Source organism: Opisthocomus hoazin, chromosome 1 (genome assembly GCF_030867145.1).
Source record: "Opisthocomus hoazin isolate bOpiHoa1 chromosome 1, bOpiHoa1.hap1, whole genome shotgun sequence".
NCBI classification, from domain to species: domain Eukaryota; kingdom Metazoa; phylum Chordata; class Aves; order Opisthocomiformes; family Opisthocomidae; genus Opisthocomus; species Opisthocomus hoazin.
In genome coordinates this window covers 129,817,184-129,961,362 of record NC_134414.1, presented here as the reverse complement: position 1 = coordinate 129,961,362, position 144,179 = coordinate 129,817,184, and positions in this window count along the sequence as shown.

The window sequence follows — 144,179 nt, the reverse complement described above, 5'->3', positions numbered from 1 at the left end:
CAGTCTCTGAAGAATGCTGCCCTGGGCTGTGTACTTGTCAGTCCTTCCTCTTTTGTATCTCACTGCATAATTGGGAAGAAATCCTCCTGGGGACAACTGAGTTACGTAGGAAGTGGGCAACTATTTGGTAACAATCTTGCTTGTTAATTGGAATGATATCTTAATAACCCGACATGTCACTTTGGATATTGTGGGATATAGGGTTCTAAAATAGAAGCCAAAAGTGATGTTCTCATCACTTGTCATCATAGATCCAAGAGTATTTATGGAAGCTTTATGACTTTGTACTGTAAGACGATTAACTCCATCTTACTCTCCCATAATGAGAACAGTTGTTCATTAACACTTCCTCAGTCTTGCTGTAAAGTGTGTCAGATACCATTTCCATCTTTAAACCTTCAGACTGTGTGCAGACTAGTGCAGTATATCGTGGTAGATGGATAGATGTTGCTACAAGTGGCTTCCAAAATGCTTTCAACTAGAAGATGATGTAGAAAATGTGCAATAATACGAAACAATATCTTTCCAATCATGTTCGGTTATTGTTTGTGGTGTGTGTGTGGTGGTGGAGGATTTTTTTTCTTTGTGTTTTTTTTTGTGTGTGTGTGTTTGTATGCTCTTTCTCTTAATCACACCCATTGTATTGCTTAGGACTAGGGGGGACAGCACTCCCCTTTCTTGTATGTGGTATAATTTCAGATCCTTTTTTTTCCTCTGACCTTGCTAAGCCTAGAAAATACAGCCTTTGAACCCTGACTATTGATGTGTTGGATATGCTGAAACACTAATCAGATGGTAGACTGGATGATTTCTCTCCTTTTTCTCCAAGGAGTGCAACAGTTGCCCAGAAATGACCCAAATAATTTTTATTAATGGGCCCAACATTACTTTCATTTCAAAAGAGACAAATCATTTAATAAAATGTGTGTTCAGTTGTGTTCATTAGTGCTAATCTGTAGTTCATTAAACCTTAATTATATCAATTTAGGGCCACTAATATTCAGGTAGTTTAATAAAGTACCCAGCAGTAAAAGAGCACACACTGCATATTCAGGAGCATATTCAGCCATAGCAAACCCTGCTTGAATGCTTGCTGTCCATTCAGTCGGGTGTCAGGGATGTGATAATAACAGATGAAAGCAAAAAAGTATACGTGACAAAACACCACTGATACAGTATTAACTATAGCACATGCTGTGCTTATTTATTACGAAGCCTTTGTCCCACAGAGCACTGCTGTTGACTTGGGTGAGAGTGCTGTTTGAGCAAGGAGTGCATCAGGCTGAAATTTCTGGCTAACAGAGTTAGCCTCTCTGCAGGATAAAGTCTAAGTATATTGGAAACGCTTAGTAGTTCGAAAAGATGATTTGTAAAACAGCATATTAGAGAATACCATGTATAGTGTCCTGTTCATAAAGTGATTAACACACATAAAATTTTAGGTTATGTGTAGTTCTGCTGAAGTCACTGCTAGCGATGTCTTGTTCAAAGCTCATGAATCTAGCTTAGTACTTTTCTGGGATCTCATACAGTCTTCCAAGAAAAGCTGTTACCAATTGAACAACTTGCTACAGGTGTGTGAAGCCCAAACAGTTCTACAGACAGTGCTGAACAAATACTCTTCATTTATTACTATTTATGTATTAAAAAGTCACTTTGAATTTCATGGTTTGCACTGAAGTCTGAGGAATAAGAGTGACTCGTATTAATATACTAGTTCTGTCTTGGAGCTCTGAAGTGCCAGAAATATCATGAGCTGTTTTATTCCAGCTAAAATTTTATACTAATGTATGTTTGTACAAGCATGTCAGTCCTAATTGCTTCTGTGAACAAAACAAGAGTTAACAGCTGGTTGGAAAGATGAAATTTTAGGGAAAAGCCTGGAATAATTTGCTGCTTGTTCTTAAAATCTTTTCTTCATTGAAATCCAGTCATAGTTTTTGAGAATCTGATTTCTGTATTTTAGGTGACCATAACAAGAAAGGTATAGCAACACATGAATCTCTTCCCTCCAAGCAGTGCAGTGTACGATTTTGTCATCTGGCACAGTATGATGTCATCATACAGCGAGTCATTCTTCTGATCTTGTCCAGGTAGGAAAATTATTGTTTAACTCGAGTTGGACCCCTACTTTAATCTCCTTTTACACTCTCTACCATCTCTTCTTTCTGACTTAGCACTTCTCATGAACAGTGTTGACCCGTTTCAGTGAGAGATCTTGATGTTTGTAATGAATATTTGTCATACAATAAAACATTGTGCCAGAAAGAAAACAAGACATTACCTCTTCCCTCCTCCGTAGATTGAATACCATATGCAGCCTATTTGCTTTTTTTTTCCTTGCTCTGTAACCACTCCTTTCTCCTTTTCTTCTATTTTTGATCAAATAAGGAAGTGAAAATGTTATGGGAAGATATATTCTATACCAACTGCATTTAGTAAATGAGTTTCCAGGCATATTAATGCAATAGAGTTCTAAGTGTCTCTGCTAAGATAGCTATATTCATCATGTCTTTACTAAGCACACTTGTATAGGTAAGTAAATGGTGTATTTGTTTTGCCAGCCTACATTTTAGCTCATCAGAAATGAGTTAAATGCATACAGAATGATCCTACATCATTGCTATTTAATGTCTTGATAGTTTTTACAGCTGTGTATTCATCTTGCCTGTCTGAGGGTCTCCATTCAGTCTGCCTTTCTGTTGACTGGAGTCTCACATAATGCACTTTACCACCTCTCTAAAACTCTGCTTAAAATAAAGCTGACATTACAATATGCTGATGATACTTTAACACACCAGATAGGAACTTATCAACAGCTTGAAGAAGCAGTGTGGCTTCAGATACTGTTGTCAAACCTGCACTGTATCATTGGGCTTTCCAGCCCAGCAGGTACAGGTTAAGATTTTAGTACAGCAGGACATTTTCTTCTCCTGCTATGTTGTCACATAATATGGAGAGCAAACAAGTCTAGTGGAGACAGGCAGGTCTGTGCAGGTTGGACCCCCTAGGTGCAAATAGCATACTCCATTCTTGGATGTTTTCCCTGCTGCCCCTTCTTTTCTGTTCCTTTTGAAGCTTACAGGTATCTTTGCCATATAATATGGCAAAGTCTGAAAGAAGAGGTTAGATAAGGACTGGAGGGAGAACACTGCTCAAACCATGTGCAGCCCGGATGTGGCAAAGGGTCCAACACAACAGCTTCTAAGGATTTGCCTAAACTGTTTGTAATAGCAAGGTGCTTGTTCTTGTAAAGTCAGAAGAAAGGCAAAGCAGAGGTTTTTGGGAAGCCCTAAGAACTGCCAACAGCACAAGCTCTCTGACACATACGCTTTGGGATATGAAAGATTTTGGCAAAATTAAAAACAGTTCAACCTACAAAAGGCTGATGGTGGAGTGACATGAGATCCTGTTATACTGGAACTGGTTATACTTAGGAAGGTGGCATGTCAGATTTAGAAGAATTCAAAGTGTAACTGACCTGATCTGAGTAAGAGGACTTGGGTAGACACAATTTCTTCTGGACCCTGTCTACAGTCACTGGCAGTGCTTCAGCAGCTGAAATAAAAGCTGTAATGTGGGTAGGTGGGCTTGCTCTCCCCTCCCCACCCCCCTTTTTTAAAAAGAAATTATTTTATACTGTCATAGGGCATCTCCATGGGAAAAAAGAATGCATACCGCTTAGCTAAAGAGCAAGAATCTCAATCAGCAGCTGTAACGGACTTATTCTCTGTGGCTTGAGATATCTGGGGTACATTGACTAGTGGACCAGTACTGGAATATAAATAATTCCATATCGTGAAGTGAGGATGGAAAGAGTGTAATTAGGAATACATGTTGCTCATAAAAATTATGTACTGGTATTACTCAGGGCATAAACCAATTTAAACACATGATTTCTTTGCAAAATAGTAAGAATCTAAGCTTAAAATACTAATAAAATATTGGATTTAAGAATAACAGTAAGTGGATATTTGGAACAGATGAATCCCATGTTTTATGTAGGCTAATAAAATATTATAAACTCGATATATTTCTAAAACTGCTACTAAGGGGGACTAGATGATGCAGGGGGATTGCTAACATGGTGTAGAACCATTAAATTTCACTCGCTGTAGTTCAGGAAATTTTAATAAGAACTGAGCCTTCTCTTTGTTCTTAATGCCTGTTTGATGTCCTACATGAAATCTGTGTGGGTGGATTTTCGTTCTCATACTTACTAGGCAGACATCCACATCATGCAATAAAACAGTGTGTTAATTTGCTGTTGTGTTCGCTACAGAAACTGGTATTGGAATGGGGGCTGAGCACTGAAGCTGAGGGCTAGAGACTGAACCTCTAGCAGATAGTCTTGTGTTACCCATTGGATAAGATTTAAATAGTTTGAAATAAATATTTTTTGTTTTCTCTTGCATTTTGGTAGGGTGTGGCTGTGTGTATATGTTTTATTTTTGTTTTTTATAATTGCCTTTAGGTTGGCAACAGCTATTCAGCCAGCAGAATAGTCTTCTATAAAATTGGCAACCTGGATTCCTTGTTCTCAGAATGTTACTTTCCCCATCTGTGAGATCATTTCTGGACATCCTTCATGTTGACTTTGATGTCTTCCATTGTTGCTTGATTTTTAAAAAAATGTTTAATGTTAACCTGTTGCCTTTGGTCGACCTTCTAGTGAATTTTGTTCTGCGAAGCCCTTTCAACTTGGTTGTGGGCTTCAGCTTTCAAAGGAACAGTTTTTCAACTAAACATATTCTGTCTGTACTCTGATTCACTGTATGAGAGATTAGTGAGAGGTGGGAAAAACACACTGAGATGAAGGAAGGGGTTTTGTCTTTTTTAATTAACTGATAAAAAACAAAGGAAGTGTATTTGAAGTATAAATAAGACTTGGCTTATTTGAAGCGTAAGATATTAAAGGAGAAAGTTAATGAAAATGTATGTCGGGAAAACTTGAGTGAAATATAGAAACTCCATGGAGGAAAAGTTGTAAAGGATACATGAAAAACCAGGTTAAATATGCAGAATATAAAAATATACATACAAGAAATCTGCAGTAAAGCCAAGGGTCATTGGGGCTGTTGGAAAACCTGAATGGGGTTATTAATGAACGAGGTTAATGCTGCTATAAGCTGAAATGGGTTGTTTACAGTAATATTTGTTCAGAGGAGCACCTGAAGATCCCATGCTAGAGACTATGATAGGCATTTCTTCTGTGAGGAAGTAAAGTAAGGGTTATAATACATTAGACCTGGGAAAATTAAAATACCAGCAGAATTGCATTCACAAGGATTCAAAAAAGTAAGACAGGAAATTTGAAACCTGATGGCGGAATATAGAGGAAAGTAATGTAGAGATAGATGAATAATGTTTCCTGCAGCCTGTATTGCTGGAGCTGTGGTGTGGTAATACTACGTTGTCATAGCAATGCCTGATTTTAAGAAAATAGAGATTAAGTTTGCAAACACTTCATCAGTTGTTGGGTATTGCAGCCTTGGTGTATATATATGTGTTGTTTGGTGGAAGAATGTATAACCACAGAAATTCAGCAGTTTGAAAATGAGCCTAAGGGATTTAGAAGAAGAAATTGTAGTGCAAAATTATAATGAAACTGGTACTCATGTATCAACTAAAATCCATGAAAATCTACCCTAAAGCGTTGACGGGTTTGGCTGTTGTTTGTTTGCTTGTTTGTTTTCCCAGTATACCTGTCTGCATAGTCACTGGGAGAAGTTTTACAGCTGAAACACAAGACGTACAGCTGTTTCTGTGTTGGGTGGGTTTCAAGTAAGTTTTGTTGTCTAAATTCATTTCATTTTGTCTTCCACCCACTTGCTGTGAAAACTCTAGTGGAAAGATGCTGGTGTAAGATCATTTGTCAAATGGGGAAATTGTATCTGACAATTTGAACTAATTTACAACAAGCACATTGTAATTAAAGTCAGGAAAAAAGGGCTTTGGAACTCACTTTGAAAAGAACCAGGACCACAACTGTAGTTATCACTCTAACTAGATATTATAGCTTGAGTCTCAGATGCTCGGCACAAAATTGTTCATAGTGAGTCTGCAAAGCAATGTATGCATGTACATTTTGTAACAGAAAGGGGCTGTAAGCAGATGGCAATGGGTATTTCTGTTGCTGAAGAACTCTTCAGTCCTTAATGTGTGTTTTAAATACACAGAGAATATGCACTTACAAACTTGAGTAGGTGGTCAGCACTTTACTTGAAGAGCATACTCATTTTCTGCGGTAATCCAGATTAAGCTATTGTTGGTTTTTATGTTATATTTGGTTCTTATTCTAAGGATTTTTTCAAGTGAGTGGGTTTAACAATACTTGGACAAAAAATTAAAAAATAATTTTTTCTGATTTCTGTCCAACTGGCACTGCAGACAGATGGAAAGCTGTGATTAATAGAATGGATCAATATATCCCTGTAACTTGAATCAAAAGAGGCCAGTGAAACTAAAGGCTCTGGGTTTGCTCCCTTCTTTCTGATCCTAGCCAAAGGCAGACCTAGAGATCAAAGCTTACAATGTCAACAGGTATAAAGATGATGTATTGCCTTTCTACATTGTTCTCCAGGTCTGATTTACACTGCGTGGAGCACAGACCTAGTTGAATCGTAGAGCTTGAATGAAGTGATGGTAAATATCTGAACCATTGAGGATGAACTTTGGAGAGAAAACCAGCTAGCTAGTTCTTTAGCTTGTCATTCTCATGCCTATTGTAAGTAATGTCAAAATGCATTGGGACACCTCTACTTGTTCAGACAGAGATATGAGACAAACAGAATATTTCATCATACCATTTTCCCCGTAGCAGCTGAAGAAGTACTTTGATAGAGTTTCACTAATTTAAAAGGGAACTTCTTCAAAAGTCCAACATTTTCAACAGCTAAGTCTTCATCTAGGGCAGCTTTCATTGATATTTTCTTTAAAACTGCACCTAGTAATCATTAGCTATGAGTTACAGAGAAAAAGCAATGCCCGTTTTGCAGGATGTAGGCTTATCAGCAGTCATTCCCATTTTGAAATGGGAAGGGAAGAGCTAGTGAATAGCACTTTTCACAAAGCCTCCAGAAAGGATGCTTTTTGGTTTTGTTTCTTTGGAGGTAGAAGCAGGATTAGATATATCTGTGTCCCAGGTATAAATGTTTTATGGGAATTATAGCTCAAGATCCTCATGTTTCCTTGAAGCAGGCTTTAACTGGAGCCTGTAAGACTTGTGACCTGGTTGAAAGTAGAAGGAGGATCTGGTTGTTGTAAAGATGTAGCCCAACCGAGAGGTTGGTCAGGCCCTTGAACTGCAGCTTCCATGAGGTACGTGAGCGATGCAGTGACACATAGTTTGATTTGGCTTAGCAAGTTTCTGTCTGAGGACAACAGGGTTTTTTTCTTTTTTTGTTTGTAAAGGAAACGAGAATTTGACTAAGATTGCCTTCTCCAAAAAATATATTTTGATGGTTAATGGCTTTGTTCACAGGCATGAAATGATTCCATCTGACATTTGCAATTATTTGTGTGATCTTACCACCTCGTATGATCTTACCAACTAAGTGTCCTGTTCTCACAGCTATTTTGCAATGTACCCCCACCCACCCACCACGGATAGTCCCACTAAATATTAAATACTAATGTTCATGTGCCAAGAGCCTGGTTTTCAGTTTCCTGTGAATCCAGAAGTCCAAGAGAAGACTGTTTCCTCTACGTATCAGAATAAAGTACAGAGTAAAGGCATTGGAGTACTGTGCAAAAAACTCTGCGGTCAGATGTTGCCATTGTGACACTTCAAGACAAAAATCACAGTGGGCATCTGGTGGGCTGTATACCCATCCTCCTGAAAACTTTTAAGGATCTGATAGGTTACTCTGGTGCTTAAACAGAAAGGAAAGCTGGATTCAGATTATTTACACAAAGCTCTTTTGGAAACTATCTTTACCATACCCAAAACCACACTAGAAACTTCGTGGCTACGGACAGAAGTTGTCTCTGCCTGCAGGAGCTTGGTATCTAATTAAACTTCTTGGTTCATGTGAGCTGTAGTGGGTTGACCCTGGCTGGATGGCAGGTACCCACTAAGCATCTCTTATCACTGCCCTCCTCAGCAGGATGGGTAGGGGAGAAAAAGCTCAAGGGTCAAGATAAATGCAGTTTAATAAAGCAAAAGTAAAGGCTGCGCGCAAACTAAAATAAATTATTTGTTTTCTACTTCCCATCGGCAGATGATGTCCAGCCACTTCCCAGGAAGCAGGGCTTCAGTACACATAGTGGTTGCTCCGAAAAACAAATGTCATAAATAAAGAACGCCCCCTTTTCCTTTCCTTTCTTTTAGAATTTATTGCTGATCAGATGTCATATGGTATGGAATATGCCGTTTGGTCAGTTTGGGTCAGCTCTTCTGGCTGTGTCACCTCCCAAGATCTTGCCCACCCTCAGCTTACTGGTGAGGAGGGAAAGTTGGAGAGACAGCCTTGATGCTGTGCAAGCACTGCTCAGCAGTAGCCAAAATACTGGTGTGTTATCAACACCTTTCTAGCTACCAATACAAAGCACAGCACTTAGGAGGGCTGGTATGAGTAAAATTAACTCCATCTCAGACAGACCCAATAAATGACTTGAAGGAGTGAGAAGTCGGACAGCTATATTTAGTGTAATACATTGATATGACAACAGTTTGGCCTTTCTGAATTTCTAGGTTGAGTTGCATCAAATTCTTTCTACGTCTTTTTTTTTTTTTTGTATTTCTGTTATTCAGGTAAAGCTCACTTTGACAGGTCATGTACAAGGGATGGCTTGTGGGGGAATTTAATTATGAAAAGGTTATGGTTTCTTGAACTGGAAGATATTCCTTATATAAGGAGCAACATAGAATGTCTGAGCAAAAAGAGAAACTAATACACAGTTTCTTTCTGAAGCCTAACTTTGAATGTTTTGATCAGAGACCAAAATATTTAAAAGATAAACACAAAGATTTTTAAGGTAACCCTGTAACTCGTTCTGTAGATGTGAACTTCTTCAGACACATGGGGATGCCCAAATCCTGGGGATGCTGGTGTTTCCTGAATGCCCACAGGGGCAGATTTAACAAAAACCTCCCATAGTGGTAGAATACACCTCAAATGCTGCCGTGCACTGAGCTGATGTGAAAGCTCTGTGGCTGGATGGCTTTACCAGATGCCTGGAAGTGGCACAGGCAATGGCACTGCTGTGTCTCACAAACACTACTTCATGTCCCATTGGGGAGGGGAGCAAGGTGAGCTGGGTTAATCGCTGTGAAGCCTCATGAGCTGGCCTGAACTTGCAGGACCGCAGTTCTGAAGCTTGAATTTCTTCGCAGGACTGCAGATGTCTTTGGCTCACAACATTAGATATGTGTATAAATTATGTCATGAAAGCCTGTAGTTATTCATTGAAGAGCTGCTAAGATGCTTTGATGTGCTTGGATTAGATGACGAAGAAACCCTAGCTCAGCTGGCAATATCCCACAGAGGGTAGATACATGCATATAGCATGAATATAAATTCTGTTTGAGGCCTTACAGAGAAACAGGGTTTACATACAGATCTGACAAACTATTTTGGGTTTCTGTAGGAGGATCTGAAAAGTGGAGTGTACAACAGAAAGACTGTGTGTGGAGTGCCACTTTGAAAGCCACAGGTAAAAACCTGCATGTGCTCTTAAGAAGGAGTAAAGTACCATTTTCTTCATGTTGGAAACAGGCAGGGAAAGATCATGGCACTGAGCATGGAGTTTGCAGTGGCTTCATTTGAAGTTAGCGACAAATGAACGGGACTTGAATGCCAGTGATTTGTCCTGAGTCCAAGGGGACTGGAATGGAGCCTTGGTTCATGACCTGCCCTCCTATTCGTGCACTGTGCTTTTCTTGTGTCCATAAATTGCTCATATGCAAGAGGGACAGTATATTTAGAACACAGATAAATCAACATTTATTTATTTCTTTATAGCCACAGGCTTATCTGAATGCTGATAATTGAGAGATTCTGTGTTGAAGGAGCACTAGTCAATATGTTTATTCTCTTCTAGACAACAGCAGCAATAACAAGCCCACCATGAATTTTATTAAGCCATGTTAATTATCTGTCTGTTCTGGGAGCTATAGGTTTTTGGTGGTGTGTTTTAGGTTTTGGGGTTTGGTTTTTTTGGGTTTTTTGTGTTTTGTTTTCTTTTAATTCTTTTTCTTGTAATGATTCCTGTCTCAGCTTCAAAATGAGAATTTCATCTTTTGTAATGACAATTAAACACAGTTTGAAAGATAATAGCTTGGATGTAATAGCCAGATTCTTGGAATTTATTAACTGAGGAACTAAGTGAATAGTTAAAACAAATCGCTTTCTTGACAAATGGGCCCTCCAGTGTTCTTATTATTTTCACTGGGCAGATCATATTGTTGTCGTCATTGTTTATATCAAAGTAGATACCACTGGTTTCAGCTGAGGCTTTCTTTTAGAGTAAGCTCTTTTCCTCCCAGAGCACTAAGAAATGTGACTGCATCACTTTCTTTTTTTCTTTTGTTTCTTTTTGGTGGATCTTTTGCTGCTGTTTTTTGACCTGTTCCTTGAGTTTGGAGGATAGGTTTGCATTTCAAAACATACCTGTAGCTGTGTATGCAACAACATCTTGAAATTGTTGAGGGGAGAGTGATTCATTGCGAAATCTTGGATCAGCATCTCAAGAAAGCTTTGGCCTAAACCTAGACCAGTTCTATCCTGATTTGTAAGGAGTGTCTCTGTGCCAGAGAAGGACAGATCTCAGCTGCGGTCTTCATCACACTTTTCAAGTGGTCTCTTAGAAGGAGTGTGTTGAAGATAAGGAGGAAGACTTTCAGTTTCACGGTTTTGTAGAAAGCAACACAAAAAGTAGAGCTCTGATGTATAGTACATCTGAGAAGATATACTAGAGAAATGGTAGGTAAAACTCAAGTTTTCCAAGTGCTGGAACCGTCTGTACCAGAAGCTTTGATCTGTTGTAGTCCAGAGATAACAAATGTGTGTTTGAGGCCACTCCTTTATCATTTTGGAGGGAGATCACCTAGAACAGCTAGGACTTTGGAAAGAACCAGCTCCACTGTGATATTCTCCGTATGTAGAAATATTAAAGTTAACAGGTGAAAGGGAAAAAATAAAAGGCAGAACTGTTACTAGCACTGGTTGGAGACATACAGAAGGCTAGTGGTGGAGAAAGATTAAAAATTGTTTGACCGGCAATTCCCTTCAATATTAAAGTCATAAACCACATGTTTTTCTTGAAATGGTTTTGGTATTTACTGATATGCTTCCAGATTTCTTCATTTTATCCCAAACTATACACTGTATATAGTGACTATAGCTCTTATTGAGCAACAGTTCTTTCTGATCAGCTCATTAAATAAAATACCATGGTTTCAATGACCTAGAGGTATGTACTTATAGTTTTTGAAAAATGTACTCAAATTTCATATTTTGCTTCTTCAAATTATGTCAATTTTTTCTGTGAACGCTTGTCCCTTGGAAGGTTGATATCCTTGGTCATGGGGGGAGACAGAAGGTGGTGGGTGAAGGTCAGCGAAGGTCAAAGGCCCTTCATTGAAAAGTGGCAGTTGGTGGGACTATTTTGTGTAGAGTTAACTGTTGCTCAGCTTTCTCTATGACTGAGGAACTGGAAGCAGGGGAGAAAAATTACTCATGATAGGAAAGAAAAGGTCAAGATATAAACTTCAAGTAACTAAACATGTAAAAAGCTACAGCAAGAACCTGATATTTATTCCGTTGTAATCCTGGCAGAGACAAAACCAGGACAGTTTCACTTCATCTGCACTTCGAGCCAAGAAGTGTCATTTTGCACTGCAGGTTAGGGTCTATTCATGTGCCATGAGAATTAGTGGTTTGGGTGGTGGCAAAAAAAGAGCCAGACACTCCAAGTTTGCACAGAACAAAGTGCAAAATAATGTTTCTTCCTCCTACCAGCCTAAACCTAAAAAGAACCAGTATTTAGCCTGGATCAGTTTTTTATATTTAAGAGGGTTTGGTGCCTTCTGCCCTACTCCCTCCAGGCCAACTCCTGAACTGCTTGAAGTCATTTAGGGGATGTACAATTAAATAGCTCCCAAATGAAAAGCGAAAATACTCAGTGAGTATGTGTTAGCAGTGCAAAGAGACAGCAAGCAAGGATGTTTGTGCCAATGTATACATCTATGGATCATGCTTTTAAAAACACTTGTTTCATGATTAAGTGTTTAAAAATGGTATTTTTTTCCTCTTGTCACTTGCAGATTGTTACAATCTGTTTACTAAATAGAAAGTCTTGACAACTTTCCTGAATACTTTGGAGATGTGCATATGCTTATCTAAGCATAAATTGTGACTAAAAGTAGCGGAAGAGCTAGCTGTAAAATGAATAGTTACTTAAGAATGTGATGCTGCAGGTGCAAACATGTAAGGTTGCAGGAAGTTAACCGGTGGGGCAAGAGCAAGGTTAGCACTGATTTCAGGATATTTTTCTTTTCTTACTGTTTTTAATGTCCTATATTCTTGTATGAGAAGCAAAATCAGCTTCCAAATGAAACCAGCGGAAGACACAAAATACATTTTTAGATTACAAATTATCTGAATCAGCATAGATTAGTCCAGAACAGTTAACAGCAAGTCAGCCCTGCCTTTCAGTTTAGCAAAGTTGCACAAACACCTAATACTAAAGAAGGAGAAAGAGAATCTTGACTACGTGACAGCCTTGATAATGGTAGACAGTAAAGAGTGATTGCTCATTTGAAACAATAGTCCAAATCTGACCATGACAGAAAGCCAGGTAAAGAAGAGGCATTTAGTTCTAATTTGGCATACATTCCCACACTTTAAATTTAAAAGCAAGATAAGCTACAAGTATTTTGCAGATAATTAGAGAATTTTAATTTTGTTAGGAAAAAACCTAATTGTTCTGTAATGTCTGCAGATGACTAATTGTATTGTGTTCCTGGAGGAACTGAGCTTTGAAATCAGAAAGATAATAAAGCCATTTAATGTTGTAAAACGTAAAATCTGAACAATATCTTTACCTACGATTGCTTCAAAGTTATAGAAGCCTCAAGCTAGACACCTATCAGTACTATCAGATTTTATGGTGATTTTTGTTGTATGTAAAAAACCCCAAAACACCAATAAACCCAAAACAAACACCAAAATGCCTTTTCCCCCAAATTACAATTGTGAAACATCACTTCTGACATGTAACACAGACCAATATTTATCTTTCTGGTATTTATTCCCTGCATTAATCTTCAGGTCTTTTAATAAAGATGGGGAACAAAGGGTCGGGATGACTCAAAGAAATGGTAATGGGATACGTAGAGCTTTTCACCTATAGGTCATTAGATCAAGTTCAGCCAGTATGAATGTTGCCTCAAAGCTTTTCTACGCCTTTATTACTCTGTGGCTCTAAGGGATATAAACTGAAGGATCTATTTCTGGTTTCTAGTAAACTGGTGACCAGTGCAGGAAAAAGCTACTGCCCCTCTGATCCAGGTCGGCGGCGAGGGCAGAGGTATGGGATTTGCCTGCTCTGATGAGTGGCTGAAACGTGCTGATGAGCGCAGCAGTGGAACTTGCTTTGTTGCTGCAACTGCAGTGTTTTTCTTCTTGATCTATGAAAGATGTTAGTTCAGCCCCCTCAGCTCAGTAGTAACAGAGCAAAGGGGAGAAGAAATAAAAATAGAAGTGGAGCGTGTCTAGATCCCAGTTGACAAGCACAAAAGTGCAAAAATAACAGATCTCTCTAGCATTTTTTTGTGGGAAATCCCCATAAACAGAAACCTGTGAGTAGGTGTAGCCCATGAGAATAGGGAAGTGAAATCACTGTACACTTAAGTTGCTCTGTAATTTTCAAGACTTACTACAAAAATGTAGAGAGTCTTGTAAAACCTGTTTTAGAGGGATGAAACTAACACAAGACCTGCTGGCTCCTGTAAACTCTGACTCAAATGAAGTAACAGACATAGCTATGATCATTGAGTGTCTAATACTTGGTTTCTAAATGGTGATATGTGGGCTTTTGTGTATGCATATAAAGGTTTTTTTGATTTCCTCCTGTTTTTAAAGGAACTTTAAAATTTTTTAAAGGAAATTTAAATAACTGAAGAACAAATATAGAACTAGGTAAAGGATTTGCCATATCAAGAAACAAAATTGTTTTGCATACTTGTAACATGAATGTCATACTGTAGCCTGCAAAAAATTGTCATGTGCTTTTCCTGCACTTTTTCCTCTTTCTTTTGGCTTATCAGGAAGAAAAAGTCATGTAGTTCTGTATCTGTCCACTGCAGTAAGGTCTATCCCATATTGATTTCTTTGTTGCCATCTCTCACTTCTCTCACTAAAACTAGCGTAGTAACACAAACATAAGCAATTCAGGCACAGAAGTGGCATACTTGCCTACAGCCATCCCTCTGGCTTCCCTCAGGAGGAGGGAGGCAGCACTTGGACACATGACATTGAAAACTCAGTCGCATGCAAAACTGGAGATACCCATTTACTGCACACACTGCTGGTACCTCCTGCAGCACACTCTTGCCTGGCCAGCAAGGACCCTGGGGTCTGCTCGCCTGGAAGGAAGGAGGTGTTGGAGCCAGGTTTGAATTGTTCTTGCAGTATCTGTACCGGACTTGCCATCCGTTTATTGTTTGATCTACTACTGGATTTTTTGTCTCACAGTTAAGGTTGCTAATGATTGATTAATCCAGCTCGGTGTGGACAGAGCACGCCGGGCAGTTATAAACACATTGCAATGATTCCTCTGATGTTACCTTTTGCAAAATGTACTGTCTGGAGCACAGATGAACACCAGTGGCTCCATTTGTAGTCTTGACCCTCAGCTAGTTAGGACAGATCCTGCTCACTTCCATCTGCTGAGATGAAAAAGAGGATTTAGAAAAGGTTTTCAATGAAATAGTTTTGCCTGGTGTGGTGGAGTTTTTTTGTCATTGTTGGTTTTTTTCCTGTTTTATCTTGTTCTTTTGGGGTCTTTTATGGTTTTTTTTGTGGTTGGTTTTTTTTTTTGAAGGAAAATATGTTACGGGACTTTCTGTAAACTCACTGCTCTCTGTAGCCATGAAGGATTAATCAGAGTTGTGAGAGCCTGAATGCTGTTTCTTGAGAGGAATACATTATTTTTGCCTGTGTGCATGTGTACGATGAGGTTTGTTTGGGTTTGTTTGTTTTTTTGGTGTGTTTTGTTTTGTTTTTTAAGGAGAAGAAGGTGGAGAGGGGGTGATCAGATACCATGTGCCTTTGCAGTCTGCTACGTTTGTTACTGCAATGTGTAGCTGGTTGCAAAACAGAAATTCATGCTTATTATAATGCCCGGCTGATTTCTAAGTTAGGAGAATGAGAAGAAATAGAAAGGAAAAAGAAAAAATTTTGAGCTGGAACTCAAGCTGCACAGCTTTCCGCAATGGTATTTTGGAAGGGTAAGTTCTGGCTGTGCAGGTGGCAGAGGTTCCTTCCCTTCACATGTTCCTGTTGTATCTTGCCCTTGTACACGTAGATTGTGCATCTTAATCAGAAGTGATCACTTCCAACACACGTAGTCTTGTTCAGCTTGTGTATAATGCAACCTTCAATAATACACTGACTATAATAACGACCATTTAAAAACAAGCTTCCTATTAGAGTCCATTCCTGATGATCAGCACAAAGCTATACTGCATCCAGGCCCCTAAAAATATAAGATATTAGTAAATCAGTAGCTAGGGAACTGGGAATTGTGCAGAGGCAGAATTTTGCTGTTCTGTCATCAGCAAATCTGCCTAGAGAACTTCTTGGCAAATAGAAGTCAATTTGCCCTTACAACTGCATGCATTCATTTATCCAAATCACTTGGTGTTTGCTCCATGAACATCTGGAAGGAAGATGAGGGTGGATGTGGGGAGGAACACTTTCAAAAGAAACAATCAACGCTAGAACAGAAATCAGAGCTTATGCATTTAAAGCAGCTTTTCTCTGAAACTGGAGACTAACGTGATTCCAGTTTGCTCAGATTCTAATGTTAACATGTCTCTTTAGGTTTTGATGACAGTTAACATAAATATTAATGACAATTTCATTAAAACTTGATTTCTTACAAAAGTGGATTATTCTTTCTATTCGTTCTCCTGTTCGGTCATTCCCTGTTGAATAGATGCAACATCATGCAAAATTGCCATATATGACAACTACTTTATTATGTGCACAGAAAAACAAAACCTATTTCAGATTACAGGTATTTGCACAGATCCAGGGTATGGTGAACCCACATGTGATGTAATGACTATCAATTATCTTGCAGAACAGGGCAGGAGTGTTACAGGAGAAACTGGAAGACAAAGACGAAGGAAAACTAGTAAAGTAGGTGAAGACTAGTATGTTTTTACTAAAACATTCTTCCTTTTCTTTCCCCTCCTTTTTTAGTGTTTATTGCCCTGGGTTTCTTTTCCTCAAATGTGTGTGTCATGACAAAAGTGAAATTAATTTCCAGCTATTTGAGTAATATTAGGTCTAGAGGATGTTTTTATCTTATGTATCTTATTTGTGTTTATTGTAGCATTTGTTGATGGGCAAGCTAGTATTCTTCACTTTCTTTAATAGCTTTACAGTAAATGATTCCTTTACAGAAAACATATAAATACTATTATTCCCAGCATTATGATGTCATAGCACCTATAAATACTCAAAGTACAGAAATGCATCCTTCTAAATGGAGAGTTTATAGTACTCTTGTGGATACCTTCCAGCCAGAGGATGAGCAGCTCATAATTCTTTTTTGACAGAATAAATAGGAAATCCTATCAAAATCTGCAAGAAAGACCCAGACATCCAGATCCATATGCCATACTTTACGCTGTATGTGTTTGAAGCACTAGGAGACTTAATTGTTATTCCCTGGGAAATCTTCAGAACTACTGTTTGCAGATACAAGTGAGATTAACAGGACAAATATGTCTCAGTATATTTACCGGGTGATTACTGCTGTTTCGAAAGTAGTAAATTATTGTATTTATTCATCTATGATGCTTCTATGGGAACAGAAGGCAAGATGTATTTTAAAATATTTTAATTTGTTATTTTTTTTAAATTTGAGGGAGGGCTAAGGATAGGGAAGGCAAAAGAAGGAAGCAGGTTTGGATGGCGCTATGGAGACAGTCAAGTTTCATAGTTTACCATTAATTCTGCTTCAACAGCAACATTTAAAATCACAAGGTTTTCATTCTGTGTATGCAAGTGATTTATAATGCCACATACCCTATGTGATAGCATATGTAGTCTTCAAACGTTTCATCTGTGTCTAGGCATCTTGGTTTTTAAATCACTGCAATGTGTTGAGCAAGCAGAGGACTTATCGTATAATTTGATTTTGTCTGTGTGTTTGTTTATATTTACAGAATGTTAAATATCCCATCTCCTTTCTCTCATCTGCCCTTCTTTTTTCTTCCTGTTTCTTCTTGCCTTTTCCCCAAGACATTATTAACTAACACTTAAATAGTGCATCCCTATATGTTTTGACTTTGGTACTAGTTGGCTTAAGGAAACTAAATCGACCATACCTTTTTCAGCATAAAATCTTCAACCTAAAGCAGTTCACGAGAATGAAACAATATATTTTCCCTTTCCTCTCCAATCCACCCTGTTAGGGCTGAGTTAGCCTGTGCTTTTTAAACCTAAACTTCATTTGAGGATGAGCAGACGTAGTCCTGACTTGTTGCATGGAGGATGAGTGTGGGTAATGTGACCATTGATGTACTAATTCTGTTTTGGTTTACTTTCTCTCTCAGCTGGAAGAACCCCTAAAAGGTGTAAATAATGTCAAAACCTTTTTAGGGGATTCAGGAATTTATGGCAGTGAGATGCTGCTTTTCCCATAGTGTATAGGAGACCGCAAATGAAATCGCAAAATCAAAGCTGCAGTTACTAGGATATGCCAGAGTTAAATTATAATAATTAATCAGGCTTTTTTGTATAATATTTTATAAGGTAGGTGGGATTATATGTGTTTAATATTTTTTGTCTGTGAAACCCCACCTTGTTTGCCAGATGGGCAGTGCTTGCCTGATGAGCAGCTACTTTGTTTTCTCCCCATCACTCAGGTGTAACTCACCTGTTAGTGGCTATTTAAAATCATCTTGGGAGACAGCGTTATTGTTTTTAGTGCTTGTTCTATTATCCACATACTTCAAGATGTTTATTTTCAGAAAAATAGTGTGAACTCAGGTGATAGTACTGGAAATCATGTATGAAATTACCTCCTTTGGGTGTCTATTTTGTAATGTCTAAGGAATTTGTTTTTTTCTGCTTTTTTAGCATACTTAGCATTAGTTAACACTATACATAGACAACATGTTTATAACACTTATACTTTATATATAGAAGCATGATTCTCATTGAGCAGTTCCCAGAGCACAAGCACAATTCCCATCTGCAGCTGTGAGGGCTCAGCACTTCTGCAAATCCTGTTTCAAGCTGAACGTGAAAATGGGGAACACATGATGAGTAACCAGCAGTAAAATACTTGGTTTGACTGACTTGCCTAGCTTGACATAGGAACATTAATTCTAACAGAGTAAGAACTAAAACTCTTATTTGTTTTTCTTTTTTCCTCTGTAAATTTTCCCCTCCCTTCCCCTCCATCTCTTCTGGCCACAGAAGAAAGGGGAGACTCCAGGAAACTTTTGTACTAAATCTGGAGCGGTGAGAGCTCAGTGAGCACAGACCTGGCCTCCTCTTCCCATCATATCCATGATTCTTCTCTACGCATTGATCCTTGCTTCCACCCTACTTGTTGTGAGTTTGTTTTTCTGTTGTGTCAGTTCAAATTTTCCTCATTAATCTTATCACCCCATTACTTGTTTCCCTTGTTCAGCCTATTCCTACTCTGGCTGCCTGTTTTTTTTCTGATGCATCTGCAGTTATAGAAAGAACACCTTTTTTACTTCTGTGGGAAATTTTTACACAACTGTATAGCATTTTCAGCTACCTGAAGACTCCTATCAGTCAAGAGAACACTTAGAAGAAAGGTCTCACAGCACTGCCGGAGACAGTGTAGCTGCAAGGATAAAAATCAACGTAGAACCTAGCTCAGTGTCAATGATAGGATGCCTGTGTTGGATACCTCTGGATTTTGCTACACTTGCACTCCTTGGGCATGCCAGTTTTGAGCAGGAAAGTAGCTTGAGAAATTTTTAAAAACTTTCCCTTGTATGGCAATGGGCAAGCCTTCAGATTTCTGTGTAAACAAAATAGTATTAGGTGAATGTTGCTGGCAAAGCCTGGAAAAACACACTGTGTTTATTGTTCGATACAGTATTCTGTTTATGTGATTGGTAGGGGGCTCAAGAAGGGATAAAAGGTTTTAGAGAGTGTTATCTCACATGGTAATGTTTTGGGAATATCTGCCCTCAGTCAGATTGAGTCCTTTGCAAAGACAAAGGATTTGTGGCTCAGAAATATTTTTGGGAGCCTTGGGGATGTACGGTTTCTGTCAGAGACGATTTAGCAGCATCCAGAGGGGAAAGTGATTCCATCTGATGCACTATAATCATCATCCCAAACACCCTCTTGATTTTTTTGGTGGAATTCTAACAAGGCAGTCCCAGGGGGCCACCTTGCTGCCAGCTCTTCCTACAGACACCCAGTCAAAACACCATGTGCAGCTGCCCTTTTACTGAAGCAGAAATCTCGAGTGTCCGCTCTGGAATCCCACAGACATACCTGATAGCAGAGGCTAGAGATGGGCTTAAATGGAACTTGTATGGGGTTATCTGGTGAAACAGTCATCTCCTTCTGTTCTTGTGGCTACTTTCTGGTAAATTGAAAAAAAAAAAAAACCCAATCAGCAGATAAAACACGTGAAACTGATCAAATATTTTTCTGATAACTGCCTGATATTTTCTTTCCTTTCTAAACTAACTGTACTTAACTGGTAGATGCAAAATAGAGGATCTGGAAAATGCAGTATCTTGCTGTAACGTCTTTGCTATGACCACTGTATTTCTACTGGGGAGAACTCATTCTACATAACTGTTGTCATCTGGTGATCATACTCTTACTTAACCACCCATCATCGAAACACCAAGTTATTTGTCAGATGTATTGGTCTCATAGCTCTGCAGCTGCCCATTTTGAAGACCTCCATCTTACATACTACTTGCTTTGCATCTATTGTCTGTGTATCTCAGAAGTCATATACTTCCACCTAATGCCTTTGACAGACAGTTGACAGTAGCCTCATGAGAAACTGCAGAAGTACATAACCTAGACTGTGTGAGGGACTGTGTAAGAGATCTTCAGCCAGCAGAACCACATGGAGGTGAACAAAACTGCATCTGCACACATAATCCCAACTACAACTCCTTTTAAAAAATTTATTTCTGATTTCCAAAATCAGCTTCCCACCCCCATGTGTGATTTCTACTGTGAAGATAGTCTTGCACGTGCTCTGGCTGTACTTCCACCAACACGGTTTAACACGTTTCAGCCTTGCCTTTAATGTTGAAACCTTGCCTAAATTTTATGTTACTTGCCCTTGGTCTCTGGCTGAAGGGAAGGAACTGCCTTCCCTTACATGATCAGAATTTAGCCTGCTTTCTCACAAAACAGTGGAGACATTGGGAATCTTGATTTTCAGCTTGAACAACACTGCTTGTTTGTTCATACCTTCCTGACCTGGTGATCAGCCTGACTGCAGCATTCAGCCATGCGCTTCCTTTTCTATCTCCCAATTCTTGCGGGAGTCTCCTCTGGCTGTGCAGGGATCAACAGACCCAGGCTCTGGTGTGCATCTGGCTGTGTCACAGAGCTGGTGTCAGCCCTGCATCAGACTTCAGAGTGCTTATGAAGGGTGAGGTAAAGAACTGGAGCAACACAGCAATGTAAAGGAGCAAAGCCTAACTTGATATCTACTCCAGCAATTCTTAGAGAAGTGGGACCAACTTAGGCCACTCCACGAATTGTTTGTGTGAGCACTAGGATGTGACTTGGTATATCTAGTTGTGGACACTTTGTACAGGCAGGTAAGCCTCACTGTGCAGCTACAGGTGATTTTATAAAAGATGCAAAAAGAAATGTATGATTGTACTCTGAAATCTTTCAGATTTTTCTGACCCAGTGGCCAGCTAGTCTGTAGTGTTCTAAATTCAGATTTCCATTGGTTTTGTTGAGAAGAGGGAGGTAATTCTGATCATGTAATTGATAGTATTGTGTGCTCACTGTATATATATATATATATAGTGCTCATACACCTGGGTATCTGAGAAGTCTGGCATCTGTATTTAAAACTTAACACTTCTACTGCAGGCAGACATAGCAGGTTACGTGCTTTGTAGAAAGTGCTGATTAGAGGTCTTAGGTTATTGTCAGATGATTCAAAAATATTCTGTTCCGTTCACTGAAAGAAGGTTGTGAAATAGTTCATGGAAACTTTTACTTAAATGTTTAAAGATTTATCATCTTGTTTATTCTGCATGGTTAGAACAGGTGAACCTACAACAAGGCCTTTTAGCTTGGATGGCAGTTGTCTTTACTTTTGTGAAGATCAATCCTAAATGTCCTACATGGGTTTTGCATTTTGTAACATTTTGCACAACCTTATTTTTTATTCAGCTTCACTGATATGAGTAATTCTCTGAATTAAACTGAGATAACGCTAGGTTTATGTGGAATAAACATCACTTCCGAATGGGAAAGGAAGAATAATTGAAAGAGATGTTCACTGACATTTTCATATCAAACAAAGTAATGCACAGTGACTGTGCCAGCAAATATTATTTCCCAGCTCTGTCAAACAATGCCTCTAATGTAGCAGTGAACTAACTATTAATCCTAGGTCAATAACTACAGTCCTGTTTTTCTCACCTCTGTCCCTGGTGAGTCCAATCAACAGTTTCCTTGGCCCCACACACCCCTGTTGAAAGAGCATGTGTTCTTGAGGCCTTATCAGTTTGCAACCTGGTAGAAAGTGTTTGAGCTTATCTGCGCTCTCCAGTGGCTCCATGAACTAACACATTGTTGTGGGTGTTTTCAGGATGTCTACTTTGGCATCCAACTGTGGTTGGATGGTTTTCCCTGGTGTTGGCAGTAAACAGGACAGAGCCCTGTCTTTCTGCTGTTCCTCTTTTGTCTTGACTCTCTGGTTTGTGTGCTTGGGTGCCTGCAACAGGTCTTCGTAGCTGAGCTGCCCTTGCAGAGTCCCTAGCGTGGAGAGCTGAGCTGTGCCTGCATTCTGGCATCTGCACTTCTGCCTAGCCTGTAAATCTATGCATTGCCATAAAGCTGCAGTTTCTCATCCTCTGACCTTTCTTTATTTTTTCAATCTATTCTTCTGTCTTTTTGTTCTCAACAAACGCTGCAGGTACAACAGTATGTATGAGCATAGGTGTGGCACGTTTCTACTTCCTCTCGAGTCTGTACCGCAATGGTACAAGTTTTTTCTTTCTCTGCAGCACTCCCCTTTTCTTTCCCAACCCCCTGCATAAAATTTCCTTCTCAAGAACATTTTCTCAACTCTCACCATCGCTTAAAAAGCTGCTACCATTTCTCACCTATATGAACAGAATGCTGGTTCTAGACAGTCTTTTTTTTCCCCATTCTTTGTTTTTCCATACTTAGTTCCCTGAAGTGCCATGTAATGAACAGAGTTAGAGACAGAAAAACACCTTTTTGACCTGAAATATTGTTTTCTACAGTATATTTTTTAATACTTCATTGAGCCTTGTTCTAAACATCTCATGAGATGGGATTCCTTATGGAGACAGTTCCGTGGTCTAATTCATCTTGTTTTTCTTCCCTGCTGTTCAGCCTCAACAGCCCATTTTTTTAAATGGCTTCCCATTACGTACAGTTATATCCTCTTAGACCATTCAAGCGCTATCGCACTATCTTCCTGCTTTCCACACTTCCCATGCCCTTTCAGTACTCCTGTTGACATTTTTATGCCTGATTCATTGTTGCTGTGCCAAGTTGCATATTACTGGGGTCAAATTTGCCTCCAAGTTGGTAATTTGGTGCAGAGCTATAATAGAGCAAAACTGACACTTGGCAGTGTGCAGGTCTCGGCTGCTTTTTTAACTTTTGAATACTGGTTCTTGTTTCTGTTTCCATGTACTGACCCACTGTTCTGTGCAATTTTTTCCTGTTGCACTCCAGCAAATTCCCTGCCACACTAATAGCAGTTTTTTGTTTTCGTCCCAGCTTCCTGCTTGAAGGTACAAAGTGGACTTCACAGAGCTTTCAATTTCTTGCAGCCATGAAGATACTTATTTGAAAACTGGACTAATCTTAACTATTTATGGGTAACCTTCACTCTACAGAGTTATCATATTTGCTTCTAAATATGTTTAGAATAAAACTAAAATCCTGCCTGAATGACAGCCTGAAATATTCCAGCTGAGTGATAAGCATGTTCATCTTAAAAACTGTTAGCATTTATTCTTTCAGTAGTGTTTCCTCACTTCAAATTTTTATCAGTTTAAAAAAACAGGTTCTTAATGCTCATGTAGTAGCAAGCAGAATTTGTCTTCTACTCCATCTTTGATATTCTCTCTGTTTAATTATTTTATTTATGTGCATATCTCATCTAAAGGCAAAGGCATACATCGCAGATTATTGGAGCCTTTGAAATGATTACAATTATAGTGACATAAAAGATCAAACTAGCAAAAAGTCTGTTGCAACCGTAACTGCTGTCTTGGTCTGTACCAAGCTACTACATAGTCCTGTCTCAAAATCCAGGGTAAAGAGAGAATTTGTAAAGGTAGAAACCAGTGGAAATGGAGGGATTTGGAATAATTTCCCAATTTGACAAAAGAGCGGTTACAGTCCCTGGAATTTTACTGGTCGTGTTGGTCCTTTATGTCCAGAAATACGAAGGACAAAGTACAGATACTCTGACAGTAAACTGGCAGATGAAGGAAGGAAAGCAAGCTGCTAACTTCCACTTGTCTTTGCTTGCTTCTTAAATTTGAGTGATAATCTATGTTAAAGCAGCCTTCCAACCTCAGCAGAATTAGATTGATGCAGGCATTATGGCAGAGTGATACGCAGTTGTAAAGGATGTTTGCAGTCTTTTGGCCTCCTGGAGATTACAGAGAGAAGAGTCATTGATGGTATTGCTGTAGGGTGATCCAGTGTTCCTTACAGCGCCAGATGAGAATCTAGAAAGCATAAGGTGACAGTGGTGCCTTCAGCTGTGTAAGAGTAATGTAATCCTTGCTGCATCTTTCCAGCTAATTGTCCCTCTAGCACCAGTTTAGTAAGGTGGCTAAATATTGGGCAGGAAATATTTATGGCTGTGTGTTGTGAGCACACGGAGATCAGAGCGCTGTGGACCACTTGGAAGAGAAAGGAATAGAGTAATCAAATAGCCTTGAAGGTTTTTGAGACCAGCTACCAAGCTGTAATCAATCACTGTAAGAAAGATTAAGATAGTGTCAAGCTTGCTTTTGTTTTAACTTTTTTTTACTCTAGGAGACAGTCTATGTATGATACCTGATATGAGACAAAAGATCAGGAACTGCTGTGAGAATTGTCTGGGTGCAACTCAAATAATCTCCTGAGAAGTGGAAGATTAGATTCTGGGTGTCAGTTGCCACCATCAGGAGATGAGTATACTGAGGGGCAGGTATGCACAGCTACCTTGGTGGGAATTGTCAGTCTTAAGAGGAACCCTCATGTTCTCCACTAAGACAGGACTTTGTCTATGACAGTGATCTTTTCCATAAGTTTGAACCACAAGTTATGGAGCAAGCATGTCTGTTGTGTCTCCAGGGACAGGGTCTTCCTGCTGGTGCAAACCCTGTGAAGGTTACTTACATGCAAGGACAAAAGACCGCTCTACTCCAGATTTTTCCTCCAGAGTACGTCTGTGGCTATGAAATATTCTTCTCTCTTGAGTGTAGTAATATACTGCATCTCAATATATAATATCACTAGCTTTTAAAATACAGTGTATGAAAGTGTAAATACACATGAGGATCTCTTTTTAGTACTGTGTGACTTTTAGTAGTGTGCTACCCTTTTATCTCTTTTCTTTCTTATGCTTAGATGTCTTTGTGCAGGGTAGGTTGTTTTTCTTTTTAGGTGTTTTTTTGGGGGGTTGAGTGTGGGGTTTTTTTTTTTTTCTCTTTCCCCTGTTTGGAAAGTACCAGGCAATTGTCTATGTTGGCAAGAAATAAGAAAGAGGTGATGATTTATGATGCAACTAGATTTCTATTATTGACCTGTATGTAATAGGCCTGGGGCTGCAGTGTGCAACAGAACAGCTACTGGTGGTGGGCAATATCCTGCCTTGATACTTCAGAGCTTAAGATTCTTACTTTTGTCCATCAAAAAACAGTAAGAAAGATCCAACTAAACTTGATTGAGTGGTGTATAATTTTTCAACATACTGAATATATCATCCTTTGGGAAGAATCTCATGGAATAAAAACAAATCTCTGACACATTTAAAAGGTTTGAAACTGGATAGCACTTAGTGAGTCAGTCAATCATTTGCCTGTTTCTGTTAGAGAGATATTAATGTCTGCTTTGATCCGCTGGGGATTTCATTAAGATATATTGGTCATGTGCAAAGCATCCGTAGGTGCTGACAGCTGTATTGGTCCTCCTCCTCCATAGCACTGGAAGTATGAATTACGTTATAGGATGTAGACTTTTTATTATTTACTGGAGTAAAATACAGATTTGAATAGAAGATGGAATTCTATTTTTTGGGGGGGAGGCGGGGGGGGTTGGTTGGGGATAATTCCTTTTCCCTGAAAAAGGCCACTGGTACATTCCTCAGCTGGAATAAATTAGCACGGCTCCAATAAAGCCACTGGAACTGAACAAAGCTGTGTGACACGAAGTGCTGACCTTTGGTGTCTTAAAGAGGCAAAATATAGCAGAAAGCACAAAATTCAGAGTAGCCCTGTCTGCTGGTGAAAAAAATGTTATTTGCTATGAGAAAATATCTAAAATTGGAGTGCGACCGTACCCAAACATAAGTTTATGCTGAACTTCTTTTGTGAAAGGAGAGGGAAGTTCAGGAAGCACTGAGGGGTCCCGGGCAAAAGAAGGCATCAGTGTATGACATGTCACACTTATGGGATGTGTCCCTTGGAGGTGTGTCTATGAACAATTTACAAACTCCTATTTACAGCTTGTCTTTGCTGAAGCAAAAATCTCATTCCAGGCACTCTGTGCTCTTCAGTCAGTGTATAAGGCTGCATGGCAAGGTTAAGAGAAACAAAGGCAGGGAATAGAAAGAAGAGAAAAATCTGTGCTTTTGAATGTGATTTAAATTTTGCAAAGCCAACAGTGTCAGCTGATTTCGTATGAAAGGTGAGGGTATTTTACAAGGGAAAGTCAAGAGAAGTGAAATGGACTGGACTTAAAATTTTAATTTGCTTTGTTGGATATGGCATTGGCAGAAGCTGTATGATGGAAATATGTGTTAAACAGGTGAAATTGCATTTTTTTTGCTTCTCCAGACCTTGTCCTTCAGCTTTGGAAAACTCTGGTAAACCAAAGATTAATACTGCAGGCAGAGCTGGTGTAAGTGATTAACGTTACTTGCAAAGGAAACACACCTCGATTAGTGTATTTGCAAAGGAGGCATTCTTCAATGTGAAAGCAGATGAAGAGAAGCAAGTTACTAATGGTACTGCTTTCAGTATTAAAACAGTCTGATAAGATATTATGGAACAATGTCTAGAGCAGAGAACATGTCTATCTTCATAGTTTGCACATCACTTAGCACACAGATTATGATAATTAATCACTCGGTGGAAGACAACAGGATGGGATTTAAACATGCATTTCATAAACAGATTTTATTTTCAAAAGGATGATCCAGATCTACAGTACTGTAAATCAGAGTCGCTTCACTTAAGAGAAACTGGGTGATTTTATGCCAGTGCAGTCTTGACACTATGTTTTAAGAAGAATGACTGATGTTGAGAATTTGTTGTTGTTTGTTGTGGGTTTTTTCCTTTTTGTTGGGAAACACAAATAGGAAGAAAGGAAATGTGGAACTGGGAGCACTTCTGAAACAAGGATTACTCTGATCCAGCACTGGAATGGGCCTAGAAACCAGCTCTGTGTAGACACAGCTCCTTGTGTGTTTGCGGGCCCTAAATGTCAGTTGGTGTTAATACACGTACAAGCATTTTTAGGTATGTTCAGATAAAGGCTACTTTAAGGTTGATGGAAAATTCTTGTGCATTTTCCGCATGCAGCTGTACAGCTAACAGATCAGAAGCATGCTAGTGGCCCAAAGTCTGGCATCCAGAACTGTTTCTGAGTTTGTCATATATCAGTCTCAAGCAGACAGTGAGTAGCTCCACTAGACTTTGTGAAACCAGTTTTGCTGTGTCTCACTCAGTACAGCACAGCATTATCTTTCTTGAGAAGCCATCAACTCAGTCCAGCTTTTAAATAACTGTTCCCTGTTTTTTTTTGATATTGTCCAGTTGCTGTTACCTAATGAACTCTCATTACGTAATATAAGGTGTAATAGAAATCACCTATATCACACACGGTCCTTTCATTTGAGCTTGAAGACTGTGTCATGCATTTTAGTAAAAATTCTGATTAAAAAATGTTACTCCTGTCTTCTGAAAGTCAGGTCACATCATTTAAATCTATACTTCTCGCATAGCGAACACACAGAAAGTTCTGGTTATTCAGATCTGCAAAGCTGCCTGCCTTCAGAGACTTTAAAAAAGGGCATTTCAAAATCCCAGAAGAGACTACCTGGTTGTTGCTCTATCTGGTTACTAAGGTGCTGCAGAACTGCGGGTTTCATTCTTCAGTTCACATGTACAGTATCTTTAAGTAGCTGAGGTCAGGAAGGACTTTTTTCTTTGTTTCCTCATTTTGTTAGGTGCATGCATTTACATGGAACTTCACAAATGAAAGGAGAAATCTGACTTCTTGGCAGACCTGGAAAATGGTGTGTAGAAATGTTTAAAGCATCCACTTACCAAGCTTTTATTTTAAGAAGGTAGAGAGCAATGATCATAATCTCTATATTATTTAAATTGGACAGCAGACCCAAATCTGTATAAAATCATAAAGTTAAATGTGATGTTGACTTTCATGTCTGTATAGTTACATGAAGAAAAATCCCTGGATTTAGCACCTAAAAGAGCACAAGCTTTTTAATAAAATCCAGGATTTTGGCACAGATTTGTGCTAGGTTTTTCTGTTCAATAAGTAGTCCATGCCTAGCTGATGTTTTCAATCTCAGTTTTTGTGATTGGGAAAAGTAAGCTGCAGCCATAAAACTTCTGAAATAAATGAAGATATTGACAAATTCTTTAGTGCTCAGTCCTTGAATATGACTTCAGTGCATGTTCATGGCATGCAGAGGTGTACAAGCTGCCTATCAGCGTGGCTTATCTCTACCTCACTTCAGGCACTGATAACAAAGAAGAGCGGAGTAAGCACAGAAAGACTGCTGTACAAGAATATGACAGGGGCATAAATACTTAACTCTGAGCCGGTAAATATTCATGAATAACATATTGGGCATTTATAGGTTACCCCCAGAGGCAGGTAGTGACTCACATAGCGATCTGCCAACAGTACAGAAATGTCCTTAGAGCTCCTGGGGAAAAAAATACCTCTCACAGACAGCTAGCTGCTTGGCACGAGTGTTTTCTGGGCACAGTGCTTCTGCCAGCTGCCTATCTGCAAGGCCAGCTATCCTCAGATTTTCCCTTCCTGGCAGGTGAATTAATGGAGCATCTACCAAGTAGTCTGTCCTGTGTCTTGGTACTGTTCTTTCACAACCAAAGACCTTCACTGGCTTTCAGGAACCTATTTTAAGTGTCATACTGTAAAGAGAGTGTCAAATGAGTGTGTGACATCTGTTGTTTATGGTTAGCTTTAGAATGATCTAGGGGACTGTGAAGCACACAGTTTCAGATTAGTTGTTGTTGTTGGCTTTTACTCTTCTGGCACGGAGTGACATTTTTTTCTTCTTAATTCTGATTGTGGTTGAAAAGATCCTACAAAAAGAGTTTCAACAGTTGAACAGTCAGCAGTGATATCTCTAGTTCCTTTGTCTTTCCCCTACTGCAATCCCCTTGTTGCCTTTTCCTCCATTTCACATCAGGGGTCCCCTAACAATATGGATAGCATCTGTACCTTCCCCAGGAATGTCTGTCTCTCTTTTAATACTACATTTACCTCACTTTAATTCATGTTATGTTTCATTTACTTATAATATCACACAGCACACCAGAAGTACCGCAAACGTCTTTGATACAAAATACATTCTGAACTGGACATTTTGCAGGACTTAAAAAAAATATGTTGTTCTGGTATTTGCATATTTTCTTTTGCAATAGATAGATTTAACATGTTAACATGTTAACAGCTCTAAAGTTTGCAATTATGCTAGTGCTGATGTAATATGGTATTATATTTTATGTCCTGTTGAAGGCAGTGCTTGGTGGTCTTGGTAGTCTTAGCTGTAGCCTCTGTCTCTCTCTCTTTTTGTATTTTTTCTTTTCTTCCCCCCCTCCAGTCTCTTGTTTATGAGAAAAAGAAGCAAATGTAGTTTCATAGCTCTTACAATGCCTAGCTTTTAAAGTATTTAAGTGCCTCCACCATTTTAGCCATACACTTCCCTAATTCACTTGAATAAAGTTTATTATACGATTAAAAGCTTTGATTGGATTACTGCCTGTCAGCAGGTGATTTTCTACTTGCTGTGTAATGATGGGCTGTTTGCTTAAAGATTTTCACTTGGTAGTGGCACCTGAAGTTCAAAAACACCACACCACTGCTGCTGCTTCTCTGATGGTATGATATGGTTGCACTCTAAAGCTGAGGCTTCAGAGTACTGCCACAAAACATACATGCTACCAGAAGAAAAATTCTTTCAACTTTGTAATATGATGGGAAATTGTTTTAATGCCTTACACCTCTGTTAGGTCCGTATATGTAGGTGGTTATTTTGCAAGAGGAAAGATGCTACTGACCCTGTTCTATCTTAAGGGTGAGATATAATGACAGTGGCTGTGAGGATGCATGAAAGACATATTGGTGTGATATAATTCTTCTTTTTGAGTGCCATTTTTAAGAGTTTATAGCTAGAGTGTAGAAGTCCACTCTGAACCGAGACCTGTTTTTTATAATAAGCTTTCTTGTTCAAAGTCTTTTTTTACTCTTTCCCAATTTAACTGTACTGTATATTTCATGGGTTTAGCTATGCAATAAATTACAGGTGTTGTGGTTTCAATTTTTTTGTTAATTCAAAAGTTATGATATAATTTTTAAATTGAACTTTACGAGTCTCTAAATTGAACAGCTCCCTTTGGATGTATATAATTCAGGCTTGCATAAAACATGAAACCCATGTTCAGCCATATCATCTGAATTTATGAATAATCTTTCATACCCTTTGTGGCTGTTGCCTAGTATTTTGAGGTCGTGATCCAACAAAACACTTCTATGACTATAGAAATTAATATTTTTATAGACTAAAAAACATTAATACTGCCAGAATGGAGCCAAAACAGCAGTTAAATGTCAAAAGAAGATTCTTTGTTGTCATTGCATTTCTTCCCTGGTATAATGAGATGGCACATTGCGTTTAGTACTTTTATAAAACAAGCACAGCCATTTCAAATTCTGCCGGTTTATTACATTTATCTGAATGTGTGGATCTTTAGAGTATGAAAGGGTCTGCCTTCCAGCTTTAGAGAAGGGTAAAGTTTGGACAAAATTTGAGGATTTTCTACAGGATGTAGTGTGTGGTTGTTGTTTCGTAGCAGCTGAGAAAAGGATGTTCCATTTTGTGAACTGTTTCTTTTGGTTAAACAAGGTTATTGGTCTGCTCCAGAATTGGATTTTCAATTTATTTGTCCAGGACTTATAGAAGCACATTGTATAAAGTCAAAGTAGGTAATTGGATAAAGTACAGCCCAACCCAATTAACCACATTACAGTTTTTCTCCTTCAATCAAAGAACAAGAGAAAGCTTCGCTGCTGAATCTAGTGATATTGAAAAACTGAACAGGATCCTCAAACTTCTTGCTAGTCCTTTTGCAGAGAGCACAGTTTTACTGCAGCTGCCTAATTTCTAAGATATTAGAGTGACCTAGCTTGTTATCAGTGATGCCTCCTAATGTATTGTGAGTACATTGAATCCCTGCTCTGTGTCCACACAGCAGGCCTGTGACTGGCCTAATATGAAAACACTATCACCTTCTGCAATGATAGAGAAGTCTTTTCCTTTATTCCTAACAAGAGCAAAATGTAGGGCGCAGCCTAAACTTTTATCTGAGCTATATGTTATTCAAAAATATTTCCCTTCATAAAAGAGGGGTGTAGCAAGCAATGTAAGGAATATGGTCTTGTATTATTTCTTCAGGAGATCACTTGTAGCAACTGACATGGAGGGAGGGTGCTTTCATTGATCTTCGAACTCGTTACGTATATGGCTCTGGGGGAAAAATACCATCTGCTGTCTACATTTAAGGTGCTGTTTGAGATGCATAATCAAAGTGATAGGAGTCATACATTGCCTATGGTAGTGGAGTCTGCTAGCGGATCATCAGCAATCAGTGGCTGTGTCAAAATTTGCAGAAAGGTCAAAGAGTGTATAGGTTTGACCTCTGCCCTGAGTCACAAGGAAGTCATTGATTCTGTGCAATTAGTATTGTCTCTTTGACATATCCAAGCCTAATGCCTGTTTTTTAAAAGCTGCTTAAAGTTGGCAAATACCATGTGCTGGGCTCTCATTTTTCACTGCCAAGAAAATGGAAGTAGAGCACAGAGAATTAACTGGTGAGACCGTCTTTAAGTGTAAATTTTGAGTAGCTGGTAGGTTGTCCTTCCTAGTAGGGAGGAGCCCTTCTCCATAATCGGATATGTGGCTTTCTCAGAATGGAAGTAACAGTGACCAGCTTAATATAACATCTTCTGTACCTTTGAGTGTCTCTGTATTCATGGGGAGGCTGAATAATAGCACAATGAAGATCATCCTGACTGTGTTGTGGCATCTCTCTCACATGTGTTTCCATGCATATGTAGTTTCTCTTCTCTGTGAACTTTTCATTACAGATTTTCATGGTTTGCTCATGAACTCCTGCTGGTCCAGCTGGATTTGGCAGTTCATTTGGGAAGGTGATAGTTACTCCAGTCCCAGTATGAGGGCTGCCATTGAGAGAAAATATTCTTTCCCTTTGTCACTTCACTGACAGAATTTTTGGTAACATCATTGCATGGTTTTCCTGTGAGTTTGGTATCACCGACCTTCTCAGCTTCTATGCATATGTGTGATAGTCAGTCTCACAAGCTCTGTAGAGTTTTGGATTCTTACCAGTGACAATTTTGGACATCGGATTTATCTTAGACTCAATATACATTTCTATAAAACAGAGTAAAGACTATTTTATTGCTCCAGAAGCATGGCGAGTCATAATTAAGTGCCATTTTGTAAAAGTTATGTGAATGCATACCATGAAGAGGGTATGGTACGGATGGTGCTGATAGGACTGGAGCATTCTGAGGTATAGTGGCTTTCTGATTTCGTGACAAATTCGAAGTAGGGATAAATATGTCCTGCCAGTGCCGCACTCTGGAAGATTTCAGTTTCTTGTCACTGAATCAACTTCACGGGAAGTCAGGAACAATCTAGTTCTGTTGCATTTGCAGTATCTTTGCAACACACATTTCTCATGCAGTGCCAAACCGCAGAGACCTTGCAGCCCAACCATCTAAAATACAATGATTCTTAATGGCTCTGGGAGTTGGGGTTGATACAGCGATGGACTGGCAAAACTAGTATATAACTTGATCTCTCTTCAGCCTTTTGATGCTTTTTCTGAGCAATTTGACTGTAAGTGAGACTGATTCCTACCTATGGATTTTTTGAGCATTTATATGAAAAGTAAGAAAAGAAACAAAACAAAATGATAATTTATTTTTATTATGTGATCTTCTTTTCTTCCTTACCTGTATACACAGCTGGCTAATTGACCACTCTGTACCTCCTAGGGGGCTCTCAAGGTACAAGAGAAAAATGCCTATAGGCATTTTGGATACAAATATATCTGCATTTATCTCATTTTCTTCACAAGAAAAATAAAAGAGGAAGGCTTTGCTGAAAATTTTTTAGTTGTAAAGGATTTTTATAAATTTAGGAAATAAATTACAGTTGTGTTCAGTGTGATTTAAGTAAAAAAGATGATGAAGATGATGACAAATCTAGCTTTCTTCATGCTAGCAGAACAAAATTCAATTCAGCATCAAAGGAGGATAAATAGGGATAAATGTAATGGCAATCTTTTGTTCTGTGAATGCTGTCACAGAGGGGTTGAAAGCCTGAGCAAATAATGAGAGGGAGAAAGAGAAACAGCAAGTGCATGAGGGAGACAGCACAGCAGAGAGCAGGAACGGCTGGAAGGAATATCTGTCGTAATAATCATAGCAGAGACAAAAGGAAAGCCCAGGAGCTGAGACAGCTTGCTGTGAGCAGTAATCTGAATATAAAAGCAGAAGGTCTAGAATGGAAGATGGGATTCAGCAATATCACTTTCCTAAAACATCGTCATCACTTACTTCTCACTTAAGTGGTTTGATTACTTTGCAGCTCTTGCTTTGATTTCCCCAGCCCCCCCCCCATCTTTTCTTTTCTTTTCTTGTTTTGTTCTTACTCTTTAAAGTGATTTGAAATTTTAGCACACTGGAGAAGCAGCCAGCCCTCTTTTACCTTCTGAAAGCTGAAGTCTTGTTAGTTGCTGTAGTTACTCTTCCCACCAATTCCAAGAATCACGCTTTGTCGGGTGAAAAAGAAATAAAAGAGCAAGTCTATTGTTTCCTACACAAGAAGCCCATTCAAGAAAACATAATCTCTTTTTCAGTCCTAAAGTGTAAGTTTTGGGTTTAATTACAAATATCCAGCTCCGGACTTGCCATTAACTGTAAGTAACAGAGCAAAGGTGATAAAAATTTTCAGTTTTATATGAATTTTTTTTTTAAGTTCTACCAAGAACTTCGAGCAATGAGTCAATTGTTGGATCTCCCTGTTGCTCAAAGACTCTCCATCATATGGCAAGTGTGATGTGCTTAAGGAAGTGAAAAGATGGCATGGCCTGCTAATCTCAACAGGTTTTGAATATAAGACCTGTTTCGATGACATGGGAAAAGACCAAACAGCACCACTCTACTGGGGAAATATACCAACAGATAGGTATTTGGAGAGTGTATAATTACCTGGGACTATTAGGCATGAAAAATGCACATCCCTATTAGAAGAAATGGCAGAATGAACAAAGAAAGTACTCACTGGTGGTTTGCAGTTAAAAGCACAGTCCCCCTAGGATTTTTGAGAGGTCAGAGAATGTGCTGTCAAATTTGTCATGCATTTGGATTTTTTTTTTTGTAACTGTACATGGTTAGTTTCTTATTTACAGCCATGTGGTTCCATAGAATCACCCTGAAAGGCTAATTATGAAGCATTTATTAAATGAATACTGCCAAAGCAGAATGAGAATGACTTTAAATGGGAGGCTGCCTGGATACTGAGAAATATGATAGCAACCAATATTCGGTTAAGAAAATATGAACTTGCAATTCATCCTTGACTAACGATGCATGTATATTTCCATATGTGTTTGTGTGAGGATGCAGCAGAAGTCTAGGTAGCCATGTGATAAGGAGAAACAAGTTACATTTAATGGAGATGGAACAATTACCTTGACAGCTGGAAACATGTATAAACTTTTACTGTGTTTTACCCTATTTTTTAAAAAATATTAGCAAGTGGCAAAATGGCTAATTGCAGGTTTGATTTTATTTACAAACTTACTTTATAAAATTAAATAAATTACAGTAACTGTTTAGAGCTATTAATTGCACTTATTGCTGGCAGACATTGCTTGTGGTTTAGTTCAATGATGGCAATATATTCCACCTTGCAAAAAAAAAGTGCTAATATATTCAAACTAAGGGTTATCTAAGGCTCTAATTATCTTAAAGTACCTCTGTTAATTTGAAAATTAATCACATTCCTGAAACTATACAAAGCAACAACAGCCCATACATGATCTCATACTCATAAATCAGTATAATGTTTAAGGTGATACAACATAGATTTTAAATGTCTCAGTATAAACAATTTTACTTCAAAACTGCCCATCTTCACTTGGTTTCTTTGTGACAGCCTTCCTGTTTTGCCTTGAGCAACTTCCTTTTAACGTTGGAAATATGACTGGTAGCATTTTTCCACCTTTTTGAAGTACCAGTGGGAAAACTGTATGAAAGATAGTCAGGTGCTTACATCATCCAGTAGTATTATAAAGTCCTTCAGTTTCCCAAGGAAAAAATACCTTTGTCAGAAATAGATGCCTAAGGTAGTAGTAGTTATAGAGAAATTACATTAATTCCTCAGTGAGATTCATGTGTGATAAATGATACAGTATTATTCCTGGACAAAAAGTAGCATTTCCGGTTTACAGGAAATTTCACTTTTTAGAACTTCCCAGGGACTGAAAATTCGTGTTATTTTGTCAGAGGCACAGATGCTATGTTTCCAGAGTGCACAGCAAGGTATGTCCCTGAGGACCTGTAAATTCAGAAAAATTGACAAAACCCCATCAACTAAGACACTTGCAGAAGAATGTTAGAGGTGGTCTAAAGGCTCTCTGAACTGTCTTGAAGCTGTACGCTGAAATCCCATGGACCTGGATCTGGCAAAGTCTGCCTTGTGGGCTTCACCTGGAGCTGCCCCTCCAGGTTGAAGAGCACTGACTGGGGACTGTGAACGCCCCACCTTGAGTGGTCACTTGGCAGGCTGTACCTGTGCTGGGATTCAGTTTGGGTGATGTCAAAGCAGGAAGTCTTTTAAGACCTCCATTCTATTGGAATTGGGCTTCTTCAGAGCTGCGTGTCCTGCTGGGAAGGTGTGCAAGCGCCTTTCCAAAGTTATACACCACTCATATCTAGAACTTCACCGGTGTTGAATTTTTCTCTTGGTCTCGTCACTGAGCAGAATCTACAGGCCCAGGCTGCTGCAGTCCACCCCAACACGTCCTCCCAAATGAATTCAGAAGGCAGCAGCATGGCCTCCTTCACAATGTCCGTATTTGTGGAGGGGATTATCTCATGTTCAATACATGGCCTTTTTCAGCTTCTTCTGCTGTTTTTGCTCTTTGTATCCATGGAATTGGACTGGAACTAGAATGAACTAATCCTGGAGTTTAGGGGTTTTTTGGTAACAAACACATTTGTGATCTGTTGTGAGCAGACTGGAAAAGGTATCAGCTTTCTAGGCACAGTTCTGCAGTGTCTTTGTTTGCTACTAATGATGTTTTCTAAACCTGAAAAAGGGTTGAGAGTATCAAAAAAAAAAAAGTCAGCTTGTGTGAATTAAATGAAAGCTTGAGATAAAATCACTAAACAGGTGCATCTCTGATGCAGGTACATAAATTTACTCTGCTTGCACATAACACAGAAATGTACTAATATATATCTCTTAAAAATATAAGCTTAAAGGTATAGGCTGCAAAAAGTATACTTTATGTAGCAGCACATACCATTCAAAGCAAATATTTTAAAGGTAATAATCATGTTTTGCATGCAGAGAGAATGTACGCAAACCCAATCTACAAAGTGGATGAATCCATTATGTAAATCTAAAGTTGTCAAAGTGATCTATTATAACTATTTCTACTGTCAGCTGTTCCACATAACACAAATTCAGCAACCTACTCGTCCTGATAGGGCAGAGTGTTTAAGTATTATACCAACTATTTATTAATTTTACTGATTTCTACAGCATCTCTTGCGATGACAATTTGTGTTATGGGGATTAGTGCTCAAAACAGAAGATGAAAATCAAAAGCTAACAAAAGAAGTGTCATGTTCATGCCTTGAATATAAATCGAAGGCTGTGAAGGAATGACATGGCTCAGAGAACTGCTACTGGAGGCCACTCTTTCATCAGAAGGTCATGTTTAGAAACTAGAGCAGGTGGGAGGGAACCAAATGTCATTAATGATGGCAGTTTGTAACTTCTGTGAAAGAGATGTGCTCTCCATTAAGTCCCTAGTACACTGCATATAAAAAAAAAAAGATCTAAATGGGCACTAATCTGAACCTCACTGGCATGCTCTGCAAAGAGTTTGTGGGATACTTTTTTGGCATCCAGAACATCCATTGAGTGTTTCTTCCCTCTTTTCCCACAGAAGATACTTCTCCAGGCTTAGGAGTGAGGCAGTATTTTAGATTTTTCTGTCATTGATGATGCTAGATTTTTTCTCAGCATGCTAGATACCAATGTGCACTGCTAGAAATCTTACAGTTCAATACAAATGCTATTCAAAAATCTCAACAATATTCTGTCTCTGATAGTTACTTTAAATATCTCTTGTTGTGTCTGCTCTCTTTTTGAAAGGTGAAGTTAAATATGTTGCTGAATCCTGACAGTTATACTTTTTCCCAGACAATAGGAAAACTCAGAGCTTTGAACCAGGTCCTGCAAAACTTGTTATCCATTTCATGTGTGTTAAGGTTTAACAAAAAAGAAAAGGTGCATTAGGCAGCATTGTGAAGTCAATGTACAGAAGTTTCAAAGGATTAACCAGCTATATAGGCATGAAATACTAGCAAAACCAATGGTTTGTTTGCTGCTTTTCCCTACATTTGTAGTGATTTCTTCTTTTGAATACATTTCCACTTTCAATAGAATTGGGTATTGGCACAGTCCAAAAATGCATAGAGCGCTGCAGTTTGCTGTAGTTGTTTGGAGCGCAATATGGTTCTGTCAAGGAAAAAGAATGAGGCTTCCACATTCGTTCAGAAGTGGGATCAGAGGGAGAGAGCAAAGTGCCAAGGACAGCCCAGTGGCTCAGGGTGCAATACCTAGAGCCGAGTCCATGGTCTGAGGTCAGGAGAGCGGCCTAATCACTGACTGTAGTGAGCTCTGTCTCTTGTTATTTGGAGTTGGGTTTTGGAGGTTATTTTTGTGTATTATTTTGTTTACATTTAATAAAAAGTTTGCTTTGGGCCTGCAGAAACTTCCTGATAAGTGTGTCTTTGAAACAGGTAGAGAGGTTTCCACCCCAAAAAAAGTATTTTTCCAAGAACTGACATTTTTTTCAGAGTAGTATTTAATGAGAGAAAATAGGCAGTACTTAAAGATCCTTTTGAGGATCTCAAATGTGTAGATAATGAATAAGAACAACAGAAGCTGCCACCACTGAGCATCTGAATGCTGCTTGATGTTATCATTTTCGCATATGAGAGATATGTTACAAATGACATCTTAACGTTTTGAGTCAAATTACTTAATCTCTCTTTGTATTTGCTATTAATTTTCCTTTGGATTATTGTTCAATGTGGAGCAAAGTTCTCTCTTTTGCTTTCTGCAAATACTAACTCAAGATACATCATTTTCCTAATTGTTTTTCTTGGACCATGGGAGTAGAAATCCTAAACAGTAGAGTCTGGGTTTGTGAAAGTGAGGAGCAAGAAGCTGATAGAAGACTTGGCTGGATCTCAGGAAGGAAGGTAGTTTTATCTAAGCATCAGGCAGCTTGCCCTCTAGGAGATCTCAGGCTTCCACAAGCACTGACCTCCTCCGAGGCAGCACCTCAGGATGCTCGCCATTCTGGTAAAACTGCACACCCGTTCCTGATGCTAGGATCTCAAGTTGCAGCTGACTGGCTGCTCCACAGTTAGAGAGCCAGACCTACTATCCACGTGTCAGGTAGCATTACTGAAATTTGTTCTTGTCCATCCTAGTACCTTGTCTTGTGGAAATGCAAGGGAATTTTCCATGAATCCTGACATTTTGGGGCTACACACTACCTCCTGTAAATTAACTCTGTGCAGAGGAGGGACAAGCTGGACAGGCTGCTTGGAGGTTGAGTTTTTGATGATCTCCTTTAATGCCAGGTTTTTCAGAGCTGTGCTGTGGCATTTTAGAGGGGCTTTGATGGATCCACATTTAATATTTGTGAATTTGCCTCTGTAGACTGGTGTGCATCTTGGCACAGGTGGAAGGCCAGGCCAAGCAAATGGCCTACCAGCTGTGTGCCCAATGAGAGTAAAATGCACCCATCTGTTAAACCACGGCATGCTGCTAAATCAAAAGGAGTTTGTTAGCATACTTGGAGAGTGATATTCCTTGTTATGGTTAGGAGGAAACGTCCAGGAGTGAGCACTTCATTTCAGTGGCATTTTCTGCAGAGCATGTGTAAATTGCTTTGTAGTTGAGTTGTTGGTTTGTTTGGTTTGGGTTCTTTTTGTTTGTTTGGTTACTGTTTTAACTATTTAATATAACGAGATCTTGCAGAGTTGATTTCCAGTAAGTTCAGTTAGGAGCAAAAAATATACGCCCTGTGCTTTAAGTCCTGAAAGGTGCTTTTTCAAAGCTCCAGATAGGAGCCCTTGCTTGAATGTTAATGCATGCATTTTACCATGTGAGGGATTCTGTGTCTTTTAGTGAATTCACCTTGACTTTCTTGGATATCCCTGTGAACCCTTTTTTATTGCCTTAGTGAGAAGTAAAGCTGGTTCATTATAGTGTCTCCTGAAAATCGTTATCCATCATGGTATTACTGCTGAAAGGGAAGGAGGTATCCTGTTTACTTAGAAATATTCCTTTGGCTTCGGGGAAAAAAAATGATTTAGAGCCAAAGATACATATGATAAAATTGTCTTATAAATATTTTTCTGACTAATTGTATTGATTACAGAATTATGTGCTTCAAAAACTGAAAGTTATCTGATGTGTACAGGAGTCTGGGAAAAAAGGAACTAGATGAGTGGTCCACCTTGTCTTACTTACCTTTCCAGAGGCAGTCTTGGGGTCTCCAGCCCTCTGCCAGCTGATATTAAGGGACAGACCTACACTGAACCAGAGCTTTGCTGTTAGTCTGTTCAAACAAAGAGCAGGAGCTTAGTGAACTTGTTGCTCTGTTTTGTTCTGCGGAAGTTTTGAGTGTATCCTGTGTCTGTATAACTGATTCAGATCTGTAATTTTTTCAGGATTTTTTATTATGCAGTTATGGTTCTTTTGTGTTGCCAGCCACTAACTGATGGCTTATTTCTTTAATAAAAGTTTTTTATATATGCATCTATCTAAACAAAACACGTGCTGGATATCTGGTACTGGAAAAACAAATTGCTCCCAGTCTTCCCGAGGGTAATAGAAATATTTTAAAGTAAATTTTATCACGCGATTGTAAAATTTTTACACATTACAATAACTTTTTTTTCTATATATAGTTTAAAAAAAAAGGCCAAGCTAAAAAGTCGGGTATCTTTTCTACAGATTTGTGCAGAGGCTCTTCAAAGCACTAGTATTTGTTCCTTGCATCTTTCTGTAAATATAAAAGCATGAGCGTTGTGATCAGTTGGAATATCACTAGATGTCATCCAGAGCATGTCATTGCAAAAATACTGCAAAACCCCAAGAAGTAAGTGTGAGCTATGCAATGTTTTATGACTTGTATTGGAGAGAGTCAAGTTCCACTAGATTGTGTTTCGGAACAGCAGACAGTTGTAGGCGCGGTATTCTGGGATAAGACATCTCCTTTCTGAAACTCTCTTAAGATTGGTAACCACACTTGAAATTGTCTTTAAAAGTCTATTTTTGATGAAGCAGTTTCTTCTAAGTTGCATCCAGCTGACATTTTTTTATATTAATGAAAGTTCTTTAATACTTCCTGGTTACTGAAGAATGTTGTCCTAAGACAGAAAGAAACTGCATACCATTCAAATAGATTCAGTTAATTTTCTTGTGTAGAGTAGCATAAGTAAGGATCTGGTCCTCCTGCTAGTCTATAGGATATAGACTCTTCAGTTTACAGGAATGAAATTTAGAGGATGGAACATAAGTTTACTTCATGGGTTCTGTGATCATACTGTAATATCATCAAATCCATTTGTCAGACCAATTTCTCTATGTTGGCAACTAACTACTCGTTCCTACTCTCTCCAGAAGATATTGTGCTCATCAGAGTTGACCAGAAAGGGAACACTTTTTCTACCATTTTCATGATCTGATAGCCTCAAGCCAATTCTTCTATCAATAATTTTTTTTGAAGCAGAAACTGCTGTTCATGCCTGTCTTCATTGTCCTTTTTAGAACTTTGATTAAAAATTAGATATTTTTTGTAACTGTTGCTGCCTAACGTCTTGTTCATGGAAAGAGAGGATTATTGTGTCCTGAGAACTGAACTACAAGGGGCAATCTATGACAATGTTTTCAATTTAGAGTTTCTGTAAAATTTATTTCTAACGTTTCAACAGACTTTTTTTAAAGAAATTGAATGAAAGTAGCTCAATTAGATGCTCCATAGGATCTCTGAAAAACATTGTCCCATTTTCTTCTGAGTCCATGTTCTGTAAAGCCATGTTTGCATTGCAGTCATCATTTATCCTTCCTTATTTCTCTGATTTCCTTCTCCCTCCCCCGATCCGTCATGACAGTCACAGAACTTGCAAAAAAACACCAAAACCGTTTCAACAGAATGTGATGTATTTTGGGGAGTTAGTCATATGTTTTTATATTCTGTTCCATGGAAATCTTCATGTGAAAAGCTTTTCTGGTAATGAGCCTATGGTTCTTTAATTCCAGAGCACACTCAGTCATTGCTCTGTCCTCCCATCTCTGCAGAATCTTTCTGCTCTGTAAAAGCTTCTTCTAAAACCAGAATAATTGTGTCCAAAAAGTTTTATCTTATTTTGATATCAATATCATGAAGAATTGAAATATTGATCTTTCTATCTTATCCAGTAGTTCATCTGCTAAGAAAAATGACCCACTTATTGCATGAATCTGGAAATAATTTAAACCTTCTTGTTAATAATCTGAATGTAATTAATAGAAGTAATTGTGTAGCATGAAGTAGTGAACTATTTAACATAAAATTTTAAAGAAACTATAGATCATAGAATCACAGAATATCTCGAATTGGAAGGGACCCATAAAGATCATCGAGTCCAACTCCCTGCTCCTTACAGGACTACCTAAAATTAAACCATATGACTAAGAGCATGGTCCAGCTGCTCTATGAATTCTGACAGGCTTGGTGCTGTGACTACTTCCCTGGGGAACCTCTTCCAGTGACCGACCACCCTCTCAGGGACGAACATTTTCTTAATGTCCAATGTAAACTTTCTCTGATGCAGCTTCATCCTATTTCCTCGTGTCCTATGGCTGGTCAATAGAGAGAAGAGATCAGTACCTCCTCCTCCGCTGCCCCCCTTGGGAAGGTTGTAGGTTGCCATGAGGTCACCCCTCAGCCTTCTCTTCTCCAAGCTGAAGAAGCCCAGTGACCTCAGCTGCTCCTCGTAAGTCTTGCCCTATACTAGATTTTACTGCTCATGGTGCTATAGTTTTCAGTAGCAATACCTAGTTTTTCCTCCTAATATATATATAAATTTTAATGTGAGAAATGCAGAACTTGTAGCCCTTTGAAAAAGGTGGTGTTTATATTCTCCTTTCAGTGAAGATTTTTGTGGTTTAATTGCTGTACCAACTTTAGTCTACAAGGAATCAGAATCCAAATTGCTCACCTTTTCTGTTGATTGCCCTAGCTTTCCACAGGCTTCTAGAGTTGAGTAGCCTTACAGGTACATGTCCTATCCTTTACACTCATGAAAGCCATCATTCTCACTGCCTGGTTATTTCTTTCCCTCTCAATGACTTTTTAAGTATTTTACACAAATTGGAAAAGTAACAGCAGGAAGCAAGAGAACACCATCTCAGAATAATGGTGGTAGGCACACTCCTGGGAGATGCAAGATATAGGTTCAAATCCTCTCGATTAATTGTGTGGCTTCCAGACCCGAGATAAGTAACTGACTAAAAAGCTGAAAAATAAAGCTTCATAATGCTTCCAATAATAGAGGAAGGTGAAAGGCATTTGTGGTTTCAATAGTGATAATTTTACCTGAATTTATGAGCAGATGATTTAGCTCTCTGTGCCTAATACAGTTGGCTCTTTCAGCGATTGTACTATTTTTCCAAATGGTGACCTAACTCTACAAACTTTTTTTTTTATTTTTAAATAAAAAACATAAAAATGCCTTGAATAACCTTTGTCATGAGGTCAGACTGAATGTCCCCTTAGCTACATTCCTTTCAGGTAGGACCTGTACATTGTGGAGTCTATGGTACCCAAGGGTTAGTATTTCAGTTCTGTTTCCCGTGATGTGTCTTCTTCCAAACTGTTTACCTCGATCACAATTTTGACACAACAGCTCTTCATGGGTCTCTGAGTTTGTGGGGGCTTTACAGCAGATCAGTGTGCTTCTTTGAATCATTTGTTTAAAGTCAGCACCATAAACAGTGGAAAGGGCTTTGAATTTCAAAATACAAGGTTTAGCAGGATTGTTCATTGTAGATACCCAGCATCATAACTCTGGACTCTTTTCAGTACAGGAAAAGCTCAGAGTAAAATCAAATTTAAAGAAGAGGTTTGTAAACAAAACTGCTCCCTAATCTGTTTTTGTCCTGATCGAGTGGGTTGGTCTTTCAGATTTATTCTCAATATAGCAACATTCTGTAGCTTTCAGGATGCAAAAACTCTATATAAGCCCCTCTGGATCCCAAGGGTGATCGTCCTTCTGATACCCCAGTCACCTAGATGTTCTCCATGTCTGCCTCAGGTTCCCTCCAGGCTTTCTTTTCTCACTCGTGGCTTGCTGTCACATATTCCACTGGAAAAAGGGGCCCTGCAGCCCAAGCAGGCTCCTTCTGCTTTCTGTGGCAGGAACCTTCTCCCTCTGCTGCAGAAGGCTGCACCTGACTGTGTGGGCAGGGATCCTACTTCCTAGCTGTGGTCTTCCTCCCACAGCCTTCCTAATGAGGAAAGACAACCATTTTCCCCGACAGCTCACGAGAAGTGAAAGTGAGCTGTAATCAGTTGAAATGGATACTACCTGTCACAGAGTTTGAAGTCCAACAAGCAGAACATTGTTCATTTTACTCTTTTTAGCATCTACAGAGTTGTGGCAAGCTTTCTGGTTTTCTGAGCTGCAGTCTCAGGAGGGGCTTCAGGTACTTCTGGAGGTGGACTGAATTGACACAAGGGTAAATCAGATTTCAAGCTAGAGAAAAGAAAAGTAAATATAGAATTATGGAACACAGAGTCATGTAGGTTGGAGAAGACCCTTAAGATCATAGAGTCCAACCTGATACCCATAAATGTAAAATTTCCACTTATACAGTGATGAATGAATATGTATATTGTGATTGTATTTAACCTGAAATGACAAGGTGTTTGGCGTGCACGTTTGCAGAAGAGATCCCCCATGTGCCTGGTGCCGTAATAAAGAATATCTGCTTAATAGCCTTCTGACTATTGAGTCTTCAACTCTGGCTTTTCACAGCATCAAACTGTAAACCTAACACTGTCAAGGCCACCATTAAACCGTGTCCCTAAGCGCCATGTCTACAAGTCTTTTAAATACCTCTAGGGATGGTGACTCCAGCGCTTCTCTAGGCAGCCTGTTCCAGTGCTGGACAACCCTTTCAGTAAGGAAATTTTTCCTAATATGCAGTCTAAACCTCCCCTGGCACAGCTTGAGGCCGTTTCCTTTTGTCCTGGTGCTTGTTACCTGGGAGAAGAGACTGACAGACTCCTCACTACAACCTCCTTGCAGGTAGTTTAATTCAGATATATATTTCCCACGTTCCTGAGCATACTCCAGTATTCTGCATTTCATATTAAATTAGCATATTAGCAGAAGCTTAAAGTCCAATCTGAACTAATCAAGCACATCTGACAACTGCAATAAAAATCCCATCTCCTAAATCAGCTTTATCCTTTTCGCTAGACCTTAAAGGCCCCAGCTGAGAAGCCCAAGTGCACTAAAGCCATTGTACAACCACACAGTAGGAGACAGTTCCTGCCTCAGAAAGCTTGCAGTTGAAATGGATGAAATACCTTTGAGCACAGCACTATTACTCTCTGATAGAAAGGCTGAATTTAACTGACACACTCCCTAGCTCAAGGTCAGAGAAGGACTATGACAAAACTGGAAACTGAACCAAGATCTGCCAAGTGCCAGCCTAGTGCCTGAGCCAGAAGACGATCCTTCAATCCATGCAGAACGTCACCATTTGTTTTCATACAAAGTGCTCTCTTTCATGCTGGTGGTTCTCCAGCACCTTTTTGCGTGGCTTTCCATCTCTGCCACAGAGCTTCCCTCCTCTAGGTGCTATTCTGGCAACACAACAGCTATGAAAGTAAGCCATGTACATCTTCACTTTCTGTAATCACTTTGCAAAAGCGAAAGCTTTTGATAACAATAAGCTGTACCAACCAGTCCTGCATGTGTTTTTCCTCGCTTTAAAAAAAAAAAAAAAAAAAAAAATCCTGTCTTCCTCTATTCTGGCCTTATTCTTTGCTTTCTACAGTCTTACAATGTTTGGGGCAAATTGAAAAAAAAAATAAAGGCAGAAACTCACAAAAATAATAAGTAATCGTTGTAAGTTAATTTTACTATGTGATGCTCTTCCGAAATCTTCCTTCTCCAAACCATAAAACCAGAGAAAGATAAAACAATGGTATTTTTTAGCAATCAAATTTATTTCCTACTCAATCTGACAAGCTTTAAAGCATTACATATGTTCAGACAGTAAGCGTAGACTGTACTTTTATTATTAAGATGCTAAAAAAGCATAATTGGTGCCACAATCTGTTTCCAAAATAAAGCTGATGTTATCACAGAAAAAAAATGAGGGCCATTTAATCCTGTCTTCTGCATTCCTTTCTCTCAAATACAGGGCTTTACTTGCCCTTTCGCTAGAGATAATGAATTCTTGCAAGAGTGAGATATACAGTATGAATTCAAGAATAATACAGCACAAAAGCTTCTTGAAATCAATACTGAAATTTGCAGTGTTATTTCCATTTATAAACATGGACAACAGTGAAATAATGTTTGCTAATCAAATACTAAATCACCCGTTTTTCTTATGAGGAAGGGACAGATGTTTGTTCCAAAACAAGTCTAGTGGCAACTTGCAGAGTTAAGAGGACCATTGCTTAAAGAATTTTGGGGGAGGATGAAGTAATGAATTTAACTGACTTGTCTGCATGCCGAACAAATATTTCTCTTCCTGTCTTATAAATGCTATAACAGGTTTTCTGCCTAGGAAGCAAAGCCTCAAAAGTGTATACAGGGAATCTTGACAGGGACAAGTATAATTAGATAAAATAAGAATAAAGGTGAATGCGCTTCAGTAGTTTCTAGGCTTCTTGTTTGTTGTGGGGACACCTATCCAAGAGCAACATTTTGTGAATTGGCATGGTCTTAAAAAAAGAGATGATCTTTTTACTTTAAAATAGTTTTTGCAGGCAAAATTCTTTTGCTTTTCCTATAGTTGATTTAGGAAGAAAGGGAAGAGGTTTTCAGAGGTGCTGAAAAATAATTGATCCAGCAGCTATGTATGGTGCTGGGGAAAATGTGTTAATCCATTAATATCATCAGAAAGAGCTACAGAAAACAGAGGAAATGTCGGTCAACCCACTGTCCTCCTCAGCTCTGGCCTGCTAGTGACACTGTTACACCGGGGACGAGGCCCTTCACGGAAACACGGCCAGCAGCAGGGACGGGAAGCAGCGCAGTCACCGATGACACTGACAGGCCAGGGAACGACTGGCGTATGTGAGATACATATTGATAACATGTTCAAAACTCGGTTGCTCCAAAAATATCAGGTTAGAAACCTGGCTTTCACAAAATTAATCAAGGTAGCGTTTAAAAATGTGCTGTGCAACTGAGACTGTGGGTAAATCCCAGCTGTAGATTAACCACAGAAACAGTAAAATGAGACCAGTCAGGATCTGGTTAGTTCACCCTTCACAGCTACAATGTACATACAGATATCTACTTTGTGGATGTGATAATAAAATTAAATTTAATTTTTCTGGTTCTAAACAGAAAAAAATCCCATCTGCTTTGACGGACTGAATCTCTGCTTTAATCTAGCAGGGAGCCCTGAATTTAGTAAAGGATAACATTGTCATTACTGGGATTTTATTCTGGAAATTTTTAGACCTGCCTGTCTCACAGGGTCCCACTCATGTCTGTGGAGCAACTGGAAGCCTTTTATCTTTTGGCATTCATGAGATTTCGAGCATCCAATCCATAGCATACATGAGCAATCACTTTTCCTGAAGAGCACACTTTTAAGGTAATCATGATGGTCAATAGTCAGTTACCAACCCATATACTATGCAACTCTTTTTATATACAATAAATTCTGAGTAATAAGCACATTTCAGAAACATCAAGTCCAGCCATGGAGCAGTCTTAAATCAGTTTCTGAAAATGAATCACCTGCCCGTTGGCATACTGTCCTAAGTGGCTATGATGGGACTACCCAGTTTATTTTTGCCAAATCCCACATGCTGCAGGCTCTGTTCAGGTCACCAGGTCCAGCCCCATACATCTGCATGGAAGTGTGGCAACAGGGTTCAACCACGTCCCAGAGTGAGCGCTGACTGGCCTTTCTACCAGATGACGTAAAAGAGATTCAGCTCGGTGGCCCAGGAAGATAAATAATAGAATCAAAGAATCATAGGTTGGAAAAGACCTCTAAGATCATCACGTTCAACCATCTGCCCAACACCACCATGCCTACTAAACCATATCCTGAAGTGCCACATCTACACGTTTTTTAAACCCCTCCAGGGATGGTGTCTCAACCAGCTCCCTGGGCAGTCTGTTCCAATATCTGACCACTCTTTCAGTAAACAAATTTTTCCTAATATCCAATTTAAACCTCCCCTGATGCAACTTGAGGCCATTGCCTCGTCCTATCACTAGTTACTTGAGAGAAGAGACCAGCACCTGCCTCACTACTACTTCCTTTCAGGTAGTTGTAGAGATCAATAAGGTCCGCCCTCAGCCTTCTTTTCTCCAGACTAAGCAGTAGTCCTGGATCTCTGCCAAGAGTGGGAGAGACAACACAAGCAGGATTTTGGTGAAGCATGGAGAAAATGCCAATCGGCCATTTTAACACATCAAGCTATTATCTGTTTTCCTGTCTAAAAGAATACAGAGGAATTACCTTCTACTTTGTCTTTTTCCACTTCTAATAAGAAAACTTGGTGCATCCTTATTTCATTATTTTTGTAAAGGAGGAAAGGAAGAGACAGCTAAAATCTGTAATTTTTAAGTTAGTAATAGCTCAAATTACTTGTTTCATCTGGTCTTTCTACCCTGTTACCTAGGTCGTGTTTGTATATATGTTGTGACAAATAAAACGTAATATCATATCAAAGCATCTGGTTAGCAATATCAAAAATAAAGTAAGACTAAGGGTTGGTTGATACTTTTGTTCTCCGTCCATGTGATAAAGCTTAGTGAGCCAGATTAGTGATTAGTAAAATCTTAGATTTTTGCTTTGTTACGTACAAAATCGAAGTATTCCCACAGAAGAGGAACTTTGGCCACTTCTCAGCAGTAAATTCAAATGGACATTTTGAAATTTGTACACCAATTTCCTCTTCCAAAAACTGAGCGCTGCATTGCCTCAGTGTGAAATGTCCTATATCAGAATGAGAACTCTGCAGAAAGCCAGCAGTTGAAGATGGACCCTGCGCCAGCCAGAAGGCCAAGAGGAAAGATAGCTAAGGTCAGCCCATGCAGTGTGCAGCTCTCTGAGGGCTAAACCATGAGAAACTGTGGGGGAAAAAGGCAAGGAGGAAGTCTTATATTTCTCAAGAGCTCGCTGCCTCGCTTAGGGCTCTAGGAAGCACCTCTGTCTGCTCAGGTCTGCACACAAGCTACTGTATTGCCAGCATCTAGACCCTTTCCTGCATGGAGATGACTGGTGTTCAGCTCTGCCTTTTAAAATGCAGACAAGGGAAGAAGGGTGCTGGTCATAGCACAATTTATATGAAAGTAAGGATGCTCGTGATATGGATGTTGCTACCAGAATTCCAAATGTGAATCATTATCATAGTATTTTTCATCAGATGTTTGCTGGTGACTTTAATTTGAACTAAGTTTAAGTTGGCTAGTAACTTGCTAACACAAACTTGAAAATATTGAACCTTCTCTTCTTTTTTGTACTATGATAGGGCTTCATTAGGAGAGATAGCAACTGTTCTGAGACAGAAGCGACTCTCTCCTCTGTTGTTGAAGAATTGACCTTCACGTTTCCATGCTGTTTGTCATATATATCAGTCTATGATTTCCCACTCCTCTGTTGCCTTTTTTGTTATTACTGGAGTTTCTGTTCCTCTAGCCTTCCTTTACTCCCAAGCATCAGCTGGTTCAGAATCACCCTCTTTTTAAACTTTGGTGAGAAGAGGTTGGTAAGCTGCCTCTAGAGTGATTTGCTTTTCAGGAGTGGCTGCTGGAGAGCTGTTCTGAATAAATCAGTAGCAGTCCTAGGCCAAGTGTGAAATCTCTGCTCTTCTGAGTCTAAGCCTACTTAAGTCAAAATGTTACCCTCTTCTTCACATGCTACTCCTTATTGACCACTTTAGTAATGTGTTCCCTCCTGCCATGTCTTTCTATCTTGTACTTTGTTTCCATGCTTTTGTTGTGGGTTGTTGCTGTAGATCTTGTCTGTGAACATCAACTGGGTTTGTGGTATTTAAGCCACTGGCTGAGTGGTGCCATTCTTGGCACTGTAATTCAAGATCTCAATATTTTAATTTTGTCTTATTCTAGTAAACAGCTTCTAGTTTAGGTTGTTCACTTTTGACAAGATGGGATAGCAGCTGGAGGAATTATTTAATTGATTTTAACGTGAAGTTGAAAAGGAAAAAACAAGCCTGGTTTCAGCCAATTTTTGAATCTTAGGAGGGCATCAATAATGTTCATCTTTGTTTTAACAAGAGACTAACAAAATCATCAAAATGTACATATTGTCTAGAGTGATGTTTCACGATTACAGATTAGTACAACCTTTCTTCTCAGTGTTTTCCTGCTCATTTGCTGAAGGATTCATCTGCTTCCTAAAACTAGTCTGAAATCATGCAAGAAGAAACAGGTGCCCATGCAAACAATTCCTGTGAAAACAATGGACAATTCACAGCAGAAACATTATGTGTGGCCTTCAGGGCTGGGACTACATATCTTGTAGTAATTGAAATCCAGACAGATTATTCATTAGTGTGTAGTAAAGCAACAAGGGAAATCTTTGTGGGATAAGGGTTTAAAGCATACGTTCTTTGAGACAGGGCCTATTTCTTCCTCTATCTTCTGTGACATGTCCGCATGTTTCAGTGGTGCATACATAAAAACATTTGTATAATTCACAACATGACATTTTCAGGCTTTTGCTAGCAAATGGTCTGTAATGTGCCTCATGCTGGTTTGCCTTTTAAAAAGAAAATAAATATTTTAAACTGACTTTGATCCCATTCACTTAACAGTTTTGAACAAAATGTTACTAGGATATTTAGGACACAGATTTACTGTCTGTGCATGCTGACTGTAATGACCCAGTAGACCAGAACATCTTCAGAAGAGCTGTCACAATCTATCAAGTCAATGATCTGTGAAATATAAATTCTCTATGGAAGTTGTGATGGGCCATTAAGTAAATAATAATACCTATTTTATAAACTCTATATTAACTTTATATTTATTACAGAAGATCAAAATAATATGATAAAATAAAAGCAATCTGAGCCTCCAACTAAAACTTAAAGTTCTCTGATAGTGAAAAAACCACATTGCATTTTGTCATACACATTCCTTTTATGAATGTCTAGTTGAAAAATGTGTACAATTGGTATAAATTGCCAGAGTACCCAAACAGTCTCTTTTCACAGCGTTTTCAGCCTAGCTTTGAGGGAAAAGTCCTTGTCTAAGCTGGCTTATATAAGTTAAAATAATCTTCAGCTGGGTTGAGGGAGAAACTTCTTGAAATATGCACAAAATTCCAAAATACAGCAATTAACAAAACTAATTGCTCTGAATTCTCTCTGAGTTCCCTGGAAGGCATTAATTTTGAGAGTTCCATTCTTAGTGCTGCATCAGAGTATTTCGAAATATTGAATGTGTTTTCCCCCTTGAGGTACAGGCCAGGACTCTGACCCCCATGTTTTATGAAGGAGAATCTGAATCACAGAAGTTAGAATTCATGTCTCCTAATAATAATCATCTAGAAGTTAGGCGCTCAGCCAAATAGACTCTATCATCTTGGAAGGAGAGAAACATCCACATTGGCAGGATTCAGCCTAATAGAGGTGTCTGAAATGTGTGTTTATGCTTCTGTTGAGAGCTGTGCTTGAGTTAACAAAGCCTCTTGTCTCCTGTCTGTTCCTCCAGACTGCCTTGCTGGTAAATAGGTTTCTACTTGTGGCTAAGTTTCCTTGGCAAATCGTAGAAACATAGAGTCATAGAATGGTAAGAGTTGGAAGGGACCTTAAATATCACCTGGTTCCAACCCCCATGCTATAAGCAGGGACATCTTCCACTAGACCAGGTTGCTCAGAGCTCCAACCAGCCTGGCCTTGAACACTTGCAGGGAGGAGGCATCCACAGCTTCTCTTGGCAGCCTGTTCCAGTGTTTCACCACCCTCATGGTGAAGAATTTCTTCCTCATATCTAATCTAAATCTGCCCTTTTTTAGATTAGAGCCATTCCGCCTTGTCCTATCACTACACACCCTTGTGAAAAGTCCCCCTCCATCCTTCCTGTAGGCCCCTTTCAGCTACTGGAAGACTGCTATAAGGTCATCCCGGAGCCTTCTCTTCTCCAGGCTGAACAGCCCCAACTCTCTTAGCCTGTTTTCATAGGAGAGGCACTCCAGCCCTCTGGTCATCTTTGTGGCCCTCCTCTGAACCCGCTCCAGCACATCCGTGTCCTTCTTATGTTGGGGGCTCCAGAGCTGGATGCAGTACTCCAGGTGGGGTCTCACGAGAGCGGAGTAAAGGGGCAGAATCACCTCCCTCGCCCTGCTGGCCATACTTCTCTTGATGCAGCCAGGATATTGTTTGCCTTCTGGGCTGCAAGGGCCCATTGCCGGCTCATGCTGAGCTTCTCTTCCACCAGTACCCCCAAGTCTTTCTCTTCAGTGCTGCTCTCGAGCCACTCTCCAGCCAACCTGTACTTGTGTTTGGGATTGCCCCAGTCCAGTTGCTTTGCTCCTGAAGGGCTCCAGAGTATGACCCAACATGCATTACCAAGATTAAAATCCAAACACCCGAAGCTCACAGGCAAGGTCTTTCAACAATCGCTACAGTGTATGGAACACCCAAGGTGTCTGAGGTCGTTCTACCACTAACTGCTGGTAGGTAAAGGTCAGTGTGATGAATGCCACCCATTATTTATCTAAGATAGCACAAAAAGTCTTGAGTAAAGCGAACAAATGAAGTGGCCACACTAGGTTGCATGATCTAACTACAGTATTTAAACATAATATTTTTTCATAGAGGTCTGTTTTCTTTGGAACATTTTTCCTTTGATGGCTTTGTAGAGCCCAAATTTGATTCAGATGCCAGAACGGCCCTGTAGGGAGGTTTGGGCTGAGAGAATCATCAGAGGATTGAGCTAAGTTTGAAGCAACCATAGGAGAGGTTAAGGGAAAAATAGACAAAGCAAGCACTAACAGATTACTAGAATCAGCTGGTATGAGCAATGTAACGTAACTGCCATATGAATTGGCTGGGTTACTAATAGTACTGGGAAGGCTTAAATTTCTTCGGTACCTGAAGACTGAAGAATGACAAATGTGACAACCAGTCTTTACAGCAGCATAGGGGGCCTCTAAGCTTTATAATTTTCCCAGGCTAATTAGTGGAAAGTATAAATGATGCTCAAAAATATGAAAAAACTTGACGTATGTGAGAGGATTCATCATGACTTCTTTAAAGGGAAGTTCTGCTTTATAAGCCTCTTGGCCTCCTTTTAAGGGGCTAGTAAACATGCATAGTAATGGATTTATTAATAGAGCTTACTTTAACTCTTAAGTGGCTTTCGACAAAGGTTTTAAGGAAACCAGGCTGTCATTGGATAAGATAAATTATCATGGATAAATAATTAGTTAAAGATGGGAATGGTGTCCAGCAGAAAACGGTCACGAAGTTCTGCATAGCTGTCTGTTGGGACCTGTGGTAGTCAATATACTCATAGAAGACAGAGAAAACATGATGAGTGGTGGCAATGATACAAAAGTTTGTCAGGACAAGGGTATACTGAAGAGCTAGTGAAGGATTTTGCAAGACTAAAAGACTGGGCAATAAAATTGTAGATTAAATTAAATGTAAAATGTGAAAGGACAGACTGGGGAAAGGCAATCTAGATTAATGTATAAAAAGGTGGACTCTGAGATGACCATTATGATTCAGGAGTGAGATATGGGGTTGTGATACCTGTAGAAATGTAAGTATTTCTCATGCTGTGTAAATATTTTGCTAGACTGTTAATTCTTTTTGTACCCTTTTCGTGAATGTATCAGATGGCACTGCCAGTTTAAAAAATAAATCATCATATCTTTCCGTCCACAGTGGATAATTACCAGCATGTAACTTGGATTCCATTTAGAACGTGACTGATTACAACTGAAATTGTATAGCATGACTCATCAGTTGATAATTAGATCTCCCCTCATACTGTACCTAAGTCATGTCACCATAATCTATAATGATAAAGGAAAGAAAGACTGATTTCATGCTTTTCGCAAGCAGAAGCTACAGTTTTCTAATATAGTCACAATAAGGAAATTTCTAGCTTTATCTTGTATTACCTTGTATCTTTTTACACCTTTCATTCAAAGCATTCTTGATATCATTTAGTTGATTTTTTGTCCTAATTTCCCCTTTAACTTCCTGTCTTACACTCATATTTCCCACCAGCAAACAAAGACAAATGAGAATCAAAAAAGGAGCTATGGCTTCGTGTTGTGCTAAGAAGACATACTGCTGTAGGTGCTGTGCTGAAATAAGGCTGGTAAATGTTAGGGGATGATGTGCTATCTCAACAGAGTCTGGATCTAGATCTTGATTAACCAGAAGTACAGATGAATGTAAATCTTGGGTTTTGGCTTCAAGCATTGATAGTCAGTTTGTGTGGTTCTGCATTTGTTTCCAAGAAGTAGGAAGGGAGCTACGACCGTAATCCTCTAAGTGTTTTGATGCATATTTAACTTATTAGGTTCTTTTTATCTCAGCACAACAAAACATTTCAAGTAATTAAAAGATGCTCATAGATATGCGTGCAAATTTTGCACAGCATCCAATCTGTGTTAGAAGCAGTGAAATAGCCAAATTATATTAGTGTGTTAAAATACTTAGGCAACAGAAGCAATGAGAATTAAACAGATGAATACTTAACAACATCATCAACTTTATAGCATCTGAATGATGTAGTCCATATGCAAATATTTTGTATTCCTGCAAGCATGAAGAAAGATGACCAAGGAGATCCCTTTCAATCCTACTTTCCTATGCTCATGAAGAAACAAAATTCATCTGCCTGCATCAATATTAATCCTGATCCACGTATTTGGTCCAGTGGGTCTGCTTTAAGTTGCAACTGTAAGCACATGTGTGACTGTCTGGAAGAAAGGAGCCTTTGTGTTTGACCATACTCTTCTCTGATCCAGTTGCAGATTGGAAGGAATATTAAGGATCCTTTTACAACTGACTGATCGCTCAAACACAGAGTCAGGGGTTTTGAAGGATGAAAAGCTTATTTTCATAACTAACCTTCAAGAGTAATCCCAATGCAAGCTTATAAGATGTATCTACACATTAATAATACTTTAATCATTCCCAAATGCAAATCAAGATGCATAATATTTCCATAAATCAACACAGTTATACTCTTTATGAAACTGTATGTTCAACGCTATTCTCTGGAAAAACTAATTAAAGTTGTCAGTTGATAAAGTTAACGAATGGTAGTATTTCCCATGTAACACTTCATATAAAATATTTAGAAACTAAAACTAGTACAACAAATATATTGAGAAAATCCACAGGTCAGAGTTAAGGTTATTCTGTAATGATGAAAAATGTATTCCTTTTATGTAAATGTGAATAATATATGAATAATGTATGTTTGTTATGTATTCAATGTAAAATTTATTATGTCCTTTGATATTCACTGCTTGGGTTTTAAGTGCTTTGCTTTGTAAATGATGCAATAGGTAAGTACATCTGTGTCATTTAACAGCCTAAGTATTTTGTGTTAGAACACAGCTGTAGTCATCTGCAAAGTTTAGAACTGTTTTAAAGACCCTTGAAGTTTTGGTATGGCGGAATTTTAAATCTGGTGATTTGTCTGGCATGCTTTGAAACTTTTATGAAAACCTCCCTAAAGAGACTGACACTTGAAATAATTGAAAGATAACATGTATTCCACTAGTTTTAGTGAGTGTCTTTATGTATCTAACACCTAACAGAGGTTTGAAGTTCTGTTTGTGTGTTTTCTGAGGTTCCTGCTACTGGTTTAGTGCTTCAGGGCTGCTGCAAGCAGCTTCCTCTGTTCTGGCAGCTAGTCAAGGGCAAAGCAAATTCTTCCTCCCTGAGCTGGTGGTGTGTGTCATATAGGGTATTATTTTAAGACGTGTACTGTAGGAAATGGAGTCTTTCTCAAGAAGGCAGTAGTTTAAAGGTTTGCTGGCTTACGATGTACCAGGTTAGTGCTGGAGAGCAGGCAGCTAGACCAAATCAGTCTAATGTGAAAACTGGATGAGGTGAAAAGCATATTCTCCTCCAATGCTTTCTTCCTCGTAGCGAAGGGCTCTAGGGCTAGTCCGTCCTTTGTAACAGCTTTCACACAGGAATGAGTGAATGAATGAAAGCTTGTAGCCCTTAAATGGGAAGGTCACTGGGCTCCCTGCAAACTCACAGAGACCTGGTACTGCAAGCCCTGATAGCCGGTTGTGGAGTGGCTCAGCTCCTGCAACAACTCCTTTTTACCTCCTTTTTTGGAATGAGACAGGGATCACTTCCTTGAAGGCTAACATATCCTTGCACACATATGCCTTTGGGAAACAGCCTAGGTGAGTAATGGTTGGGAAGCAATGGAGCACCTTTACAATGCTTTAAATCTGATTTCTGTCAGACCAACAGGGTAATGCAGAGAGACTGGTTCACCTGACATGGGAAATTTAGGCCAACGTGGACTTTTCCATGAGGAGAAGTCTTTGTTCTTACTGCCTTGCGGAGCTAGCATCCAGTTTTCACCTGCAGGTCCTGAAGGGCTTTACAAAAGGAGGCATCACAATTCCCATGTGTGAATGTAAATGCAGCTTTAGGAGAGTGAGATGGCTTGTGTGGCACTAGCGTTACAGACAGGAATAAAGACCAGTTTCTGCAGACGTTTGGATGTGGTTGTAAAAGTTGTCTGTGGGACGCCTTGTTTCCATTTTGAGTTTTGCTTCTGCTGCAAACAGTTTTCAATGCAGGAACAACTGGGCTATTTGTAATGCGTTAGAAATAAATGGATGCAGTTTATACAAACCCCACAGAATTTGTGGACTGCTTTACAAGTCTTTAATCATTCAGTGGGTTGCTGTTTGAATTCACTCACCAGGGTGCCATATGGGCTCCTTGACAGGACGAAATCTGGGGTTTCCTTGCAGTTATAAAGTCAGTGTAAGATAGATGCTTACAGCTCTCTGTCTCGCTGAACAGTCCTTGTTAGCCAGCTTTTGTCAGGCTGAACACAACTGCATTTTTTGCTTCTAGTCTTGTATTCATGCTGCCAGATGGTACTAAAAAGGAAAAAGAGGAAATGAATCACACTCTAATAATTTTCATTGTTGGCTCTGCCACTGCATGTCTGCATCATCTGGACAAACGTTTCCATGGGGGAGCTGGTGGTCTCCAAACTGTTTCAGACTGATCTCCCCTTCAGCCCAGTTTTACCAGTCCTAGATTCCACAAAGCTGCTTTGTCCGGAGGTCCACATAGTTATGCTGCAAAGAAAATCAATGGCTTAAAATTTTCTCCCATTCAATCCTGATGAGACATCTGACTTATTTAAGCACCTGCCCCTGGTAGAGTCATGCCAAACTTCCTTAGGCCTTAAGTGCTGTGAATTCTAAGGCAGAAAGCCATTTTTCATACTCAGGCATGGCTGATGAGACACCAGCATCTGAACACTATCATTGACATACTAAATAGTGCCACTGTTGCTAGAAAGGTTAGCTATTGCTGTGTAATAGGAACCATGTTTGATATCTTACTTATAGTATTGAGGTTTCCAATTAGAGTGATGACAAAACTTGCATGCGTAAATTAAAGCCAAACAGCTGTCCCATGTCTTAATTTTCCTGGTGTTATTTTGTTCTTATTATAAATGTGGAAATACCAACATTGATACCAGGTGCAAAATTAAAACAAATAAATTAAAAAATTAAAACAAGATCCTCTTCATTCCCTAAGCACTGAAGCAATAGAAGTTGCATATCAAGAAGAATTGAATGGACTAGGCTGTATGCATTAACCTCCAGAAAGCACAACTCATAGCCACTTGTAATAACAACCGGAAAGGTGGAAGTAGAATTCAAAATCAGTATGTGAGACTAATCCAGCTCCTCCAGAAAAAAGTAGCAGTCTCTCAGGTACTTGAGCTGAAACCTGCATCAGAGCAAAATACAAAAGTACCGGAAAAAAAACACCTGTTCTAGTCCATCGTTGTTGCATCACCCTTGCATGATAAAGATATAAACCCAGTACTTCTTACAAAGTATTTATTGAGTCTTAAATCCTTGACCTCACAGGCTCTCAGCCAAAGATGTAGTAGTACTGTTTTTGGTTTTTCCCTTCCTTAACAGAATGCAGTCAGTTGGGAAAGGAGCATTTTTCAGTTTACTGTTGCTTGCTGTTCAGGATCTGGAAATCTCAGCAAAGACTGATTGCAGCCAGCAAGCCATATGTGGTGGCAAGTGTTGCACAGTTGTGTGATTCCTGTTCTAATTAACTTGTGTGTTCTGGTGTGACTCCCACTTTAATGAGTTTGTATGTTCTGAAAAGAAGAAAGAGAATAAGATGATATCCTCATTTCACAGGCAGGGACTTCACACAGGTCAAAGAGCTGCATCTGAAACTAGAACTCTTAAGTCTGGTTGCTTCAAGATGATCCCCCCTACCCGAGTTTTCAGCCTGCTGTTACAGCTGGCAATTTCTCTGATGTCTTAGTTGCCTGCAGCTCTCTGGCTAACAAGGTCAGGCTCCTTCGGAAGTGCATGGGTCTGCCTTCCTGTTCCAGCTGGGGCACTTCTGAAACCACTGATACGAACAACTCAGAGTGGATATGTCTAGAGGAAAAGGATGATCTGCAACCTTCGGCAACCTTCTTGACATTTTATGACACTTGCTATTAAACCGTATTAGGCTCAATATGCATATGCCTCATTTTCAAAACCCCTTCTCACATGTTCACTCGATAACAGTTTCCAGCATATTGTACTCTTGTGTGCTGTTAATAGCTGTAAATCTTTGAACAGCAGAACTGTCTGCTTCAGTGGTGGCCAGAGCATTTGATCAAAGTTTTCTACTGGTGCTTGCGAAAGCCACAGACCTTTGTTAGCAGGCAAGGCACTAGCTTCCATTCTTTTGCTCTTTATGCCTGTATATGATGTGCTGTCTTAACCAGTGCTTCAGACAAGATAGGTTGTTTTGAGACCTTTGAAGAGAAGTCGAGCAACTTTGCCAGTTCTGCTGTGGTAGTTTCCCGAGTAGTAGATAAGCCGAGGCTGAGAGCTCTGTGCTATTGCTGTTATCTCCTCTTGTGTCCCTGCTGCGTACTGGCAGTTGTCCAGTTGCATTTGCAGACCTACTGTGAGATTGAATGCAGCTTCTCTAATATCTTCTTAGACCACAGTGGCTGACAGAGCCCCAGGTCATTTAACTAAAACATGCGAAGAACCAGGAAAGAGCTAGCTGTGTTTTCCAGCTCTGTTTATGATTGTTCCCTGCTCTTGAGGGAGCTGCTGCCCCTCCACCCCACCCCCCATTCCCCTAGTATTTTCATATGCTTTAAAAGCAACAGCTTGACTTAGCTGCAGTCAGCTGTGGTGTGCTAATGTGTGGAAGTGACAAGTAATACCTAGTGTGTTCTTTATTGCATACATTCTTCTTTAAAAAGGTGAATGCAAGATAGTTTGAATATCATATGAGATCAGGCACTGAACTTGGAAAAATAGGGGGTTTTTTCCTCTCTAAAACTCGAAGGGGAGATAGTTCAGAAAGCAAGTCTCATGTAAGTGTTAGAGAATGAGAGAATGGGAAATATCTTAAGGGTGGGTGTCAAGAGGAGGGGGGCCAGACTCTTTTCAGTGGTGCCCAGTGACAGGACAAGGGGCAATGGGCACAAACTGAGGCACAGGAAGTTCCGTCTGAACATGAGGAAGAACTTCTTCCCTCTGAGGGTGACGGAGCACTGGAACAGACTGCCCAGGGAGGTGGTGGATTCTCCTTCTCTGGAGATATTCAAGATCCGCCTGGACAAGGTCCTCTGCAGCCTGCTCTGGGTGACCCTGCTTTGGCAGGGGGTTTGGACTAGATGACACACAGAGGTCCCTTCCAAACCCCAACATTCTGTGAATCTGTGATTCTGTGAAGAGGGATGGAATTGAATTTAACTGTAGAGGGAAGCACTTGAAGTGATCATCCTTTTTTGCTGCTTTCCTTGCACCTGATGGATTTCTCTCTTGGCAATGACAGTTTTAAAGCTGCTGCTGCAAAAGCTGAAACAAGCAGCAGAGAGCAGTACCGAGCTGCTTGTCTCTGATGGAGAAGGTAGCCATAAGGACAACTGGTCTACAGAAGCAGCAGAGGCCCAAAATGCAATGCTAATAGTCCTCTCTTTGGTTTAGTAACTGTTGTGATGGTCTTCCCTTCTGGTAACTGTGCGTGCACATGAGATGGAGAGCTGAGGCAATGCGACAGTTTGTCATCGGTCCCCTCGCGCTCATGGGCTTCCTGTTGTGAGTAAACCAAGCTTTACTTTTCATCAGATTATTCCTTGGTAAAAGCTTTCAGAGCAGAGCAGAAACAAGGTTAATAATAAATATCTAAAAAGGTAGGGAATAGAGAGAGTGAGACAAGGGGGGAAAAGGAAGGTGTGTCTTAATTCAAAGGTTAAATTGCCACTTACAAAGCCATATTTTTTTGTCGGTTTTAATGGAAAATAATCAACAAACGTCATTAAACTGATGAGGCTGCCTTCTTTAAGATCAAGGCATTTTTTAAGTGGGAGTGCTGAGCAGTGTAATTTTTTTTTAACAAAGCTTTATTTTTCATTAATGAAATAAAAATCTCCAGGGTAGGAGGCCATATAGAATGAATTATATATTCCAGATTTCATAGAAATGATTTAGTGTTAACACATGCTTTGTGCTTCAGATGGAATAATGAATCTTGTGTGATTTACTTCAAAGTGGAGTTTGGGACCATTTCTGCTTTCCAGGGGTGGGAGGAGGGATGTTCATCAGAAACACCAACAATTGTAGTTGTATTTGTTTCTTACCTCCCCTCAGTATTTTGTCTCTGTGTGTTCCCCCTCTACTATATAGCACCACAGAAACAGAAAGAGGAAAATAATATGCTTGTATTTTTTCTTGTCTACATTATATTTGCTGCACAGATGAACTGTTCCCCATGAGAACTTACTTTGCATAACTCCCTTAACGCACACTCTCAAACTCACTGGCCATCTCCCAGTGCAAAATACATCTCAGGTTCAAATATGTGGTGAGCCTGGTTTTATACTGATAGTATCTGCACGTTGTACGCTCTGTTAGTGAAAATCTTTCAGACAGCCAGTATGATGTTAATGTTTTTCCTGTAGTGAACAAGAACAGAAACCAGAGAACTTCTGCCTTATGAGCTCCAACCTTGTCTCTCTCTAGCCCAAATCAGATAGGCAGGGATTTTTTTTTCATTGTACTTTTTTCCCCCAGCACAAAGAATTCAAGAAACCAGGTGGGAACTTACCAGTCAGCTGATTCTACATCAGTTTATCTGGATGTTATGTTCTTTACACTCTTATCTATGTATTAGAGGGGTAAAGGCGATATATCTGTAAGAGCTTTGATATGATTTTGTACAGATTTAAAAGATTTCTAAGAGCTATGTTTGTAGTAGATCCTATTGAATGCAAACATATGTGGAAGTGCCTTCCATGATCTATTATAAATTTTTATAAGCTACCCTTTTACAACTTATCAGTTTAATAGCTAAACTTACACACTGAGACTCTTTAAGCCTAGGCAAAGGTGAAAGGCTAGCTACAGTAATCACCTCAGCTAAGGTCTTTGGACGTGTTTGGCATGTGAGTATCTCTGCTTTTATTACTTACTGAAAGAGTGGTGTGGCCTCCCTCACTGTGAAAGTGGAGGGTGAAGTGAAAGTTCTCCGAAGTCTGCAAGCAGCCTGGAAAACTGATTCGTAGAGGCTTGATGTCTCCCATTCAACTCCATAAATAGTATACAAATCTGTCAGGTCTGCTGCACAGCTATTATGTTTACACCACTCTAGAAACAGACCCTGTCTGCAGTAGATGAGAAAACCGCTTTGTTTTCTTTCACTACGCGGCATTTCCCTCTTGGCCAGTCTGGTCTGGCTGTTTGGTGACATTCTTGCTACGCAACGCTCAGGGGCTTAATTAGGTAACATGCTTTCACCTTGCTTTGTACTCATGTGCTCTTTTGATACTCTGTGCTGCCAATCACTCAGCTAGATCTGACAACCATAATCTCCAGCATGAAACAAAATAAGAGAACTTGTTCTATCCAGGTAACACTCGATACCTTCGGAATAAGCTATGTGAATTTAGCCCTGGTTTGTATTTAAACTAACAACTTGTCCTGCCTTATTCGATTTCAGAAAGGTTAACATGTATTTCCCCAGGATTTGCAGATCAGACCAACTGCCACCTGCCCATTAAATGAACCACTGACATTTATGAACATTACATTCATTAGCTGGGTTTTTATACTGTGCATATATGTAGGGAAATGAGCTACAAAAACAGCTGCTTGTAATGCTTCATCTATTTAAGTTTGCAGAAATCAATAAGGCTTTATCTAGACATAGTATGTATCATCTCGGCAGTGCTTCTGTAGAAATAAGCAGTAAGTTTTGACATTTTGACATTTTGAAACCTACAGGTCTAAAAAGCAAAAACAGATAAGCTCTTTTTTTTTAAAAAAAAAACCTTTTTAAAAATATTCTGTGGGTGAAATGTAGTGTGTTCTGAGCATCACCACTTGATTTCCAAAGCAGTTTTTTGTAACACTTTTGTGAAACACAGAACTTTCTTGAGAAAAATTAAACAGGAATAAAAGCCAAGCCGAGTCAGAAAGATTAACCTCTGCTCCAAGAAAAGTCTAGGAACCTGAGAGCATGCTAAATTTGAGTATGGGGGTGTATGACGAATCAGATGGTGTATTCTGAATGAAACCAATCTGGGAAGCAGTATGTGGATATGGAAAGAATTGTTTGGAAAGAGTAAAATAACTTTGTGGAACTTACACTGGTATACTTAGGGTTGCTTTTTCTGGTGTCTTTTTTATACAAGGGCTAGGATGTGCTTAACAAACATTTCTTCTTAGCAATGATTTGTCTTTCTTTATGACTAAGTTTCTCTGAGCATCCAGCAGCTTGTCCAAGAGTGGGGAAGTGTCTCTGCCACACCATAAATGTTATAGTCGTCTGTTCAGAGCCAGAGTATTCTCTGACTTTCCCACTAGTCATTTGTTTGTCTTTGGCTATCTTTGTATTCTGGTATGCATTGGAAGCAGAAAAAGATAATATTATCAAAGTTCTTTCAGCTGTCATTTTGCTGCATGAGAGGAGGCTGTGTTTTGTAAGGCCAGCAGTCTGACCACCTCAGGATCCTGTCTCCTCATTCTCCAACCACTGATGAGTAGGATAGGTACTACTTCCCCAGTAAACTCTGTCCAACACTCTGTGTTTTGATGTTTTTCTCCACTGCAGGCATATTTTTGATTTAAAAAAGAAGTGTCATACTTGAATGCCCACTGAAAACTACCAGCAGCAATTTTCGAGTTATTTGAAGGCCATCAAAAGGGACTTCAGGGCATTGGGGCGACTGGTTGAGGGATCATGGGCGCAGGTGGTGTTTTCCTCCATCCCATCAGTGGCAGGGAACAGCACTGAAAGGGGCAGGAAAACTCACCTGGTTAACAGATGGCTCAGGGACTGGTGCCATTGGTCAAATTTTGGCTTCTTTGATCATGGGGAGGTGTACACAATACCGGGCCTGCTGGCGACAGGTGGAACTCAGCTGTCTCAAAGGGGAAAAAGAATACTTGGCCACGAGCTGGCGGGGCTCATTGAGAGGGCTTTAAACTAGGTTTGAAGGGGGAAGGGGATATTGCCCAGCTCACTAGGGATGAGCATAGGCTTGGCGTGCCAAGGCCCGGGGTGAGATTGACAGCCCAGCTCAAGTGTGTCTATACCAACGCACGTAGCATGGGCAATAAACAGGAGGAGCTGGAAGCCATTATACAGCAGGATGGCTATGACTTGGTCGCCATCACAGAAACATGGTGGGACAACTCGCATGACTGTCATGCTGTCATGGATGGCTACAGACTCTTTAGGAAAGACAGGCCAACAAGGAGAGGTGGTGGAGTTGCTCTACATGTGAGGGAGCAACTGGAATGCATTGAGCTTGGCCTGGGGGCAAATGAGGAACAAGTTGAAAGCTTGTGGGTTAGAATTAAGGGACAGGCTCATAAGGGTGGCATTACAGTGGGTGTGTACTACAGGCCACCTGACCAGGAGGAGGAGGTTGATGAGGCCTTCTACAGGCAGCTGCAAGCAGCCTCACAGTCACAGGCCCTGGTTCTCATGGGGGACTTCAACCACCCTGACATCAGCTGGGAAGACCATACAGCTAGGCAGGCGCAATCCAGGAGGTTCCTACAGAGCATCAATGATAACTTTCTGATGCAAGTGGTGGAGGAACCAACAAGGAAAGGCGCGCTGCTGGACCTTGTATTAACAAACAAGGAGGGACTGGTGGAGGATGTGAAGGTCGGAGGTAGACTTGGCTGCAGTGACCATGAAATGGTCGAGTTCAGGATCCTGTGTGGAGGAAGCAGGGCGATAAGCAGGATCAAAACCTTGGACCTCAGGAGGGCTGACTTTGCCCTCTTCAAGGAGCTACTGGGAGGAATCCCGTGGGCCAGGGCTCTCGAAGGCAGGGGGGTCCATGAGTGCTGGTTGCTCTTTAAAAGACACTTCCTCCATGCTCAGGAGCAATGCATCCCCCTGAGAAAGAAATCAAACAAAGGAGGCAGGAGACCTGCATGGTTAAACAAGGAGCTTCTAGCGGAGATCAGGCAGAAGAGAAAGGTGCATGGAATGTGGAAAGAGGGGCAGGCCACTTGGGAAGAGTACAGGAACGTGGTCAGAGCGTGCAGGGATGCGACGAGGAAGGCCAAGGCCCACCTGGAATTGAAGCTGGCAAGGGATGTCAAAAACAACAAGAGGGGCTTCTTCAACTACATCAGCAGCAAAAGGAAGGCTAGGGACAATGTGGGGCCGCTGCTGAATGAGGCGGGTGTCCTGGTGACGGAAGATGCAGAGAAGGCAGAGCTAATGAATGCCTTCTTTGCTTCAGTCTTCAGTGCTAAGACTGGCCCTCAGGAATCCCAGGCCCCGGAGGTAAGAGAGGAAGCCTACAGAGAGGATGACTTTCCCTTGGTCGAGGAGGACTATGTGAGGGATCGCTTAAGCGATCTGGACGTCCACAAATCCATGGGCCCCGATGGAATGCACCCACGAGTGCTGAGGGAGCTGGCAGATGTCATTGCTGAGCCACTCTCCATCATCTTTGAGAGCTCCTGGAGGACAGGAGAGGTGCCCGAGGACTGGAGAAAGGCCAGTGTCACTCCAATATTCAAAAAGGGCAAGAAGGAAGACCCAGGGAACTACAGGCCGGTCAGCCTCACCTCCATCCCGGGAAAGGTGATGGAGCAGCTTATCCTGGAGGCCATCATGAAGCAAGTGGAAGAAAAGAAGGTTATCAGGAGTAGTCAGCATGGATTCACCAAGGGGAAATCATGCCTGACCAATCTAATAGCTTTCTACGATGACATGACTGTCTGGGTAGACAAAGGGAGAGCCGTGGATGTTGTCTACCTCGACTTCAGCAAGGCTTTCGACACAGTCTCCCATGTTATCCTCCTAGGGAAGCTCGGGAAGTGTGGGCTTGGATGAGTGGTCGGTGAAGTGGATTGAGAACTGGCTGAATGGCAGAACTCAGAGGGTTGTCATCAGCGGCTCTGAGTCTATTTGGAGGCTGGTAACTAGTGGTGTCCCTCAGGGGTCAGTACTGGGCCCAGTCTTATTTAACTTCTTCATCAACGACCTGGATGAAGAGTTAGAATGTACCCTCAGCAAGTTTGCTGATGACACCAAACTGGGAGGAGTGGTAGACACACCGGAAGGCTGTGCTGCCATTCAGCGTGACCTGGACAGGCTGGAAAGTTGGGCAGAGAGGAACCTGATGAGGTTCAACAAGGGCAAATGCAGGGTCCTGCACCTGGGGAGGAACAACCCCATGCATCAGTACAGGCTTGGGGTGGACCTGCTGGAGAGCAGCTCTGTGGAGAGGGACCTGGGTGTCCTGGTGGACGACAGGTTAACCATGAGCCAGCAGTGTGCCCTGGCTGCCAAGAAAGCCAATGGGATCCTGGGGTGCATCAAGAAGAGTGTGGCCAGCAGGACGAGGGAGGTTCTCCTTCCCCTCTACACTGCCCTGGTGAGGCCTCATCTGGAGTACTGTGTCCAGTTCTGGGCTCCCCAGTTCAAGAAAGATGAGGAGCTACTGGAGAGAGTCCAGCGGAGGGCTACAAGGATGGTGAGGGGACTGGCACATCTCTCCTACGAGGAAAGGCTGAGGGAGCTGGGCTTGTTGAGCCTGAAGAAGAGAAGGCTGCGAGGGGACCTAATAAATGCTTATAAATATCTGAAGGGTGAGTGTCAGGAGGATGGGGCCAAGCTCTTTTCAGTGGTGCCCAGTGACAGGACAAGGGGCAATGGGCACAAACTGAGGCACAGGAAGTTCCGTTTGAACATGAGGAAGAACTTCTTCCCTCTGAGGGTGACGGAGCACTGGCACAGGCTGCCCAGGGAGGTTGTGGAGTCTCCTTCTCTGGAGATATTCAAGACCCACCTGGACAAGTTCCTGTGCAGCCTGCTGTAGGTGACCCTGCTTCGGCAGGAGGGTTGGACTAGATGACCCACAGAGGTCCCTTCCAACCCCTGCCATTCTGTGATTCTGTGATTCTGTGAACAGTAGTCCCATTAACAATATTAAGAAGAGGCACAGCAAAATCCTGCCTCAACTCCACAGCCCTCCCTTCCCCTGTTTTGGAGATAGTAGTCCAAGGGAATCTCAGACCTAGAAATACCCAACCTTCATTCTCTCTTTCTTTTTGTAGCTAGTTACAGCATCTTGTGCTGATGATGTGAAACATTTCTGTCATCAAAAACCAGGCAAAGACATTTTGAGGACATAGTGCACATGGTCCAAGAGGCAGTCACTAGCATTGTTGATATTCTTCCTTTTGCATGCAAAGTAAAAATTTTTTCAGTAGTTGGTGTAAATTAGCTTAAGGCACCATATCTCCATGAGTAGAGCAGTGAAGGGATAATTCTTAAACCTTGGTAGCTTTGTATCTGAGGTGTATTCAAAGTAACAGGGCCTGGAGGATGACCAAGGTGGATACTGAAGAGGAAGAAATGGGATAGAGTGGGTGGATAAGTCAAGATTTGGAAATTCGGCTATCTGCTTCTCACCTTCATATGTGAGACCACAGGTAACTGGAATTCAGATAGATGCTTGGAGAACGGAAAGGGAAGGCATGGGGACTGAATGGGATCTCTAAGTAAGGACTGGCTTTCTTCAAGAATTTCAGAGCTATATCTTCACAGTTCTTTCTCAATCATTCAGTTGTTCCTGATACTATCCTGTGCTTGTGTGTATGTACACACATACATATATTTAAATAAAATAGGATTTAATAAACAGTCTGCACACACATCCATTGAGAAAAGCCTATCCAAACCAAATATCACAGTTTTATTCATAGTCTTTGTGCCCCTACCCGCTAACAAATGCTCAGTTGCTTACTTGTTTCCAGACTGAATATATAGCAATAAACTACACTAAATCTAAATCGTATTTCCCAGTAACAGCAATATGTCATTTGAATGTAGTAGTTATATTGCTGGGATAATAATACATTGTGCAAGTCCTGGTGTCTCCAAAGCCTGAAACATTTGCCTGCAAACAGAATAACAATCTGTAGCTAATCCTTCATAATTATTTGTGGACAGATTTCAACAGTTATCAAATGCCAGTCTTAAACCGTTCTGTGGGAAGCTTTCCTCAGGTGACTCATTTTCTTTAATCATGGTTTTCTGTACAAAGGCCTTTTCCATGTTTTGGCAAAAGCATGTCATGGTATGCTGCATCTGGTTGTATGTCTTGGTCATCCAGAATTTACTTTACATATGTATTGTTTGTGTTGTATGTAGCAAATACAGGGTACATTTGGTTTGTAGAGTGAAAGAATGGGAAGTTGACCAAAACCTCCTCTTTCTTCTTGAATTTGAAACAAAATTAATTATTCTTTGTTTCTTTAAAATGGTGGGAGTTTTTTTGTTTGTTTTTTTCATCCTGGAGCAGCCTGAATTGTTGACAGTGCTGTTGACTTGCTGTGTGAGTAGGAAGATAGTCTGCTTAATTCGCTGATCCTGATTAGATGTCACCAAGAGCTATCAATTGCATGAAATGTCCAGTGTATGAGAAGAAAGAGTTTTCTCTCCAAATTTTGTAGTTTATAGATGCAGAGAAACTAAAAAAGATTCAAATTCTGCTTAGATATATTTATCTCTGAGGTGTTCTGTACTCTACAAGAAGTCTAGAAGATCCTTTCACAGTTCCTATCACCTTTGTTATGTTCTTGACACATTTTGGTCCTCCGTGTCTTCTTCCTCCATCCTCAGGTTATTACAGGGTCACTACTATGTATTTTCTTGAATGACTAAATGCGAATCAGTTTAAAGAGTATGAATGTTCCCCAGGTTGCTGGAGGGGCCATTAATGAGCAATATCTGATTTTTTTCCTTTCTTGGCTTCCTTTTGTAGCTCTTATATGAAGTATGTTCGCTCTACACCATGCAGCTCATGTAGGAACACCTCATTTTGCATGCAGGTAGTTTGCATCTCTGTGGAGATTTGTGCTCCTAGTTCTGAGTAAGTTCCACTATATGTCTCTGACATTTGTACTCATTTTTGTTATAATCTTTCTTGTCTTTATTCCACAGCTTTTTTGAACTGGGAGCTGGATTATAACGCTGGGATAAGAGTTGATCTGTAAACAAAGTTTCCAGTGAATGTTCAGTTATTTGCCACATCTGCTTGAAAAATTTCTGTTAAAAACATTTCTTGTTTAGCAAAAGTTATTCGTGTCTTCTGCTAGATTTTGTCTGAGAAGCAGCTCTCAGAGTATATTCAGTGCAGCTTGTGGAAAGATTCTGTCTTTCAACTTTGTATGAAGCAACTAAGGATCAGTATTCAAAATCACTGGAGTTGAGCCCTTCTTTTACCCAATGTGTATGCCCTTGCACTGATAGGAAGGTGTGGTGTTCAGCAAGAACTTGTTCCTCCTGTTTACACCCACAGGACAGGCTGTATATCTCTTCATCCTGGTCTGGCAATATTTGCACTGCACTATTCTTCTGGAATAGCTGTAGCTACCAGAAGGGAGGAGAACTGCATCTCCTCCACTCGCACACTGGTGATAGCAGAAATATCAAGTTAAAATAAAAGTATGTAAGTAACTTCACACCGGCAAAATCTGGACGACTTGTTTCATTCTACTGGAGGGAATGTCACTGTAATACATGGACTGGTCACTCAACAGGCATCCACACCAAGAACATCTATTTGGGTTCTTTTGCTGGTAAAGCAATCTTGGCATTGTGAAAGCCATGCAGAAACTTAGAGTAAACCTTGCTATGGCTGTTTAAGTCATTACTGCCCTCCAGCTACTTGTTGGCCCTCCTCTGATGCAGGTCAGTGCCCCATATAGTTAGAGCAAGGGGTGTATGCTGCTTTGTTTGGTGGCTTCTTGGCTTAAACAAAGACTGAAAGTCAAGCTGACGCTCAAATGGATGAGATCACAGGAGCAGCTGAGGCTTGCGTGCATGGGCTTCTCTGATGAATCTGCTGTAGAAACTGTTACTTGAGACATGCAGAAGGGGTTGAACACTGACACATGGCAAGGGAGTTGAGAGAAAATGTTAAATGGATTTGTTGGTCACGAAGGAAGCTTTTGAGCATCAGCATAACTAAAGTTTATTAGAAGTTAACTTTCAAAGTAGGATTTATACTTCTAAGTACTACAGGCCTTTTGGAAATTTCACTCTTCTCTTCATGAAGAGAAGAAAAATTTCTGATAATTTTATCGTGGTCTTTTCCAAATGTCTGTCGAAGAATTACCCTATCATGTTAACAATACTAGAATTATCAGAAATCTAGTAGTTTTGACAAACTAAATTAGCAAAAAACAGTACAAATATATTACAGCTGTGCTGCATTGAACAGTAATTGCATACTTAATAATGCAGGATGTACACTACTACTTCCAAGGAAAGTTAATTAATCTGCTTTTTATATTAGTTTTTTTCCTTAAAAGACCTTGCTGAATACTTCATAACTTATGTATGTTTATTTCATGTTATTGCTAACAGCTTTAAGTAACAAGGTTTTAATTTTGTAAGGATTAAAGTATTACACACTTAAACCTAATTTAAAAGTCCTTTAAGCAGTTCTGAGAATGTTTCGTTTTCCTTAAAGCTCTTAATTTGTGTGTCCAATAGTGATATGGACACTCAAAACAACAAAAACAAAACAAAAACACAAAAAAGATAAAGAAGTGAAAATAATCACCTCTAGCAATTAGCATGTACATTTACAACTGTTAAAGGGAGTGAGACACCAAGAAATAAGACAAATTGAGGTGCTGTTACTCTGCTACTTGAAATGTTGTGGTGCTTATGAGCATATATAGATTTTTAATAGGTTTTTTCCTCTTCTTCAGCCAGGAATTATTTAAGTTTTGCTTTAAGCTGATTTGAAGTTATTTGGACTAATCACTTATTATTAAGAGCTTTTTTTAATGGTTCCTTCACAAAGGTAAACTGAAGTACTTTATTTTCCTGAAATGGAGCCCAGAGCTCTGCTGGTGCCTCTCATAGAAGCCAGCTTAATTCAGATCAGCTTTCTCACCATACTTTGTGGTGTCACCTGGGTCTGCACATCAGTCTTTCTCACCTGCATATTCTAAAAATGTGACTTTTCCTTTCTCAACCAAACACAACATGATCAGAATTTCTAATTTTTGTAACCTCTGTATTCGTCAAACTCATGATGAAAGTTTGATTATTTTCTGGGATTCTGTGTGCTTTTGCAGGCTTGTAAATCTCCCTTAAAATACACTACCTACTGTACTGTCAAGAAGCATTAAGACTGTCCTTTTACAGTGTGATGTGTCCAGGGAATCAGCTGGCCCAGACTTCTGTGGTTGCTGTTTGCCCAGGACAAGTCAGGTCTTTGCCCATTTTCATTTGTAGGGCTGGGATGAAAATCTCAGAACTCCCACAGCCTTTCTCTTTTACTTCCGCTTGTGTTTCTGACCATTACTCTATATAGTGTTGCTGAGAAAACTGTGGCCGTTTCTGGGACCTCGAATCCAACTGGTTTTTTCCCTAGGTATTTTCTGTTTCATTTCTTTAGGGACTGTGATATGAACATCTAACACAAGCCATTTTGGGGAACAGAATGTCAGCAGAGGCCAACCCACACTTTATTGTTGCGCTGCAATTGTGTGACCTAAATATATGCTAGTTTACCTCTGCAGCCTTTTTACAAAACTCTCATACTTTTTGAAACTGTTTTCTGTCAATACTTCAGATGCATAATCGTGGATACCTGTGATTACATGTCTAAACCTTCATTCTGCTTAAATTCATGCCCATTAAACTGTATGATGTGATCAGATATTGTGGAGATACAATAATAGTGAAAGTAGATTTGAGATGCACAATTATTTCTTTACCTGTAGCATCTACCTCTTTTCAGAGAGGGACAATATTACTCCAGGGAAACTCTTGAGCTGTTTATTTGAGTAGCTGATTGAGCATTTTTTTCCCCTTCATCTGTTGCTTGGTTTTGCTGCGTTTTTTTCCTTTGAGGATGGAGGTGTTTGGAGCGGGGCAGGGGGGTTGGGATTTTTTCCTCAGTCAATGCTAGCAACAAATCTACACATACTTCTGTTCATTTTTTCTTCATTTCATTCTTTTTTTTGCTACCAGTCTTAGTGATCTTTTGCTTAACACAAGATCCTTGCAAATTCATTTCATATCCTTCTAAACTTAGCATTTTTGCTCCAGTATACCTTTCAATAAAAGTTAGTTGCCCCTCAATAAAATCAAACCTACTAAATAAAAAGCACTGACATTGTTGAAGAAGTCTGAGGAGGAAACTTTCAAGCCGCCATGTGATCAAATTTTTGATTACTTTTCCCCTTATTTAGGATTTTCAATATAAATGAATTCTCCTGGAGACCTGGAAAGCTGAGCATTTCCATCTCTGTCCACTGTTCTGCAGAGGGCTTCCCATTTAGGGGAAATAGCACCTTAAAATTCTCATGGGTTTTGCCTAGCCCTCCCAACAATGCTTAACTTTCCTGCTGAGATGGAAGACATGCTCCTGTTTAGCCAAATATTGCATATATTCACTTCTGGTTTTGTCTAGGGGAGTGGGATGGTGCTTCTTCTATGCCCTTCTGCTTTGTTCACCTGCTGATTCATGGAGGTAAGATCACCTCCCTCTTTTACATTCTCATTCCTTCCTACCTGTAGCCTTTACAAACCCTTTTTAATTTGCCACATGAATTGCATTGGAAACCTTTCTTGATTTGGAATTAATAGAGGTCTTAATGCTTATTCATCTTCTACTGAACCATAGTCTTTGCTCCTGTGAACAGCTCTTGTGTGATTTCCAGTTATCTTGTCCAGTTGGCCCATCATTTGTGCACTGTGCTATTTCTTCACCATTTGAAAAGCTTTGTTATTTATTGAGGTTGTTGCATGTTTTGTTTTTTTTTTCCTAAATGTGTAGTATTGCCTTGGCTTCTGTTATTTGCCACTGATTGCCATTCATAGACTGTGGGAAGGAGATTTTTTGGCAAAAGCTGACTTTTTGGCAAAAGCTCTCAGTCTTTCTTCGTCAGGATGTTTTCCTGTACTATTTTGAGTTCTCCATCACTGTGACAGTGTCAAAACGTTGTGCCAGAGCACTGTGACTAGACAAAAACAGAAATTTAAATTTAATTTTAAATGACAGCTGTTACAAAGCTAATTTCATTTGGCTGTGCCAAAACCTGATTCTGGGTCTTCCAGCACATCTGAGTGGTTTTAGCCCAGATCCATCCCATCAGCAACTGAGTTTCTTATAAAGAACTCAGTTAACACCTGCAAAATTATAAGATAGGCTTCTGTACTTTTTGAATTTTCCATTTAAAATCATATGTCTCTCACCTTTCCTTTTATGTGGAATGTCTTTCTCTTCAAATTTCTGCAATACAGTTTCTGTTCAGCTGCGTCTGCGAAGTTAACTCAAAACTATTAAAATCATCAACTGCTGCAGAGTCAACTACTGTCAGAAATAAAGCCACTCCCTCTTCTGTTTTCACCCACTGCTTGCAGACAAAGAGAGGAGCAACATTTAAGTCTTTTTCACTTCCATTCAATGCTTCTGGAGAGTTTCAGTTCTACTGTTGAGCTTTTAACTGCTCTATCTGTACAGTTTTCCGTGGCTTACTTCAGCTGTAACAGCATTTGTTGAGGAATGAGTTGCAGTGAAGAGAAACATGATAAGGCTCCTTATTCTATCGTTGGCTTCTTTCTAAGTAGCCTGCATCGCCTATCACCTGTTTGCCTGCTTCACACTATTGACTACACTTCAGATTATTTAGGCCAGGACCTAAGTTCATTATAAAATCCACCAAAGTTTTCATTAATCACCTCAAGGGAAATAATAGGCAGAGTCTGTCTAAACTACAATGTCTCGTTCAGTATCCCTTAGCCACGCCATGCTTCTCTTCCTTTGTTAGTCCTACACCTGTCCCCCAGATAATACACGGCACTGATCCACCCTTCGTTCTTTCTTTGGAGACACACGTTTTTCTTTTCTGAAAGTTTCAGAATGAGTTGGGATGCTCTTTCTGATGAAATTTCATTTGAGAGTCATGTTTTGAATGTTATTTCTGGATGCACTGTATCTCTGGATGAAAAAACAACTTTTTCATTCGCTTCTCCAGCCCCTCGTGTCCCTGCAGATTCATATAAGTAGCCTGAAACTGGCAACCAGAAAAATCTTGTCACTTTATACACCCCAAAATAGTTCAGCCAAAATATATAATTAAATCAAAATCATCATAAGTTTTAACTAGCTTTTCAGATTTCCCTGCAAAGTGAAAGATGGGAGAGGTGTCATCTGTCTTCAGAGAACTTATCATAACTTGAATAATAAAATTCAGAAGTAGGAAAAAGGCTATTATATATGAATAATTGCACTGAGTATTTCCCAATTTGCGTTTTTGATGCCATATCAAAATATATTACAATGTAAGCCACAGGATTGAATATAAAAAGAATATTTTTAATTAGAAAAGAGCTTTTATTCCACTTTTGATAATGCCTATCAAAAATATATTTTTTTAAAATCTGCACTTTATTCAATTAGAAAATCTCAATTAATCAACAAGAGCCAAATGAGTTCTGTTCAAACTAATGAAACATAACACCATTTACTCCCTTCATCCATTCATTTCTTTAGCGGTCAGTTTTGTAACCGTGCTGCTCTAAGGCTATTTCAGTATTGGGTTTTTTGGGTTATTATGTAATGTGTTCCTGTTCCATCATTTAGAATGGAGTTGCAGAAGGATTAGTCCATCTCGCAGTTAGTGCGTATATAGCCACCAGAGTACCTGGTAATAACACCTTCCGACAAGAATGGATGGTTATTAAAATAGAATTCTATCTCCTGTAGAAATAGTGGGGAATCAATAAATTATTATTCTATAAATTATTAAATCTATAGACATAAGATGACCATAAGTTGCGTTCCTTCTCATTAATTAATTAAATGAGGACATACGCCCATTGTTACCATCTGTCTATTAATTTAATAATTTATTGAATAATGGATGCTACTAATACAAGGTTGAATGTGACAATATCCATCTTCAGTGCTACTCCAACGTTAATGAGCTTGACACTACATCAGTCTACTCCACCCTTATGGCAAATGTCTTTATTTAATGTGGTCCAGCAGAATGTCTTGTCCAAACTTGTAATCTGGCAGGTATTTCATTTACGACAAATTTCTGTTCTAACAAAAATTTGGCTTCACAACAGGCATGGTTTTTTTTGAGCACTGGGGTAGAGTGAGGATCTAAAATGATACCATGAAATTAAAGAAGAGAAAAGGAGCAAGGCTGGTGTGTTTAAACAGGCCAGCTAAGTAACCCATTGTAAATCTGCAGACCTGCTGGGGACAATCGGCTAGCTCTTGCAAGAATCACTTAGTAGATACCATAGTCCTGATTTTGGTGGTAAATCTCCAGGTTATTAACTCTTCATACAAGGTTGAAAGAGCTGGTATAAACTCTCTTAATGCAACCTGCCCTATTTCTGAAAAAGGAGACAAGAATTCCTTTCAGTCTTTTCAAACTCTGTTGCATCTAGGTTTTTGAAAAGTTGCGTACTAAATATTATACATAGTTACTAGTAAGGATGTAGTTTGTCTCAATTTGTTATCCAAATTTCTAATTAAATCAAGATTTACTTAAACACAGCAAATCCTGAACCTAACAGAAGTCATCAACGTTATTTTCAGTGCTCTGAAAAGAACATTTTCTGGTGAAGTCGACTTCAAGATAACTCTGTGCTGGTGTACTGATGTACATCATTAAAAGCTAAACCAAATTAATGAACACTTGCATATCCCTGTGGCCTCCTGGACTGTGTTCTATAGAGCTTTGACTGGCTCTTGCAGGCTGTATTGATTATATATTATCACAAACACCAAATGATCTTTGAGAATCACATTAGATAGATAAATGGCCTAAATACATTTAATTGAATTCATATGCTTCTCTTCAATAAAATGAAGGGATGTCAGAAAAAACTTGCATTTGAATATGTTTCTCTTATCTACAACGATTAACCAAATGTTTTTTTTTTTTACTGCTAGATAATCACAGAGTCTTGATGATACCAAATGGAAGATGATATTTAGGAAAATTCATTAGTGAGAAAATTAACTGAGTTATAACTGGCTTGGACCTAAATGAATATAATGGACAGAAAACAGCAAGCATGAACTATCATACAATGGACGTATTTCAAACATAACAGGTCATGTTTTTATGGATTTAAATTTTCTTTGGTATATGGAGTTTTATAATGTCTGCAAAACAAAAAAAACGTGATTTCATCATACAGTGGTTGTTATTAAGACTTCATATGCAGTTATATGTGCAAGGTATCTGCAATAATAAAAACATGTTACTTTAGTTAGATGATCTTTGTCTCCACGTCTGTGACTTCAACAAATTATTGAAGTATGCACATTTTATCCAACAAGGCAAAATTAATTATTTAACTATAAGAGCAGGCTTTGTGATTTTAGCATATGTTTTATTATTTTGCTGTACAGCTAGTGTACAGTAGTGCTTACTGAGTCTTGTACGGTGCCTGCAGATATGACTAATGGCATATGCATAACTGTGGTATAGGTACAACAGTGGCAACACCAGCGTAAGACTGGCCCTAGTATTCTTGCAAGTAAAACTCCTATTTAATACATTGGATAGGAGTTCTGCTTATAATGGAATGCAATTTCATTCATTCATGCAACCCTAATTTAGACTGAAGTACAGATGCTGGAACCTATGAAGTCTTATAGAAATTTCAGTGGGAGCTGGAACAAGCTCATAATGCACAGCAATATTTGGGGATACCCCTCTCTCCCCTCCAAAAAAAAAACCCTATCCCCTTCAAATCCAGTCCAGACAAAGAATGTATTAAACTTGAATTGTAGTATCGTGTGTCACCAAAAGAAGTGGATGAGATGATGTTTTGTAACATTATCAACAGATTTCCATACAAACACGTATTTTTCTAGAAGTGGCAACAGATGGCTCCACTTACCAAAAGAATACAACCTTATTCATATTTATATTCTCTTAGTCACTCCTTCAAGCCAAATTCACTTGCAACTCAGCCCACTAGGGAAATTAAAGCACAGCCTGAGACAGCAAGACTGGGGGGTACAAGAAAGGCGTACCTGCATTCATAAGAGGTTCTTGCCAGTTTTACCTTGTGCAGAGAACTGTTGTAAAAGCTGTGCTACTCTTTAGCCCTCAAAAAAGGGTATTGAAGTAGTAATGAAGTGACATGTATGCTTTGTGCTGTCATTTCAAAGAAGGATGAGTTTTACCTTCCTAGCGAATTGTTCTAAATATGCAACAGAAGCTTCACCTCTAAATCAAAGATAAAATATTTTAACCACAAAGGGGTTAGCTTTACCACTGCATATGCATTTTAGAATTGTAGAATATACATAATGTTTTATGTGAAAAATGCATTATTCACTTTATATATATATATATATATGTAAAGAAAAATTAGGGAGAGGAGAATGAAACATGAGAACATGAGTGTAGGAGTAACACCCAGATATGTTACCCATGAAAGGAGGAGTAGGTAGCAACATCGTGATTTATTAGAATAATGGCACAGAAATAGACTTACCCTGTTATAAACTTGTGGGCAAGCTTTTTTTCTCTTATGCTAATCATAAATCACCATTTTGTATTTATGCTTGAAAAGAAACACCTCTTAGTACCTCAGGCAATAACTGGGGAAAGAATGGTTTTCATCCAAAGGTCAAGACTGAATCTTATAGAAATTTCCATTTTTATGCCATCTGGATAATACAGTACAGTATTTAGATCCAAGTCGCTGTTAATAGTACTAGTGATAGAAACTCCCCTAAGGGTGAGAGTCTCTAAGAAGGAAATGTCACTCGGAGAGAAACTATTTTCTGTGAGACCTAATAATGACTTAAGTGACCATCGTTGGGATGTCATGGTACAAGTGTGCGATACATCATCAATACTGCAACCACAAGATCTGTCAGTGAGAACTGGTAACCAGGTGAAAAATACTGAGTTCCTCTTACTCCACTGATTAAGACAATCTTGGTTAAAAACAGGAAATCTCGCACAGCCCGCTGAAACATAGTCCTTGGCTGCTGTTAGCCCAGTTGTTATATTCAGACTAGATCTTGGAATCTTACCTGACCCCATAGCACTAATGGAGAAGATCAAGCAAGAAATCTTACTGTTCTGACACTACTGTCTAAATGGCCTGTGACATAGCTACAACACAATGAATTTTGGATTGAAGTTGGTCCTATACTTATTTTGTGGGCTGAAATGGAAAATACTTGATATGGCCTGTGATGTTGCTCTGCTGTCTTCCTGCTTCTTAATGATATTGCTGACTATCCTTGCCTGCTGGAGGAAGGATTGTTGAAGAGGTCACATAAAAAAAGCACTTTTTTTTCCTCCTCTTATCACAGACCATGTGGGATGCCCTGAGCCCAACTGCTCAGCCTTTTTTCAGAATCATGTTCCAGTTCATTTTTAGATTTTTTTTTCTATTCTTTTTTTTCAGGAACTTTGAAAGGTCAGCTAAATCCAAGAGACCGCTGGGACACCTCTGGACACTGCAGGTATGAGGCATATCTTTTGGGGTCACAATTCATCAGCAACTCAAACAACCAGAAGGACAAGAGAGAACCCACATAAAAGGCTAGTGTCTTTTATCTGGCAATCAGTCGTGCTGATTAAACTTTCTGCTTCCACAGGTCATTTGGGTTTAGTGATAATAAGTTTTTTGATATTTCTGTGAATTCTTGTCATTGCTAATAAGCTACTGGATTAGCTGGATCTTACTGGATCAGTCACATCCGGTCCCATTCACAGCAGCTCCAAATGCACCATTTTCTTGTAAATTATTTGTACTTTCTCCTAGAATGAGAACAATTTTTCTTCCTATATACCACTGCTATAACTTCTCTCAGAGGAACTTGGCTCAAGGTCACCTGCCTGCCCAATTTACATTACTTATTAAATTCACATACAGCCAAGAATTTTTTAAAAAAGTCAGGTTTGTGACAAGGTTTTGGCCATGTAGACAACTATATGGAAAGCTAAAACAGAAATGTTACAAGTTGTCCTGTGTGTTCTTCACCTTTACTGATGCTGTGGGATAGAAGCAATTTTGGGATGCTTTCATTTTTGTGTTCTGGAACAGTGGATATTTCAGAATTATGTATGTAATTGTTTTTGTGAGATTCTGGAAAGCATCTAGAAATTTACTTTAAATGTGAAATGGAAATCTTATTTTAGATGTGATCTTTAAACTGTGTGAAGAAAATTGGTTTATATTTAAAGTACTGTAGCCCAAACAGCAGGTACTGGAACAGGGTGCAGTCTGTGCCTGTAAGCTGTACTCCTGTGTCTGATGCTACTGTTCTGCTGGTCACCAGGAGAGCTCCCAGCAGATGTGATTCACTGTTGTACTGTTACACTAGGCTCTGTACAAATATGTCTCATGGTACAGTTCACGTTGCTGGTATTCACTCTGGAAAAGGGAACATAGTAAGCTCTTCTTAATAATAATAGCTGGTTAAGTTAGGGTTGATATGTCTCGTGCCTAGCTCAGGCATGCAGGCTAGATGGAGGAGTAAAGTTTCTTCCTAGAATCTGCATAGCCATATAGCATAAGAATAAATCCTGCTTAGTGGGTGGGAGTCACAGAACTGCTGACAAGAAAGTATTCAGAGGGAAACTTAAAGGAGGAAAAAATGGTACCCTTTCCACTGTGCACGTGAACCCCAATCCAAACCAATGGGACTAGCAGGATGTTTGGAGGCAAGGAAGCTGTCCTCTCGTCTGCTGCCCCAGGCAGCTCCCTTGCTCTAACAGCCTTTTACAGGGGGAAAGTGAGCGTTTCCCGGGTGATAGCTCCTCTGAGGGCTGCTTATGGAGTAACACAGTTTATACATCACCCTTCACTCAGTGCAGTGTCTAAGGGCACCATCCAATTCTGAAACTGCAACAGTAATAATTAAAAAGAACAAACCAGAAAGAATGTAATGTTGATACTAACCATAATCTAAAATAACAGTCTGTAATGTACTGTAATTAATACTAATAATCACTAATTAATGTATATTTTAAATGATGGGAAAGAATGTGCTTTCAAATTGCTGCACTATCAACTGTCTGGCTGTATCAGTGATTTGACACTGAAAATGCTCACTAGAAAAAGCATCTCTTGTCTGTAGCACAACAGATGTCCTGAGAGCATGCAGAAGTCAGAAGACATTACTTTCCTGCAGTGTCTAGGCAAACCTTGAGATCACTTGAAACAGTAGTAGAGGAAAGACTGTGTGCATTTTCTTTTTGCCATGAAGATGCTTTGGGTAATGTACTAATCATTTATTTCTATTTACCACTTCGCAAATTTGTTCAGAAACGTTTACAAATAAAGGCACAAAAACATCTCTGGAAAAATGTGAATATATAAGCCAGCCATTCCATCTGGAAACACCACAAATATTTGTCTGAGCTGGAGCAGACACTTGATTTTTTTAAAATACATATTGGTTAGTAGGAAAACTTTCTGGTATGCATTTCTTTCTCTGACCTGCTTGAGTATGTGTGCTTATTACTTAAGTGTATTTTAAGTTCTGTACCTTTTATACATACGATGAGTCTCTTCTAGCCCTGCAAAAGCAACGCTCCTACTCATAGAGTTGCAACACTGTTATGAGTGTGGTATAACAATTATACCATAATAGCCCTCAGAGACAATGAGTGGGGATGGTTGTCCCAAAACCAGTCATCACTCCAGGTGATTGTTTCTTTTCATATGCAAGAGCCAGTTGGGAACTGTGTATTTGAATCTCAGTTATGCCATTGCATGAAGTGTGAAATCACATTACATTGTTCTGTAGACTGTGGGGTTTACTGTGTAAAAAAGCTTCAGATGGATTCAATGCTGTATTTCTTGTAGTAAGGAGCACTCTGTCTTGCCATGGTTTAGCAATTTATTTCAGACTTACCCAGGTATCGCAGGAGTCACTGGCAACATCTGATTACTGTCTGGGTAGGTGATGGTTGTCATGGTCCATGCTCAAGAGATAGTAGCATTTCCAAAGCAATAGGAGAAAGTCAATACACAAGGGGGCAGGAGTAGTTATTTCATTAGGCCTCCAAATTATTGACTTGGTTGTCTTGTTTTGGAAATGTCAATACCAGCATAAGTGGTATCACCTGCCCTGACACTAAACAAAGACAGCTATGACTAGTTAAAATTAGTTCTATGTAGTTTTTGGACTGGGAAATTTGTGTAAGAATGGAAAAGGAGACCCTTGGTTGGAAATAGCCTTCCCCAAATATTTTGGGATATAAAGAGAAAGATGAATATCCAGCTTATCAACTCTGCATGTAACCTAGTGGTGTAGGATCTTGGAGAACTGGATCTCCAACCCTGAGTGTATGAAATGTCTGCATGAGCTTGTCAGTAAAGTACTGGAAGGGAGGAAAAGCTTTGGATCTAATCTCACTATCAAGTGGCTATAATGTATGTAGGGTGTTTCTTTTTCATTTGTGATCACCGGTTTTTATAACTGTGCAAACATGATGTAAGCATTTGCTTTCTGTGCATGGATGTCTTTCCTCTTTTCTAGTATTGATACACACAAAGGTGTTCAATTCCTTTGCACCCGAGGAAGCTTTAGTGTGGGCCTCACAACATGTCTGCTGTGTCCAGGACTCCAGTACAGCTCTTTGAGATCTCCAGAGGTTAGGAGAGTGCTAGGCCAATTTAAGAGCAGACTGTGGCTGAGGAATGATAATTTGCAGTGATCACTGCTTGTCAGTGTCTGTTCTTGGCATGCCACAGGACTAGGGCACAGGGCCGAACCTAAGCAGTCACAGGGGAGCAAGTAATGTATGATAAGCAATGAATGATGCCTGGGAAAAAGCATTAAGAATGTACCTGATTTATATTAATTACAGGTAAGCTCAAGGCTGTCACCGCAAATGGATGGTGGAACTGCCAATTTTTGTGGATAAGATGTTGGCATCTTTGTTCAAGAACATTTGTTCTGTGCATATAATGGAGACTTAAACTTCTTTTAACCACCTGTCATGTTTACTAGAAACCCAGACTGGGTTTTATGTTGAGTAGGGTTCGTTTTCTGTTTTCTGATTTCTGTGAAAATTTAGGTGTTTATAAAGTATTGAAAGTATTCTTAATAAAAAAAAAAAAAAAGATTAAAATTGAACCAGCCCCTCCTCTCCCTGTTTTTTCTCACCTAATCAGTCAGCCAGTCTTAGGTGATTGCATCTCAACTGTACTTAAGCACACTGCATTTAATCAAGATTAAACTTGCTTTTGCAAGTCGTAAAAATTAGTCAGTGGAAAACTTAAAAACAGTGTAATTTTTAGTTGGGCACTGTATTTACCAACAGCTATAGAACAGGAATAAAAATGTTTATTAGGCATCAAAACATATTTGTGAAAGACAAGCTCTTTTTTTCGCTTGAGCTTTCAGCTCAAGGAAGAGATATAGATTAGACTGATAGGAAGTGGGAAAACCAGAGGAGTAAAGAAGCAGGGCAAGGGATTTTATGTATATAAATCAGTAAAGGAAAAGAAGCTTTATCAATACAGTTGAAAAATTGAGTAGATGTTTAGTTGGAGTATGGGTATACATAAAATTCACAAAGGAAAGGGAATATCATACTATTGAATCCTCTTTTATTAATTATGGGCCTTCTATTTTTCCCAGTGGTTAAAGAAATACATAGGATCAAATTGGTAACCTCAGGAACAAAAAATGATTTGTCCGTGAGCAGTTGTAGCAATTCAGCACGGGAGTTCTGTGTAATCATTTCCGGATTTCTGTAATCATCTAAATTTCTGGAGGTGGGTAGGCAGGTGAATCGGAGAATGGAGCTCTCTTGGGAAAGCTGGGGAATCTTCCTCTCCAAGCTCTGAGTCCGGCAGCGTGCTGCCCTGCAACCTTGGTCGCACCTGAACCCAAGGCGGACGTCCTTGTCGCCATCACTGCTCCCACATTTCGAGCTCTCGTTCACCCATACTGGCAGGTAATGGAGAACTTCGACGCTCTTGAGTAAGTATTTCCCTTAGGAAGCTGGGGAACTGAAATACTTCAACACATAATTCCTTTGTAGCTTTCTACAGAACTGAATTTAACAGGGGGTTGAAGGAGGAGATGGGGGCTCCTGTTTTTTTCATGGAATATTTGGAAACTTTCTCTGAGCAAATATTTACTCTCAGCATGGTAAACTTTTGAGTATGTTTGGTAAATATCCGGAAGCACCACTGTGCCACGGCTTCTCCCAGTGTGGCTGGGTAACCATGTAGCTAATCCTGGTGGCAGCACTGGCCTGGAGGAGAAATGCTGTGCTAGTCAGGCTGGTGCGGGCTGGCTCTGCACTCCTTGCTGCTTTGAATCCCAGGCTAGCTGCTACTAGCCCCTGTTTATTGTAAGTGCCTGTGGCTGGCATCAGCATAGCGCTCTGGGTGCAAGTGGAGATATTTCTGTTGATGAGAAGTGGAGAATCAGAAATAGGGCACAAGCATTTCTTTTTTACTTTATATTTAACGAGGTAGGGAAGAGGGGCCAAATGGATCTGTATTTTTTACTTTCTTGGTGTATTTACCATATACACATCTGAAGCAGTTTTGAATTTTGTCTGCTGTTTGAATGGTTCAGGCAGAGATTACTGAGGCTCTGTTTACCACAGCTCAGCTACGAAACAGCTGTTATACTTCTGGATTTTTGTAACGTTGTTAATATAATTAGGTTGTGTACAATTCACTGTTCCAATCTAATTTTGCAAGGATGCTGCTTTTGACATTCTGTAGAGAACATCATCTTCCCTCTGTACAGTTGAAGTTGAAGTTTAAACATCTTTTTCTACCACCCGAATGTTTTTCTTGCGTTTTCCTTTGGAGAAATATTTCTTTAAAAATTTCATCTCACAGGAAAGAGCATCCCCAAAACGTTCCTTGCTGCATGCACATTCAAAGAGTTCTCTCTTCAGAAACAGAAGCTTAATTGTTAGTGAGTCACTTCTAATGTCTGATTCTGTTAAATGTACTGCAGATGAGATCTGGGCAAAGATAAAAGAAATTTTAATCCTGAATTCACGAGAACAGCTTTACGGTAATAGGTTGACCAGGCAAGGGAGGAGACCCTTTCTTGATTTCCATGTGAAGTTATTGTTTTAAAATCTCTTTTGAAAAGAGCAGATTTCACTGTTTAATCTAAACCTCACTCTGGTTGGGTTTAATTCAGGATAAAAGTTTTGGCTTTTTCTCCGCAGTCATAATTTGCTATTGACACGTGTACAATGGTTCTAGTGCTGTTATCCTGTTTTTCTTTGTGTCCTTTAATCACCTGCTGATCCAGTATTTCCTCCATTTTTTATTCTTTTGTAAATAATCACTGACCTCATATCACGTCTGTGCACCCTGCAGGGCAGCTGGAAGTTTTACACATCGTGCTCCTCTCTCTCTCCCCTCTCTCCCCTCCCTGCCCCCAAAATTCTGTGGTCTGAATAGTGGTTAATGAAATTTACATATTCATGAAACTCAAATCTTAAGCACAGGAAACCAACATGCAGTGTTGCATTACAGTTTGGCTTTTAAATGTGCAAACCATTCTCATGGCTGTGTCCGTACTAAAGATTAGTCTTCCAACAATGCCCACGTGCTTTTACGCCCAGAACAATGACACCTTGCATGTGTGTTTTGCCATCTGTCTAATGATCTCAGACTACTTAGGAATGTGAATAAGATTCATAACCCTCTCCCATCTATTGTATGAATGAGGTAAATGGGACATTCCTTGTTTCACAGATATCGGCATATGAACTGATTTCTTCATGAACGTACAGCAATTGTGTTGCAGAGCCAAAAGCATTTCCTCTATTAGCAATGAGTTTCAGAGAGGATTTTGCTGGATGTAACATCTTCTGTGGAAGTTTGTATAGAAGTTTACAGTTGTTCAAGGACATAGTAACAGCAGCAGCCTCCTGAGTTTCAGATTACATCCAGTTTGCATATGTGAACTGCGTGACAGGTAGAGAATGCAAACCTTGAGGATCCTGTTCTCCAGGCTCTCCTTGACTCTATGTTCTACAAATGGAGCTGAGGGGATCTCAGAGAGTTATTCAGTCCACCTCCTTGCCCCAGGAGGAAGTATTCCTGTGAGATTTTGTCTTATCTCTTCTTTAGAAGTCTCCTGAAGGACACACCACAAACTCCGTATCCCCACTGTTCTCATTTACCTAAAACTCACTTGCTAGAAATACAAGCCCAGTATTGCTTGCCCTAACCCAGTACACATGGAAAATAGTGTGTTACCCTTCCTCTGTGCCTTTTTCTCATTTTCGTATTTGCACACAGTTATAAGGCCACCCTTCCAGCCTTCTTATAAAACAATACCAGTCCTTCAATTTTTCCTTGCAGTTTATTTCCAGATCTCCAATCTCTTGCTTTCCTTTGGAGTTTCTCTCATTTCAAATTCATGCAGGTTAACTCCCTCTTAATCAATGTCCCCAGCAAGATCCTCCACTTTGTAACAGCTTCATCTTGTATTTTGTTAAATTGGTATCAGCCAACATATGAAATCCAAAGCATTCACCATGAGTGAAGGTAAAGAATTACATTTGTTGAACATCATTTTCTGAATTTCATTGACACCCACTTAAGCACTTCAGTTTTGTTGGTGGACATTTTTTTATATCCTCTTTTTGCTTCTATCCATCACAGTCCCCTTCTCTATATAGTTCATCTATTTTGGTCATCACTTTGTTTCCTGTTTGGGACAATTATATTATTACTGGATTTTGCATTCTTAATGAAACTTAGTATATACCTGTATTCCACATTTTTGTGATTACCTTACCCTCTTATCCTCTCTTTATTCAGCTCTACCCATTTGAATACATCTGGTCACAACCTAAAAACAAGTCAGGAACACATCACCAATGAGAACGCCACCAGCTGCACAGTAGCATTTTCATGCCACGGTTACTTCCAAGAACTAACTCTGAGCATCTTCCTTGCACCTTTTCACTGTGTCTGCTGTCATTATCACAAAACTACACAAACCTAGTGCTGTCCAGTTTCCATTTTTCTGAGGCTCAGTGGATGTGTCTATGCAGAATCTCTTTACTTTAGCTAATGGAGGTAGCATTTACACTGGAGGAAGGCATCTAAGCTTTTGGCACAAGAATTCAAGTCATCTGTTCTTAACTGCCTTCTTTCATTATGTTTTAATAGTAAGAATAAAGTTAGCATGAGAATGCTGCACTGTGTTGCGCTCACAACTCCATTTTCCTGTATAGGCTTTAGGAAAGAGAAATTTCACTCTACAGTGTTGTCCAGTTTCCCCATCTTTTCGTTACTCATTAATTTTAAAAAGGGGGTATGTCATCTGAATCTCCAGAACTAGGATGCTATAATTTTAAAATTTAGCTCTACAAAAGAGTGCTTGAATTAACTTTTTCTCTGCAAACATTCAAATATAATTAGCACACACCAGATTATCTTGAGTGACCAGTCTACTTCTTATTTCCCCACTCTTTTGTTTTCCCTTTGGTCAAGTTCATGCAAAAGGATGGAGGAAAATCAATATAAGGCTGATGATCTTTTTTTCACATAATCTGATATGTGATTGTGATTTTGTCTAATAACTTTTCTAACAGTTCTGGGTTTAATTCAGGCTTTGGAAAATTTTAACTAAATCAAATTATCTCATGACTACCACAGAAGTGAACATAGACAGCTACCCTCATTCTGCTGATACAAGAGAACTTTTCATTTAGTCACAGCTTGACACAGAGAAAATAGACTGGTTGAAAGATTTATTGTCTTATACATACAGCTTCAACCTTGGTAGTGACATCAGCGGTTTTTAAAGGCTGGGTTTTTAGGGTTACTATTAATGCAGTTGCCATCAAGTCAACTGAAAGTCTCATACTGGCTCCAGAAAGACTTATATCAGGCCTATAGGTAAAAGTATAAAGCATATGTGTAATTCCTTCACTCTCAATAAATATATACCTTTTCTCTTTCTTGCTATATCCCCGAAAGATGTTAAATATGGAAGATGGTCTTTCAAAACAGGCAGGTACTGTGATTGTAACATGAAAGAGGAAGCCTAGAATGCTTGGAGGATCTTTTCTTGAATGTAAAAATTCATGTATTTTCTAAGCCTATCTTCATTATTTGGTTTACTTCTGAGGCTGCTAAATTGCAGGACTGCTGATTTGAATACTGCCAGGGTAAAGGTATATGTGAAAGAATTTTCTCATCATTAGCTCAGCTCAGAAGTGTGTGCATCATACCTACGTTTCTGATAATGATATTTGACTGAAAATAGAATATTGTTTCAGATAAATAAAGGGAAGCACTATTGTAAAAATGCAAAGTTTTAAATGTTTTAATAAGATTAAAGTTTCTTTTACTTATCGAGGAACTGTAAAGAAATTAAAAGAATGCTACTGAAGGGGAAAATGTAGTGAAGCACATAAGAAAATGATTTATCTGATTCTTCATGTCCTACAGGCACAAAATTAAGAGAGTGGTGAAAAATCATGGACTTGTAAGACAGAATATTGCATCTCAAAAAATGGAAATCTACTAGTTAATATCAGGTTATGCAAGTAGTTCGGACTAGCCCCTTTTTTGTACTTTTGTGGTGCACATTATATATCAGGAGATGGAGCAGATTGTCTTCTTTTTAAAAATTTAGCGTTGTGTCATTTGTGAAAGTTGAGCTTCCTCTCCTCCCTCTTGGAAGCTGAGCTTGTTTCTTTTATTAGCTGAAACTTAAATAAAATTTACAATGATACTTTGCTGTGATACAGTAAAATGTGCTCTGACTTCTGGGGAAAATGCTTGCTGCTGATAACTAAGGAATGCTAACGACAGAGGTTAACAATTCCTGACCATCTCTGTGGAGTATTTCACTCTCTTCAGAGAATCATAGAATCATAGAATCGTAGGTTGGAAAAAACCTCTAAGATCATTGAGTCCAACCGTCAACCCAACACCACCATGCCTACTAAACCATGTCCTGAAGTGCCATGTATACACATTTTTTGAACAGCTCCAGGGACAGTGACTCAACTGCTTCCCTGGGCAGCCTATTCCAATGTCTGACCTCTCTTCCAGTAAAGAAATTTTTCCTAATATCTAATCTAAACCTCCCCTGATGCAACTTGAGGCCGTTGCCTCTCATCCTATTGCTAGTTACTTGGGAGAAGAGACCAACACCTGCCTCACTACAGCTCCTTTCAGGTAGTTGTAGAGAACAATAAGGTCTCCCCTTAGACTCCTCTTCTCCAGACTAAATAATCCCAGCTCCCTCAGCCACTCCTCGTAAGATTTGTGCTCTAGGCCCTTCACCCGCTTCGTTACTCTTCCTTGGATGAGCTCCAGCACCTCCATGTCTCTTTTGTAGCAACGGGTGCAAAAATGAACACAGTACTCAAGGTGTGGCCTCACCAGTGCCGAGCACAGGGGCACGATCGCCTCCCTACTCCTGCTGGCCACAGTATTCCTGATACAAGCCAGGATGCCCTTGGCCTTCTTGGCCACCTGGGCACACTGCTGGCTCATGTTCAGCCCGCTGTCAACCAGCACCCCAAGGTTCTTTTCTGCCAGGCAGCTTTCCAGCCACTCCTCCCCAAGCCTGTTGCATTGCATGGGGTCGTTGAGACCGAAGTGCAAGACCTGGCATTTGGCCTTGTTGAACCTCATACAGTTGGCGTTGGCCCATCAATCCAGCCTGTCCAGATCCCTCTGCAGAACCTTTCTGCTCTCAGGCAGACCAACACTCCCGCCCAGCTTGGTGTCATCTGCAAACTTGCTGAGGTAACACTCAATCTCCTCATCCAGCTCACTGATAAAGATGTTAAACAAGACTGGCCCCAAAACTGAGCCCTGGGGAACACCACTCGTGACCGGCCGCCAGCTGGATTTAGCTCCATTCACCACCACTCTCTGCACTCGGCCATTCAGCCAATTCTTTATCCAGTAAAGAGTACACCCATCCAAACCATGGGCAGCTAGTTTCTCCAGGAGGATGCTGTGGATTTCAGACATTTTCTGGCAGGAGTTTGGGGTTTTTTAAGCCCTTTGGTAACATATAGAGGAATGATCAGAAGCGCCAGCTTCATTTTGTCACCCTCAAAGGAAATTTTTCCCCTGGAGCAGCTGTCAAGGGAACTAATGAAACCCAGAGCATTTGTTAACTAACAGGATTGGTGAATAGTGAGTAATTTATGTGGCATGCAGCAGGTCTCTATGAAAACCTGCATTTTTTGGCATTGTGGGTATAATAATTAGTGTTATCAGTGCTGTCGTTGGGGGCAGGCTGTTCTCTTTATCTCTTCATCCTCTTGAAGTGGGCGTAGGGAAACACGGGAACCGTACTGCTGACCAGCAGTTGGCATATGATAGTAAGAATTCTGCTGCAGCTCTTGCTGTTATTTTGCAACTGGTTAGAGGCACAGACAGCTTAACTGTTGACAATTTACGTGGCTGGGTTTGTAACAGCCGCTTTTCTGCTGTCATAACTGAGGACAGCAGATGTTTACATCAACAAGGGAATGTCTGAAAAACAAAACACAAGTGTTCCTAACTGCCTAATCAAGAACTTGGTCCTTCAACCAGCAGTATGGATGGGCACTTCTAATAGTGTCATTTCAATGAGAAAAAGCGAGTCCTCCCTCCTCCCATTACTTGGTGATGGATAGGCAGACTTCCCACAGAGCTCCGTCAGGGGCTGTGTATAATTACAACTCAGGGTTGTTAGCTGGCTGCTAACTATGTGCCATGCAGCAGGTTTCTCAGTGGGAGCGACCTGAGTCAATGGCTCCCCAAAAGCAAATATTTTGAGTGTCATCCCAGAAGAAGCAGAGGGCATGGCCGTGCCAAACGCTGCAGTGCCCGGTGCTGAACAGGGCAGAACTGTGTGAGGCACTGCAGCTCTTCCCATGATGCAGGGTTCTGCCTTCATGCCGGGAGAGGTATGTGTCTCTCGGTGGGACACAGACACTACCATGCTGAATTCAGTGCACTCAGCCAGGGAGTTGCTTAGGCTGAACTGATGGGAAATTCTAAGATAGGGCTGGGGTTAGAATTGTGCAGAGCCAAATGGGATCCTTACTCTGTTAACAGCAAGGAAATGAAATCAACTCTGTAAAGCAGACCCTCGCGTCCTTTTCTTGGAGCCTACAGCAGGGAATCTCTCTTTTTCATTTAAAAACAGAAACAGATGGTGCTGCCCACACCTCTTTCCACTCCCTTTTATTTCTTAGCCTTTTTGTGAGCCAACTTGCGCAGGGCCTGGAGAGTTAAACTTGCTTCCCTGTGTCTTGATCTTGATCAAATTCAAACTTTGCTCTCACCTCCTCCTGGGAGATTCTCTGACCCACCAGGTGTTAAGAAAGTCTGGATAAAAGGTAGAATCTAGGCCTAGCTGGCAAGAAAAATGCCACCACACAGAACAAAATGATGAATGACTGCAGAAACAATGTTCAGAACTGTCTTCTGGTTAGAGCAGTTAAGTCTTTTGCTAGTTGACTATAGCAAAGTATTCTGTCTGTAAAGCTAAAAAATCGCATTCAGTCCCATGAATTGTAAAACTTTTTTTTTTTTGCATAGGCAAACCAATTTAACAACTTGCAAAAAAGTGTTTCCACCCAACAGCAGGCGCTGTCAAGATTTTAGCACTAGATAATATGTTGTAATGGGTTCATACAGAAGGGAAGTAATGGATGTATTCCACTTCCTCCCATAATGCTAGATTCTGGCACACAGTAGGATATGAAAATGGCTATCACACCTGCCTTTCATCAGCTGCCAGTCCAATAAATGCTCTGGGAAGCTTGGGAGATATAAGCAGAGAACATCTTAATTTCTGTATCTTGATCAGGACTGTGTGTGAAGCAGGCCAAAAGGCTATAGCAGATCTGGATATGCCCGGAAGCAGAGTCTTGGGAAACCAATTTACTTTAAGATAAAACCAGGATGCTGACAAATTCTAAATGTTTCCAGGGTTTAGTGATGCCTTGGTAAGATAAATTTCATAATCCATCCATATGCAGAGTGCAGACACCAAAGTCCTGCACATGCCTTTCATGTTCTTTTCCAGATCTGCACATATTTGGAATATATATCAGTATATCAGTTCTGGTGGACATCTGACTTTCTGACTTCAGCCATAGGCAATGCCAGTTGTATGCCTGGCATCATTCTGACAGGCCTTGTACCTTTGACTACCTCTAAAAAATATTACAAGTCAGTGTCCAGCTATTGACAGGTGCAAATCTGCGTCCCTTTAAAAGACCCTGGAAAAAAGTAATTTTGAGAAAGGTGTGGTAGAGGCCAAGGTATCTCTATGACACAGTTCAATGACTGCTTGTACATTCCATGTCTTCTGCCAACTCTATTAACTACTTGCTTTGAGAAGTAATATATTTGGCCAAAAAAAAGGAAAATACCATTCCGTGTTCAAACACCCCACAAATATCCATTTAAATATATTTCTACACAAATTCCATATGTTGACAAGCTTGTATTCTAGAAAAAATTGCATTTCCTAGTCCTGTATTTGATTTTCTCTCTTATGGACTAAATCCAATTGCCTAGGTGGGAATAAACCTTGGAAAAAGATGATATTTGTCTTTGTTAATCATGCAGAACACTCACAGCTCAAAAAAATACTGAGGTGGAATAATGCAGTCTCAATATCCATCCTAGCAAACACATTCTAGATGAAATGGGCCCCATGCTAATAGCCAATCTGGTAAGTTCCTCATGCAGGAAAACCTACTGAAAAACTTTATAGAGGGTTTTTTCTTTGGTTTGTCCTCCTTCAGTAGTTCTCTTTCACAGGTTTTTCAACTATCTTTTCATTTTCAGAAGGTGGCAGAATGCCCTTCTCTCCCATGAGTACAAGTCATTTGCATTGTTCATCAGTGAGCTTCGGAGGTTCCCCAGTTTCCTCATAAAGATGACCTAGATACTCCTCCATGGTATCTGGCTCTTGTTATGGCTGGTCATGCTACTGGGTAGAGTCACTGTGCTGGAGCTGCCCTGATGTGACTTGTGTGCTACACACATGAGGTTTTGCCTTTCACAGAAATTAACCTCATCAAACAGAAATTTGAGCAACTGTGTTCATGAATACACTTGCTAGCTTGTCTTATCCTTCTCTGTGCTGACTGCAAGATGATCTTTAACATCAGTCTTGGCTGACATGACTCTTCAGTATCATGAGCATCCTGATCTTATTATCCTAAGGAAAGCAAAGTCTTAGAGAAGTAACATTTTCACAAGGGTGAAGATAATACAGGAAAACTAAAGCATCTCTGTACTACTTATTCGCCTGTAGACCATGAATATTTGATCCATCTAATCCACCCCCACCCCCACTCAAGGCAGAAGGGATGTTCCATGCTTGGAAGGCTTTAGTGTCTTATTTGGCATCTAAGCTCTGAAGTAAAACTTCTGAGTGAGTAAAACTGTCCAATTCTGTATATTCCCTTTCATGGGTCTGGAAGCTTACCACAGGCCAGATACTGGTAGGACTGACTCTTACTGACTGATTTATCTTTAGAAGTTTTCCCTCCCTCTTTGTGAAATAAATTTATCATGTTTTATAAAAGGAGATTATAGTCTGAGAATTCTGCTTTTCCTGTTATCCAGTTAGTAAGCAAATTAACAACATTGACTCACACACATATACAATAAATACATACCTACCCTTTTTGTCTCCTACTTTTCTACTTCTCTTCTTTTTGCTTTTCAATTCAAATTCAGTTTGATTTAGAACAGCCGTTTCGTCCATCAATTTATGTTTCTCAACTTTTGTTGTCTTGAATCTCTGTTCCTGAGTGATCACTTGTCGATGAGTAGGCCATAGTCATTTCAGCAGACCTATGTAAGATATATAGTATTCTCATTGTAGACACCTTTCTCACATTAATTTACCTTTTGAATCTGTTGGTGTTTGCCTGTTGTTAAAAAATTGTGCTTTATGCATATGATTTCTTATTTTCGTAATCCATTTGCCTTTATTTAATAGATTTATTTAAAGAAAAAAGGCTTATTGTGGATCATGACAGCTTCCATGTTTGTATTAGGCAGAACAAAAAAAATATCAAGGTGGAAAGACACTGGCACACCAAGGCAGAAGCTGTCCAGTTTGCTGCAAAACTTCAGCTGTAGTAATATTTTTGCAACCATTGAGCATCATTTTGATGCCTTGTGGAACTGGGATATCAACTAGATGAATCAATAGTTTAATCCAGTGTGCTAATTCTTATCTCCTAGTCACACAAATACTAGGAATTTTAGTCAAACAAATCTTCCTTCGCATATTATATCCCAGTTACCTGTTTGTATTACAGATGTTGTCTAGTGACCACTGAGGCAAAGACAGAGAATAGTAGGTAAGAATTAGGACTTTATTTTATATTGCTGACTAGCCATTGACCATCACTGGCATTATGGGATTGTTCAGCTGCTGGCACAAAATACTTCCTCCTTGGGAGAATTAAAATAAGAGAGGCTGAGTATTGAATAAAAATGCACATTGCATAAAGTTTTTCAAGATAATTACTGGTGCTAAAATTCTGGGGTTTTTTTAGGATTCACAAAAGTTCTTGCAAATAAATTGCTGATGAACCAAATGTACATGAAGGACTAATTTTGACCTCCTTGAATAATGATAGCGCTAACTTGGTACTTTCTTTTTGTGCATGTCTTAATGAATGACTTTTTGTACTACATGACTAGATCTAATTTGTAGCATTCTTTCATGTTCCAGGCAGCCAAGTCACATTTTTCCCTCCTAAGCATAGCTCTAAGATTACCTATCCCTTATAATCACCTATCAAAAGAATTTTGTGATAGCATGAAGAAGAATGGCGTATTGAGGTATATTTAAAGAACCCGTGTGTAGCACTTGTTAAATTTTTCCTTTTAAGCACGCTTACAGAGGTTCTTTTTAAAAGAACTTAATGCTCAGCAGAGATGCCATTTTGACTTTAAAAAATTATCTGCTTTTGCTGATAGAATTAATGCAATGCAGATAATAAATATCCAGTCTTTCAGAAACTGCCCAAATAATGCAGCTCAACTGTGACACAGGGAACTGCCTCTTTCTCAAAATTAATATCCCACAGTTACTGGGAGCCTGATGCAAAATCCAGTTGTATCAGCTGGAATTCTTCCAATAATTTCTGGAAATTGCTGGAATGGGTAACATTATAATTGTGGTTTCCTTCAACACAATGCTTTGCAAAATTTACATATTTTGTTTTGCGAACTTTAACACTAGAGCTGGGTTGGGGTTATTTTGCTGTTTCATTTCCAACTCTTCTCCCAAATCAGGCTTCATTCACAGTTTGATTAGGATAGCTATTTTTCATAGAGAAAAATGCCTAAATGGAAATTGCTACGTTTTTCATAGTTAAGCCATGTTTTCTTAGCAAAGAATTCTATTTTTGCTTGACACCTGTCCCATTTCTCTGGGAAAATAGACTGATTTGTGAATTTGTAATGAAATCCAAAGAACCCTGAATTTCAAGCTGGTTTTGATTTCTTGCAATACTACTCTCACCCACCGTCTTGGAGTTGGACCAAGACAGAAAATATTCTCATATGCTGTAAAGTCACTGGAGTGAAATTCTGGCTGTTATCAGTAATTTTTATTAATTTCACTTGAGACAAGAACTTCTTCTATGGTGAGCAGGCAAATAATGGGAAAATGTATCCAGCTCGCGGTCCAGTCAGCACTTGAAATTCTCTTTGAAGGTCTCTGTTATCTCTTTGGCTTCTTATGTTCACATCTTCATATAAATGATTTACTAGCAAGTTCACAGATAGAGGATGCCTTGGACACATTTGTATGAAGGTATTTTTCCATGAATATTTGTGTGGAGTCCTGTCCCAGCTACTTCTATCTCTATTTTTTTTTTCACACTTTGGAGTTAGCAGGAAAAAGTCAAAATTAACAAAAAAATCTAGGAGCAGAGGTATGAAACTTATGTAGACACTCAACCATTTCAGTGTTTTGGGTAGTCTTTAAGAAGGTTCAGAGTCTTTGTGACTGCCCTCTCTCCTAGTATGGTTTCCTTCCATGAGTTAGGTGACCAGCTGGTAATGGAAACAAAGGATTCAGTGTAGGACAGATGATATGACTAGAACTCCAAAGACTGTCTTATCTGTAGATGAGAATCGGATGTTTCAAGCATTTTTTTGGCAAAGGAAGAGTGTAGGGAGTAGTCCAGTTATTTACAAATACACAGGTTGTCCTGAACTCAGTGGCAACATCCAGGGGAAATTCTTTTACCTGAAGATCTGTAGGCCTCTTTTTCCAACACATTCTGAACTCAAGAAGTCAGTGTCTCATGCATCACAATGGCTTCCTCATGACAATTTTTAAGCCTGCAGTGTGCAGATTTCAATCCTTAGTGCTTACTTCTCCAGGAAAATGCCAGTAAATATATCTAGATTTTTATAGATTTTCAGTTATATGGTATATGACATTAAACAATATTTACTTTACTAGCTTGGTGCAAGGCTAAGCCACAGGTGTTCTTTCCATGTAGCTTGAAAGATGGACACTTAATGCATGAATTATCTTTATTTAGGTGTGTGTTTGTCTTTGGATTGAACAGTATTCTGACAGCAACTGCAATCAACTTTCAGCATGAACATTTCCAATTTTTGTTTTTTTACTAATGTATAGATGTTTTCTAATTTTATTTTGAATCATACATAATGGACCGCAAAACTTGTGAGAATATAGTTGTATTTTGTAATGTTTGACTATGATGAAATTTGCAGTGCAGACAACAAATTATGTACAGCGAATAATTTGCAAGCATTCCATAGGCTGATTCAATGCATAAAACATTTATTTCTAAATGATTAAATGATGATTCATATACTGTGAATAATGATCTATGGACAGTACACAAACAGAGAAATTTACTGGTATTAATTGACTGCTGTAGATAATTTTCTCAGTTCAGCCACTCGTAGTTTGGACAGGATTTAAATTAATAGCTCGTACCGTAAGTGTTTGAAATCCATTGAAGATGCCCTCAGAGCATCCAGACCTCCTCATGTGAGAGTTCTTAGTCTGATATTTTTCGTGATTGGCTTATGTGTTTGTTACTAGTACTTGCAGAATGTTCTTGATAGCATTTATGTTTATTTTGAAAAAAAAATACTACCTTATCCCTTAAAGGCAGCACATAATTATTTATTTTTATATAATATATTTTTTATGGTTCAGCTTAATCTTTATTAGCATTTATAACTTTCCTGCAAACAATTCTCAGTACTTAATTAGGTTGTGTTGACTGCTGCTTCATGTTCCAGCTGATGATTAGAAAATGTACTGAGTTCAAAACATTTCTAGCTCAAGGTAAAAAATTCATTCACAGACTAATATGTGGTTGGATCCTTTGTCCTAACTTTTTGATGTTTCAAATAGATGCCTCTGGGCAAACTCAAGGTACTAATAAATAGGATAGATAAAGAAAACTATCAAAACACAGCTGAAATAGCTACAGATAAGCAATCAAAAGCACTTGCCAGTGCTCTGGAAAATTAGACGTTCATTACAAAGTCACTGCACAATGTAACCATGAAGCAATAGGACCACTTACCTACAAAAAGGAATTGCTTTGTAAGGCTTTGTTTATAGTCTGGACGTTTATATAAAGGCCACATATTCTCTAAAGAGATTAAACTCACCTAGGTCCCAGTCTCTGATATAACTTCAGAAAATGAAATGTACTGATTCACGAGTGTTATAAGCTACAGAAATGAGCCATGATCTGGCCTAGCTAAAAGCGCTAAGAAAAGCTCGCAGTACTATCTTAGGAAGTTGCATTCACTTGCAGAGTGGTCCGGCTAGCCTGAAGGGGTAGGGTTTTTTTTATGTAAGATGAAAACAAATGTGTAAGAGGCTGGGGACACTGGCATTTTAGTCTGGTGCCAACTCTGTTTAGATCAGATTTCAAGTCTCCATGTCTGTAAGAGTGAACTGAGAGTAACAGAGTGTGCAAGAAGGAGCAGAAGAGGAAACCCTTGTGCTGATCATGAAAGAGCATTTGGAGAGACCATGAGGCACCCAGTGGCCTCTGGATGCTAAGGCAGCCTGCAGCTGAACAGAGATAACACTTTTTAGCCAGGAGTAAACAGAGAAGTTTGTGGCAGAGGTTGTACAGGGAGAAGTCAAATGGAGCAGTGGGTGCAGCCGTAGTACACTTTGGTGGCAGATGGACCAACAGAGGTACCTGATGGGGAGGGACAAATTAGGGTTCTCTACTACTAGTGTGACTGATCACAAGTGGAATGACATCACACCAATTAACTAGTACGTTGATGAGATGCTAGGAGCAAAGGTCAGGAGGTTGTTAAGACTTTTATCACTGGAAGTAAAAGCCTGTCTTGGAGGCACAGCACAGCAGGCTAAGGAGTGGTGCAATATGCTTTCGTTAGTGAATGAAGGATCATGGCCAATTCTAGATCTAAAAAAGCCTTGACAACAAGTACTGAGGGATGCCAGAGGGTTTCTGGCTGGTGGGCATCTGGAAGAAAAGGACCCTGAAAGGGGTATATTTGCTCTGCAGGTTAAGGACTGCTGTCCATCTTGTACGTGCCCCTGGTTCTGTACACTGACAGGCTGCATGGAGGCCGATTGACAGTGAATTGGTGCTGACACCTTCTAAAACCTTAAACACAGTTTACTGTAAACCCTGGTGATGTTGCTGTTTTCTCCTGTCTAGTTGTATGTGTGTATATACTACCTTCTGCTTTGCTGTTCCAGCTTTGCTGGCAGAGAAGTTCGGAACTTCGTTCTGTGGTCTGCACTCCCCTTTTCTCCATCCCATGTTAATACCTCTCTTAAAAGCATCATAAAATTATATTTAGAATGATTTCACATCACACAAGAGTCTGTGTGATTATATACCTCTGTATATGACTTTTCGCTCTTGCTCTTTCTCCCTCTATTTTATTATTAGGCCATCCCACTTGGTTCCATCAATTGGTGTTTTAAGAGAACTATTTATAACATTTAAAAATAGTGTGTGAAATTGCCGTAAACATGTTCTTTAGTGCACAGGCAGGTGAATGACTGTATGTATGGGAAGAAGAAAATGGGGTTTTGCTTGTTTCATCTAACAGCCAGAAGCATGTCTTCCACAAAAGCAAGTAGCTTTTTTCCCACATTTAACTTGCAAACTCTTATTAGTGTTATATATGTGTACTCTGTTAATTGTGTACCCCCTGGGCTGGGCGGTGGTGGTGGCAGCTTTTTAATACTTCACAATACTAAAAAAGAAGTATTGTAACACTACGAAGTACAGAAGTACTGTGAAACCAGGAGATCAGTGGAAATTCATGGTGCCATTGCTCACATCAGGTGGCTGGTACTGTAGAAACTTGGAGAAAGTGCTTTGCCTCAGAGCAGCTTAAGGTTAAATAGAAGCAGCTTAAGGAAGAGGACTATGCTTGACCTGCAGTGACCTGCAAAGGCTTCACGGGAAGGGGAGGGGAGGGGAGGAATGATCTGGAGAGTAGGTGAGGTAGACCATCACCAAACGCAGATCGTTTGTATGAAAAAGGTAGGGAAGTAGTTGGAGATTGATACAGCAGAAGGAGAAAGAGCAGAACAAGGCTCTGGCCAGGGCAAAAGAGGTGTCCTGATGGGGAGTTTGCAGCAAAGAGGTCATCGTGATGGCAGGTGGTCGGGAACAAAGTGACGAAGGAGTCTTACAATGTCACTGCAGCTCCAGCAGCTGCTCCTGCCAGATTTGGGATCTGACTGCCTCTTCCCAGCACCCTCACCGCGTCACTGCCACCTGCTTACTAATGGCTGCGAATTGCCTCCGAGCACCTATGTGTGAAAAGAGTCTCCTGAGCTTAAGAGAGATGCTGGGTAGGAGACAGAGCCCCAGCCACATCCACATCTCTCACTTCGCCTCCCACTGCCATTTCAATATTCTTATATCACCCCGCAGGTGTTCCCATTGGTGCAGTCTCTGGCTGCTGTCCTAGAGCAATCTGTGCATCATTGCAGCTTTACCTTTCCAGGAGCAAAGCTCTCTTGCATAACTGTGGTGTGCCCTTATTCTGTTAGGTCTCCTGCTGCCTTGGAGCTCTGCCTGATTGGAATTACGTCCTTCATGGGCAGAGGCGTTCCTGTTCAGAGCTGTGAGACCTACACGAGAATAATCTTTCTCATTTTCTGGAATCCCAACTCTGAAACAAGTTCTTAACAAAAATGAGCACAGCAGAGCACCTAAGGAGGCTCTAATAGAAGCTAAAGCTAGAGAAAATGAAGATAGCTGAGTAGTATTACTGCAGTGCTATTGTTTTCTGGGTTCCAGTTTAATTTATTTTTTTATGTGTCCTGAACATTTGTAGATTTGATTTAAGCTCACTGTAAGGCAAACTGTAGCACAAGTACAGATTTAGGATGTGATGTCTGTAATTCATTCATTCCCTTGGTATAATCTGCCCAGTCAGATATACTCATATCAAATTAGAATATGAGGCTTATGCTGTCCCATGTGCTTATCTAACACATAGATGGGCCACTAGAAAATTCATTGATTTTGTATGCTTCTGTCTTTAACAGTTTTCAGAGGAGAATCCTGCCGTGCCAAAGTCTGATTGTTCCCATTGCCCAATGCATTTTTATATCATAGAAATAAATGAAATAGCCTTTCTATAGTCCTTCCAACTGCACCCCCCCAACTTTGTTTCTGCAAGTGATACATGATTTTTTTTTCTCTGCTGAATCTGTATTCTTGAACAAAGGAATCTGAAACAATAGTGCCTAAAGATTCCCAAAAGTAATTTAACTTTAAAAACTATACTTTTCTTAAAGATAAGTTTTTTCAAAATGTGATAATCAACATTTCTACTGCTGATTGTTATGGAGCGTGAATCTGGAGTAAAAAATTCTGGAGGTGTCTGGTTTGTGTGTGAAAAAGGAATGGGGGCAAAAGTAAATTTTATAACAGCCCAAGTGTAGGGCCAAACTGTGGGCTGCTTTGCAGTCTTCCCTCAGCACACTGGCTTTGTCACGTAACTTGGGGCTGTTAGATCTGAGTGACTGTAGAGCGCCAACACTGTGCCTTGGTCCTGAGTGCGGACAATTCTTGTCCTGTCTCAGAGTCATTTGTTGATGTGGAGGTCGTTTCAATTGCATGGAGGAAGTTGAACAAACTCTCCTCTGAGTGGTATTTCAGAACTTCAGCATCTGTCTCAAGACTGGAAATATCTGCACTGTGCATATCAATTTCTCCTCTCATACCTTTATCCACTTGAGCTGATATATCTTGGAGTCCCTAGGAAAGACCTTCATAAAGATGTTTCATAGTGTGTGCATACCCACACCCACTCACAGAAAAGCCCTGCATGTCATGTACCCACACTGAGGATCAGAATACTGTGGCATTTTGACATGGTATCTTTCAATTTGCCTAAAATGTCTAACTGGAGGGCATTTCTCCGAGGTGTGATTCTTAGCTCAGTGAGCTAAGTCACTCTCCGAAGGTGATAGTCCATCTCCAGCTGTTAGAGGAAGAACACAGCACAAGTGGGCCCCTCAAGTTTGCATGGTGGTATGAGTCCAGGCTGTTGTCTTTCTCAAAACACAGGCATAAGCATTAAGAAGTTAGTATTCTGGAGCAGGTGTAATGTGATTTGTCTGCTTTTCTGGGAAGTTGTGTCTGATAACATGCGTTCCTCCTTGTTGTTTAAAAGAATGATGGCTATTTGTGTACAGTTAAATAGGATGGAGCAATATACACAGAACCAAAGTAGAACGACAAATCTTAGATCTGAAATTCTGTGTAGTTAGGGGGAAACTCTGAACATTTTTTTTCCCCCACTTTTTGTTCTGCCAGTTACAAGTGTGTGAGTTCCATCGGATTGTTTTAATTTGGTTTTATACAACAGAACCATGGCAACAGTATCATTCCAAGCCACTTGTCCTTTTCCAAACAAAATGAGATAATTTTGTAATATTAATATCATTATTGATCAATTTCTGCCCTTTCACTCATAAGCTTGCAAATATTTTCCCAGAAAGCTTTTCCTGATTTAGTTTTTAGCTTTTTTCTCAAAAGGAAGTACTTGGAACTTCCAAATTTGTTGGACTGAGCTACCTGCAAAGTGCATTAGAGGCAGACAGTACTGATGTTGAACTGATGTCTTTCAAAATAATTCCCAGCAGGATCAGGATCCTCTTTCTCCATTTTATTTTATGTATGGTTAGCTTATCCAGGCTGACACTAGTGATTAGGGTTTACCTAATTTATCGTGTCTGTCGTATCTACCTGTATATACAGGCCTGTTGAAGTGCCTGTGTGAAAACCCACTGTGAAACTGTTAAGGAAGATGGAGAATACACACTGTCTTGCCACAAGCAGGTTAATTTGCATTATATTTGGAGTCAAGGAAACTTACAGCAGCAATTTTGGGTGAGGGAAACGGACACGTGCTCATGATAAGCTCACTTAAATTATCCTGCTTTCTTAACACCAACAAAAAAATCCCAGAAAATTGTAGACAAAATGAAGCATAAAGATAGGAAAGAGTCCCTGAAGTAAACAGGGAATTTTCATGACGAATTTTTGAAGGGGCACGGGCTCAACCTGGCTACAACAGCATGTGATCTTGCAGAGAGATCTAATTCTTATTTGTTCTGCTTGAGAAATATCTCGTCTTATTGAGCTGAAGGTAAGAGAATGCAAGATAGAGATTCTTTCTCATGGGCAGAATCAAGCTGAGAAAGGGAGAAAATTAACCCACTTTGTCTGCAGCTGCCATGAATCAGAGCTTGTAATCATTTTATAAAAGCATGGGCCATTCTCAGTGATACACAAATGCCTCTTTAAGATTATTATGTTGCCGCATGACTTCCAGGTGACCTGGGTAAAAGGTTAACTCTGAGTTTTTGGCAACACCTATTTGCTTTTCATGTATGTGAGCTAAGTGGCTAGAAATGCGCTGAGATTGAGGAACTAACTGAAGAACCCTTCTAGTAAACAATTACTGATAACTTACATACAAGAAACTTTTAAAACACATTTCAGTCATGAGGAGTCATGTAAATGAGCCTTATAAAACGTGAAAAGGATAGTGAAAAAGCCAATAGCTTCATGTTGTTTTGAGCATGGATCAGACTACGTTTAAGCTGCCTTTCACCTTGAAGTAGGTTTGAATAGAGGATTATTGGAACAAGCCTAAGATTTCTGAGTACCCCACCTTTCAGAGGAAGACTTTGTCTGCTGTTTGCCGTTCGGCAATTCTGATTTAGCATTGTGCAGTTTGGAACAATCCAGTTCTCACTGTCCGAAACAAAGTGAAGCAGCTTTTCATGGAAATTTCCTGAGCAAACTTTCCCTCTGTTGAAAGTGTTATACACTCAAACCCTATCCATGCAATAAATTCACCTGGTTTCATTTTTTGAAACACCTGCATTCAGACAGCTGCAAGAGAAGGAGTAGTCAGTCACTTTCTACCTTTCCCTCCAGGACTACCTTTAAGCACAAGCAAAAATAAGTTCCTTTGAGATTGATTTCAGCAGTATATGAATTGATTCCCTCCTGTGATGGCCCAGTGGAATGAGAGGAGGCTGGATGACAAGAGATTTCATGGGAGTGTAAGGCAAGACATATGCACTCAGTCTCTTGTTGGGATGGGAGACAAGGAGGAAACCTGCTTTTGTGGGCTGTCTGCCATACCCAATGATACATGGTGTGATCTGTGTAAAGGAATACCTACTAAGAACAGCACAGAATACTGCTTAGTTGGTGTGGAGTCACAGAGCCAGAGGCTGAGTAGCTATAACCACCCAAGAATTTCAGTAATAATCCCTAAAGACTATTATGTCCGAAAGGCCTTATTGATGTTATGAAACCAAAATCATAACAGTAAAAAGCTGCACTTAGAGTATGTATTTGGCTGAGTATAAGGAGCGTAGCAGCCTGCTGGCAGTTTCATTTGTACCTGAATTACTGTAGCCTATTCCTGAGTCAGGAAATAAGCCAGCAATTTAATAAACTGAATTAAGGACTTATGTGTTTAAAGATCTCTGATAACCTTGCTGTAACTTTAAAAGCTGTAAGGAAATAGGCACCTGCATAATGAAATGTATCTTTCAATTTACATAGTAATATCAGTATATTTCTACTTTTTCACATCAGTATGACTACTTGGATGACATCATACAGAAGTGTTGTGTCCATGTGTAAAAACAAAAAGCTGCTCAAGATCTGTGGACTAAGAGGCCATGCCTTTGACAAGGGCATTTTTTATCATGATGTACTACTTAGCATATTTTTTATGCTATTCATCATACCATGCTTATTAGAAGTATCTATAAATATAGGTTTTCTGATTTTAAATGAGCAAGAACAGAAACTATAGCTTTAAGTTATGGCATTCATATCACATAGGGGTAGAAAGGTACTTTTCAACTTGTAATCTGGCCTAACAGTGCTTTAGTTGTGACTTTCATGGAATTATGATACATTGAATGAACTGTTTGGATTATTGTTCTTTGCAAAGAATAAAATCCTCACCATATAAACGTTTGATGGCTTGGTCTGTTAATTTCTGAATTAAAAAAAAAAAAAACAGGCAAGATGGATTTGATTTTTAAAAGGTTATTTGTAAGTAGCAGAAACCACTTTCTTGAACAATAATTTCTATAAGTAACTAAGCAAGCATTCATTATTAATGGTTGTGCCAAATGTGCCATGTAATTAAGGTTACAAAATGATTTCCATTTAAACTCTTATCCTGAGTTCGTATATGGCAGCTCAGGCTCCTGCATTTTTGGGCGCTCACTGGGCATGCAAAGGACAACCAGGGGATCAGGCCCAGCCAGCATGGGTTCATGAAAGGCAGGTCCTGCTGACCAACCTGATCTCCTGCTATGACTAGGTGACCCACTTAGTGGATGAAGGAAAGGCATCTACCTGGACTTTAGTAAGGCCTTTGACACTGTTCCCCACGTTATCCTCATGGAGAAACTAGCTGCCCATGTTTTGGACGGGTGTACTCTTCGCTGGATAAAAGAACTGGCTGAATGGCCAGGTGCAGAGAGTGGCGGTGAATGGAGTTAAATCCAGCTGGCGGCTGGTTATGAGTGGTGTTCCCCAGGGCTCAGTTTTGGGGCCAGTCTTGTTTAACATCTTTATCAATGAGCTGGATGAGGGGATTGAGTGCTCCCTCAGTAAGTTTGCAGATGACACCAAGCTGGGCGGGAGTGTTGGTCTGCCTGAGAGCAGAAAGGTTCTGCAGAGGGATCTGGACAGGCTGGATCGATGGGCCAACGCCAACTGTATGAGGTTCAACAAGGCCAAATGCCAGGTCTTGCACTTCGGTCTCAACGACCCCATGCAATGCAACAGGCTTGGGGAGGAGTGGCTGGAAAGCTGCCTGGCAGAAAAGAACCTTGGGGTGTTGGTCGACAGCGGGCTGAACATGAGCCAGCAGTGTGCCCAGGTGGCCAAGAAGGCCAAGGGCATCCTGGCTTGTATCAGGAGTACTGTGACCAGCAGGAGTAGGGAGGTGATCATGCCCCTGTACTTGCATTGGTGAGGCTGCACCTTGAGCACTGTGTTCAGTTTTGGGCCCCCTCACTACAAGAAAGATGTTGAGGTGTTGGAGCATGTCCAGAGAAGGGCAACGAGGTTGGTGAGGGCTCTAGAGAACAAGTCTTACGAGGAGTGGCTGAGGGAACTGGGGCTGAAGAAGAGTCTAAGGGGAGACCTTATTGCTCTCTACAACTACCTGAAAGGAGCTGTAGTGAGGCAGGTGTTGGTCTCTTCTCCCAAGTAACTAGCAATAGGATGAGAGGCAATGGCCTCAAGTTGCGTCAGGGGAGGTTTAGATTAGATACTAGGAAAAATTTCTTTACTGGAAGAGTGGTCAGACATTGGAATAGGCTGCCCAGGGAAGCGGTTGAGTCACTGTCCCTGGAGCTGTTCAAAAAATGTGTATACATGGCACTTCAGGACATGATTTAGTAGGCATGGTGGTGTTGGGTTGATGGTTGGACTCAATGATCTTAGAGTTCTTTTCCAACCTATGACTGTATGATTCTCTGACTCCGGAAAGTTCAGTTGCTTTCAACATTTCACTAAATGAACTCAGCTGAGTCTAGTTGGAGGCCTGTAACTAGTGGTGTCCCCCAGGGGTCAGTACTTGGTCCAGTCTTGTTTAACTTCTTCATCAATGACCTGGATGAAGAGTTAGAATGTACCCTCAGCAAGGTTGCTGGTGACACAAAGCTGGAAGGAGTGGTGGATACACCAGAAGGCTGTGCTACCATTCAGCGAGACCTGGACAGGCTGGAAAGTTGGCCAGAGAGGAACCTGATGAGGTTCAACAAGGGCAGGTGCAAGATCCTGCACCTGGGGAGGAACAACCCCATGCATCAGTACAGGCTTGGGGTGGACCTGCTGGAGAGCAGCTCTGTGGAGAGGGACCTGGGTGTCCTAGTGGACAACAGATTAACCATGAGCCAGCAGTGTTCCCTGGCTACCAAGAAAGCTAATGGGATACTGGTGTGCATTAGGAGTGTGTGTGGCCAGCAGGTCGAGGAAGGTTCTCCTTCCCCACTACACTGTTCTAGTGAAGCCCCATCTGGAGTACTGCATCCAGTTCTGGGCTCCCCAGTTCAAGAAAGATGAGGAGCTACTGGAGAGAGTCCAGCGGAGGGCTACGAGGATGGTGAGGGGACTGGAGCATCTCTCCTACGAGGAAAGGGTGAGGGAGCTGGGCTTCTTTAGCCTGAAGAAGAGAAGGCTGCAAGGGGACCTAATAAATGCTTATAAATATCTCAAGGGTGGGTGTTAGCAGGATGGGGCCAAACTCCTTTTAGTGGTGCCCAGCGTCAGGACAAGGGGCAATGGGCGCAAACTGAGGCACAGGAAGTTCCGTCTGAACATGAGGAAGAACTTCTTCCCTCTGAGGTTGACGGAGCACTGGAACAGGCTGCCCAGGGAGTTTGTGGAGTCTCCTTCTCTGGAGGTATTCAAGACCCGCCTGGACAAGTTCCTGTGCAGCCTGCTGTAGGTGACCCTGCTTCGGCAGGGGGGTTGGACTAGATGACCCACAGAGGTCCCTTCCAACCCCGAACGTTCTGTGATTCTGTGAAATGGCGATGCATGGAAGGTATTGGGATGACTGGGAACCCACATGCAGACTAAAGTAGTAGAACGGCAAGGAAGAGTGCGCTAAATTAAATACGTTGTGTGGCATGCACAACTACAGGCACAACACTGGTGAGGTGGGCAACTGTCAAATTCTCAAGCAAAGACAGCTTTATAGTCATCCTTTCATTTTTCTCCCATGACTACTTATGCAAAGAAATATGAACACGTGTCTATCTGGCGGAGGAGAAAATAGCATTCTTTCAAGTATTTTTCTGCAGGTGAGGAGACCTTCTCAGCAGCTGAAGTGCTCACAGACTGGGATACTTAGGAACTGAGATCAGTACGGACTATGCGCTCCTGATAGTAGGTGGCAATGAATGAAAATAATAATTTAATTAGCTAACTTCTAGCAGAGTGATGGGGGGGAGAACGAGCTAATGTGAGGGACTCTGGTTAAAGCATATGATGAAGCAAAATGGTAATATAATCAGACCTTCGAGTAAGAAGCCTAGATGTCTGAACTAGGATCTGTGACTGCAGTCATCACAGATAGATCTGTGTAAAAGATATTGCTTTGGGTAAAATCTACTATCCTTTGTGTTGCTTCCCAACACATAGCCTCCCAGGGTGCAGTTTGATCCTTGGGCATGAAAAGTTAAAATTCAGATAGTCAGGTAGATTTTAGTGATGTATCAGGTAGAAAAGATAAGGAAAAAATGTCCCCTGGGCCTGGTTACCTTTTGTCACCTCTTTTGGTCAATGTGTGGTTGGGTATTTATTTTCCTTGAACACTGGCACTTTGCTGGCACACCTGAGTTATGAGGCTGCTATCCCCTTATTTTCCAGTTGGTCATTAGCAAGAGATTGGCTCATCCAAAGATTCAGAGAAGCCAAAGGATCATTCCAGGAAGAAGCCTGAATTCTCTGTTTTCATGCTTGTTTAGGGGGAACCTCTCAGTGGGGCTGCTCCCTCTTCTTCCTGCCTTTTCTATCTTTGAGCAGTTCTGTGTCCTTGGCAATCATCTCTTCTATGGACAGTAAAGGTTTAGGAATTGTTACTGTCATCTCACAGAGGACTGTTAAATAAGTCAATAGCATTACAAATAACTGTAGTCATTCGGATGCTGTACGTTATGATAACAAGGCAACAAATGAATTGAGAAGGCTGGGGTTAAATGGTGAAAAATACGATGTTGAAAGTTCAGCATGAAACTTTAATGTTCCTCCATTTTATTTAATATTTTTAATGGGTATAATACTGGAAACTACTTTTCCTCCTTGAAGCCCACTTAATTCTACTAATAACATTTTAAAACAGTAGCAGACATGTATCTTTAAGTACAAAATTATTAACCAGTACTGCATTTTGGGAAAGTGGCTTACATAACTAATATGATTGTACTGGCTGGAACCTGAAATATTGGCTGGAATCTGAAACAGCCTGTGCCGGGGATTGTCTCTCTCAAAACTCCTAAGGCAGAGAGTTATAATACCAGCACCTGTATTGCTATGTGCTCTGTACAATTTAGGCCGTGATTTCTCAGAGTTATTGAACACTTTCAACTTCCTTTGAAATAATTGCTGGCTTACAGGACATTTTAGAAAGTATGGATTTGATTTTGGATTCCTTATGATTCAAAGGAGTGTTTGTTCCATTATTTGGCCAATCTCCACCGTAGTGTCTGTTACATATTTTCAGATATGGATTTATACTGAGGTTACAGAATTCCCTTAAACTTTGGTATTTAGATCTGGGGAACTGACTTGCATCTACATCTCAGACAGCATCTCTTTGCTACATTCACCAGCAAACCTTGTTTGCAGGAGTATAATTGTAAATTTCAGGATTCTTTGATTTATAATCCAAAGCCAGCTACATATTTCTATATAAGCCATTGTATCTAGATATTCAAAGAAAAACACAAACTCTGATTTGCTTTTGCCAAAATGTCTGGAACATTTCAAAGTAATTCATATTGCCATTTACAATACTGTCTTGTTTATCGCAATTCAAATTGTCTATACACCATGAAGTTTAGAGGTCACTCCATAAGGACACACTGTAAGTTCAGAGGAAATACTCAGATTTTCACAGAATCCAGGATGGTGGAATTTAAGAAATTTCTGTTCAGCCATGAAACTCCATATATGTTGCTTCCAGATGTAAAATTTAAAGATTAAATGAGCTGTGCTATTAGTTTAAGTTCCATACAGAAATAGATTGAGGCTTTTTGGGTGTTACTTTTTCCTTAGCCATCAAGTATATTGAGCTTGATGCACAGAACGCTTGAAATCAGGATCTACGTGTGTTCCCAGAGTTAGGAGAATGGATAAGGTTTATTAGATCACCTCGTCTGCAATCCTGAGGAGGTAATGCAAGATACTACATTTTTCCACTTTTTCTTCCAGTTGATTCTGAAAGTGTCAGCTGGTGGAACTTCCATTGCATCCCACAGCTGGAGGCCTCTTACTGTAGGAAAAAATATATGCATCTTGCAAGGCGCTTAAAATGATGAGCCCACATCTTCAGCATATTCTGTTATTTTGAATTTCCTGGGTAGGCATGGAATGTGAGGAGAAAAAGAAGGATTTAATGACCTGGCCAAGTCTCCACAGTTGCCCGTGTAAGATGTCTCTACCCCAGCTGTGTGTGTGACCCTGGTAGAAATGCACCTGCAACAGTGGGGGTTGCCAGCCAGAGGGGAATTATGAATCCTGAAGTGAAACCAGGTGGAAAACAGTCTGTTAAAAAGCTTGGAAACTGCTGCCAAAAATTATGAGAGCACTCTGATCACCATGATTTTTAACAGCAATTAAAAGAACGGCAAGGTTATAATAACACATTTGCACACTTTATGAGAAGGAGGGTGAATAACACCAGGTTAATGGGATAACAAGCAAAACTGTGATATTGTTACTGATGACTGGATTATGATAAATGTAGAACTTGTTAAATTTTTTTCTGAAAAGTGCAATAATAGTGCAGTTTTGGGACAGATGTTTTGGTAGATGTCAGAAATGAGTATTTCTGTACTTTTTTATTGTTGTTGTTTGTAAGCTTTTGTGAAAACTCTGTGAAATCTGGTGTAAGTCTACTTCCGTTAGCACTTAGAGGGATGGATATGGGAGCAAGGGGAACGTTCTGGATTAGAAAGCAACACTGAGAAAGAAGGGCATTACACAACTCTGATTTATTCTGGGTAACTGACAGTCTGTGGTGGTGTGTCATTCTGTACTGAGTGAACATCTCAGCAAGAGTTCCACCTCCTCTCTGTAAACCTGGTAGTTAAGCCAATTAAAAGTGCACAGAATCAGCTGTAGCATGTGTTTCTAATGTATACCTTTAAATTGAATTATTATCCTTTAAGCATGCTGGAGCAGCATGTACTTTGTTAATCAGGCACCAAGTAGCTGTGGCCAACTTTGTTTCTTTTCTCATTCATGTAATTTGCAAGTATGAAATAAAAGGTTTCCCTTTGGGCAACTTTTCGCGTGAGGAAGCTTTCAGATGCCATAGGAAGTCCTGGTACTTTTGCAGTGCACTGTAACAGTGTGGTGTCTGAGCCAGGACTGCTCAGAAATTATCAGATTAGTGCAGGTGTTACCAGAGATGAAATGGACCCACACCGATGAAGGTACACTCTGCAGGTAAACTGTGGCAGCTGCTGGTTTCCAGGGAGGATAGATATCGTTCCAAGGGCTATAAAACTTTGAGCCAATGAACATGAGTGGATGAATTAACTAAACTTTAAGAAAAATAATTTAACATAGCTCTTTTCTGCAACTGCCAGTTTGCAGGGCTGGTATTTTTCATTTGCAGTAAGCCACTGTGTGCCATAGAGTTGTGAGCAAATGAAGCAGGAGAAACTGAGCTGAGATTTGTGAGATGGGCAAATATTTAAATTAGTAAAGGCAAAGACTTCAGCAGCATACTGTGAAATATTATGTACGTAGGGAAGTATTAGGCCAGTGGCAAATCTGCTCCTGGGATGTGTAACATACTGCCAAACTCAGAAAATGAGAAAATCAATCTAGTGTCTGTCGTTGCCTGGTTCTACTCTCTCTAGGGGTTTGTATTCACGTATGAAAATACAGATCCTCAGGTTGGTTGTGAATAAACATTAATTCGTTGCTTTCAGTGTGTTTCCACCAATTTATCCCAAGTGAGAGATTGGCCTGGATTTAGTTGAGGTAGCAATATCAGTGCTTTGTCCTCCATTCTCTTTCCTGAGAAAAGTATTCTAACAGCTGAGAAGCTGATAAGTCATTTGAAAAGACAAATAAAATATGGGTCTTGCCTCCAGAGCTTATTCACCGAAACCACTATTGTTACCTCAGCTGCTTCCTGCTCAGTGGGAAAATGTGTGTAAATCCCCCGAGCAGGTAAAGCCCAACTGATCAGATCAGTAACATCCAGTATTGACAGTGTAGTCATATTTTCTTTATTGAGAGAGACAGAAATCAAGGTCACCTCACAAAAGCAGATTTTACTTTCACCATATATTTGTGAGGGGGTTGTTTGGTTGCTTTGGGGAGTGAGGATTTTTCTTCTCTTTTTTTCAGACAGTTCTTGCCAGTCGAAAGCCAATTAAAAAATGGCAAACTGAGAATGCCCTTATTCTGCAGCTGATGACAGAAACTGCCAGGCAGGGTTTCCAGTGACTCAGAAGCAGGGACAAATCTATCTGGGATCCTAGAAACACTGCTTTGCTCTGGCAGAAGTTTACATCACCCCTGTTGTTGCAAACAAAATAGGTCAGGGTCAAGAATTTGGCATTTTTCAGCAAAACTTTGTTTCCTCTGAGAATTTCCAGATAGATTTTCTCGGATGTGATGGAGTCAAAAGGACTAAAGTATCATCTTGTCAAAGCTACTTCTCTTCCAATTGCCTGTTTAAAATACAGTGGCATAGATGCTCTCTGCCTTAACCAGAGTGTTTCTGTGCAGGGTGCTGTTTAACTTTCTCCTGTTCTCTCAGTGTTCATTCCCGTAATACTGTCAATCTTGTTTAAGAAACAAAAATATGAAATAAAGGCTGAAACAAGGTGGCCCTGCATGCATATGTGGGGGAATTTGTGGTGTTTCTTGCTCAACAAGAAAGCCTTTGAAAAGAAGCAGCTGGAGGTGTAGTCATGGGAATGCTTGGAGACCGATCCCCTCCTCCTTCCCTCCCACATGCTGAGTCTTCCTGGGCCCACCTTTCAGAGGCGGCCAGCTAGTCTGCATCAGGAGGGAGAAGGACAAGCACCTGGGAAGCCAAATGGTGCAGCTCCTTTGTGAAAGTAGGCTTGAAGACTCGTCAAGACAACTTCAGAACCCCATGCAACAGTAACAGACCAGTTTATATTACTGGTGGGAGCACTAGCGTCAGGCAGACAGTATTCCTCAGGGAATCATGTCATCTGCAAATTATAAAGGACAAAGGGAGAGAAAGGCCACTTTGCCTTCACTTCATGGAGTGATACCTCCTCTCATGTTGAAACTCCTCTTTGCTGGATACTTAGGGGTCAGGGCACAAGCTACATGCAGTGCAGTCCTGTCCTGCAGTTGCCTTTCTGTAGCCATGGGATAAAAAAGAGGGAATATTCCTATTCCTCAGCCCTTGCAGTTGCATCAGCCTCTTTTGGGTCTCCTGTGAGGGAGCAACACCACCAAAGTGTGCTGGTGTGTAAATGCTAATTATAATATAGCCCTGTGCAACATTCTCTTCTGATCTCATGCACCTGAGATGAAGATAAATGTGATTTTTTTCAGGTTACAGGTACATGATTGGTTCCTCTGGTTTTGGTTTGGTTTGCAATCTACCTTAACATTTTCTGTTTTCCCTGCACGTATATGTAGCATCAGGATTAACTGTATCATAAGCTCCAAGTTAAGTTTTTCATATCCTGCTAGAAAGTTCTTGCTCACAAGACAGTTGTTATGGGTTTGTGTGGCAAGGTTTTCGTAGCGGGGGGGACTATGGGGGTGGCTTCTGTGAGAAGCTGCCAGAAGCTTCACCCATGTCTGATAGAGCCAGTGCCAGACGACTCTAAGACAGACCCAACGCTGGACAAGGCCAAGCCAATCAGCAACGGTGGCAGCACCTCCATGATAACATATTTAAGAAGGAGAAGAGAAAAACTGCTGGGAAACGGCAGTCGATAGAGAGGAGTGAGACGATGTGAGAGAAACAACTCTGCAGACACCAAGGTCAGTGAAGGAGGAGGAGGAGTAGGTGCTCCAGATGCTGGAGTGGAGAGTTTTCCCCTGCAGCCCATTATGAAGACCATGGAGAGGCAGGCTCTCCACCTGCAGTCCATGGAAATCCATGGTGGAGCAGATATCCACCTGTAGCCCATTGGAAGGGACTCCACGCCAGAGCAGGTGGATGCCTGAAGGAAGCTGTGACCCCATGGGGGACCCACGCTGGAGCAGCCTGTTCCTGAAGGACTGCACCCCGTGGAAGGGACCCACGCTGGGGTAGTTCGAAAAGAGCTGCAGCTCGTGGGGAGGACCAACATTGGGGCAGTTTATGGAAAACTGTCTTCCATGAGAGGGACCTGAAGCTGGAGCAGGGGAAGAGCATGAGGAGTCCTCCCCCTGAGGAGGAAGGAGCAGCAGAGACAACATGTGTTGAACTGACCGTAACCCCATTCCCCGTCCCTCTGTGCCACTCAGGGGGAGGAGGGAGAGAAACGAGAGTGAAGTTGAGCCCGGGAAGAAGAGAGGGGTGGGGGGAAGGTGTTTGAAGATCTGGTTTTATTTCTCATTATCCTACTCTGATTTGATTTGTGATAAACTAAACTTCCTTTTCTCCCCAAGTTGAGTCTGTTTTGTCCATGACAGTAATTGGTGAGTGATCTCTCCCTGTCCTTGTGTTGACCCTCGAGCCTTTCATCATATTTCCTCTCCCCTGTCCATTTGAGGAGGGGGAGTGATAGAGCAGTTTTGGTGGGCACCTGGCATTTATCCAGGCCAAACCAAAACAATGGTGTTTTTGTTGAATTGGAATTGTGCATACTATGGGTGTAATTCTCTGCTTTGCTCTTTTTTTGCCATATTTGTTTTGCTGGAGTTTTATTTTTACGCTGTTGAATGACATACAGTTGACTTAAACTTTAAAAGGAAAAAAAAGACTTCTCAGCTTATTCAGTTTTTCAAGGTGATTTTCTATCCATTCTTGTGTAAAACAGGGTGTAAATACTTTACCAAAACCCAGATGTCAGCTTCATAGCCTGGATACCTCATCTCCAAATTAAAGGCATCGTCACTTCTCCACTTTGTCATACAGGGATAGAAGTGTTGCCTCAAGATCTAATTTAGGCTTTGAACTTCTGCCAGAGATCAGGCCAGCAGCCCTCCTGATTGGATCAGTCCAGTTTGCCAGTCACAGATGGGCCCCCATCATCGCCTGTCAGGCTGCGTGCTAACATTCTCCGTCCCAGTATCCAATAAAATGAACTCCAACGGGGCAAAACAGCACAAGGTACAGTCTGCTTTTGATACTTTCTCCACATCTCTAGGTGGTCATTTGGCTTTGAGGAGCAGACTTGTGGCCTCTGTGCTCAACTGGGATAAAATACATATTTCGACGATTAAATATTTCTTATATTATATATAATAAAATTATATAATTTTATAATATTAAAAATAGTAATGATAACAATATCATAACAATACAGGTAATCTCAGAATGTGATGTAAACCTACTCAAAGCATCAAAAAAGCTCTTAGTATTGAGTGAAAGCTTGCAGAGAGGCGTTTTGTGAAGCTTAGAAACCACTACAAAGGGTGTATAGTTCTTAGATTCGCCACCCTGATGTCTGTTCTCTTGACGTCATGCTTCTCACAAAGCTGTGGGCATCCTCCCATTTTTTCTTTCCAGTTGGCAGATCTCTCTTCCCGCTTGACCTTAGTCCTCTTTCTTTTCTTAAGTGTTTAAACACGTAATTTCTTGTATGTATTAATATAACTGATATCTGAATAAAATAAACCATCCAAGTAGTTTTAATGTTGCTTGTGTTGTCCCTCGGTATTCATAGTAAAGAGGATTTTGAATTCAGCTGAATGGGAGCTTCCATTAACGTGATTTAATGAGCCTTGCAGCTCAAAATCATTTGGTAATATCAGGAGCAAGGAAGGGCAAAAGAAAAAAAAGGAGATGCAACAGCACTTTGCACATAAGTGCCTCCATACAATTGAAATGCATTTATTTTTGAATAATGTTCAGAAGCTCCAGTAAAGCGGAAAAAGAAGAGAAGAGAAACTGTTACCCATTTACCAAGTGGAGACCTCATTTTAGCACATTTAGGAACCATTGTGGCAGGTGCATTTCCTTTACATTAGAAAGACTTTCTCTCTCAAATGGAAAAAAATGTGTACATATTATTTTTTGGAAAGGAGAACGTATTCTTCTCCCACTCCAACATATAGAAAATCCAGATCTATTCACGGCTGCTCTGTGTTGTCTGACCTGGAAATTGATCCAGCAGTACTGTGGTGAGGTTCTGTATCTGCTTTTCTACTTCACCTGCTTTCTCTGCTATAACAGATAATTTTGATATCATTTTTGTGCATGTCCTCATTTTGTTCAACTCTCTTCACCTGCTCTAATCCACAGGAATTAGAAACCCCACAGAAATTAGAAAAGCTTCCAGGTTGCCCTTTTTCTTTATTTTCATCGATGCTTTCTCCCACCAATACATTTTTTTTTTTTTACACCGAAGTCTGCCATTAGGACCACAGAAACCCCATAAAGTCCTTTTGCTTTACTATACTCTGAGATGGATAAGAAAGTGTCTGCATCTGACTTTCTAGAAAACAACTTTCAAGTCCTCACTGTATTCACAGATACATGCAGATAGTACCCAGCTAAAAAATGACAACTTTTTTGACCTAAGAACTCATGCACCAGAACCCAGATCTTTAAACAAAAATAGTTCTACCTGCTGAGTAAATTTGCTGTTGAAGTCCTCTTGATGCTCTAGGGTTTTTTTTGAAAATCAAGGTACAAATGTAAATTTTGGCTGAGTAATGGTGACATGTTGATCTGAGTTCCTCTGCACCTCTTCTGGAGGCAAAATCAATCTCTTTAAACACTTATTAGTTTAAGCATCACATGTTTGGGTGTGTAAGTCCCTGCTTCGTTCCTTGGCCAAAGTGGCAGCTACTCCAAGAGGATTCTGTGAAGATATCATGTGAAGAACCTTTCAATTTCTTCTTTTATTAGTTTTATTTCTGTTGATTTCAGGTATTTTGGACCATGGATTATTTTTGCTGTAGCAAATACTCAAAGTGAAGTACAATATGGCCTCTGTCAGCTGCTTCACTAGGTTTCTGATATAATGGTTTTACTTAAATCAGTGTTATCAAAGACACGTAGATCAGGAACAGAATGGAAGGAAGGGGTTGCCAGGAGGGTGACGAGTGGCCTCGGTGTGGAAGATCTGAATGCAATGTAAATGTCATGTTCACCCTGGAAAAGCCTTGGAAGCAAGAAGGAAAAGAAAGACCAGTCTTTTTCCATCTGACTGTTAAGTAAGCTTATTTGAAGAGATGTTCAGTAAAGGGCTTTCTCCCTCCTAACTCTGCTTTTTCTATTTTGTGAGCCTGCAGCAAAATTGTAATCCTTTCAGAGTGCCTCCTTCAGCACAGCTGCCTACAGGAGGGAGGATAAAGCCTAGTAGCATTTTCAGCAGGAGTTCTGGACTAGCACAGCATTTCAGCAAAGATGCTATTAACATCTGTTTATCTGCTGTTCATGGTTTAAGTCTCAGTGGGAACTCATCTGCTGGGGGGAAGGGTTTCAAGTAAGGTCAAGTGAGAAATATACTCTGCCCCAGCCCAGGTCATAGAGGGCTTATTTTCACTATGTCTTTGTTGTTTTCCCTCAAGCTAAAGTACAAAGTTACCTGGACTGAAAAACACATGTTGTTCATTGCACATGAGAGATGGGTATTCCATGTGTGGGAGGCAGCACTGCCATTCACCTTTTTTCTCCTTCCAGATAGTGGTAATATTTGCAGCAAATCCCCTTCTGAAGTGAAAGGTTATGCTGATGTATATCAGGCATTGATAGGTCTTTTGTTCTTCCTGCTGTCTTCCAAATACAGCCAATAATCTTTGCCTGTATTGTTGATTTCTCTGTACTGGTAATCAATCATTTCTGCTGAGCTGCAGTGGGCTTTCCCATTAAAAGAAGAAGCAAATAGACAAGGAAACAACGGTTATGGGTCCAAGCAATAAAAAGCTGGCCAAGTGGCAACTTCAATTAGACCAGAACATTGTGTAATTCAGGAGCTGAGGTTTCCCCTGCCGTGGGTTTAAAGATTCGAAGTCTTTGCATAGATTCCAGGGAAGGACAGAGTAGTATTTATTTTAACGTTATTTCTACACATCAGGAAGGGTCTGTTTGTTCTAAGGTAGCTGAAATGGAGCTAAGCCCTACTGTTAATATTTGCCTTTCAGCAGGTTTGGTGGTGACCTTCCCTCACCAGTTCACCCAAATGAAATTAAAAGATGGAAGGAAAAAAGTTTTAAGTTCTCAAAAAGGACTGTCTTCAAAAGTCATGCAATAATGCTGTGGATGGATTTTAAAATAGGGCTTGTTAAATTTATGATCACTAATAACATTTGTAGTTACAGTATGCAAGCAAAGATAAGGCCACTCTAATTTCATGCTTCAGGAGCTGAGATGATTGCCCACGGGGGGTCAGGAAGGATATTTTCCCTCCATGCATATACAGCATTGCACAACTGATTGGGACCCATAATCACCAACACACTCAAAGAACATGCCTAGCTTTAAGCACATGCTTAAGTGATATGCCAGCCCGGGGCTGTCAAGTTTTCTTATTACCATAGGTAATATTAAGTGCTCATGTAGTATTCTTCAGTTTCCAAATCCTTTAGAAATACTGAACCAAATTCTGCTCATTCTGATAGTAACTCCCTTCAGTCCAGTCTGGTATCTCCAGAATTGCCAATGGCTGATTGTGTTGTCTGATTTGTTACCTAACGCATTTAATTCTGTAAACTAAAGTCCCCAAAAGGACTACATATACAAAGCACGAGTAATGCAAGGCACCTAAAAGACTTTGGAGAACTCCACTAGAATTAGTAGCTTTCTTTAATGTTAACTTTGTCATCACTGTTGAATTTCTGAGATAATGAATTTTTTGTGATCAAAATACAGGGGTCATATATGTATGATCTATATGTTTACAGTTCATCTATGTGAATGTTAAACTACCAGTATATGAAAATAAGCCACCTTGTCTAAAATTACAATGTTTATTAGAAAAAGTAGTGGAAAGGATAGCAGAAACTAGCCTTTGATTTCAAAGAGGTTGCACGGACAGCAGGAATTTAATATAATGCCGAATTTTTTAAATACTTTTATGAGAGACAGTAAGTATTTCACTATTTCCATTCAACAGATGGAAGAAACAAGGCAAAGCAATTAAGTGAATCAGTCAGAACCTTGGAGTGTTTTTGAGAGATTGTCATTTGCCAGAAAAAGAATAATATTTGATCTTTCTTGTATGGCTGGTCCTGGCTGTTCACATGGGAAGAGAAAAGGTAGTAATCAAGTCATATATCCATTCATAGATCTATTCATTTTGTATGAATACAGAATGAATATTGATATTTTAATATCTATTCATTTTACACAAAGAGCTGTACTGTACTGTTGGGTGGTAAATGTTTTACAACATAAGTTACCTTCACATAGTTAGAAGGAGCTGGATTTGTGATAGGTATTATGAAGTTTAGAAATATTGCCATCATAAATAAAGGTGATCCTTTGGCCAAGTATCTGCAGCATCTATTTCTCAATAGCTCAGACAGCTGGCAAAACAAACGATTGGCCTTCTCTTGTCAGACATTTTTGGGATGGAAAGAGCAGCCATTTTTACATTGGCTCCAGGAGGGACATGCACCTTGTACAGGTTTTGTTTGGTCAGAATCCATTAATTTCATATTGGATTGCTTGACGTTAGGTTGCTGTAATCTTTTAAGGCACCCACATGCTGCTGTTGCTGCTCCCCTGGGCTCCTCCAAGGAGCAAGCGTACAGTTTAGCACTTCCTCATTCTGCGTATTTCGGTCACATCAAAATCCAACATTTACTTGTTTCAAGACCCGAAGATTTGCAAATTCAAGGCATTTGAGCCAGATTGCCAAGCAGGCCAGATGTCATGGACAGAAGCAGGACATGTCGCTTTACTCTGTTCCTGAGCAACAGCAGGCAAGTAATGTGGAAGACATTTGTGTGCCCTCAACCTTTGATCAGTTTCTGCATATATCATTTCCCTGCATCATGTGATGTCAGCTAGATGATCCAGACAATATAGCTATGGCTTGCAACAATAACAGTCTGAAAATCACTCCTTCAAAACTGCACACAGTAGGAACCAGTCTGGTTCAAAACTACTTTTGACTACTCTGTTGCATTTTGTCAAATTTATAATCTGTGGCGAGTTTAGAAATGAGCTTATTTCCATAAAGTGATATATCAGTGAAGTATCAGCAAAGCAGCACAGAAGCAGGTATATTTTGGCAAGGGTAAGAACAGACGGCTTAGTGAGCATACTGGGGCTGTTCTTATAGCTGCCTGCCTTTGCTGCTAAATGCCTACCTTCCCTCTGTATTTGCAGTCTCTGAGTCTTCAGGAGAAGCCAGGAGATCGACAGGTCTCTGGCTGAAGTACAACCCATTCCAGAATTTCCTGTGTGAGAACTGCAGGTACCATGTTTTCAATGTACACTAGGCAACAGCCTTATATTAAACTATACAAAGAAATTAGTGAAACTAAAGCTCAATGTCTCCCCAGATTTGTTGATTCAGGCTGGCCCAATTTTGAGCAATTTTCTTAGGGAGCAGTAGTGTTTATTCTCAATAGCAGCCATTCATTTATTCCCATTAGGACAACATGGGTTTTTGGAGCTAAAATGTAGTAATGTGACAGAAGCCAATTACCCACTGTATGCTTGGTCACATATGTATTGGGGAACACATGACACCCATTTCAGCAGTGATTCTGTCCACCAATTAATCCCTAGGGAGAAAGGTTATAAAAGGCCCAGCAGAAATCTCTGTGTAATGAGACTTGTTTTAAAGTGATTTAATTGCCATTAGCCAACTGGGAGTGCAGGGTTTGTTTCTTTTAATTATTGTTGTTATTATCTTAGAATTTTTGCAGTTCTTTTGAATCTGTGACTTTCATTTTTGTATAGCTTAATATCTAGCTCTTTTGTATCACCTTTTAGTTAAACATTTATAAACAACTGGAGATTTTGAACAAAGCAGAAAGCTATATACAGAATAAAAGTAGTTGCAGTAGTCTGTGAAAAGTAGGTCTTAAAGCTTCAGCTTGAAATGTGGTGGGAGTAGATGTCCCACATCTGTAATCATGAGTCTGATTATGCCTTTGTTAGAGATACTGAAATTGGGTACTATGCAGAAATAGCAGGCTAGGCAAGGAAAAAGAGTCTGTATTTTATCTTTAGAATCGACTGTATTAAAATTTAAAGGAAGTTCAAGAAATGCCTGTCAAAAAGCTTTGTATTTAAAGCTGTCAACAGTCTTTATAACTTCTGCCCTGTCCTTCACTAACTTTTTTTTTAACCTTTTCTAAGTTAAGTTGGAATCAGTACTTCCTGCTTTTACAATTTTGTCATTAGTTGTGTTCCAGAAACTTATGCATTGGCAGTAGTGTGCCTCAGCATCCCAGAGGAAGTGAGCATTTACCCTGTATTATATCGCATCATAATACGACATAACACAGGTTGAATTGCACACTCCAGTTCTATGCCCTAGAGTGAAGTGTGATTACCTAAATAAGCATAGAAAGCAAATAAGGAGGTTTCAGAAAGTTAGAATTAACTAGCTCCTTGGGGCCAAACTGATTTTCCCGTCATGCACTCCTCCTCAGCACAGAAACCAGGAAAATAAAACACTGCTGGCTGGAGGTGCAATGTATTGTGCTCTGTATGCCAGCGTAGCTGGGATATATGGAGTTATGCTGAGAAGGACACAATGTCCAGACAGGGACCCCTATTTTCAAAACTTTCTGGCTTGATATTGAACCTGGTCACTACTGATAAGCTTGTGGGAGGCTGCAGGAGCAGAAGAGGGTAAATTGCCACATGATTTCACCCTATTCAAGAAGTATCCATAACATCTACACTGAATCCCTAGTGGTAAGTAGAGGAATGACAGCCTAGGAGTCGGAGTGAAAATTTGCAATTCTGGAACTACGAGTTCAATTACTTCCTCCTTCTCAAGGCTGATGTTTCATTTTGAGCAAGTTGCCTATCTCCTCAATTCCATTTGTTCAAGTCAGGTAATGGTAGATTCCTACTTCCCTGGAAATAAAATTGTGTGAGAGATTATGAGAAATAGGGTGTTTTAGAAACCAATGAGGTATGAAGCGGACTGAAATCCAGTTGTGGAGGTCCTTACATGAGTTGTCCTTGAATTTCAGTTACCTGGTGTTGATAGCTTGGAATATTCCTGGGTTTGTGTTTTATTTTTTTCCTCTCTGCCTCAGATGTGCTACCAACAGAGGCTCAAGAGTGCAGCTTTGCTGCAGTAACTCCTGCAGTGACAGCAAAGAGAAAGGATTAATGACAAGTTGCTGGGGCAGGGAGGGCTCATTTGTGTGAGCTCCCTGATAGACAACCCTATTGCCAAGTAGTTCTTCAGAGCATCTCAGCAGATGCTGTGTTTCTTTCAAGCCAGACCTGACTTAGTTTGACATTGGGCTAGCAGGAGAATATGAGGCTGACATGTATTTCACTCTCTCTACCATACACCGTGATCCAAGGTTCCTTCAGCTGTTTTTCTGTAAAAAGTCAATCCAATGGTTCTGCAGTGCTTTCTTATCCCAAAGGGCAATGTTTCTCAGAATCTCTGTATGCCACCACAAGTGAAAAAGAGCTAGTTTTCAGGCAGCAGCTAGCAACCAAACAACTCCAAATGTCACCACCCTTAGTGAAAAGGCATTTGATCTATCACTTGCCCAAGGACATTTAGAGGAAACCCCTGATGTTATGAAAAGTGCTTTAGGACCATTCATCACCAAGGCTCAGAACAAAATGCATGTTGATTGTTCACAGAAGTATATGTCAGTAAGAAAAATATTTCTTCCTCCAATTTTCCTGAGGAGTACTCAGATGCAAGTTATTAAAAACAGAGTAGCAAGAAGATTCTCTCAAATTAGGACATTCACTACCTGAGTTGCTGAACTGAATGAATCACAGGTAGATTCCCCCCCCCAAAGGCTACATAATGTTAAGCCAACTGATTTTCCACATTTTTGTTAGTGCTGTCTGTAAAAAATGGATGAATAACCCTGCTAGAAAGAATGGCTTTGTAGAGAATGGTTATCAGTCACTAACCATTCCTTAGCTACAAGCATTTGCAAAAGAGGTAGATAGCTTGGAAAGGAGATTTTTGTTGCATCACCTTGGATGACCCGATTGTAAACCTCACTTCTGTTAAACTACACTTAATAATGTGGTTTGTTTGTTTTTTTTTTTTTTTTTTAATAAAGATGTTTCTTCATTGTTTTAGGCATCCCAGCATGGTTAATCATGCAATAAACAAAACAAATTTTTGTCAGCAGTATTAAAATCCATTCCAGCTGTCCAGCCGGTCACTTCTGACTTTTATTATCTAGACGCACACACTCTCTCCTCAGTAAAGACACTCAGACAGGTTTTGTTTCCGAGACAAAATTTTTAGGGAGAAGTATTAGCTTTTAGTGCACCAACAGGTACTATTAGGAGGGGGAAAAAACCAGAGCAAACAAAAACTTGGCTGATACAGAAGGAAAAGAAATTTCATTATCTCCCATAATATCTGTTTCAGACCTGAATAAGGGCTTGAGTACCTGGAATATTACTTGGTTTTGCTAATTATATCAGCTATTTGGATCACATTCAGAAAGTTATCAAATCTGGGCTCTTTTGAAGAACATGTTGGAGATGGTTTTTTCTAGGGAACTTCCTGTCGGCCATCCCTTCCTACTTGGAAGAAGAAAAGAGCCTTCAGGCGTATTGTCCTTGATGGGCTTTCTGGAGCAAAGTATTTCTTGTAAGAGTTGTAATCATGTTGAGATTTTACAATACAAAACTGCAATAATTACTGGTTGAGAAGAGACAAGCCAACACTACAGACATGGCTGTCAGGTAACAGAAGAGATTTAGTATCAGCTCTTGCAGCCTCAGACAAAATTGGTGTTTCCAGTGTTCAAGAACTGGAGCAGGTATGCCTGGTTTAGATGCTTAAGCTAAGTAGATCAGAAGGTCAAAGTCTCGTGCCTTGGCTCCCTGTCCATTGCAGCTAGATGTGCCAGATGAATGATCTGCAGGTCCCGCTTAGCAGCTGCCTGGTGATAGTGGGAAAGACTCAGCAGAGGAGTAGCAACCCCTTCTGGTGAGAGAGGAGGCTGGGAGGCATCCTGGTGGTGCCTGGTTTCTTAGGAGGCATGTCACACAATTACTCATGGAAATGAAAGTGCAGGAAATGCCTCCTTTCCTAAAAGAAGTAATTAGGAACAAAAAGCATCAAATAAATAAAAGCAAACTGCTGTGTACACCTGCCTTTTGTGTAACGGAGTGGTAGTCAGAAAACTTTGTACCTGGCTACATGGTTCAAATTCTTGTCTTCTGCTTGCCAGGAGACAACCCTAATACTAGGGGATAAACGCAGCAGATGGAAGAAGAGGGCTTGCAATTTGTACACAACATAGGGCATTTCTGGCCCTGTGGAAGAAGATCTTTCCTCTGTAGCCATTCTCAACACTTTCCAGTGACATACAGCTTTTCCTTTGTTGTCAAAAATAAAGACTAACACTGTCACCAGAAACTCCAGTGTCTCCCCAGCAGCTTCAGTCACTTGAAGGAAAGTTCTGTCAGTGGGATTGCTTCTCTGGCAAGTATAATGGACGTAGCTGGATTGCATACAATTTATTTGTAAACTTCCCACCTGCCACTTGTACATTATTGAAATTTAGGCCTCAGATGCCACACCCCCTTCATTTAATTTACTGTTTGACTCTCAGAAGTAGCCATGGTCCTCATGGTAAAGATATATAAGGTAAACTCCAGCAAGAAGCACCAGCACAGTTATTAATTGCATGGTGGGCAGCCACGCAGTGGGGAAAGGGTGAAGTCAGTCTTAAAAAGTGTAGCACAGATGGGGAGAGCCAAGAAGGAATTGTTCCTATCTTGCACTGGCTTTATTCTATATAAACACTTTAAATTTACTGGTTTTATTACGGGTTTGCATAAATAGAGGTTATACCAGGATTAGGTGCAGCTAAGGATCTCTGATTAATTAGATGTCCGACATTCACTCAAAAGGCATTGCAATGCTGAAATCCTAATCTTCAAGTAAAACCTATGCACACTGCTAGATTTAGCAATGTATTTTAAGAAGAGAAGAGCTACTTTAACACTTTTGAGCTGGAAACTTTGGAGCTGTCTCCACTGTTTCTTTGTCTAGCATTTTCATTATTATGCTAGACAGTAAAGAGTTAGATAGTAATAAAGAGAGATTTGAGGTTAAAACTGTGATAGATCTAAATTCAGGAACAATTGTGAGGTGTAATTAAGTTGAAAAGGCCACAAAGGAAGAGTTTCTAATTTTGACATAAAATACACAGCTTCAGTTATATAAAAAAAAAAAAAGGCAAATTTTACAGAGAGCAATTGAAGAAACCACATAAGACTCATAACTAATACATATCAATTTTCAGAAGTCATAAAGATTGATTTTTTTTAAAGGAGTAGTTTTCTTCTGCGTTCCAACAACTCTCTGACTTTTTAGTACATGTAATTTTTTTCTCCTAGCACTTACTCAGAGTAGGAAATGTAACACACTGAGTGCTAGCTTTGCGTAACTGTAGATTTAAGCACTGATTGTCCCAACAGTTAAATCCAGATTGACTAACACTGAGGTAGATAATTTTCATAAATACATCACAGCTGTGTGTGTGAGTAAAGCCATGCATGCTTGCTTAGCTGTAAGATTAGAGTTTAGGTCTTCTTTCACATGAGAATCATGGAACTACTCAACTGTCTATTGTGTCTGTAAGCAGTTCAGTATGCTAGCTAGGTGCAACAGTACCAATGGATAAACTAACAAAATCTACTTAGGCATTCATATCGAGTTAATCTTTGTATGATGTATTGAAAATAAAAACGATTACGTGGATGACATGTACAGAGTTCGGTATTTGCTGAAAGTGAAGATAGCATGCAACAAAACTCTGTGATTACTTTGGATCCCTAATTGTCAGAGGTTGTGAAGGAAAAAGTCTGAAGCTTCAGTGCAGTATGAAACATCTCTATCTTTGTCCATGTTAGGGTAATGGCTTTAATTCTTACATTAATTTAGAGTTTTTCAATACTCTAGAGGAGAGAGGAAAGGAAATAAATATTTGGAAGTTCTTCTAATGTATGGTTTCAGTTAGACTGCAGCAAAGTAGTAATAACTAGTAATATGGCGTGCATCATTAAATATACAGTAATCAAAACTTGCTGCAAAAGACTTGCAAAATCCTTTTCTTTAAAATGCAGTGGCAAATTTAAATACTGTAGAGGTGAATACTGACTTAGTCATTAGGATATTTTCAGTAGTGGTGTTTGGTTTGACATGATTGTGCATACCTTATATCACTTGTACACAATAATGTGCTAGGTCTAATAAGACTAAATGCAGAATTCTCCTTGAATAACAGAAAAATAGCTATATGAGTCAGACCAAAGCTCAGCCCAGCCCAGGATCCTGTCACTGGCAGTGATTAACTGGATACCTAGGAAGAAATGGAAGACTGGGACAAACATGTAGTGGCTTGCTGGTATACACTCCCAGTTATCAGCTGTCTCTAGGCCAGACGTTCATGTGCAGAGGTATTTATTTCTGTATTGAATAGCACTTGTTGGATTTTCATTCCATGAATTTGTCTAATTGCTTTTCTGAAATCATGTGAACCTTTTAGAATGCACAATATCCTGTGACAATGACACGTATTCTCCATGGATAAATAGTGCTGTTCATACAGTTTGTGGTTTGCTTTGCTGAGTTAAATAATGGTGTGCCAAATGGTTAGCAACATTGGATTTCACAGACCCTTCCACTGAAAAATCATGCAGTGTTTTTTATGTTAAACCAGAGCAATTATTTCTGTGCAAGTCCAAGTTAGCCTTCGGTTACCTGTGTGAGGCAGTTAAGAAGTTTGATATGAGGTCTCCCAGAAACAGATATATGCAAACATTATCAAAGCTCTAAGGAAAAGGCAGACAGAGCAATTTTTAACATGGATAATTGAGTTCCATTTGTTTACAGTTCCTTTTTGCAACTTTGCATGCAGTGGCTTTGAAGAGTGTCTTGTTTAAATTTGTCTAAATCCAGAATAACTACTGTGTTGTTTCATAGGTGTAGCAGAGACCCAACTTGACCCAGTATAATTTTGATTTCCTGACCTCATCTGTAGCTCTCTTCTGTTAAGCAGCTGCCATGTTTCATCATAGTAATGGGTGATGTTATTCCTGCATAGCATGAGAGATACACAGCAATAAAAATAATGTATTATCATGCTTCTCAGGAAAACAATGCTCAGGCAACATTGGTTTCTCAACATGGTTGTTGTTGTGCAGTAAAACAGGGAATGCAGACTCATGTGAGGTTACCAGACCCTGTCCTCCTAAATAACTCACTTTTTGGTTCGGGTGGAGATACTCAATGGTGGCTTTACCAAGCTGCCAAACGCCCTGAAGCATCCCCAGTTAACAGCTAGTCCCAAGGCCCATGTGACAAGATAAATGAAACTGTGTAGCTCCCTCTCCCTCTTCCTTCTCCTATTTTTGCCTTCATGTTGAGGAGGAAACAGATCTCCATTCATGGTCCTCCACCAGTGTGGTGATATTTTACTGACAGGGCATCAAAATAATTCTATTTTTTTCAGGTCGTACTGGCATTCCCAGTGCATAACAGCAACAATGGAATAAAAACCTCAGATAAATTTGAAGAGAACTTGAAGGCTAGTTCAATTAGCTCCTGGATGACTTTAATTTATGTGGCTAACATTAACTATGAGTGACAGATTAAAAAGCTCATGCAGGTACTCATGTTAGCAACATTTCAGCAATAACATTGTTTCACGAGTTTCTTGTTCCTGAGCGATTTCTCCACTGTATTATTTTAGACAAAAAAAAAAAAACCCAACATTCTCTTTCTGTTGTTGCCAGATGTATGATCTACCTTAAATTCCTTGGCTATGCCTATATCTGCTGATCAATGCAGAAGAAAGACTAATCTTATATATAGGTGAGTCTTTTCAACCCAGTCCAGCCCATGCATTATTCTAGGCTGATAGAAACCCAGTAGAAACTTCTCCCCTACAGAGTCCCTCTTGTGTGCCTTCAGTCAGCTGATGTTCTATATCTGCTCCTTCTTCTTTATGCATTTTTTTTCTTTTTCCCTCTGTAGTAATCAGCAAGTTCAGAAGTCTCACATCTGAGCAACTGTTGCCTAAAATCTGTAAACTAGTCATAGACATACATATCGATGTACAGCAACTGGAATACCCTCACAGACATTGTTACTTTCTGTCAACTGAATAGGAGGCATGGATAAGGATGGCTTTGATGCCTGGCTGATCTGGATATGGTGCATTACTCCTCTTGACCATTCCTAGGGGACCTAATAAATGCTTATAAATATCTGAAGGGTGGGTGTCAGGAGGATGGGGCCAAGCTCTTTTCAGTGGTGCCCAGTGACAGGACAAGGGGTAATGGGCACAAACTGAGGCACAGGAAGTTCCGTCTGAACAGGAGGAAGAACTTCTTCCCTCTGAGGGTGACGGAGCACTGGAACAGGCTGCCCAGGGAGGTTGTGGAGTCTCCTTCTCTGGAGATATTCAAGACCCGCCTGGACAAGGTCCTGTGCAGCCTACTGTAGGTGACCCTGCTTCGGCAGGGGGGTTGAACTAGATGACCCACAGAGGTCCCTTCCAACCCCTACTATTCTGTGATTCTGTGATTCCATCTTTCCTTCCTCTCTGCCTAAGTGTCAGGCTTCATGGGCTGGGATATTGCTGGAGAAGTACACTATGACCAGTCTTACCAAAATGTAAACAGTTCTGCACTTAAGTTTCCCTCCTTAGTGGTTGAAATCCACCTGTGTTGTTGAAAGACTCTGGAGAGCAACTGGGTCTTTTGTAGTCACAGCTATTTAGTGCCAGCAGAGTCACTCAGTGGCAGGAACACTCTTCTGTCCCCTGCAGGTTTACAATTCGGCAATGCTAACTGTTCAATTAACAATATAAATGAGCTGAAGGCCTGTATGAGAACAGTAGGCAGAGTTCACATATTCTTTATGTGTTTTCATCTCCTAATTAACCAAAGATTTTATTTTATTACTGTGTGGAAGCATTGCTTACTGACCATTTGCACCACTAATTGCTACATGCAGAGAATAAATTTTGTCCTCCTATAAATGTAAAAATTATGTCTTTTTCCCCACATATGTCTAAGACAGCCTAAGATCACTATACACAAAAGGAGCAAGCCTTCATTACTTTACTGCTGGTGTGATGGCTGACCTTAAGTGAGAGATACTAGAAGAATAAGTAGGCAAAAACTGATAGCCAGGATCACACTGGCTTTTATAATTCCCACAGAGTCAGGTTGCTCCGTCCTTCAGCAGCTGTCATATATTGTTTGCCATGAGACCTGCAGTTATCAAAGAAGGTCTCCTCCATGTTTGGTACACCCATGACTCTGGGATAGGCTGTATCTATGGACTGAAGGACTTCTGTTTTGGAAGTTACCTGCCACAAATTCTTACTGGTGCACAGCAGGAGCTAGAAAGAGGTAAATGCAAAGTCAAAAAGAGAGGAACGGGTACAGAAAGGGTACACCTTGAGGAGAGAAAGAAACTACTTGAATCCTTTGACCCTCGTCTGTCTGTTGCCTACCTAGAAGGGAATGTGAGAGGGGAGTGAAAAGATGTGCAGAAAATGTCTAGAAGCAAGTTCTCTGAGTCTATTCTCTAAGGCTCCATCATGTTATCTGCAACAGAGGGAATAATCTACACCCTCAGAACAACACAGCTGTAGTACTGCGGTTTTCTGTTGTTTTTCTTAAATCCGGAGTGATAATCGTGATAGCATCAGTGTGGTCAGGCTATAATTAGAGAGGATATTTCTTCCTCTGTGTTGTAAAATATTAATGTCTTTGAACTCCATGCTAATAAGTATAAATTAATAACACTGTAGAAACCAACTGTCAGTCTGGCTTGTGTTCTGGCAAGATAAAGGGATGTCAAATGCCATTTTTTGTCCCATCTGAGCATACTTGCTGGGATCTTTACATAAAAATATTCAGGATAGTCTGGGATTTTTGAGAGCTGTAAAAACATACATTTTGCAAGTTTAAACACCTGGGAAATGGATTTTAAAAGCTATCTTGGGACTTCTGAATGCATTTCCTCAAGGGTAGTAGTGGAAGTCATGAGAATGAAAAGTTCCCTTGATTCTGATGGAAATGACAGTACTTTTGCTGCTTAGAACTTTGCATAATATTTGGTTAAAGTAGCCTTGCAAAGGTTAATTTTCTTTGGACAAAAAAGAGAAAAAGGTTGTTCTCAAATGCTGCAACCTGGTGTTAATTATAAAGAGCAGTGGTTTTCCACTAACTGCTTGCACTCAGTGGAAACGATTTACAGTAGTGCTTCTGCAGTGCAAGCATTGCATGCTGCCTTTCTACTCTCATGTTATGCCTGCCACCGTGCCATTGTCATCTGGCTAGAAGACCGCAACTCTTCCTTTTGTATTGCACCCTTAGTGCAGTTGCCCCTGCTTCTGTCATTTTAAGATTAAATGTTTGCACCATCATTTACAAAAGGGCTGTAACTTTAAATCATTTGGAAATCACAGCTGGTGATGAATGCAGCTTTTTATTATGGGCAATATTTGGTATGGGCTAATGTGATCCCAATACTCTAGAAACTGTGGGCACTTCAAGCTGAAATTGAAGTTGCTGTCTTTGACGTGCGACTAGACACATGGGCAGATTTCTCCTCTGGGCCATGCTGTAGCAGCTGTAATCCTTAAACTAGAGCTTTCTCATTATGAACGAGGGGAGCCGCTCTGATGGCTCTGAGCAAACTGAAATTGCTGCCTGTCCTGGGGTCAAAAATTGCCTTTCTGTGGTGACTTTTCAGGCTGCTGTAAAAGTCGGCTCTTTGAAGAGTATTTAGAGAAAGCTGAGAGCAAACCTCTCACAGCAATTGTGGGAAAGGAAGTAATTTCTGTACATTGTTGCATTCCCACTGAAATGATTAGATTAATGCTGCTGGATTTCGTTGTATTGTATAAATTAATGGAGGTGCTATAGGAGCCTAGAGTCATAGATACGTCTTTTTATTATTTTAATTCTAAATAAATTCTGTAGGCACTGCAGTACTTTGTATAAATGGCAAGGAAAGTGATGAAACTTAACAAGACTGCCTCCTAGCTACGTAATGACAGGTACAGGTAGATGAGAGTGAGTAACAGATTTCCAAGCACTGTTTTCTATGATCTCATCATCAATACAAACATTTTTCTGTCGAATATACACCTTGATTTCTATAGAGTGATAAACTGATATTACCCCAGCCTAGCTTAATCTCAATTACCTGTGATTTACTTCTACCCTCACAAAAGGTCACATCAGCTGTCACCACAAAGATCAGTCTCCCATGTTGTGAAGAAAGCCCTGTAATGCACATTGCCTCCAAGCAGAGTGTTGCCACTGGGAGGTGGGCTCAGAGCAGCGTGTTCAGAACAAGGTAGCCCTGTAAGAAAAGAAAGTAGCATGATACAGAGGGACAGCAGGTTAAGGCAGTTGATCATTTTGGTAAAGTTTATCAGAACTGTGTTCCTTTGCTCTGCAAATAAACAACAGGGTCTCACAGGAGTGGCACGGAGAGATCATTTTGGCAGACTGGGCTGGATTTCCAATTATCAAAAGCTGGGGCTGTGGGGCTGGATTTCTGTGACTCCACTGGTGGTTCATCTCACTTCTGAAACCCTAACCTGAGGGAAGCTTGAGAACCAAACCATGTGAGAAGGAAGGCACAATTTCTGAAGCCAGACAGGGTGACATCACTGCTGCAGTCATGTACTCTTTTATTTTGCATGGTAGATTACTTTCCCTTTAAATAAAAATGGTAGGGTTTGTTCACTACAAACATTACTACAGTTCTATACTACTCCATCTCCCTTGCATTGCCCACTCTACATGTACATACATACATAGAGTGTAAAGTCAAGTTGGCAGCAGACGGTGTTGCATGAGTGATTAAGACAAAGCACAAGAAACAGAAGCTACTGACTTTGGTGAAGGTCATCACTCTGGAAACACTTGGTGCTTGCTGCGGTGTACCTGTTGGTTAGATGGTTGGAACGTTCTTGTTACAGCTTGTATAATGTACATGCATAGGTATCCTTGTACTTTCCAAAATTTCCTAGCAGATTATTAACAAATGATTTGTAATGTGGAACACAGTGTGGTCACTCTGTGATGTCAGCTGTCCAGCTGAGCATACTTTAGATACAGTTAATAGCAACTAGTCTGTAGTTCTTGTTGCTGATAACTTACAGTCTTATAGCAAGAGAACAATTCTTTTTTACTCCAAGTGGAAAAAACCCAATAACCTAATCGAAATATTTCCACTGAACAGTGGAACTGGTGTCCAGAGAGGTTGTGGAGGCTTCTTCCTTGGCGATGTTCAAAACCCAGCCCTGAGCAACCAGCTCTGCTGACCCTGCTTGAGCAGGGGGAACTGGACTGGATGATCTCCAAAGACCTCATCCAACCTCAGCTGTTCTGTGATTCTGTAATCAAGTAAACATAGCATCTCAAAGTACAAGGGAATGCAGGCTTTTGCATTCCATATTAATTGTTGATATTTGCAGGCTGAAATGCTAAAGGCTAGAGTTTTGAACTCTATGTTAGTTTGAATTTAGAATACTGAATCTGAGTCAAAAACTATACAAGTATAAAGAACAGTAGACTTCACTCAGGGGAACGACTTGTAAACATTTGAGTGAGGAACTGAATCACTTCTCACTGACATCAGTGAAAAACTGAAGTAACTGTAGAGGGTGGAATTTGCTCTTCAGTATCTTATGATAAGCAAGTAAATTATTTATCACCCTTTTTCAGAAAAAAACATTCAACACCAAGAATGTCAAGTGAAGAAAAAAGTGTTCTCAGCATCTGTGCAGGGATACTAGCTCTTCTTATTTCCACATTTCAGTCCATGATTACATGGACGTGACAGAGTTAAGAGGTTTGCCATGCACGCTACTCTGAGAAGAACAGATTGGAGCAACATATCTATTTTCTCAGCAGATAAACATGATTTTTTTCCTGGCGGGTGGTTTCGCAATTGTATTTGGGCAGTCGGTTTTGCATATGGATGCCAGAACACCTACCACTCAAGAATATATTTATAGAAACTGTAAACTAATTAATTCCCTTAAACATCCCAGTAGTTTTTAGTGACATATTATGATAGTCTGTCCAGTGGGGATTACATCACTGGTTTTCTGAAGCTAATTTGCTTACCTGCTTGCCTCTCTCCTTCTAGTTTTCCTTTCTTGCCAGCTGCCTCTAAAGCAAAAGTAGCAAAACACTGCTCCTGAAAAGCCGTGTGTCAGACCCCACTCTTCTCTGAGACCGAGGGGCCGTGCTATGCCTGCAGGCAGGTGCCTGCCTCCACCTGGAGTCTCCAGCTCTGAGACCAAGGTGAGAGCTAAGGACCAAAGCCTTTTTGTGATACAAATAGTTTCAGAAGGCACAGTACTGTCAGCTCGCTTCCCCCCAGCTCGGGGTCTCCTGGCCAGAAACTCTGATACCGAATAATGAGCAAGATCCTTTGCTGCTTTTCTTACAGCAGGGTCTTTGGTAGCCTCTCTCTCTTTGTATGGGTGCTCTGGTATCCAAAAAGAACAAGCTCAAACTGCTATCCCTCCCTCAGTGAGAAGGGCAAATGAGCTGCTGCTTATCTGCATGAAACCTATAGGAACTTGACACCTTTTGAGACCACTGCTGCCCTGTCAAATTTGGCAGAAATTGGCCGCATTCACACAGTTATGAAGATGTCTATGGACAAGCAAGAACACAAGTGTAAGATCTTTTCCACAGGCAGAACATATGCCAGGCTCAAATCTGAGGAAGATTTTGACTTTTCTTCCGAAGACGGGATAGTATTGTGTTCCTACTCTACAATTGCTTCAGTCATCCAATAGCTCTGTGGCTCCATGCCTGTATTGTTCCTTCATTTCCTGACCCAGTGTTCAAGAACATATTTCATTCCTAGTAGGAGACCACCCTAACTCAGCTTACAAGCATGTTGTGAAGTCCAGGGGCCCTCAAACTTGTTTTTTGGAACTGTTTCATACTGCTTGACATAACTGTGAGTTTGCTGGGCTAATGTGAGAGTCAGTATCAACTGTCCAGCCTAGTGATTAAGAAATTTCCCTGTGAATGAGAATATTTTGGATCTAGTCCCATTTCTGGTTTATATTACTACAGAAGAGGATTTGTGAGGAGAGGGAGAAGGAAAAAGTGGGGAAGGGAAGCCCTTGGGCAGTACATATGCTTCAGGTTATGGTACAAATGCAAATGTGCTTTTGTCCACCTCCTTTAATTTCTGTCTCCAGTCTTCCAACACATACATACAACCAGAAGCTACCTGCGTACATAAGTAAATGTTTGTCCTGGATAAGTACACCTGGCATAAGTAGTGCAATGTCAGTTTAGTGCTTAAGGACTTGGATTCAATGTCTTTGCTGTAGACTTCCTATGTACTTTTGCAACGCTACTGCTCGGGAGATGTCTTCAGTTTTCTACATTGAATGTAAAGAGGGAAATAAGGAGGCTAAATTAGCCAGCCAAGACTGATACATTTAAACTAGTTGCTGTAAAGGCTTTCTTCATGTTCTCTGTGGCTTTAGTTTCCTGTCTCTAAAATGAGGATAATGATTCACTTTTGAATACATTACAGGCCGTGAGTTGTTCATATAGTCTAGCCACAGTAGGCTTCTACCTTGCCTACACATTGTTCTTGGGTACCGTATAAGCAGCTTCTAAGAGTCTTCTAGAACAATCTCTGTTGTGAGCTGTTTGGATAGTGGTACAATGCAATGAATAAATTAGGAAAATATGCTGACTGAGCAGGTAGCAATAACATCCAACCCTTTACTCACACAATAATACTAAGATGTCTGAGACTTTAATCAGACATTATCCTATTATATATGACTGGTTTAATTACATAATTATTTGTTTCATTAAGATGTTTACTTTTTTCAGCAGATACACTATTCAAACTATAGGATTTAACAAGCCTTAGTGAATGTGGTCCCATTAGATGCATTATCTAGTGGGAATGTACCAGTTTCACCTCATTTTCATGAACTAGCAAAGGCAATTCATTGTCTTAATAACAAAGCAGATGTTAGTAGCATTAGATTTGGCACCAAAATGCATACGGAGTCACTTCTGGGTGGAAAAGGAAGTATTTAGCTGGATAGCTAATACATGGTATAACATTTTTGGAGGGAGAGATACATTGAGATGTATCAGTGAGTAAAGTAAGATTTAGATAGTTGGTCTTATTTCTCAGCTCTGTTTCAGATTTTCTGCATGACTTTGGACAAGTGAGCTGAAGATTTTGTGTTGCCATGTTACTTAAACATTTACTTACACCCTAACATACTGATGCGGTACGCACAATTCTTGAACCTCAGGAAGCCCCTTCTTCAAAACCAGAGACAGAAATCAGCAGAATGCTAATTTTTACCCTCATGCCAAAATGGATCAATTCAATAGACTATGAGAGACTCACCTTACCCAATGCCAGTAACGTCATCAATCTAAACCCAGTGCGCTTTTAAAGGAGAAAGAGGGCATTTTAGTTTTAGATATCCTTTTTTCCTCAAGAGTTTCTGTGAGCAGTGATACTCATCTGAGCAGTAAAACAGGTCTGCAGCTCTTGTTCCTAGCTGGCATTCATCTCAATGCTAACTGTGTTTGTATTTCTTGACTACAAAGAAAATTAAATTAAAAACTTATATTGATTGCTTTACTTTCTGGTGTTGCTCCTTACTCTTTGGTATAGTGCACATGCTCAGCATGTATCTGTTCTGCAACATTAACAAGGAGGTGTTTTCTCATAATATTTCTGTACATAGCTCTCTGTGTTTGACTGTTGTGTATGGACTCTGGCTCAGCTGAGATGCAAAATTTTCTTGCTGGATTAGATACCCAGCAAGTGGAGATTTTTTCCACAGACTACAACATACTTCTTTATTCACTTTTGTTTCACTCTCGGTAGATTAATTTTTCTTCCATTGAACGTTAGCTGAGAGATAAATTCTCATTTCAAATGTATTTATCCTCTTTACTGACTTTCTAAATAAATACAAGTGGTTGTCTTCATACTTTCCATCAGTACACATCATAACGTAAGGCTCACTTGTGCAGGTGATTGGTGAAGTAACTATAACCTGCTGCATTCTGTAGCTGCATTCACAATAGCATATTGGTTGTCAATTCTGTGTTATTCTGTCACATCTTGCATCTCTGGAGCAGCATAGCAGATGTTTCTCAAAACAAGTAGAGCTTTATGAAGTTATTATCAAAGCCTTGTACGCAACTGTAAGCTGTTTGGAGTCATTGGAGCCCTATCTCAGATCCTTCAGATTCCCTGCAACAAGATAGCAGAACATCTTATACTGAAAAAACTTCAAGTGGCTGAAGAAAAGCCATTAGGTCATTTCAGTCTGGTTTTGTATTAGCCAGGTTTAAACAATTTGCATCAGATTCATAGGTGTAAATCAATGTTTGCACCACATGCCAAATTTCAGCTTTTGACTGAAAAATATTAATTCCTTTTTTGGCCACACATGCTAGGGGGTGAAATGGGAGATTTTGTGTAGGATACTTCTTTGAGAGCTGGATAGTCATGTGTAAGCATATTTAAAGGCTTTTCTATCTGAAGTGACTATCGATTATCCTCTATCCCCTGTCTTCCTGGACATGGAGATTTTAGTGGGGTATTTATTAATTTTGTTGTGCCAGAGAAGTTACCAGAATTTATCGATACTGATATTTACATGTACATACGCGTAACTAAAATAACTTCGGCCTTTCTTGCTTCATTACAAAAGTCTCTTCTGCTGCTGTCTCTATAGGAAGAGTCTTCTTGTGTAAGGCAATATACTGACTGAGTAGCTGCATCTGAGTGGGTAGATGGGCCATTCCCCTGAGTAACCCAGCTAAATCAACAGACACCCACTTCTGTCAGCATGCTGTGTCCACACCATACAACACAGATAGGGCAGAGCTGTGGAGGATGATAAAATTTTCACAGACTGAGCCAACATACCTATGTAAGTGGAATTTTGAATTATAGACTATAGCCAAAGGACTGAATTTTTAATACTTATGAAAGAACAAGTGTCATTTCTGCAATTCACAAAATAACCTTCATTTTTTATGGACGCTTATAGTAAGCGTCATGTTTGGGGAGTTTTTTAAGCTTTGAAAGGAATTTCCTTGCCTGACATTTTCCTTCCTGTTATACATTGTACATAGTAGTCCTTAGTATTTATGTGATTCTTCCAGATATTGTTTTATACTCATACTACTTGTTGTATAGCATGGGAAGTAAAGATGCTGACTAAAATCTGAAATGCTACAGACAAAGTTAAAACTGTCAAAGTATTCGTTAGTGTCCTTTCAACTTGACGTGTTGCTAAATGGAGCTAGCTGGCAAAATTATGACTAAACAACTTGTGTCAGAATTTTCTCACTCTCTGAAGTTAAAATCTATCATAGATAATGTTTCATTGTAGCAAAGAGTAGTTTCTTGCCAGTTTCTCTGTCCTCCTCCTCAGCAGTCTGCTAAAAAATTTGCCATTGAATTGGCAATCTCAGGGCTGTGGAACAACCAATAGGTTATTTCTCTTACTGATACAGCATCAAGGCCCTCTTTCTTTTTAAGATGGGTCTTGCTTCTGAAGGCAGACAGATTTCAAAATATGAAAATTCTCTGAGAGGATTTCGTTTTCCACATGGGTCTATTGCTAAGGCAACCCAGCTACAAAGAGTACTTCAAAGAGATTGGATGGTGCTGTTTATTTGAAATAAAAGCGCGATCAATAAGAATATGTAACAATGAAATGGTGAGAATGTATTGCTGTACGATAAAGCAATTTTTAGTTTGATACATTGAGAAATGAATGTAAAATGAAAACCTTCAGGGTTAACTTAATAAAATCTCTTAAAGCCTGTGAGATCATTAGGCTCGATCAACTGTTTGACTGGCAATTACACATACCACTTGAGAGATGAACAGATCATATTAACATGCTGGACTACAAATACAGGTGAAATGACCTCATATTGCTTCATGATGAACAGCTAAGCTGCTGCAGAGCTATCAGACAACAGGAAGGGATTTAAATAAGAACTCCTTTTACTCCAAAATGCACATTTCAGAAGCCAGCAGATAAAAATGCGGGTGAAAATACTGTGACTTGTGGAAAAGAATTGGAATTGTGCAAAGTTTCCTGCAGGGAGTGGGGTCCAAGGGAATTGGTTTGCTCAGGTGGCTTGTTGACTCTAGGTATACCAGTACATGTATGGTCCATGATGCTTGGATGAAAAGGGCAGAAATATTTCTTTTCAAAGACAAAATTGCAAAACTTCTATTACTGCATTTTCTGTGTGTGTGATGAGATGGCCCTCATCCAGGTTTTCATTGAAAATGTTATATTTTGACCAGAAACTTTACATAATTGTATTTGTTCGGGAAGCTAACGGTCCCACCAAATAAAAAGTGTATGAAATGTTCCTCTCTACCCAATGGGTCATGCCATGAGGTGAGGACATTTGACTGAGAGACTGTCTCAGGCTGTTACCATTTGGCCAGTGAGCGTATGTTCTGACTGGTAGCAATCAACCTTTGACAGTGACAAGCAGCCTATTTATTCCATTTCTTTGAAGTCTTTTCTAGAGAAGGCACTATGAAATCCAGAAAGAATGCAGCAATACAGCTGTCAGCACCTTGAATGAAAATTACGTGAATGAACTTTGTCTGTTATTTCAAAGAACCTGTCACTGAGACTGCGAAACTCACTTTGAGATGAAATGTTTGTGTCAAAAGCATAAGACTTATTTTTTGTAAGTGAATCTTTTGTTATTTGTTTCAGAAACTGCACACCCATGTTAAAGACTTTTAAATAACTGTTGAATACTTTTGTTCCAGCAAGCAAAGTAATGTTTAGCCTTTGATTGTCAAAAGCATTTAGAGAATGAACACCCATTGATTCCCCCATAAAAGAATATAAGTGAAGAGAGATTCTCAGTCTCCTGATTTCCAAATTCTTCCACTTAAATCATAGCAATAAAAAGAGCATTCACAAACTGCACACTGGAGACAGCTTAGTTTATACATTTTGTATTGCTTTTATTTTGACTTAACAGGCATGCTGTTAAGGCCAAAGTCTCGGTGGGATACAAGCTGTCTAAATGGATGCAGAGAATCTCTTAGGCAGGAGCTGGAGAGCAACCAAGTGGAAGGCAGGCAGGTGAGCAGGCAGTATCCTGCCTGGTACCCTGTTCCCCTGAAAGAGCATGTACCCTGTACTATAGATCAAAACTTCTCGCATACAAGTGGAAGCTTTCCATTTCCTACAGGGGCACTGTAGCAGGCCTTGTGTTCAAAATCGTGACCAAATAACGTGACCAAATAATAATAATAAATCGTGACCCAGTGCATTCAGTCAGTTAACAGCAGTATGCTCTCATCAAAGAATAGCCACAAGAATGAGTAAAGCTCTCAAAAACATGCATTATGGTCAAAGACTCCAACGGACACAATCTGTTTATCCTAACAAAGACAAGGCTAAGGGGGAACTTCATCACAGTTTGTAAGTAACTACATGGGGAAAGGCAATGTCGTAATAAAAAGCTCATCAGTCTAGCAGATGAATGTGTAAGAAGAGCTGATGTCTGGAAATGGAAACAGGTTAAATTTAGACCCAGAATCAGGTACAAATATTTAGCAGTGATGTTACTTAACCTTTGGAAGAACTTAAACTTTCCAAGAAGTGTGGTGGATTTCTCATCCCTGCAATTTTGTTTTTTCCTTATTTGAACATAATTCAGGGAATGTCTATTGACTGTGCTATACAGGGCATCAGGCTAATGAACTGGAATGTCCCTTCTGGCTTTATAATGTACGAATCCATGCTACTGGAAGCACAGAGTATTCTGCCTCTGCAAAATCAAGAAATGTGTTTAAGTACTTGAACAAGGATCTTGGCTAGAGGTGGTTGGGAATTTTTCACCAAAATCATATTCCACTGTGAAGTGTAATTTCCAAGGGGGAAGAAAGCATGACAGTATTTTTTTCAAGTGTCATACTTTTCTGATGGGGAATTAAAACTGATATTTTATTTCATGTTAGTTGACCTGAACAAGAGTATTGATTTTGTTTTGACATTGATCTAAATTATTTTGCTTCAGATCAATATTAAGTAAATATAATATAAAATAGCATTTTACTGTGGATAAATTTTACCTTTATAGAACTTATTTTCTTTTATAAGCTAGGTTTTTAGTTGAACATGTATTCCCTAATGCATTTTCTAGAATCGTAAGACTCATTTGAGCTAATGTATGCTGTTGATGGCTTTAGTTTGGTCCTGATGCCTGCCTGTTTGCCTGCAATGGAGACAGGAGGCAAAACTAGATTGAGAGAGCAACAAGATGAAGTTTAATGGTGAAATACAACTGAGTAACCAAACCACTTCTAAGAAATTCAGATGTTTTAACTGACTATGTCCAAATGAGACCTTCTGATATTTCTGAATGCATTTTGTTCATTGGAATTTATTCAATGTTTCTATTTTGCTTCAGGATGAAAGCAAGCATTGTAGAAAGTTTGACTCTGTATTTTGTTCAGTTCCTCTTTTTTTGAAAATTCATCATAGAAGACTAAAGCTCATGGCAACACCAGGCCTACTATGGTTATGCTTTTTCTTTATTAAAAAACAGCTCTTACAGATGGAAGGGATGCAGATTCTATACTAAGACATGTAAAAGCTAAAGAAATAGGTGAAACTTTGAAGGTTGAGCTGTCATAAGCGATTAACATAAAAATCACAATTCTGAAATCCCTTGTCTCATCTGCCATTCAGTATTTCCCCTGGAAGGGAATACCCAGTTTTCACTATTAACCATTTCTCCTCCAAATTAAAAATACAAGCTATTTTCAGACTTCCCTTAAAATGCGTTCTTTTCATAGTCCTTGAAAATACTGTTGTAGGCCTAGGCAGGTTTGGCAGTCTCTCTGGTAATTAAGGTAGAGTTTAGTGAGTTTTAAGGAACACCAAACATTAAGTGTTGTTGGGCTTTCAGGAGGCACTTCTGGAAGTAGAGACTGGTACTAAAAATTTGGTGTGTAGAGACTCAGATGGTGGATACTGGAAATATGCAAGGAGGAAGGAAAATGTAGGTTAACTGTGGTATAACATTACATCGGAGAGTGGTGACCGTGGTGGAAGAGATGGTATAAGGAACAGTCTTATTGGAATTAGTTAAGAAAGAGGAACTGTGAGTGGTGAACATAATTTTAAAATAAATTAATGTCTTTAATACCTGTTTCCTGGAGGAAAACATTCCTCCGTCTTCTTTTATTTCTCCCCCCTTTTTCCACTCAATTTAGTGAAGTAAGAATTAGGTTTTTTTCTTATCAAGAAAACATGGGAAGATAATTTAAAATGCAAAGCTCTTTTTTTGATCAAATATTCATTAGAATGGGAACACTGTAGTTTTTTTCCTGTTGTGAAAATATAGTCTAAATACCATGTGGTTATTTCTTTTTAGTTGACTATTTCAATTTAATTAAAAATGTAAAAAAATTCAGAAATTCTGTTTTCATCTGTAAGGCAACTTGTATGACATTTTTATTGACTGTCTTGTACCTAGAAGTGGATTTGCTAAGAACAGTTCTAATCTGAAGGAAATTTTAAGGTTTCAGGTTTTTTCTTTTAACATGATCAAGGTTCCATAATTTTGGAATATTTTGTGAAGGAAAAATATTCTGAAGACTTTTTGGGTTTAAAATTATCTTCCTTATAATGAATAAATATAAAATTAATGTAAAAACCCCAGTTTTTCAATTTTAAGAAAAATCAATGACAAAGAACTTTTTGGAACATTTTGAACGCGTTGTTGTTCAGAAGGAGTTCCTTTATATTCCCAGAAATCTAGTCAGTCTTACTCTAATTCCTTTCCACAACTTTTTTAAAAAAGCATATTTTTGAGTTTTCATCAGCAAATAATGCACAGAATGAAAATGTAGAATTATTTAGTATAGTGATACAGCATATCAATCGACTTACTAGACAGATTACTATTCACAATATGTCTGGTCATGTAGTTAATCTTATTTTTCCTGAGATACTCTGGACTATTACATAGTTTCCGGTGGTTACTTGGTACCCAGGTCACTCCTTTTCATTCAAGTAGGGTTATTTTTTGTGGTTGAGCTACTGAAGTAAAGAATATTATTTATGAATTCAGCTGTTTCTTCTGTTTGTTAATCATTCATGAATTAGTCTTGATTTCTGTGAATGCCATTTTTATTTGTCAGTAGTCTCTGAATATTTTCAATGAATAACTTACAGCTTAGGGGTTTTTTGAGCACTATTTGCCATAATATTATTCATTATTTATGTCAAACTGGTAGACATACGACATAGTTTAAGAAACCATTCTGGAAGACAAGCATATTTTAATTATGGAGAAAAACGAACACACACCAAAAAAAAAAAAAAACAACCCACAACACAAAACCAAAAATTTAATCTGGTAAAATGCTTCAGTCCAATATACTTATTTGCAGAATTGTTAACAGAGCATCCATCTGGCCTCAGAACATCTTCTGTGAGGATTTCGTAACTTTCTCACAAACAAAATGTCAGCTCATTGATCAAATAAATTGTTATAAATCAGCTATCCATACATGGTAGATTTTATTTAATAGGAGTGTGTAAAATATGTAAATATATGTTTATAATTGTATTCATGCACCCTCTTTTGTATGACAGTGTTGATTTAGTACTCCACTGATGTCTGCTTTGGTGTTTACATTTGCTTTCTCCTGTTGTTTTGTGCCTACTTATTCATTCAAAATGTTCATTATTTAAATGATGGTCTATTGCTTTCATTTCTGCTTTACTTTTTTCCTTTACAGTTAATAGCACCATGACAGTTTTGCCAATGAAGAACTTAAGCATGTTTAATTCTTCTACATCAGAACTCCCCTTCCCTGTCCTCATCCCACCCCTCCAAATGAAAAACAAAATCAGCAGCTGTTTAGACCCAAACTTTAATTTCTACAATACAACAAATAATGTGACTTTTAAATTAATCTGCCCAACAAAGAAAAGGCTGGTATTATTTCCTGTTGGCTCATTTAAAATGCTGAAACTATTGAAAAGAAAAGCCCACTTACAACTTCATAAATATTTCTAGTGTCCAAACCTGTTGCGTATGGTGTCTGCTTCAGTGTATTGCATGGCCTGCTGAGCTGTGACCCAGTGATTTTTATAAACTGTGACTGCTGTAGCAGGTTCAGACTGTGTACTATTATCCGCTAAGCTCTGCCAAGACACGTACACAGAGAGAGCTTGTGTCCAGGAACGAGTCTTTGACTGGTTGACAATAAAAAAAACCTCTCAAAAAAACTAGGCACTTTCTAGACGTGCAAAGCCTTTGCTAGATACCAGATGTTTTGAAGGATGTTCTTTGTGTGATTTATCATTTATTGGAGAATTGTATCAGAAATACCTATTGAGGGAAATAAATAACTTTCAAGTAAAGTGAAAAAGGGTAGTATTTTTTTTTGGTAAGGATTGCATCACAGTGGGTATGGCTTTTTCAAAAGTCCTGATCATTTAGAGTTCCACCAGAAATCAATGGAAACTGCAGCTGCTCAGCACCTCTGTAAATCAGACTCTCTAGGAATCAGAATAGTAACAGCAATTATGCTATCAAGGGCAAAATTACTAGACCTGAAAATTCTTTTACCTTACTGTTATTCTCGGAAAAGTGATTGCTAAAAAATGGTGTCTTGGTGATTTCCATTTTAATAAAACTCAGTGACATTGTAGCTCACTTGTAGAGCACATTTCTGTTATTCCAGAGACCTGAAAGTTAATCCTTTCTTTCACCTTTTTTTCTCACAGGCACTGTCAATAAAAGTTTTGGAGGGTCAAATTCTGTCTCACAGTTGCACCTGCTATCACTGTCTTGTTACAAGCAAAAAGAATATAGGGCTGTAATTAATGGCAAAATGAATATGATGACAGTCTTATGCTTCTGTGAAAAAAAAAATGAGCACCATATTGAGGATGTAAGCAAAATTCATTTTTGTAAGGCACATGGTGTAATTCTCCAATTCTCTTCAGAAGTGGTGAAGCAATATCTAAAATATTCAGTTGAATCTGGGTACTGTGGTTTGGCAAAGATTATGAGCAGGAGATGAGAATCTAGAGAAAATTGAAAAAAAACGTTAATTGGGACATACTGAAGGAAGTGGGTTGTTTGGTTGTTGCAGGCTGGGACCAGCTGCCAGCAGGACTGTGCAGGTAGAGCCGACCTTACCTGGAGAAAAGGAGTTTACCAGGTCACCTTTTTAGGTCCTTCCCAGCCCCCTGTTCATGTATTGCGTGGTTGTTCTACAAAAGCCTTCCACAGATCTCATTGCCTTGAATGCAGATATTGGAAAAGAGATTCAATGCAGCAAGAGGGAGCAGCATCTGTTCTTTGTCTGAGCCTGACTTCTGTCCTTGCCCACTCTTCATGCCCTAACCACTCTCCTGCTTGCCACTCCTGAGTGGGAATGTTTTCTCCCTTAGCTTCATTTTGACGGTTGGACTCCATGATCGTAGAGGTCTTTTCCAACCTGAATGATTCTCTGATTCTATGATTTTCTCATGAGAAGTTTTGAAAGGTCCTGGCTGTATCCTTGATCTGCTTATGCTTGGCTTTCTACCAAAAGAAAGAGAAAGAGAGGAAGAATCCCTAAACCTCGACAAGGAAACTAATTTCTATACTGCTCTGAAATAATAGCAGCAGCTATGTTCAGATGGTCCTGTTTCAAAACCAGTTCTGACAGAGCTGCCTCCAGTTGCGAACTTCTCACTTGCAGACAGTGAAGGAAGACAACTGTGTATAACAACAGACTCTCTGGCAACAGTGGAAGATCTTTAGTAAAACAAAATAAAAGTTGGTCTTCCTATCTCAAAAGGTTTCAGACTAGCTCCTATTCTGAAAAAGGATGTAACACTGAAGATCTCAAAAATGTTTCTAAATTAATGACCTAGGCTGGGGTGAAGGCATTGGGTCAGCTGTTTTGTCATTAATTTCCTAGAAACTTGGAGTGTGATGTCCTTCGCAGATCAAACTTCGCAGTGTTTCAGTGTTTCAAAGCAGTCCTTTTGAACTAGAATATCTCAACAGAACAAATAAAAAAATTCCACCAACTTCTGTAAGTGGGGACCCTTGTAGAACTGAATCCTTTGCCTGCAAAGAGTTTCAGTTTTGATGAGCCAACAAAAAAGTTTCATTGTTGAACTCTCTGACCTTGTTCCTAACCCTGGAAACTTGTTTGAGTAAAATAGTAGACTACAACACCAGCTGATGTACAGGCGCCCTCTTGACAGTGCGTGTGTTTGTCACTTCATTCACTTTAGTGGATGCCTTGCCAGCAGGCTTTTGATTTCCAGATTTTTATTGCAAATTACAGCTCTCCAATGTCAGCTTTAACCCTGCCTCTGTCCTTTTGTATTATCTGTATTCTTTTTAATTAGGTGGTATAATTTATTCCCCTTAAATCAATGTGATGTGGTAAAAGGTTCATGCTCGGTGCCAAAATTTTGTTCGTGAAATGGCATTTGATTCCCAATAAATTGTGTGGTCCTTTCTTTGTCATGGTGCAGACCGTGATAGTTTAGACAACATCTTTCCTGACTTCATGCCTTGTTATGACAGCTTATTTGTCCCTCCCTCAGACAGATATCAACCTCTTCCTCAGCCGTAGTTATTCCATGGCATTTCAGAATTTAGATGGCAGCTGTGTTAAACACAGAATGTCTCCATGCCATGATCAGAGAGACCTCTCCCTCTGTGTAATAGTACTTGTTAAATGAGGGTCATTTAGCTGGCCTGCAATTCTCTGCGTATTTGGTTAATTTCAGGGAGCGTGCAAATGTTTCAGGAAATCTCCTAACCAGAATTAATACAGAACATTGTTTTACTGCCCTGTTTATAGGACTCTCATATTTCTTACTGAATCAACTGATAAGAAGGAAGGGAATCAAAGAAAGAAAACATAATGCATGCACATTCTTTTGCCTTTAAGAATATATTAAGCAAAAAATCCCAGCAACAGATGGCTCAGAAATAGTATAGGGATCTGACAGTGGGCTATCTGTTTTGAGAAGGGCTATCCTGATGAAGCCAGGATTATTTCTATGTGCTGTCCAAACTTAACTTGGAATTGGGACCCAGCTGAACTGCAGCAAGTACCCAACCTGAAAGAAAATAAATGTCTGAAAATGTTTTCCAATATTTCCCATCCCATTGTATTAGGTGATGACAGGTTATGTTCTGGTTCATCGGGTTATATAGTATCATGTTGAATATA